Source organism: Lissotriton helveticus, chromosome 9 (genome assembly GCF_964261635.1).
Source record: "Lissotriton helveticus chromosome 9, aLisHel1.1, whole genome shotgun sequence".
NCBI lineage: Eukaryota > Metazoa > Chordata > Amphibia > Caudata > Salamandridae > Lissotriton > Lissotriton helveticus.
In genome coordinates, this window is record NC_136070.1 from 667,658,157 (window position 1) to 667,802,335 (window position 144,179).

The window sequence follows — 144,179 nt, forward strand, 5'->3', positions numbered from 1 at the left end:
GTGGTGAACCAGAGGGAGGCAGTGGTGAACCAGAGGGAGGCAGTGGTGAACCAGAGGGTGGCAGTGGTGAACCAGAGGGTGGCAGTGGTGAACCAGAGGGTGCTGGGATGAACCAGAGGGTGGCAATGATGGACCAGCGGGTGACAGTGATGAACCAGAGGGAGGCAGTGTTAAATCAGAGGGTGGCAGTGATGAACCAGAGGGTGGCAGTGATGAGCCAGAGGGTGGCAGTGGTGAACCAGAGGATGGCAGTGATGAACCAGAGGGTGACAGTGATGAACCAGAGGACGGCAGTGATGAACCAGAGGGTGGCAGTGGTGAACCAGAGGGTGGCAGTGATGAACCAGAGAGTGGCAGTGATGAACCAGAGGGTGGCAGTGGTGAACCAGAGGGTGACAGTGGTGAACCAGAGGGTGGCAGTGGTGAAACAGAGGGTGGCAGTGATGAACCAGAGGGTGGCAGTGGTGAACCAGAGGGTGGCAGTGATGAACCAGCGGGTGACAGTGATGAACCAGAGGGAGGCAGTGTTAAATCAGAGGGTGGCAGTGATGAACCAGAGGGTGGCAGTGATGAGCCAGAGGGTGGCAGTGATGAGCCAGAGGGTGGCAGTGGTGAACCAGAGGATGGCAGTGATGAACCAGAGGGTGACAGTGATGAACAAGAGGTCGGCAGTGATGAACCAGAGGGTGGCAGTGGTGAACCAGAGGGTGGCAGTGATGAACCAGAGAGTGGCAGTGATGAACCAGAGGGTGGCAGTGGTGAACCAGAGGGTGACAGTGGTGAACCAGAGGGTGGCAGTGATGAACCAGAGGGTGGCAGTGGTGAACCAGAGGGGCTGTGATGAACCTGATGGTGGCAGTGATGAACCAGAGGGTGACAGTGAAGAACCAGAGGGTGGCAGTGGTGAACCTGAGGGTGGCAGTGGTGAACCATAGGGTGTCAGTGGTGAACCAGAGGGTGCTGATATGAACCAGAGGGTGGCAGTGATGAACCACAGGGTGGCAGTGATGAACCAGAGGGTTGCAGTGATGAACCAGAGGGTGGCAGTGGTGAACCAGAGGGTGATGTGATGAACCAGAGGATGGCAGTGATGAACCAGAGGATGGCAGTGATGAACCAGAGGGTGGCAGTGGTGAACCAGAGGGTGGCAGTGGTGAACCAGAGGGTGCTGTGCTGAACCAGATGGTGGCAGTGATGAACCAGAGGGTGACAGTGATGAATGAGAGGGTGGCAATGGTGAACTAGAGGGTGTCAGTGATGAACCAGAGGGTGACAGTGATGAACCAGTGGGAGGCAGTGGTAAACCAGAGGGTGGCAGTGATGAACCAGAGGGTGGCAGTGACGAGCCAGAGGGTGGTAGTGGTGAACCAGAGGGTGGCAGTGGTGAACCAGAGGGTGGTAGTGGTAAACAAGAGGGTGCTGTTATGAACCAGAGGGTGACAGTGATGAACCAGAGGGTGGCAGAGATGAACCAGAGGGTGACAGTGGTGAACCAGAGGGTGCAGTGATGAACCAGAGGGTGGCAGTGATGATCCAGAGGGTGGCAGTGATGAGCCAGAGGGTGGTAGTGGTGAACCAGAGGGTGGCAGTGGTGAACCAGAGGGTGGCAGTGGTGAACCAGAGGGTGCTGTTATGAACCAGAGGATGGCAGTGATGAACCAGCGGGTGACAGTGATGAACCAGAGGGTGGCAGTGATGAACCAGAGGGAGACAGTGGTGAACCAGAGGGTGCAGTGATGAACCAGAGGGTGGCAGTGATGAACCAGAGGGTGACAGTGATGAACCAGAGGGTGGCAGTGGTGAACCAGAGGGTGGCAGTGTTGAACCCGAGGGTGGCATTGGTGAACCAGAGGGTGGCATTGGTGAACCAGAGGGTGGCATTGGTGAACCAGAGGGTGGCAGTGGTGAACCAGAGGGTGGCAGTGATGAACCAGAGGGTGGCAGTGAGGAACCAGAGGGTGGCAGTGATGAACCAGAATGTGGCAGTGGTGAACCAGAGAATGGCAGTGATGAGCCAGAGGGTGGCAGTGGTGGACCAGAGGGTGCTGTGATGAACCAGTGGGTGGCAGTGGTGAAACAGATGGTGGCAGTGGTGAAACAGAGGGTGGCAGTGGTGAGCCAGAGGGTGGCTTTGATGAACCAGAGGGTGGCAGTGATGAACCAGAGGGTGGCAGTGATGAACAAGAGGGTGGCTGTGGTGAACCAGAGGGTGGCAGTGATGAACTAGAGGGTGGCACTGATGAACCAGAGGGTGGCAGTGATGAACCAGAGGGTTGCAGTGGTGAACCAGAGGGTGGCAGTGGTGAACCAGAGGGTGGCAGTGGTGAACCAGCGGGTGGCAGTGGTGAACCAGCGGGTGACAGTGATGAACCAGAGGGTGGCAGTGGTGAAGCAGTGGTGAACCAGTGGCTGCTGTGATGAACCAGAGGGTGGCAGTGAGGAACCAGAGGGTGGCAGTGATGAACCAGATGGTGACAGTGGTGAACCAGAGGGTGCAGTGATGAACCAGAGGGTGGCAGTGATGAACCAGAGGGTGACAGTGATGAACCAGAGGGTGGCAGTGGTGAACCAGAGGGTGGCAGTGTTGAACCCGAGGGTGGCATTTTGAACCAGAGGGTGGCATTGGTGAACCAGAGGGTGGCATTGGTGAACCAGAGGGTGCTGTGATGAACCAGAGGGTGCTGTGATGAACCAGAGGGTGGCAGTGGTGAACCAGAGGGTGGCAGTGGTGAACCAGAGGGTGCTGGGATGAACCAGAGGGTGGCAATGATGGACCAGAGGGTGGCAATGATTGACCAGAGGGTGGCAGTGATGAACCAGAGGGTGGCAGTTATGAACCAGAGTGTGACAGTGGTGAACCAGACGGTGCTGTGATGAACCAGAGGGTGGCAGTGATGAACCAGAGGGTGACAGTGATGAACCACAGGCTGGCCGTGGTGAACCAGAGGGTGGCAGTGGTGAACCAGAGGGTGGCAGTGGTGAACCAGAGGGTGGCAGTGGTGAACCAGAGGGAGGCAGTGGTGAACCAGAGGGAGGCAGTGGTGAACCAGAGGGTGGCAGTGGTGAACCAGAGGGTGGCAGTGGTGAACCAGAGGGTGCTGGGATGAACCAGAGGGTGGCAATGATGGACCAGCGGGTGACAGTGATGAACCAGAGGGAGGCAGTGTTAAATCAGAGGGTGGCAGTGATGAACCAGAGGGTGGCAGTGATGAGCCAGAGGGTGGCAGTGGTGAACCAGAGGATGGCAGTGATGAACCAGAGGGTGACAGTGATGAACCAGAGGACGGCAGTGATGAACCAGAGGGTGGCAGTGGTGAACCAGAGGGTGGCAGTGATGAACCAGAGAGTGGCAGTGATGAACCAGAGGGTGGCAGTGGTGAACCAGAGGGTGACAGTGGTGAACCAGAGGGTGGCAGTGGTGAAACAGAGGGTGGCAGTGATGAACCAGAGGGTGGCAGTGGTGAACCAGAGGGTGGCAGTGATGAACCAGCGGGTGACAGTGATGAACCAGAGGGAGGCAGTGTTAAATCAGAGGGTGGCAGTGATGAACCAGAGGGTGGCAGTGATGAGCCAGAGGGTGGCAGTGATGAGCCAGAGGGTGGCAGTGGTGAACCAGAGGATGGCAGTGATGAACCAGAGGGTGACAGTGATGAACAAGAGGTCGGCAGTGATGAACCAGAGGGTGGCAGTGGTGAACCAGAGGGTGGCAGTGATGAACCAGAGAGTGGCAGTGATGAACCAGAGGGTGGCAGTGGTGAACCAGAGGGTGACAGTGGTGAACCAGAGGGTGGCAGTGATGAACCAGAGGGTGGCAGTGGTGAACCACAGGGGCTGTGATGAACCTGATGGTGGCAGTGATGAACCAGAGGGTGACAGTGAAGAACCAGAGGGTGGCAGTGGTGAACCTGAGGGTGGCAGTGGTGAACCATAGGGTGTCAGTGGTGAACCAGAGGGTGCTGATATGAACCAGAGGGTGGCAGTGATGAACCACAGGGTGGCAGTGATGAACCAGAGGGTTGCAGTGATGAACCAGAGGGTGGCAGTGGTGAACCAGAGGGTGATGTGATGAACCAGAGGATGGCAGTGATGAACCAGAGGATGGCAGTGATGAACCAGAGGGTGGCAGTGGTGAACCAGAGGGTGGCAGTGGTGAACCAGAGGGTGCTGTGCTGAACCAGATGGTGGCAGTGATGAACCAGAGGGTGACAGTGATGAATGAGAGGGTGGCAATGGTGAACTAGAGGGTGTCAGTGATGAACCAGAGGGTGACAGTGATGAACCAGTGGGAGGCAGTGGTAAACCAGAGGGTGGCAGTGATGAACCAGAGGGTGGCAGTGACGAGCCAGAGGGTGGTAGTGGTGAACCAGAGGGTGGCAGTGGTGAACCAGAGGGTGGTAGTGGTAAACAAGAGGGTGCTGTTATGAACCAGAGGGTGACAGTGATGAACCAGAGGGTGGCAGAGATGAACCAGAGGGTGACAGTGGTGAACCAGAGGGTGCAGTGATGAACCAGAGGGTGGCAGTGATGATCCAGAGGGTGGCAGTGATGAGCCAGAGGGTGGTAGTGGTGAACCAGAGGGTGGCAGTGGTGAACCAGAGGGTGGCAGTGGTGAACCAGAGGGTGCTGTTATGAACCAGAGGATGGCAGTGATGAACCAGAGGGTGACAGTGATGAACCAGAGGGTGGCAGTGATGAACCAGAGGGTGACAGTGGTGAACCAGAGGGTGCAGTGATGAACCAGAGGGTGGCAGTGATGAACCAGAGGGTGACAGTGATGAACCAGAGGGTGGCAGTGGTGAACCAGAGGGTGGCAGTGTTGAACCCGAGGGTGGCATTGGTGAACCAGAGGGTGGCATTGGTGAACCAGAGGGTGGCATTGGTGAACCAGAGGGTGGCAGTGATGAACCAGAGGGTGGCAGTGAGGAACCAGAGGGTGGCAGTGATGAACCAGAATGTGGCAGTGGTGAACCAGAGAATGGCAGTGATGAGCCAGAGGGTGGCAGTGGTGGACCAGAGGGTGCTGTGATGAACCAGAGGGTGGCAGTGGTGAAACAGATGGTGGCAGTGGTGAAACAGAGGGTGGCAGTGGTGAGCCAGAGGGTGGCTTTGATGAACCAGAGGGTGGCAGTGATGAACCAGAGGGTGGCAGTGATGAACAAGAGGGTGGCTGTGGTGAACCAGAGGGTGGCAGTGATGAACTAGAGGGTGGCACTGATGAACCAGAGGGTGGCAGTGATGAACCAGAGGGTTGCAGTGGTGAACCAGAGGGTGGCAGTGGTGAACCAGAGGGTGGCAGTGGTGAACCAGCGGGTGGCAGTGGTGAACCAGCGGGTGACAGTGATGAACCAGAGGGTGGCAGTGGTGAAGCAGTGGTGAACCAGTGGCTGCTGTGATGAACCAGAGGGTGGCAGTGAGGAACCAGAGGGTGGCAGTGATGAACCAGATGGTGACAGTGGTGAACCAGAGGGTGCAGTGATGAACCAGAGGGTGGCAGTGATGAACCAGAGGGTGACAGTGATGAACCAGAGGGTGGCAGTGGTGAACCAGAGGGTGGCAGTGTTGAACCCGAGGGTGGCATTTTGAACCAGAGGGTGGCATTGGTGAACCAGAGGGTGGCAGTGGTGAACCAGAGGGTGCTGTGATGAACCAGAGGGTGCTGTGATGAACCAGAGGGTGGCAGTGGTGAACCAGAGGGTGGCAGTGGTGAACCAGAGGGTGGCAGTGGTGAACCAGAGGGTGCTGGGATGAACCAGAGGGTGGCAATGATGGACCAGAGGGTGGCAGTGATGAACCAGAGGGTGGCAGTTATGAACCAGAGTGTGACAGTGGTGAACCAGACGGTGCTGTGATGAACCAGAGGGTGGCAGTGATGAACCAGAGGGTGACAGTGATGAACCACAGGCTGGCCGTGGTGAACCAGAGGGTGGCAGTGGTGAACCAGAGGGTGGCAGTGGTGAACCAGAGGGTGGCAGTGGTTAACCAGAGGGTGGCAGTGGTGAGCCAGAGGGTGGCTTTGGTGAGCCAGAGGGTGGCTTTGATGAACCAGAGGGTGGCAGTGATGAACCAGAGGGTGGCAGTGGTGAACCAGAGGGTGGCAGTGATGTACCAGTGGGTGACAGTGTTGAATCAGAGGGAGGCAGTGTTAAATCAGAGGGTGGCAGTGATGAACCAGAGGGTGGCAGTGATGAGCCAGAGGGTGGCAGTGGTGAACCAGAGGATGGCAGTGATGAACCAGAGGGTGACAGTGATGAACAAGAGGTCGGCAGTGATGAACCAGAGGGTGGCAGTGGTGAACTAGAAGGTGGCAGTGATGAACCAGAGAGTGGCAGTGATGAACCAGAGGGTGGCAGTGGTGAACCAGAGGGTGACAGTGGTGAACCAGAGGGTGGCAGTGGTGAAACAGAGGGTGGTAGTGGTGAGCCAGAGGGTGGCTTTGTTGAACCAGAGGGTGGCAGTGATGAACCAGAGGGTGGCAGTGGTGAACCAGAGGGTGGCAGTGATGAACCAGAGGGTGACAGTGATGAACCAGAGGGAGGCAGTGGTAAACCAGAGGGTGGCAGTGATGAACCAGAGGGTGGCAGTGATGAGTCAGAGGGTGGTAGTGGTGAACCAGAGGATGGCAGTGATGAACCAGAGGGTGACAGTGATGAACCAGAGGGTGGCAGTGATGAACCAGAGGGTGGCAGTGGTGAACCAGAGGGGCTGTGATGAACCTGAGGGTGGCAGTGATGAACCAGAGGGTGACAGTGAAGAACCAGAGGGTGGCAGTGGTGAAACTGAGGGTGGCAGTGGTGAACCATAGGGTGTCAGTGGTGAACCAGAGGGTGCTGATATGAACCAGAGGGTGGCAGTGATGGACCACAGGGTGGCAGTGATGAACCAGAGGGTTGCAGTGATGAACCAGAGGGTGGCAGTGGTAAACCAGAGGGTGATGTGATGAACCAGAGGATGGCAGTGATGAACCAGAGGGTGGCAGTGATGAACCAGAGGGTGGCAGTGGTGAACCAGAGGGTGGCAGTTGTGAACCAGAGGGTGCTGTGCTGAACCAGAGGGTGGCAGTGATGAACCAGAGGGTGACAGTGATGAATGAGAGGGTGGCAATGGTGAACTAGAGGGTGTCAGTGATGAACCAGAGGGTGACAGTGATGAACCAGAGGGAGGCAGTGTTAAATCAGAGGGTGGCAGTGATGAACCAGAGGGTGGCAGTGATGAACCAGAGGGTGGCAGTGGTGAAGCAGTGGTGAACCAGTGGCTGCTGTGATGAACCAGAGGGTGACAGTGATGAACCAGAGGGTGGCAGTGGTGAACCAGAGGGTGGCAGTGTTGAACCCGAGGGTGGCATTGGTGAACCAGAGGGTGGCATTGGTGAACCAGAGGGTGGCAGTGGTGAACCAGAGGGTGCTGTGATGAACCAGAGGGTGCTGTGATGAACAAGAGGGTGGCAGTGATGAACCAGAGGGTGGCAGTGATGAACCAGAAGGTGGCAGTGGTGAAACAGAGGTTGGCAGTGGTGAGCCAGAGGGTGGCTTTGATGAACCTGAGGGTGGTTTTGATGAACCAGAGGGTGGCAGTGATGAACCAGAGGGTGGCAGTGGTGAACCAGAGGGTGGCAGTGGTGAACCAGAGGGTGGCAGTGATGAACCAGAGGGTGACAGTGATGAACCAGAGGGAGGCAGTGGTAAACCAGGGGGTGGCAGTGATGAACCAGAGGGTGGCAGTGATGAGCCAGAGGGTGGTAGTGGTGAACCAGAGGATAGCAGTGATGAACCAGAGGGTGACCGTGATGAACCAGAGGGTGGCAGTGGTGAACCAGAGGGTGCTGTGATGAACCAGAGGGTGGCAGTGATGAAACAGAGGGGTGACAGTGGTAAACCAGAGGGTGACAGTGGTAAACCAGAGGGTGGCAGTGGTGAACCAGAGGGTGGCAGTGGTGAACCAGAGGGTGGCAGTGGTGAACCAGAGGGAGGCAGTGGTGAACCAGAGGGTGGCAGTGGTGAACCAGAGGGTGCTGGGATGAACCAGAGGGTGGCAATGATGGACCAGAGGGTGCCAATGATTGACCAGAGGGTGGCGTGATGAACCAGAGGGTGGCAGTTATGAACCAAAGTATGACAGTGGTGAACCAGACAGTGCTGTGATGAACCAGAGGGTGGCAGTGATGAACCAGAGGGTGACAGTGATGAACCAGAGGGTGGCGGTGGTGAACCAGAGGGTGGCAGTGGTGAACCAGAGGGTGGCAGTGGTGAACCAGAGGGTGGCAGTGGTGAACCAGAGGGTGGTAGTGGTGAGCCAGAGGGTGGCTTTGGTGAGCCAGAAGGTGGCTTTGATGAACCAGAGGGTGGCAGTGACGAGCCAGAGGGTGGTAGTGGTGAACCAGAGGGTGGCAGTGGTGAACCAGAGGGTGGTAGTGGTAAACAAGAGGGTGCTGTTATGAACCAGAGGGTGACAGTGATGAACCAGAGGGTGGCAGAGATGAACCAGAGGGTGACAGTGGTGAACCAGAGGATGCAGTGATGAACCAGAGGGTGGCAGTGATGAGCCAGAGGGTGGCAGTGATGAGCCAGAGGGTGGCAGTGATGAGCCAGAGGGTGGTAGTGGTGAACCAGAGGGTGGCAGTGGTGAACCAGAGGGTGGCAGTGGTGAACCAGAGGGTGCTGTTATGAACCAGAGGATGGCAGTGATGAACCAGAGGGTGACAGTGATGAACCAGAGGGTGGCAGTGATGAACCAGAGGGTGACAGTGGTGAACCAGAGGGTGCAGTGATGAACCAGAGGGTGGCAGTGATGAACCAGAGGGTGACAGTGATGAACCAGAGGGTGGCAGTGGTGAACCAGAGGGTGGCAGTGTTGAACCCGAGGGTGGCAGTGTTGAACCCGAGGGTGGCATTGGTGAACCAGAGGGTGGCAGTGGTGAACCAGAGGGTGCTGTGATGAACCAGAGGGTGGCAGTGATGAACCAGAGGGTGGCAGTGAGGAACCAGAGGGTGGCAGTGATGAACCAGAATGTGGCAGTGGTGAACCAGAGAATGGCAGTGATGAGCCAGAGGGTGGCAGTGGTGGACCAGAGGGTGCTGTGATGAACCAGAGGGTGGCAGTGGTGAAACAGATGGTGGCAGTGGTGAAACAGAGGGTGGCAGTGGTGAGCCAGAGGGTGGCTTTGATGAACCAGAGGGTGGCAGTGATGAACCAGAGGGTGGCAGTGATGAACAAGAGGGTGGCTGTGGTGAACCAGAGGGTGGCAGTGATGAACTAGAGGGTGGCACTGATGAACCAGAGGGTGGCAATGATGAACCAGAGGGTTGCAGTGGTGAACCAGAGGGTGGCAGTGGTGAACCAGAGGGTGGCAGTGGTGAACCAGCGGGTGGCAGTGGTGAACCAGCGGGTGACAGTGATGAACCAGAGGGTGGCAGTGGTGAAGCAGTGGTGAACCAGTGGCTGCTGTGATGAACCAGAGGGTGGCAGTGAGGAACCAGAGGGTGGCAGTGATGAACCAGATGGTGACAGTGGTGAACCAGAGGGTGCAGTGATGAACCAGAGGGTGGCAGTGATGAACCAGAGGGTGACAGTGATGAACCAGAGGGTGGCAGTGGTGAACCAGAGGGTGGCAGTGTTGAACCCGAGGGTGGCATTTTGAACCAGAGGGTGGCATTGGTGAACCAGAGGGTGGCAGTGGTGAACCAGAGGGTGCTGTGATGAACCAGAGGGTGCTGTGATGAACCAGAGGGTGGCAGTGGTGAACCAGAGGGTGGCAGTGGTGAACCAGAGGGTGGCAGTGGTGAACCAGAGGGTGCTGGGATGAACCAGAGGTTGGCAATGATGGACCAGAGGGTGGCAATGATTGACCAGAGGGTGGCAGTGATGAACCAGAGGGTGGCAGTTATGAACCAGAGTGTGACAGTGGTGAACCAGACGGTGCTGTGATGAACCAGAGGGTGGCAGTGATGAACCAGAGGGTGACAGTGATGAACCACAGGGTGGCCGTGGTGAACCAGAGGGTGGCAGTGGTGAACCAGAGGGTGGCAGTGGTGAACCAGAGGGTGGCAGTGGTTAACCAGAGGGTGGCAGTGGTGAGCCAGAGGGTGGCTTTGGTGAGCCAGAGGGTGGCTTTGATGAACCAGAGGGTGGCAGTGATGAACCAGAGGGTGGCAGTGGTGAACCAGAGGGTGGCAGTGATGTACCAGTGGGTGACAGTGTTGAATCAGAGGGAGGCAGTGTTAAATCAGAGGGTGGCAGTGATGAACCAGAGGGTGGCAGTGATGAGCCAGAGGGTGGCAGTGGTGAACCAGAGGATGGCAGTGATGAACCAGAGGGTGACAGTGATGAACAAGAGGTCGGCAGTGATGAACCAGAGGGTGGCAGTGGTGAACTAGAGGGTGGCAGTGATGAACCAGAGAGTGGCAGTGATGAACCAGAGGGTGGCAGTGGTGAACCAGAGGGTGACAGTGGTGAACCAGAGGGTGGCAGTGGTGAAACAGAGGGTGGTAGTGGTGAGCCAGAGGGTGGCTTTGTTGAACCAGAGGGTGGCAGTGATGAACCAGAGGGTGGCAGTGGTGAACCAGAGGGTGGCAGTGATGAACCAGAGGGTGACAGTGATGAACCAGAGGGAGGCAGTGGTAAACCAGAGGGTGGCAGTGATGAACCAGAGGGTGGCAGTGATGAGTCAGAGGGTGGTAGTGGTGAACCAGAGGATGGCAGTGATGAACCAGAGGGTGACAGTGATGAACCAGAGGGTGGCAGTGATGAACCAGAGGGTGGCAGTGGTGAACCAGAGGGGCTGTGATGAACCTGAGGGTGGCAGTGATGAACCAGAGGGTGACAGTGAAGAACCAGAGGGTGGCAGTGGTGAAACTGAGGGTGGCAGTGGTGAACCATAGGGTGTCAGTGGTGAACCAGAGGGTGCTGATATGAACCAGAGGGTGGCAGTGATGGACCACAGGGTGGCAGTGATGAACCAGAGGGTTGCAGTGATGAACCAGAGGGTGGCAGTGGTAAACCAGAGGGTGATGTGATGAACCAGAGGATGGCAGTGATGAACCAGAGGGTGGCAGTGATGAACCAGAGGGTGGCAGTGGTGAACCAGAGGGTGGCAGTTGTGAACCAGAGGGTGCTGTGCTGAACCAGAGGGTGGCAGTGATGAACCAGAGGGTGACAGTGATGAATGAGAGGGTGGCAATGGTGAACTAGAGGGTGTCAGTGTTAAATCAGAGGGTGGCAGTGATGAACCAGAGGGTGGCAGTGGTGAAGCAGTGGTGAACCAGTGGCTGCTGTGATGAACCAGAGGGTGGCAGTGAGGAACCAGAGGGTGGCAGTGATGAACCAGAGGGTGACAGTGGTGAACCAGAGGGTGCAGTGATGAACCAGAGGGTGGCAGTGATGAACCAGAGGGTGACAGTGATGAACCAGAGGGTGGCAGTGGTGAACCAGAGGGTGGCAGTGTTGAACCCGAGGGTGGCATTTTGAACCAGAGGGTGGCATTGGTGAACCAGAGGGTGGCAGTGGTGAACCAGAGGGGGCTGTGATGAACCAGAGGGTGCTGTGATGAACCAGAGGGTGGCAGTGATGAACCAGAGGGTGGCAGTGATGAACCAGAAGGTGGCAGTGGTGAAACAGAGGTTGGCAGTGGTGAGCCAGAGGGTGGCTTTGATGAACCTGAGGGTGGTTTTGATGAACCAGAGGGTGGCAGTGATGAACCAGAGGGTGGCAGTGGTGAACCAGAGGGTGGCAGTGGTGAACCAGAGGGTGGCAGTGATGAACCAGAGGGTGACAGTGATGAACCAGAGGGAGTCAGTGGTAAACCAGGGGGTGGCAGTGATGAACCAGAGGGTGGCAGTGGTGAGCCAGAGGGTGGTAGTGGTGAACCAGAGGATAGCAGTGATGAACCAGAGGGTGACCGTGATGAACCAGAGGGTGGCAGTGGTGAACCAGAGGGTGCTGTGATGAACCAGAGGGTGGCAGTGATGAAACAGAGGGTGACAGTGGTAAACCAGAGGGTGACAGTGGTAAACCAGAGGGTGGCAGTGGTGAACCAGAGGGTGGCAGTGGTGAACCAGAGGGTGGCAGTGGTGAACCAGAGGGAGGCAGTGGTGAACCAGAGGGTGGCAGTGGTGAACCAGAGGGTGCTGGGATGAACCAGAGGGTGGCAATGATGGACCAGAGGGTGCCAATGATGGACCAGAGGGTGCCAATGATTGACCAGAGGGTGGCGTGATGAACCAGAGGGTGGCAGTTATGAACCAAACTATGACAGTGGTGAACCAGACAGTGCTGTGATGAACCAGAGGGTGGCAGTGATGAACCAGAGGGTGACAGTGATGAACCAGAGGGTGGCGGTGGTGAACCAGAGGGTGGCAGTGGTGAACCAGAGGGTGGCAGTGGTGAACCAGAGGGTGGCAGTGGTGAACCAGAGGGTGGCAGTGATGTACCAGCGGGTGACAGTGATGAACCAGAGGGAGGCAGTGTTAAATCAGAGGGTGGCAGTGATGAACCAGAGTGTGGCAGTGATGAGCCAGAGGGTGGCAGTGGTGAACCAGAGGATGGCAGTGATGAACCAGAGGGTGACAGTGATGAACCAGAGGCCGGCAGTGATGAACCAGAGGGTGGCAGTGGTGAACCAGAGGGTGGCAGTGATGAACCAGAGAGTGGCAGTGATGAACCAGAGGGTGGCAGTGGTGAACCAGAGGGTGACAGTGGTGAACCAGAGGGTGGCAGTGGTGAACCAGAGGGTGGCAGTGATGAACCAGAGAGTGGCAGTAATGAACCAGTGGGTGACAGTGATGAACCAGAGGGAGGCAGTGTTAAATCAGAGGGTGGCAGTGATGAACCAGAGGGTGGCAGTGATGAGCCAGAGGGTGGCAGTGGTGAACCAGAGGATGTCAGTGATGAACCAGAGGGTGACAGTGATGAACAAGAGGCCGGCAGTGATGAACCAGAGGGTGGCAGTGGTGAACCAGAGGGTGGCAGTGATGAACCAGAGAGTGGCAGTGATGAACCAGAGGGTGGCAGTGGTGAACCAGAGGGTGACAGTGGTGAACCAGAGGGTGGCAGTGGTGAAACAGAGGGTGGCAGTGATGAACCAGAGGGTGGCAGTGGTGAACCAGAGGGTGGCAGTGATGAACCAGAGAGTGGCAGTAATGAACCAGCGGGTGACAGTGATGAACCAGAGGGAGGCAGTGTTAAATCAGAGGGTGGCAGTGATGAACCAGAGGGTGGCAGTGATGAGCCAGAGGGTGGCAGTGGTGAACCAGAGGATGTCAGTGATGAACCAGAGGGTGACAGTGATGAACAAGAGGTCGGCAGTGATGAACCAGAGGGTGGCAGTGGTGAACCAGAGGGTGGCAGTGATGAACCAGAGAGTGGCAGTGATGAACCAGAGGGTGGCAGTGGTGAACCAGAGGGTGACAGTGGTGAACCAGAGGGTGGCAGTGATGAACCAGAGGGTGGCAGTGGTGAACCAGAGGGGCTGTGATGAACCTGATGGTGGCAGTGATGAACCAGAGGGTGACAGTGAAGAACCAGAGGGTGGCAGTGGTGAACCTGAGGGTGGCAGTGGTGAACCATAGGGTGTCAGTGGTGAACCAGAGGGTGCTGATATGAACCAGAGGGTGGCAGTGATGAACCACAGGGTGGCAGTGATGAACCAGAGGGTTGCAGTGATGAACCAGAGGGTGGCAGTGGTGAACCAGAGGGTGATGTGATGAACCAGAGGATGGCAGTGATGAACCAGAGGGTGGCAGTGATGAACCAGAGGGTGGCAGTGGTGAACCAGAGGGTGGCAGTGGTGAACCAGAGGGTGCTGTGCTGAACCAGATGGTGGCAGTGATGAACCAGAGGGTGACAGTGATGAACGAGAGGGTGGCAATGGTGAACTAGAGGGTGTCAGTGATGAACCAGAGGGTGACAGTGATGAACCAGTGGGAGGCAGTGGTAAACCAGAGGGTGGCAGTGATGAACCAGAGGGTGGCAGTGACGAGCCAGAGGGTGGTAGTGGTGAACCAGAGGGTGGCAGTGGTGAACCAGAGGGTGGTAGTGGTAAACAAGAGGGTGCTGTTATGAACCAGAGGGTGACAGTGATGAACCAGAGGGTGGCAGAGATGAACCAGAGGGTGACAGTGGTGAACCAGAGGGTGCAGTGATGAACCAGAGGGTGGCAGTGATGAGCCAGAGGGTGGCAGTGATGAGCCAGAGGGTGGCAGTGATGAGCCAGAGGGTGGTAGTGGTGAACCAGAGGGTGGCAGTGGTGAACCAGAGGGTGGCAGTGGTGAACCAGAGGGTGCTGTTATGAACCAGAGGATGGCAGTGATGAACCAGAGGGTGACAGTGATGAACCAGAGGGTGACAGTGATGAACCAGAGGGTGGCAGTGATGAACCAGAGGGTGACAGTGGTGAACCAGAGGGTGGCAGTGATGAACCAGAGGGTGACAGTGGTGAACCAGAGGGTGGCAGTGGTGAACCAGAGGGTGGCAGTGTTGAACCCGAGGGTGGCATTGGTGAACCAGAGGGTGGCATTGGTGAACCAGAGGGTGGCAGTGGTGAACCAGAGGGTGCTGTGATGAACCAGAGGGTGGCAGTGATGAACCAGAGGGTGGCAGTGAGGAACCAGAGGGTGGCAGTGATGAACCAGAATGTGGCAGTGGTGAACCAGAGAATGGCAGTGATGGACCAGAGGGTGCTGTGATGAACCAGAGGGTGGCAGTGGTGAAACAGATGGTGGCAGTGGTGAAACAGAGGGTGGCAGTGGTGAGCCAGAGGGTGGCTTTGATGAACCAGAGGGTGGCAGTGATGAACCAGAGGGTGGCAGTGATGAACCAGAGGGTGGCTGTGGTGAACCAGAGGGTGGCTGTGTTGAACCAGAGGGTGGCAGTGATGAACTAGAGGGTGGCACTGATGAACCAGAGGGTGGCAGTGATGAACCAGAGGGTTGCAGTGGTGAACCAGAGGGTGGCAGTGGTGAACCAGAGGGTGGCAGTGGTGAACCAGCGGGTGGCAGTGGTGAACCAGCGGGTGACAGTGATGAACCAGAGGGTGGCAGTGGTGAAGCAGTGGTGAACCAGTGGCTGCTGTGATGAACCAGAGGGTGGCAGTGAGGAACCAGAGGGTGGCAGTGATGAACCAGATGGTGACAGTGGTGAACCAGAGGGTGCAGTGATGAACCAGAGGGTGGCAGTGATGGACCAGAGGGTGACAGTGATGAACCAGAGGGTGGCAGTGGTGAACCAGAGGGTGGCAGTGATGAACCAGAGGGTGGCAGTGGTGAACCAGAGGGGCTGTGATGAACCTGATGGTGGCAGTGATGAACCAGAGGGTGACAGTGAAGAACCAGAGGGTGGCAGTGGTGAACCTGAGAGTGGCAGTGGTGAACCATAGGGTGTCAGTGGTGAACCAGAGGGTGCTGATATGAACCAGAGGGTGGCAGTGATGAACCACAGGGTGGCAGTGATGAACCAGAGGGTTGCAGTGATGAACCAGAGGGTGGCAGTGGTGAACCAGAGGGTGATGTGATGAACCAGAGGATGGCAGTGATGAACCAGAGGGTGGCAGTGATGAACCAGAGGGTGGCAGTGGTGAACCAGAGGGTGGCAGTGGTGAACCAGAGGGTGCTGTGCTGAACCAGATGGTGGCAGTGATGAACCAGAGGGTGACAGTGATGAATGAGAGGGTGGCAATGGTGAACTAGAGGGTGTCAGTGATGAACCAGAGGGTGACAGTGATGAACCAGTGGGAGGCAGTGGTAAACCAGAGGGTGGCAGTGATGAACCAGAGGGTGGCAGTGACGAGCCAGAGGGTGGTAGTGGTGAACCAGAGGGTGGCAGTGGTGAACCAGAGGGTGGTAGTGGTAAACAAGAGGGTGCTGTTATGAACCAGAGGGTGACAGTGATGAACCAGAGGGTGGCAGAGATGAACCAGAGGGTGACAGTGGTGAACCAGAGGGTGCAGTGATGAACCAGAGGGTGGCAGTGATGAGCCAGAGGGTGGCAGTGATGAGCCAGAGGGTGGTAGTGGTGAACCAGAGGGTGGCAGTGGTGAACCAGAGGGTGGCAGTGGTGAACCAGAGGGTGCTGTTATGAACCAGAGGATGGCAGTGATGAACCAGAGGGTGACAGTGATGAACCAGAGGGTGACAGTGATGAACCAGAGGGTGGCAGTGATGAACCAGAGGGTGACAGTGGTGAACCAGAGGGTGGCAGTGATGAACCAGAGGGTGACAGTGATGAACCAGAGGGTGGCAGTGGTGAACCAGAGGGTGGCAGTTTTGAACCCGAGGGTGGCATTGGTGAACCAGAGGGTGGCATTGGTGAACCAGAGGGTGGCAGTGGTGAACCAGAGGGTGCTGTGATGAACCAGAGGGTGGCAGTGATGAACCAGAGGGTGGCAGTGAGGAACCAGAGGGTGGCAGTGATGAACCAGAATGTGGCAGTGGTGAACCAGAGAATGGCAGTGATGAGCCAGAGGGTGGCAGTGGTGGACCAGAGGGTGCTGTGATGAACCAGAGGGTGGCAGTGGTGAAACAGATGGTGGCAGTGGTGAAACAGAGGGTGGCAGTGGTGAGCCAGAGGGTGGCTTTGATGAACCAGAGGGTGGCAGTGATGAACCAGAGGGTGGCAGTGATGAACCAGAGGGTGGCTGTGGTGAACCAGAGGGTGGCAGTGATGAACTAGAGGGTGGCACTGATGAACCAGAGGGTGGCAGTGATGAACCAGAGGGTTGCAGTGGTGAACCAGAGGGTTGCAGTGGTGAACCAGAGGGTGGCAGTGGTGAACCAGCGGGTGGCAGTGGTGAACCAGCGGGTGACAGTGATGAACCAGAGGGTGGCAGTGGTGAAGCAGTGGTGAACCAGTGGCTGCTGTGATGAACCAGAGGGTGGCAGTGAGGAACCAGAGGGTGGCAGTGATGAACCAGATGGTGACAGTGGTGAACCAGAGGGTGCAGTGATGAACCAGAGGGTGGCAGTGATGGACCAGAGGGTGGCAGTGATGGACCAGAGGGTGACAGTGATGAACCAGAGGGTGGCAGTGGTGAACCAGAGGGTGGCAGTGTTGAACCCGAGGGTGGCATTTTGAACCAGAGGGTGGCATTGGTGAACCAGAGGGTGGCAGTGGTGAACCAGAGGGTGCTGTGATGAACCAGAGGGTGCTGTGATGAACCAGAGGGTGGCAGTGGTGAACCAGAGGGTGGCAGTGGTGAACCAGAGGGTGGCAGTGGTGAACCAGAGGGTGCTGGGATGAACCAGAGGGTGGCAATGATGGACCAGAGGGTGGCAATGATTGACCAGAGGGTGGCAGTGATGAACCAGAGGGTGGCAGTTATGAACCAGAGTGTGACAGTGGTGAACCAGACGGTGCTGTGATGAACCAGAGGGTGGCAGTGATGAACCAGAGGGTGACAGTGATGAACCAGAGGGTGGCCGTGGTGAACCAGAGGGTGGCAGTGGTGAACCAGAGGGTGGCAGTGGTGAACCAGAGGGTGGCAGTGGTTAACCAGAGGGTGGCAGTGATGAGCCAGAGGGTGGCAGTGGTGAACCAGAGGATGGCAGTGATGAACCAGAGGGTGACAGTGATGAACAAGAGGTCGGCAGTGATGAACCAGAGGGTGGCAGTGGTGAACTAGAGGGTGGCAGTGATGAACCAGAGAGTGGCAGTGATGAACCAGAGGGTGGCAGTGGTGAACCAGAGGGTGACAGTGGTGAACCAGAGGGTGGCAGTGGTGAAACAGAGGGTGGTAGTGGTGAGCCAGAGGGTGGCTTTGTTGAACCAGAGGGTGGCAGTGATGAACCAGAGGGTGGCAGTGGTGAACCAGAGGGTGGCAGTGATGAACCAGAGGGTGACAGTGATGAACCAGAGGGAGGCAGTGGTAAACCAGAGGGTGGCAGTGATGAACCAGAGGGTGGCAGTGGTGAACCAGAGGGTGGCAGTGGTGAACCAGAGGGTGCTGTGCTGAACCAGATGGTGGCAGTGATGAACCAGAGGGTGACAGTGATGAATGAGAGGGTGGCAATGGTGAACTAGAGGGTGTCAGTGATGAACCAGAGGGTGACAGTGATGAACCAGTGGGAGGCAGTGGTAAACCAGAGGGTGGCAGTGATGAACCAGAGGGTGGCAGTGACGAGCCAGAGGGTGGTAGTGGTGAACCAGAGGGTGGCAGTGGTGAACCAGAGGGTGGTAGTGGTAAACAAGAGGGTGCTGTTATGAACCAGAGGGTGACAGTGATGAACCAGAGGGTGGCAGAGATGAACCAGAGGGTGACAGTGGTGAACCAGAGGGTGACAGTGATGAACCAGAGGGAGGCAGTGGTAAACCAGAGGGTGGCAGTGATGAACCAGAGGGTGGCAGTGGTGAACCAGAGGGTGGCAGTGGTGAACCAGAGGGTGCTGTGCTGAACCAGATGGTGGCAGTGATGAACCAGAGGGTGACAGTGATGAATGAGAGGGTGGCAATGGTGAACTAGAGGGTGTCAGTGATGAACCAGAGGGTGACAGTGATGAACCAGTGGGAGGCAGTGGTAAACCAGAGGGTGGCAGTGATGAACCAGAGGGTGGCAGTGACGAGCCAGAGGGTGGTAGTGGTGAACCAGAGGGTGGTAGTGGTGAACCAGAGGGTGGCAGTGGTGAACCAGAGGGTGGTAGTGGTAAACAAGAGGGTGCTGTTATGAACCAGAGGGTGACAGTGATGAACCAGAGGGTGGCAGAGATGAACCAGAGGGTGACAGTGGTGAACCAGAGGGTGCAGTGATGAACCAGAGGGTGGCAGTGATGAGCCAGAGGGTGGCAGTGATGAGCCAGAGGGTGGTAGTGGTGAACCAGAGGGTGGCAGTGGTGAACCAGAGGGTGGCAGTGGTGAACCAGAGGGTGCTGTTATGAACCAGAGGATGGCAGTGATGAACCAGAGGGTGACAGTGATGAACCAGAGGGTGACAGTGATGAACCAGAGGGTGGCAGTGATGAACCAGAGGGTGACAGTGGTGAACCAGAGGGTGGCAGTGATGAACCAGAGGGTGACAGTGATGAACCAGAGGGTGGCAGTGGTGAACCAGAGGGTGGCAGTTTTGAACCCGAGGGTGGCATTGGTGAACCAGAGGGTGGCATTGGTGAACCAGAGGGTGGCAGTGGTGAACCAGAGGGTGCTGTGATGAACCAGAGGGTGGCAGTGATGAACCAGAGGGTGGCAGTGAGGAACCAGAGGGTGGCAGTGATGAACCAGAATGTGGCAGTGGTGAACCAGAGAATGGCAGTGATGAGCCAGAGGGTGGCAGTGGTGGACCAGAGGGTGCTGTGATGAACCAGAGGGTGGCAGTGGTGAAACAGATGGTGGCAGTGGTGAAACAGAGGGTGGCAGTGGTGAGCCAGAGGGTGGCTTTGATGAACCAGAGGGTGGCAGTGATGAACCAGAGGGTGGCAGTGATGAACCAGAGGGTGGCTGTGGTGAACCAGAGGGTGGCAGTGATGAACTAGAGGGTGGCACTGATGAACCAGAGGGTGGCAGTGATGAACCAGAGGGTTGCAGTGGTGAACCAGAGGGTGGCAGTGGTGAACCAGAGGGTGGCAGTGGTGAACCAGCGGGTGGCAGTGGTGAACCAGCGGGTGACAGTGATGAACCAGAGGGTGGCAGTGGTGAAGCAGTGGTGAACCAGTGGCTGCTGTGATGAACCAGAGGGTGGCAGTGAGGAACCAGAGGGTGGCAGTGATGAACCAGATGGTGACAGTGGTGAACCAGAGGGTGCAGTGATGAACCAGAGGGTGGCAGTGATGGACCAGAGGGTGACAGTGATGAACCAGAGGGTGGCAGTGGTGAACCAGAGGGTGGCAGTGTTGAACCCGAGGGTGGCATTTTGAACCAGAGGGTGGCATTGGTGAACCAGAGGGTGGCAGTGGTGAACCAGAGGGTGCTGTGATGAACCAGAGGGTGCTGTGATGAACCAGAGGGTGGCAGTGGTGAACCAGAGGGTGGCAGTGGTGAACCAGAGGGTGGCAGTGGTGAACCAGAGGGTGCTGGGATGAACCAGAGGGTGGCAATGATGGACCAGAGGGTGGCAATGATTGACCAGAGGGTGGCAGTGATGAACCAGAGGGTGGCAGTTATGAACCAGAGTGTGACAGTGGTGAACCAGACGGTGCTGTGATGAACCAGAGGGTGGCAGTGATGAACCAGAGGGTGACAGTGATGAACCAGAGGGTGGCCGTGGTGAACCAGAGGGTGGCAGTGATGAACCAGAGGGTGGCAGTGGTGAACTAGAGGGTGGCAGTGATGAACCAGAGAGTGGCAGTGATGAACCAGAGGGTGGCAGTGGTGAACCAGAGGGTGGCAGTGGTGAACCAGAGGGTGACAGTGGTGAACCAGAGGGTGGCAGTGGTGAAACAGAGGGTGGTAGTGGTGAGCCAGAGGGTGGCTTTGTTGAACCAGAGGGTGGCAGTGATGAACCAGAGGGTGGCAGTGGTGAACCAGAGGGTGGCAGTGATGAACCAGAGGGTGACAGTGATGAACCAGAGGGAGGCAGTGGTAAACCAGAGGGTGGCAGTGATGAACCAGAGGGTGGCAGTGATGAGTCGGAGGGTGGTAGTGGTGAACCAGAGGATGGCAGTGATGAACCAGAGGGTGACAGTGATGAACCAGAGGGTGGCAGTAATGAACCAGAGGGTGGCAGTGGTGAACCAGAGGGGCTGTGATGAACCTGAGGGTGGCAGGGATGAACCAGAGGGTGACAGTGAAGAACCAGAGGGTGGCAGTGGTGAAACTGAGGGTGGCAGTGGTGAACCATAGGGTGTCAGTGGTGAACCAGAGGGTGCTGATATGAACCAGAGGGTGGCAGTGATGGACCACAGGGTGGCAGTGATGAACCAGAGGGTTGCAGTGATGAACCAGAGGGTGGCAGTGGTAAACCAGAGGGTGATGGGATGAACCAGAGGATGGCAGTGATGAACCAGAGGGTGGCAGTGATGAACCAGAGGGTGGCAGTGGTGAACCAGAGGGTGGCAGTTGTGAACCAGAGGGTGCTCTGCTGAACCAGATGGTGGCAGTGATGAACCAGAGGGTGACAGTGATGAATGAGAGGGTGGCAATGGTGAACTAGAGGGTGTCAGTGATGAACCAGAGGGTGACAGTGATGAACCAGTGGGAGGCAGTGGTAAACTAGAGGGTGGCAGTGATGAACCAGAGGGTGGCAGTGACGAGCCAGAGGGTGGTAGTGGTGAACCAGAGGGTGGCAGTGGTGAACCTGAGGGTGGCAGTGGTGAACCAGAGGGTGCTGTTATGAACCAGAGGGTGACAGTGATGAACCAGAGGGTGGCAGAGATGAACCAGAGGGTGAAAGTGGTGAACCAGAGGGTGCAGTGATGAACCAGAGGGTGGCAGTGATGAGCCAAAGGGTGGCAGTGATGAGCCAGAGGGTGGTAGTGGTGAACCAGAGGGTGGCAGTGGTGAACCAGAGGGTGGCAGTGGTGAACCAGAGGGTGCTGTTATGAACCAGAGGATGGCAGTGATGAACCAGAGGGTGACAGTGATGAACCAGAGGGTGGCAGTGATGAACCAGAGGGTGACAGTGGTGAACCAGAGGGTGCAGTGATGAACCAGAGGGTGGCAGTGATGAACCAGAGGGTGACAGTGATGAACCAGAGGGTGGCAGTGGTGAACCAGAGGGTGGCAGTGTTGAACCCGAGGGTGGCATTGGTGAACCAGAGGGTGGCAGTGGTGAACCAGAGGGTGGCAGTGGTGAACCAGAGGGTGCTGTGATGAACCAGAGGGTGGCAGTGATGAACCAGAGGGTGGCAGTGATGAACCAGAGGGTGGCAGTGATGAACCAGAATGTGGCAGTGGTGAACCAGAGAATGGCAGTGATGAGCCAGAGGGTGGCAGTGGTGGACCAGAGGGTGCTGTGATGAACCAGAGGGTGGCAGTGGTGAAACAGAGGGTGGCAGTGGTGAAACAGAGGGTGGCAGTGGTGAGCCAGAGGGTGGCAGTGGTGAGCCAGAGGGTGGCTTTGATGAACCAGAGGGTGGCAGTGATGAACCAGAGGGTGGCAGTGATGAACCAGAGGGTGGCAGTTGTGAACCGGAGGGTGGCAGTGATGAACTAGGGGGTGGCAGTGATGAACCAGAGGGTGGCAGTGATGAACCAGATGGTTGCAGTGGTGAACCAGAGGGTGGCAGTGGTGAACCAGAGGGTGGCAGTGGTGAACCAGCGGGTGGCAGTGGTGAACCAGCGGGTGACAGTGATGAACCAGAGTGTGGCAGTGGTGAAGGAGTGGTGAACCAGTGGCTGCTGTGATGAACCAGAGGGTGGCAGTGAGGAACCAGAGGGTGGCAGTGATGAACCGGAGGGTGGCAGTGATGAACCAGAGGGTGACAGTGATGAACCAGAGGGTGGCAGTGGTGAACCAGAGGGTGGCAGTGTTGAACCCGAGGGTGGCATTTTGAACCAGAGGGTGGCATTGGTGAACCAGAGGGTGGCAGTGGTGAACCAGAGGGTGCTGTGATGAACCAGAGGGTGGCAGCGATGAACCAAAGGGTGGCAGTGATGAACCAGAGGGTGACAGTGATGAACCAGACGGTGGCAGTGGTGATGCAGTGGTGAACCAGTGGCTGCTGTAATGAACCAGAGGGTAGCAGTGGTGAACCAGATGGTGCTGTGATGAACCAGAGGGTGGCAGTGATGAACCAGAGGGTGACAGTGATGAACCAGAGGGTGGCAGTGGTGGTTCAGTGGTGAACCAGTGGCTGCTGTGATGAACCAGAGGGTGGCAGTGATGAACCAGAGGGTGGCTGTGGTGAACCAGAGGGTGGCAGTGATGAACTAGAGGGTGGCAGTGATGAACCAGAGGGTGGCAGTGATGAACAAGAGGGTGGCAGTGATGAACCAGAGGCTGGCAGTGGTGAACCAGAGGGTGGCAGTGGTGAACCAGAGGGTGGCAGTGGTGAACCAGGCGGTGGCAGTGATGAACCAGAGGGTGACAGTGATGAATCAGAGGGTGACAGTGGTGAACAAGAGGGTGGCAGTGGTGAACCAGAGGGTGGCAGTGGTGAACCAGAGGGTGGCAGTGGTGAACCAGAGAATGGCAGTGATGAACCAGAGGATGGCAGTGATGAACCAGAGGGTGGCAGTGATGAACCAGAGAGTGGCAGTGATGAACCAGAGGGTGCCGTGATGAACCAGATGGTGGCAGTGATGAACCAGAGGGTGGCAGTGGTGAACCAGAGGGTGGCAGTGATAAACCAGAGGGTGACAGTGATGAACCAGAGGGTGGCAGTGATGAGCCAGAGGGTGGCAGTGGTGGACCAGAGGGTGCTGGGATGAACCAGAGGGTGGCAGTGGTGAAACAGAGGGTGGCAGTGGTGAAACAGAGGGTGGCAGTGGTGAGCCAGAGGGTGGCAGTGGTGAGCCTGAGGGTGGCTTTGATGAACCCGAGGGTGGCTTTGATGAACCAGAGGGTGGCAGTGATGAACCCGAGGGTGGCAGTGATGAACCAGAGGGTGGCAGTGATGAACCAGAGGGTGGCAGTGGTGAACCAGAGGGTGGCAGTGATGAACCAAAGGGTGGCAATGATGAACCAGAGGGTGGCAGTGATGAACCAGAGGGTGGCAGTGGTGAACCAGAGGGTGGCAGTGGTGAACCAGAGGGTGGCAGTGGTGAACCAGAGGGTGACAGTGATGAACCAGAGGGTGGCAGTGGTGAAGCAGTGGTGAACCAGTGGCTGCTGTGATGAACCAGAGGGTGGCAGTGAGGAACCAGAGGGTGGCAGTGATGAACCAGAGGGTGACAGTGGTGAACCAGAGGGTGCAGTGGTGAACCAGAGGGTGGCAGTGATGAACCAGAGGGTGACAGTGATGAAGAGAGGGTGGCAGTGGTGAACCAGAGGGTGGCAGTGTTGAACCCGAGGGTGGCATTGGTGAACCAGAGGGTGGCGTTGGTGAACCAGAGGGTGGCAGTGATGAACCAGAGGGTGGCAGTGATGAACCAGAGGGTGACAGTGATGAACCAGACGGTGGCAGTGGTGATGCAGTGGTGAACCAGTGGCTGCTGTAATGAACCAGATGGTAGCAGTGGTGAACCAGAGGGTGCTGTGATGAACCAGAGGGTGGCAGTGATGAACCAGAGGGTGACAGTGATGAACCAGAGGGTGGCAGTGGTGATTCAGTGGTGAGCCAGTGGCTGCTGTGATGAACCAGAGGGTGGCAGGGATGAACCAGAGGGTGGCAGTGATGAACCAGAGGGTGGCTGTGATGAACCAGAGGGTGGCACTGATGACCCAGAGGGTGGCAGTGTGAACCAGAGGGTGGCAGTGATGAACCAGAGGCTGGCAGTGGTGAACCAGAGGGTGGCAGTGGTGAACCAGAGGGTGGCAGTGATGAACCAGAGGCTGGCAGTGATGAACCAGAGGCTGGCAGTGATGAACCAGAGTGTGGCAGTGGTGAAGGAGTGGTGAACCAGTGGCTGCTGTGATGAACCAGAGGGTGGCAGTGATGAACCAGAGGGTGACAGTGATGAACCAGAGGGTGGCAGTGGTGAACCAATGGGTGGCAGTGTTGAACCCGAGGGTGGCATTGGTGAACCAGAGGGTGGCATTGGTGAACCAGAGGGTGGCAGTGGTGAACCAGAGGGTGCTGTGATGAACCAGAGGGTGGCAGTGATGAACCAGAGGGTGGCAGTGATGAACCAGAGGGTGGCAGTGATGAACCAGAATGTGGCAGTGGTGAACCAGAGAATGGCAGTGATGAGCCAGAGGGTGGCAGTGGTGGACCAGAGGGTGCTGTGATGAACCAGAGGGTGGCAGTGGTGAAACAGAGGGTGGCAGTGGTGAAACAGAGGGTGGCAGTGGTGAGCCAGAGGGTGGCAGTGGTGAGCCAGAGGGTGGCTTTGATGAACCAGAGGGTGGCAGTGATGAACCAGAGGGTGGCAGTGATGAACCAGAGGGTGGCAGTTGTGAACCGGAGGGTGGCAGTGATGAACTAGAGGGTGGCAGTGATGAACCAGAGGGTGGCAGTGATGAACCAGAGGGTTGCAGTGGTGAACCAGAGGGTGGCAGTGGTGAACCAGAGGGTGGCAGTGGTGAACCAGAGGGTGGCAGTGGTGAACCAGAGGGTGGCAGTGGTGAACCAGCGGGTGGCAGTGGTGAACCAGCGGGTGACAGTGATTAACCAGAGTGTGGCAGTGGTGAAGGAGTGGTGAACCAGTGGCTGCTGTGATGAACCAGAGGGTGGCAGTGAGGAACCAGAGGGTGGCAGTGATGAACCGGAGGGTGGCAGTGATGAACCAGAGGGTGACAGTGATGAACCAGAGGGTGGCAGTGGTGAACCAGAGGGTGGCAGTGTTGAACCCGAGGGTGGCATTTTGAACCAGAGGGTGGCATTGGTGAACCAGAGGGTGTCAGTGGTGAACCAGAGGGTGCTGTGATGAACCAGAGGGTGGCAGCGATGAACCAAAGGGTGGCAGTGATGAACCAGAGGGTGACAGTGATGAACCAGACGGTGGCAGTGGTGATGCAGTGGTGAACCAGTGGCTGCTGTAATGAACCAGAGGGTAGCAGTGGTGAACCAGATGGTGCTGTGATGAACCAGAGGGTGGCAGTGATGAACCAGAGGGTGACAGTGATGAACCAGAGGGTGGCAGTGGTGGTTCAGTGGTGAACCAGTGGCTGCTGTGATGAACCAGAGGGTGGCAGTGATGAACCAGAGGGTGGCAGTGATGAACCAGAGGGTGGCTGTGATGAACTAGAGGGTGGCACTGATGAACCAGAGGGTGGCAGTGATGAACAAGAGGGTGGCAGTGATGAACCAGAGGCTGGCAGTGGTGAATCAGAGGGTGGCAGTGGTGAACCAGAGGGTGGCAGTGGTGAACCAGGGGGTGGCAGTGATGAACCAGAGGGTGACAGTGATGAATCAGAGGGTGACAGTGGTGAACAAGAGGGTGGCAGTGGTGAACCAGAGGGTGGCAGTGGTGAACCAGAGGGTGGCAGTGGTGAACCAGAGAATGGCAGTGATGAACCAGAGGATGGCAGTGATGAACAAGAGGATGGCAGTGATGAACCAGAGAGTGGCAGTGATGAACCAGAGAGTGGCAGTGATGAACCAGATGGTGGCAGTGATGAACCAGAGGGTGGCAGTGGTGAACCAGAGGGTGGCAGTGATGAACCAGAGGGTGACAGTGATGAACCAGAGGGTGGCAGTGATGAGCCAGAGGGTGGCAGTGGTGGACCAGAGGGTGCTGTGATGAACCAGAGGGTGGCAGTGGTGAAACAGAGGGTGGCAGTGGTGAAACAGAGGGTGGCAGTGGTGAGCCAGAGGGTGGCAGTGGTGAGCCTGAGGGTGGCTTTGATGAACCCGAGGGTGGCTTTGATGAACCAGAGGGTGGCAGTGATGAACCAGAGGGTGGCAGTGGTGAACCAGAGGGTGGCAGTGATGAACCAAAGGGTGGCAATGATGAACCAGAGGGTGGCAGTGATGAACCAGAGGGTGGCAGTGGTGAACCAGAGGGTGGCAGTGGTGAACCAGAGGGTGGCAGTGGTGAACCAGAGGGTGACAGTGATGAACCAGAGGGTGGCAGTGGTGAAGCAGTGGTGAACCAGTGGCTGCTGTGATGAACCAGAGGGTGGCAGTGATGAACCAGAGGGTGACAGTGATGAAGAGAGGGTGGCAGTGGTGAACCAGAGGGTGGCAGTGTTGAACCCGAGGGTGGCATTGGTGAACCAGAGGGTGGCGTTGGTGAACCAGAGGGTGGCAGTGATGAACCAGAGGGTGGCAGTGATGAACCAGAGGGTGACAGTGATGAACCAGACGGTGGCAGTGGTGATGCAGTGGTGAACCAGAGGGTGCTGTGATGAACCAGAGGGTGGCAGTGATGAACCAGAGGGTGACAGTGATGAACCAGAGGGTGGCAGTGATGAACCAGAGGGTGACAGTGATGAACCAGAGGGTGGCAGTGGTGATTCAGTGGTGAGCCAGTGGCTGCTGTGATGAACCAGAGGGTGGCAGGGATGAACCAGAGGGTGGCAGTGATGAACCAGAGGGTGGCTGTGGTGAACCAGAGGGTGGCAGTGATGAACTAGAGGGTGGCACTGATGACCCAGAGGGTGGCAGTGATGAACCAGAGGGTGGCAGTGATGAACCAGAGGCTGGCAGTGGTGAACCAGAGGGTGGCAGTGGTGAACCAGAGGGTGGCAGTGGTGAACCAGAGGGTGGCAGTGGTGAACCAGAGGGTGGCAATGATGAACCAGAGGGTGACAGTGATGAACCAGAGGGTGACAGTGGTGAACCAGAGGGTGGCAGTGGTGAACCAGAGGGTGGCAGTGATGAACCAGAGGGTGGCTGTGATGAATCAGAGGGTGGCAGTGGTGAACCAGAGGGTGGCAGTGATGAACCAGAGGTTGTCGCTGCTAAACTTCCCAGGAGCCCTGTGGGTGTGAGCCCCCGCGCTACTGAGCTGCCCAGGGGTTGTGGACCCCCCTCTACTGAACAGCCCCGGGGCCCAGTGGATGTGAGCCCCCGTGCTGCTGAACTGCCCTGGGGCCCTCTCAGTGTGAAAATCATTTGTGCTCAATTGCCTGGGAGCCTTCTGGGTGTGAGCACACATTGTGCTAAGTGCCCCCCTGCCCCCAGTATATATATACCCGTACCGCACAGCACCATTATGCCCTTGCACCATGAAGTCTGATGCCTGGATGCTCCTGATCTGTGTAGGTGGGACCACCATCTGGTGCAGTCAAAATGTAAATTCATAACTTGCTACACAGCACCAATAAACACGTGTCACCCCTGGCACCGGTATGCGCATGTACCAGGCGTGCAGCACCCGCATGCCACTGCACCCTACTGCCCAGCGCCAGCATATGCCTGTACGGGGCAGTTTAGTATGAGATGGGACATTGTGCAGTAGCTGCATGCGCCTGAACCCACTGAGCAGGATCAGAATGGCTTTGTACCAACACGCGCAGCAGAGCTATCTTGGATATCTGAAGGATTCTGGGGTCCTGTGCCAAACTTATTTTTGCATCCATGAGTTTCCCGAGTGCCTTCCCCGTGTAGCTCCTGTGACCAGGAGGCTGCTTTCTCCTCATCTGCTGCTCTGCTCGGCCTCTGACCCTTTATAAACAAGATGCATGTGAACTTGCATAGAAGCCCCGCCCGTTTGGCCCCGTCCACCACACACTAGCGGTATGAAAGGTCTTCCCGCCCGTCCCCACTATAATGGCCAGCTCACTCAAGGGACCTCGGCGCCTTTTGGTGCGCTGGCAAAGTTACAGGCACACGTGGTCATATATTTGTGCAAATGGCAAAAAAATCCGTGAATTCGCGGGAAAATTCGCGAGCTGATTTTTTTTGCCATTTCGCGCAAATTCGCGGACCGTGAATTTGCAAATTTTGCCCATACTTAGATTTAACTGAGTGTGCCTTAATGAATCCCTTGTAGGCACCTTTACCTGATAACATTGAAACTTCTTAAGCCTCCAAGTGTTAATTGGGTTTTGGGTTTCCCACTATCCTCCTCTGTATTAAATAAGGTCAAAGCCTTGGAAGTAAACAAGGAGCTCCCTGTCTGTTGAGGATATCCCCCTGGCCTCTGGATTTGAACTCGGGAATTAACAGAATAGTGCACATTTTGAGATGTTGCTGGTTGATTATTGAAAAATTAGCTTGGATGGCCTGCCCATCCTGGATATGGGAATTTAGACAGCTAACTTGAACTGCCTGGCCATCCATAATGGTGGGGATTATCTTGGTTGTGGAAACTGGGTCTGTATTCCTTGCATTAATTGAAATAGCATAGGTGCTGCTGCTTACGGTCCTTCGATTACCTTCTATTGCTTTAAGGATGAGATCGCCCAAATCACTTTCAACCCTTTGCCGTTCGGGTTCTGTTCCTGCTGTGGTCATTGTATCTGATTGGCTGAGTTTATGGTCCACATTTGGTGTTGATGGTTCGCAGATTACCCTGTGTGTCTGGCTTTTTATGATTGGTCTGTCAGTACCCGTTTGAAAATAAGCTGTTATGTCCTTCCTTTTTCTTTCTTTCCTCCTCTGTCTTTTGAAACCCCAATGCTTACATCGGTAGGCAACTCTGACAGGCCTGTTTCATTTTTTATTTGTCTCGCTTCTTCATATTGCAACAGGCAAACTGTGTTTTCTAGATCTCTGGTGTCTTTGCTACTTTATAATGATCATTATAGCCTCATCCCCCTTCCGCACTGGCCCTTTCATCTTGGAGCTTTTCGCTGGTATGATCCGCTGTTGCGTCAGTTGTATTTGTTGTTTTAGAGTTGGAATGGAAAGGTGCCCATGTTTCTTCGAGGGAATCCTTCGATTCCCTCGATCCTTGTAGGTTGATGCTCCTGTGGTGCCAGTTGTTCCCTCTGTGGGACAATTTCCATGGTCATCTCTATCTGGTGTCCTTGCTGTATTTGTTACTTTTTTATGTCTGCTAAGAGATCCCCATTACAGCTGGAATGGTTGAGAGCTTATCTACTATGGTGACACAGTGGATAAGGGCAGTTGACTGTGTCTGGCTTGTCGCTCTGTGGCTCTATGTTATTATTGCTCTGTAAAGCCTTGGGCCAACCCGGACTGATTAAGGTGGATGGTTCTTCCTAAACTGTCTCCAGGCAGCTATGCCGTAGATCTTTTATCTCCTGTGGCTGGAGAGCCTCATCGGTAGTTTGGTCTTGTTCTTTTTCCCCTTTGTAAGAAACCCCATCGCATTTTGGCACAGAGCCATGTACAGGGCTTGCTGGGGCCGAAAATTTTGAGAAGGTCGTTTGAGTCATTTGAGGGGTAGGACTGTTCTTCTTGGCAAGATTATTATTGTAGGTTCGAGCAGAACACCTAATCCACCACTGACCTCGGTCAGAGCAAAGAGGACTTTCCCCTTGCAATTGTCATTTGATATTGACCGGTTTGCAAGGTGCGCCAGTATTTTCCTTTGCTAGGTCCGAGCTTCCCTTTTTTTGGCCTATCACTCCTTTATAACCCCCCATGCCTAATAGCTCTTTTGCCATGTTTGTGTTTTGTTCAGTTTTGTGGCTCTGTCTTGTCTGCTGTAAAGATTGGTTGGTCGGCCACCACTGGGAACAGGTGGAGGGGAGTCCATTGAGGTTTTCATTACTTGAACATAATACAGCCACTGCATCCCTCACAAATGAGAATTTTGTGTAGATCTTTGGCTGATAGCCAGTTTTTGTTGTTTTGGTGAGTGAGGTGGAACCTACATCTAACAAAGTCAAGTGGTGAGGTGTGCTGTTCTCTTCCATCATTAGATTTTTCTTGTTGGTGATTTCATTAAGTTCTTTGCTCCTTTTTTTCCTTTTGTTGAGTATCAAAGTAGTCGTGTGTCTCTCTCTCCCAGATATTGTTACTCCCCTAAGGTACGCGCCTCCTTGTATACTTGTATGGATTTTTGCTTACTTGCTTACTAGCTGTGGGTTTTTGCTCCAGCCGTGCACCCTTCTTCACTTTGCTTACTTGCTCACCACAGCCACCGCTGCTGTCATGATCTGGCAGTCCTGGTGATCTCCACTTTCCATCTGCCAATTTCTGCTTCTGATGATCTTGCCTGGTAGCCTCAGCGCCGTGGTTTGTCTTGCTATGCGTTTAAAGTTCCTCAGAGGTCCCTTCACCAGTGTCTTGTAGGCTGGACAAGTGGGGGTGCAGGCAGCACCGAGGTCAGCTCCACCTCCACCATTGAGCCGCCTGTGGCCTTGTTCTGCATCCGTGGATTAGCCTCCTCACGGAGGAAGGCTGTGCGCTGTATGTGCAGGAGTACGTAGTGCAGCAAAATCCTCATCAGCTCTTAACCGCCCCCGAAACACAAGTCTCAGGGCATGATCCTCAGGCGGGTCGGGCTGAAGTGGAGAAGTTCAGCCACAAGTGGGGCACAACAGAGCTTTCTGCAAGCTGCATCCAATCCTGGCTGGGCCACCTCCATAGATCTCCCAGGGCTCACTCTCTATGAGTGCCAAATACGGCTCTCGCACTTGTGGCTCATGGCAGGGAACGCCTTTGGCCACATTTGAAAGAACGCAGAGAGCCGGGCAGAAATGGAAGCCAAGTCCTACCTCCCAAGGGTACTGCCTCTCCAGTGAGACAGGAGCAGGTGCCGCAGATGGCGTGATTCACACTTGGCTCCGCCAATGATTTCAACGCTGGCTCCACACTCCACTACTGCTTGGCTCTGCTCGTGGCACACACTGACCCCTGCTCACTCCAGCACAGAACCAGGCTTGACCAGTCAAGCGCAGCACATTTTTTGGACTGTACAAAAAAATCATACAAAATGTCAATTGTATTGCACCTCATGTTGAATAACCACTTTTTAAGGACTCACGGTGACCAAAATTGCCATTTTAAGTGCTTCTTCTCCAAATCAGAAATTTGTATTTTGACCAATTTTGGGGATAAAAATTACTCTAAACACACTTATTATAGTTCCAAAAGTGATGATTCACATCCGACAGTCATTTACAGTCAAGAAATTAAACATTCCATCAATCACCATTACTGACCATTTGCAGAAAGCTCCGAAGGTCTGGGGTAATCGTTTTTCATGAGAAAATTGATTTTTTTTGACCTGTACAAAAAAATAATCAAAATGTCAATTGTATTGCGCCTCATGTTGAATACCCTCTTTTTGAGGACTAACCGTGACCAAAATTGCCATTTTTATAGACTTTTCATCCTACTCAGAAGCTTGGATTTTGACCAATTTCGAGCATACAAATTACTCTAAATACACTTATTTTAGTTCTAAAAGGTATGATTCACATCAGATAGTCATTTACTGTCAAGAGATTAAACATTAAAAATATCTCCATTACTAAAAATTTGGAGAAAGTTCCTAAGGTCCGGTGTCATTGTTTTTCATCAGAAAATAGATTTTTGGGAGTAAACAAAAAATGATTCAAAATGTGAGTTGTATCGATACTCATGTTGAAAAAACACTTTTTAAGGTTGAACAATTGCAGCTACGGCCGATAGTGGGAGTACCGGCCGGGCGGTGACGTGGGGAGGGGGAGGGGCAGGGTGGGGGGTAGTAAAGTATGGATTACAGACTTTAACAGGTAAGTAAACATAAAAATAAATAAAACTAATTTAGTTGCTTGCACTGCATCACAAAATGCGATGCAGTGCGAGCAACAAAATTCGTTTTTTTTATGTTTACTTACCTGTTAAAGTCCGTAATCCATGCATTACTACCCCCCTCCCTGCCCCTCCCCCCCCCCATGTCACCAGCGGCCGGTACTCCCTAAGTATGGGCAAATTTTGCAAATCAGCGGTTCGTGAATTCGCGCAAAATCGCAACAAAATCTGCGAATTCGCGAATTTCCCCGCGAAATCGCACATTTTTTGCGATTTTGCACCATACTTAACTGGAGTACTTTCTACTGGCTAATCAGTAAGTGCTATCTCGTTGGGTAAATGTACAGTGCTTTTCCTGCACTACTGCTGCGAAGGGCCAGAAGAGTTGCTTCCAGTGACTATGTGTGTGTAACTTTGCCATCGCACCAAAGGGTGCCGGGGTCCCTCGAGTGAGCTGTCCATCATAGTGGGTAAAGGGCGGGAAGACGGTGCACACCGCTAGTGTGTGGGGGGGACAAACGGGGGAGTTCTTTGCGAGTTCACATGCCTCTTGTGTGTATAAAAGGTCAGGCACCGATCAGAGCAGCAGATGGGGAGAATGAAGCTACTGGTTACAGGAACTGCACGGGGATTGCACATGTGAAAGTCAATGATGCAAAGGCCTCCATCAAGCATCATAGCTAATTTTCGACTGTAGATATGGGGAGAAAGCACACCTGCCCAGCCTCGACAAAGCGCATGATTTTTAGGGGCTGATTAACTTTGACATCACGCGGAAGCGCGCCGGGGTCACGCGGAAGCGCGCCGGGGTCCCTCGAGTGAGCTGTCCATCATAGTGGGTAAAGGGCGGGAAGACGCTGCACACTGCTAGTGTGTGTGGGGGGGGCAAACGGGGGGCTTCTTTGCGAGTTCACATGCCTCTTGTGTGTATAAAAGGTCAGGCACCGATCAGAGCAGCAGATGGGGAGAAAGAAGCTACTGGTTACAGGAACTGCACGGGGATGGCACTCGTGAAAGTCAAGGATGCAAAGGCCTCCATCAAGCATCATAGCTAATTTTCGACGGTAGATATGGGGAGAAAGCACACCTGCCCAGCCTCGACAAAGTGCATGATTTTTTGGGGCTGATTAACTTTGCCATCGCGCCGAAGGGTGCCGGGGTCCTTGAGTGAGCTGTCCATCATAGTGTGTAAAGGGCAGGAATACGGTGAACACCACTAGTGTGTGGGGGGGCAAATGGGGGGGCTTCTTTGCGAGTTCGCATGCTTTTTCTTGTGTGTATAAAAGGTCAGGCACAGATCAGAGCAGCAGATGAGGAGAAAGAAGCTACTGGTTACAGGAACTGCACAGGGATTGCACTTGTGAAAGTCAAGGATGCAAAGGCCTCCATCAAGCATCATAGCTAATTTTCGACTGTAGATATGGGGAGAAAGCACACCTTCCCAGCCTCGACAAAGCGCACGATTTTTTGGGGCTGATTAAGGAGTTACTGAATTTGACCTTCAACTCGGGCACCTGCTTTATCTATATATGTAAGTGCTTCCTGTTCACGGAGCCTCGTTGTCTACTTGTAACTATTCTCTGACCCTGCTTCGAGGGTCAGAGCAGGGTCAGAGAATAGTTGTAAGTAGGCAATGAGGCGCCGCTCAGGAAACACTTACAGGGTTACAGCAGGTGCCCAAGTTGAAGTTAATTTCTTTGTAACCATTTTGTAAATGGTTACAAAGAAATTAGCTGCAACTTGGGCACCTGCTGTAACCCTGTAAGTGCTTCCTGAGCAAAATTTGTCCCGCTCGCGAATTCGCAGAGTTTTCTGTGATTTAGCATGATTTGCGGATCGATTTAGCGTGATTTGCGGATCGCAAAAGTTCAGAAAATCCGCAAATTCCACGAGCGGAACGAATATTCCGCCCACACTTACTTTCACTACCGGCCGCGGCTGAGCAATTAGCACAATTACCATTTTTATAGGCTTTTCCTCCTACTCAGAAGCGTGCAATTGACTTAATTTTAAACATTAAAATGACTCTAAACACACTTATTTTAGTTTCAAAATGTATGATTCAACTCCGACAGTCATGTACAGTTAAAAAATTAAACATTAAAAAAAATCACCATTATTGACCATTTGGAGAAAGCTCCTATAGTCCGGGGTCATCGCTTTTTATCAGAAAACTGATTTCTTGGAGTTTACAAAAAATCATTCAAAATGTCAAGTGTATCGTGCTTCATGTTGAATACCCACTCTTAACGCCTCACAGTGTGCAAAATTGCAATTTTTAGAGACTTTTCCTCCTACTCAGAAGCTTGTATTTTGACCAATTTCAAGCATAAAAATGACTCTAAACACACCTATTTTAGTTCCAAAAGGTATGATTCACATCAGACAGTCATTTACTGTCAAGAGATTAAACATTAAAAATATCACCATTACTGAACATTTGGAGAAAGTTCCTAAGGTCCGGGGTCATCGTTTTTCATCAGAAAATAGATTTTTTGCAGTGAACAAAAAATGATTCAAAATGTAAATTGTATCGATACTCATGTTAAAAAACCACTTTTTAAGGCTGAACAATGAGCACAATTACCATTTTTATAGACTTTTCCTTTTTCTCAGAAGCGTGCATTTGACTAAATTTTGAACCTGAAGATGACTCTAAACACACTTATTTTAGTTTCAAAATCTATGATTCAACTCCGACAGTCATGTACAGTCAAAAGATTCAACATTAAAAAAAATCTATATTTTTGACCATTTGGAGAAAGCTCCTATATTCTGGTCATTGTTTTTCATCAGAAAATTGATTTCTTGGACTGTACAAAAAATCATTCAAAATGTCAAGTATATAGTGCCTCATGTTGAGTAACCACTTTTAATGCCTCACAGTGTGCAAAATTGCCATTTTTAGAGACTTTTCCTCCTACTCAGAAGCTTGCATTTTACCCAATCTCGACCTTGATAATGACTCTGAACGCACTTATTTTTGTTCCAAAAGTGATGATTCACATCTGACAGTCAATTACAGTCAAAGGAATACACATTTTGAAAAAAATCACCATTACGGACCATATGGAGAAAGCACCTAATTCTTGGGTCATCGTTTTTCATCAGAAAATTGATTTTTTGGACTATACAAAAAATATTTAAAATGTCTTTTGTATCACGCCTCATGTTGGAAAACCACTTTTTAAGTCCCCACTACCATTTTTATGGACTTTTCTTCCTACTCAGAACCTTGTATTTTACCCATTTTTAAGCCTTTAAATGAATCTAAACTTTACCCCCATATTAAAAAGGAAGAAGGCTCGCCCAGCTCTCATCTATTTACAACTGCTGCATGAAGAATGTATTATGTTTATCATAAGCTTCTTGAAATCTGCTGTGAAGGCCAGGGCATGCTTTGATTAATTGTTAGCACTGGTCTAGGTTCCTTGTAATGTGATGATATATATATATATATATATATATATATATATATATATATATATATATATATATATATATATATATATATATATATATATATATATATATATATATATATATATATATATATATATATATATATATATATATATATTAGTTAAGGCCTGACAGCCTCCCCATTTCTTACCCAAAATGTTCTACTGGGGATTGAGTAAATAGGTATTTAAACTTTGCATTTTTTCTGGATTGTTTTAGTTTTTGGTGGAATTAAGCTTATTGTGTGATGAAATGTATACTATTTTAATGAATTGTCTTGTGTTTTGACTAACTTTTATGGTTCTACACAATGAAACCGAATAAAGTTTATTTGAAATTAAAATGTAATCTAAACTCACTTACATTAGTTCCAAAAGTGATGACTCACATCCGACAGTCATTTGCAGTCCAAAAATTAAAAATTGTAAACAATCCCCTTACTTACCATTTGGAGAAAACTCCTATAGGTCCGGGGTCATCATTATTCATCAGAAAATTCTGTTTTTTGGACTGTACAAAAATGATTCAAAATGTCAATTGTATCATGCCTCATGTTGAATAGTCACTTTATTTGCTTCACAGAGACTAAGATCACCATTTTATATACTTTGCATCCTACTCAGAAGCTTGTATTTTACCCAATTTCGACCCTGAAAATGACTCTAGATAACCTTTTTTTAGTTAAGGGTGGGTGGAGTTTGTGGAGTTGCACTATGTGGAATTCCACGGATTTGCTTAACAACTCGGTTTGAGTTCCGCTGAGTTCCACTCCGGACTACCAAGCAATGCAGGAGGTTGGAAAACACAGAGGTTCGCCACTGAGGAGCTCCATCCACCACACAAACAGGCATACCAAAGAAAGTTGTGCACTTTTTGCTCACTATGTAATGTAGCTATCTACATTTTATATACACAACGTATTTTCTGCACTGCAATACATGCTTGCAGCAAGCGTCCCCTGCCCCTATGCAGCCCTTCCATACATGTGCACGGGGTTGAATGTAGACGGCGAGACTCACCTGGGTATTTTGGTTGGTGCTGGTTCTGCCCCTGAGCATTGTGATATGTGTAGACTCAAGTAAGCGGTAAGCTCTGGAGTCCCAGAGAAGCAGCAGCAACTCTGCCGTCAGCCTATCTTGCAAATCTAGCTGGGCTACTCGCTCCGCATCTGCAGCAGAGCTCGAGGTGGGGGAGCCGCCGTGACTGCAGCAGTGGCCTGAGGAAATGACTATGGGGACAGGAGGGGGCAAAGCCAAGGGAATCCGCAAGGAGCCTCGGGAGGTGCTGGCAGTGAGCGGATGTTGTAGACAGGGGTGCTGCTGACAGTAAGGTTGTACACCTCCGTCTCTGTCCGGTGGGAAACTGCAGTGCATCTCTGTCACTGCCCAACAAGAACTGCATCCTCACCTTGCACCTACAGCTGAACTCCCTCACACCTCCTTCTTCAAGCGACTCACCCTCAGGGAGCCTCATACATAGACAGAGCTTTAGCTTGTCCAATGGCTGATTGGGGACGTGCATGGACCTGTCGCCTTCTGGATGATGTAGCAGCTGTTATGTGTTGTCTGCGCTAAGCCCCTGAATCACAATCAAGCTGGTTCCTAGGGGTGGCGAACAGCTTGCATCTTTGTGAATCACAAGTGCTGTTGGTAGTGGGACTGCCTGGATGTCATTGGCAGACATTGGAGCATGTGTAGATATGGTTCATTTGGAAGGTCCAAGGCTACCATGATCTTAAGTAGCACAAAGGAACACAATCCTCGGGGGGCCAAAGAGTTGGGCAGGTGGGCACAGCTTCGCTCCCAAGTTACCCTGGGGCAGATCCCCCAGGGCACTCCTACTTTGACCTATCAGGTCAGGTCAGGTCAAATAAGTCTCTATTTCGACACAGGTCATGAAAGACTAAACAGTTTAAAAAAAACACATGTTAAAAAACAAGGACAAGATATAAAACCCTAAAACATCAGGCACACAATATTCCTGCCAAGTAAACAGGTCTTCTGGTTATTCCATTACAAAAATATACAAGATTTAAAACCTTAATCAATAATTTAAGTTTAAAAGGGAAATATGAGGTCATTAAGCAATTCACATCACAGTGATGGTAATACATAAAATGTATAAAAGATTGGCCCAATTTAATTATAACATAACTTTCTCCTTCGTATAGCCCACATCCAGTGCAAGAATTTAGAGACAGCAATTACAATACTTTCGGAACAGTCCGTTTTAAAGATCCTTAATGCCTTCGTCCCGTTAGTAATGCCCTTAAACAAACATATAGACTTTAGCCACTTCTGACGTGGATGTTTGTACTCTGGACATATAAAAAAGATATGGGCTATGCTCTCCGGCTGGGTGATACAGAATGGACATGATACATTATTTCCAGCAAGCCATTTGCTGGTAAAAGAATTGACGGGGAGGGTACCCACCCGGTACCCACCCTGTACTGAGGAAACCATTTCCTATCTTCGGGAATTGTAATGGTATCCCAGTAACCTTCATAAACTGGTTCGTGCTTGAGCTCTAAAAAGTCTCTGGTTAATGATGGGCCAATGCACGTTCGGAAGTTTCGCATTGACACCATTGACCAATATAGCTCCTTTAGAACCTTACGAGGTGGAAAGGGGTTATCTGCAGGATTCTCCCACAATATGCCCAGACCGATGGCGATATAAACAGCCTTGACCTCTCTAAACCATGAAATTCTGTTTGCTGTATCCATATTCCGGACTCCGAGGAGGGCCAGGGCATACTGGGAGAGTTCCGGTGTTACCCAGAGCCTCCTCCAATATGCCACTGGCCTATACCGTGCCACATCCTCAAGTCGTTGGCAGCCCAGATCTAAATAAAGAGGCAAGAGAGGCGTAGGTGGCGGGAGACCAACTAATCCCCTCACAAACTTGTTTTGGGAATTAGCTAGTTGTGTAATATTGCTAAGCCCCCATAATTCAGCCCCATACAGTATGGAAGCACTTATTTTGGTATTATAGATTTTAAGTGCTGGGGCGATGGGTTTAGTGGCCGAGCGGCGCAATTCCCTTAGTAGTACACCAGCTAGCTGGGCATGTCTAGTGACTAAATGAATAATGTGGGGTTTCCATGAGAGCCTTGAACCCAATGTAATTCCAAGGTAAGTGAAGGATTGGGTCTGTTCAAGTAATTCACCGTGGATGTATGACGTTACAACGCATACTTTTACCACGCCTACCATTACCACGCATTTTTTACAACGCAGGATCCATTACAACGCATACCATTACCACGCATGTATTTACAACGCAGATACTTTTACAACGCATACAATTACAACGGAAGTATTGGTAAGTATATAATATTTTTTACTATTTAATTTAATTAAAATTAATATAATGTAATTTAATTTAATTTAATTTAATTTAATTTAATTTAATTTAATTTAATTTAATTTAATTTAATTAATTTAATTTAATTTAATCAATTTAATTTAATGTAGTTTAAATTTAATTATATTTAATTTTTACCCTGTACCCTTTTACCCAAAAACCCAAAACTGACCCTGAACCCAAAAAATACCCCTTTACCCAAAAACCCAAAACTGACCCTGAACCCTAAAAATACCCCTTTATCCAAAAACTCAAAACTGACCCTAAACCCTAAAAATACCCCTTTACCCAAAAACCCAAAACTGACCCTGAACCCTAAAAATACCCCTTTACCCAAAAACCCAAAACTGACCCTGAACCCTAAAAATACCCCTTTACCCAAAAACCCAAAACTGACCCTGAACCCTAAAAATACCCCTTTACCCAAAAACCCAAAACTGACCCTGAACCCTAAAAATACCCCTTTACCCAAAAACTGAAAACTGACCCTGAACCCTAAAAATACCCCTTTACCCAAAAACCCAAAACTGACCCTGAACCCTAAAAATACCCCTTTACCAAAAAACCCAAATAATATTTTTAATAAAATAATATACTTACCAATACTTACGTTGTAATGTTATGCGTTGTAAAAGTACCTGCGTTGTAAATACATGCGTGGTAATGGTATGCGTTGTAAAAAATGCGTGGTAATGGTAGGTCGTGGTAAAAGTTGCGTTGTAAAGGTTGTATACCATTCACCGTTCATGATGGCCCTCCCTTTCACGAACTTATGTTTGTGCATGACCATAAATTTGGTCTTTGACACATCAATGGTAAGGCCATAATCTTTGCAGAATATTTCAAAATGCCCAATGGCCTTCTGTAGCGTCTTAGAAATTAAAAGAGTGTCATCTGCAAACATTAGCAGGGGTACCGACATTCCGTTCAACTTAGGGGCGTCCGTTGGGTAGTCCTTGAAATAGTCAATAACCCTGTTGATGTACAACGAAAACAGTGTTGGGGCCAGGACACACCCTTGCCGTACCCCTCTGAGGGTCGGACGCCTATCTGTGACTTGGCCTTGTTCTCCCCACCGGACCTGAGCAAAGTTATCATCATGTAATTTGATTAAAAAGGCGAGTACTTCAAGTGGCATGCCTTGCTCTTGGAAGACACTCCACATCTTAAGGCGCGGTACCAAGTCGAAAGCCGACTTAAGATCGACAAATGCCGCATATAGAGTGCCACCTCCAAGAACAACCCATCGCCAATAAATCATAACGAGTCTAAAAACCTGGTCTACAGTGCTTGTGTGTGCACGGAACCCAGCCTGGAGAGGGGACAAGACATCTGCCTCATCAATCCCGTTCAGGATCCTAGATAACACGAGCCTGGCTACCACCTTCTGAACACAGTCTATCAGGCCAATCGGCCTGTAATTTGCAGGGTCGGAACGATCCCCCTTCTTGTAAATGGGGATGATATCAGCCCCCTTCCAGGTGTCAGGTATGGGGGAGCCTTTTGCGATGGCATTTACAAGGGACTGGATGTAAGGTACCCACACTCCTTTCCCATGTAAAAAAAGGTCAGCGGGAACACTGTCCTGCCCGGGCACTCTGCCCTTTGGGACAGAGTTAAGAGCACGTTCAACATCATTTAAGCTAAAATATAGTGGCGTGATGTCTGCATCAGGGATGGGGATGTTAAAGCTCAGCCCCTTGTCAAGGTACGGGCAGGCAAACTGCATCTTAAAATGCGAGACCCACATATCTGGGGGAACATGATTTTGTGGGTGATCCCTGGGGCGCCCCTTCCCCCATTTCACCAAATCCCAAAATGCTACCTTGTTCCTAGTTCTGCTCGCATTGTATAGCTCTAACCAATATTGCTCGTCCCAAGATCGCTTTGCTTCCTGTTGGGCAGTCTTATACGTCCCCCTGGCGACTCAGATTCGATCCCTATCTTTAGATCTTATTGCCGCGGCTAGTAATTTGTATGTGTCCCTGAAACTTTTACCATACCATGCTTCTGCCTGCTTTTTAAGACTTTTTTTAGGTCCACTGACCTCCTTGATAAAAAAATCTCTTAACCTATTAAAAAGAATTATATGAATAGGAACAACCTTTGACATGATATCCTGGTCCGTTGTGCACTCTTGAAGCTCTAGTGTAGTCTTTACCGCTAATTCACCCATTGTAGCAAGAAGACATTTAGCCCATTTTACCCTCCTGGTATCGTTTGAGGGATATATATCAATAGTAGCGGGTCTGGAATCAGCCGGCTTTCCTTTATACAACTCCACTGTTAATGTTCAAGGATTATGGTCACTTTTCCACCCGTTTTACAATGACCATGTCTTTAATGGATAACCAAAACTCTAGATTGAAAAGAATGTAGTCTATCCGACTACTACGTACCCCATTATCGAATGTGTGATCACCCTCTTTATCGGATTTAGTTCTACCATTTGCCGCCCTTAGCCCCTGCTCTAGACATAAGGCTTTAAGCTGCAAAGCAGCTTGCGTCCACCTCTTGATGGGAGGAATGGTCAGTTGCGGAATATCCCAGGTAAGATCTTCCTCGAGTGCTAGTTCGATATCATTATTATCCAGTGGTTCGAAGCAGCAATTGAGGTCTCCAGCTATCAACATGTTCCCTTTGCCATTATAATAACTGAGATAGGAATCCAACAGGGAAACTGTCTCTGAGGGTTTGCCCCCGTGTTTGCCCCAGCGTATATATTAAAAATATACAGATCTCTGCATTTGGGACTTTGTATTCTAATGATTAGGATGTCACTACTTTTGGAATACAGCTGGGTAACTATGTACCTGTCATCCTGTCTGACCCAGGTCGTCAGAACCCCCATAGGTCTTCCCCTCGTACTAGGGGTAGCTGGGCTGTAAAAGTTCAGGAATCCCTGCATAAACTGAGGTTCCATCTGCCAAGGTTCCTGGAATAGTATGACACTATGGTTGTCTATGAACGTTAGCCAATCTTGGGACGTTAATTTGTTCTTTAGGCCTGCAATATTCCAGGATACCAGAGATTGTGCTATAAATAAATTACTAATGGAATTATTGTTCTGAGGCTGACTACCTTGAAGGGCATTGGCAATTGTCATCTGGCCTAGAACTGGGCAAGCAGCAACTGGACTCTGAACAATCGAGGGGCAAATTAATTCTGAGGTAACCATGCTGTTGCGATTAACATCGCTATGATACTCTAACGGACCCGGGGTTATGGAGACACTAACTTCCTCCCTTGTGATATCAACATTACCCTCGCGGTAATTGCTGGCTATTCCCAGGCTTTTGGTAACCATAGGGTTTCGCAGTCAATCATTGGCATCTAAAGTGCTCAATGCATCGTAGCGATTGGACGCCACAGCTGCCCTTGCATTGCCACTTAACATATCGCCCAATTGCCTGTAACGATTTGGTCTTTTACGCACATCAGGGTTATAAAAAAAAAAACAGCGGGAAAATGTTAATACCCTCCTGAGTAGATCTAATTTGGGCACCCCGATCCAGTATATCCCTAACCAGGGCTGGTGACCTAAAGCTAAGGACGATGCAATCTCCTTCAAAGCTCTTCTGGGATTGCCCTACCCATGGGACCCTTCTCACATCATAAATTGTTCAAAAAGGTGTTTTCCTAGCCCAGTTTTCTGATTTAAATAGTGGAGTGATTTGTGCTTTAAGGTAGACCAATGCTCCTCGTCGTGATAGGTACATTTCGGGGCATTTGCAAGAATAATTGTATATGGCGTGGCATCGGTGGGAGATGTAAGGAGAGTCTATCTGGCAGCTCCTTCCCATCACTCCTAAATTTATCTCTAGGGCCCTGTGGTCCTGCTCTGCCCCTACATAACTGCTGAGCGTTTTGATTTGATTGTGTTGCTGGGGCTGAGACTAGTAGTGTAGGGCATTCTACCAGCCTTTCACCCTGTGAACTAGTTGGAAGTAATAAAACGCTATCCTTGGGCTTGACAGTTTTACTGGCTCCCTGACTGATTTCCTGGCAAGCAGGTGTATGTTCAGATAGATGTTTCTCAATCAAGTTTAGTCTCTGGGAGATAGCGTCAAGTTTCACCATAACGGGATTAATCAATAATAGCAGCCTTTCTTCTAACTTGTTGACTTTCCGATGGTGCTTGTAAGCAATTTGGGTCCTGGGCGCCCACAGATGTGTTAAAGTTATTTGTTCCCCCCCTTGACCTCTCTGTAGTACTATGTGTCACCACAGGGCTTCTCAGTTTGAATGCATGATTCCTGTTCTTAGACTGTTTTGAGGTCTGGGTGCTCGTTTTAGGGGCACTACACGCCTTTCTTTTTCTGGACTGGACTTTCCTTGTAGTACCATGTGTGGATTTCAATTGCCCAGAATGGGTATGTAGCGGGGAAGGGTCCACGATCAAGCAAGGGGAGTTAACTATATTTGATGCTCCTGGAGTGCCCAGCTCAGATATGGATGCAGTGTGATTTGTTCGGGTAGGACTCATAGCTACAGTTGGGTTGACCTCTGTTGGGGATGGTGATGTTAGCGGTGGCGATGGAAGCCTTGGCTCTAAAGAGAGCCTCCGCTCTGTTAACTGTATTTCATGCATTAACAAGCTTTCAGCCCTGATGAGAAAGGCATCCAGTGTGCCAACAACCCCTGCCCCATTGCCCCCCTTGCGATTATTCTTACTCATAATCTAGGTTGACAGTGTAGAAAGGATGCCAAGCTTGATTACCAACAAACAAAATCACTAGATTACGCAGTATTCACTACTGTAGCCTATCCTCCAGTAAACCCCTCAAACCCTCACGTTAACAAAATTAGTCCCGTTGTGGATGTTAGATGTTAGACCCCCTTGATCCAAAGTCACAATTGTTCTGTTCTCTTACTTGTGGTCCCCAGAACAAAATTCAAGGGATGTGGCCCAGCCCAGCCTTGTCCGGGCTTCGACGGGCACGGATGGGCCTGCCCTTGGCCCGGGCTTTGCCCGGGCAACGGCCGAGCACGCCTACGCGCGTCCCGCGCCGTGGGAGTCGCCCTGTTGATTTAAGCGCCTCCGGGCGCCTGCAGTGACTGCCTGCTGTGCGCGACCCCGAGGCACACTGGGGAATGTAGTCCAGGTCCCCTCGCTACGGTGGTTGCGGTCGTGCAGGAAGGCTCAGCCGATCCCAATGCGGAGTCAAAGTTCCCCCGACAGCAGTTTGGAGCAGCAGGTAGGCAGCTTAAGAAATGAATGTTTGACCTATCTCTTCAGTGAGAGCTAGTGATGGCTAAAACAGAGGAACAGGTGTACAGCTCTGACCTAGAGGGTGTCCTTACCTGTTAATGGTCACGTTTCAGCTCCAGGCTACACTGGGAAGCAGTCTCATCTAACACAGAGAATCTCTGTCGGCAGTTAAGCAGCGTTCACTTAAGAGGAAAAAAGCATCTTTGCAGCTGTAACCGCTTGTTCAGTAATATAAATAAAAGAAACAGGTTGATAGAGACGGCCCAGAGGTGCTCGCTGCACAAGCCTTCAAGATCTGTCACCAGCAGCCCTTGGGTATGAACCCCAGGAAGGCCGCACAGCTCATCATGCATGTGATGTTGATAAATCTGCACGTTTGAAGGGGGGTCATAGTAACAATTCTTTATAGTTTTCTGTGTCTTTAGCAGGTCATTAACCCCTTCGCCGTGGGGGTAATTCCCCGCGGTGCGAGGGGGAGGGGGCCGCGCACGGCACCGCGGTGCTCCTGACGAGCTCGCCACGTCATGCAGCACGGTGGCGCTGTGCTCATGACGAGCTGAGCTCGTCATGACCACACCCGTTTCTGTAGAATGCTCAGCACAGCAGGGGAATTATCCCTTCGTGTGAGCGCTACAGCGGTCATGACGAGCTTAGCTCGTCATGAGCACAGCACCACTGTGCCTCATGACGAGATGAGCACGCAAGGTGTTAACAAATGTGCGCCACATAAACATTGTTAGATTAGCCCATGAATGACTATTGCTGGTTTAGTGCTATTTGCGATGGCCTATATATTCAGGACTCTAAGCCAAAAGCTTTACTTCCTGGCTCTTTCACAATATCTGTAAAAAACACATTGTAGAATTCATTGTAATTACATAATTTTACTGCTGATGGCCATTAACAGCTGTGGACTATTAGCTGAACTTTACACACAGCCGCTGTTTCTAAACTTACAATCTTACACATTAGCAAGCTTTTAAAAGAGCTATGAAAACATTTTTACAAAATGAAATGACAAAATTTACCACAAACAACATTCTGCTAAATACTATACTACAGCTATTAAACAATCTTTTCAATACTTTTTTCTAATTTAAATACATTTCTTAGGGGTAGGCCGGTAAAGTCCGCTACATTACGCGGGAAGTAGAGTTTTTGCCTAAACTCTGCATTCCAAGCAGAGTGCAGAGTTAAAAACACTTTGCAAGCTCAGCTTGCAAAGCGGAGTTCACTGCCTAAAAAAATCACCATTACTGAACTTATGGAGAAAAGCTCCTAAGGTCCAGGGGCATCGTTTTTCATCAGAAAATTGATGTTTTGGGACTGTACAAAAACATTATACAAAATGTCAATAGTATCATGCCTCATGTTGAGTAACCACTTTTTAAGGCCTCGTGGTGACCAAAATTGCCGTTTTATAGAGCTTTCCTCTTGCAAAAAAGCTCATATTGTACCTATTTTTGAGCCTCAAAATCATACTAAACACACTTATTTTAGTTCCAAAAGTGATGATTCACATCCGACAGTCATTTACAGTCAAAAAAGTAATCATTGAAATTATCACCATTACTGACATTTCGAGAAACTCCCATGGTCCGAGGTCATTGTTTTTTATCAGAAGATTGATTTTTAGGACTGTTCAAACAGTGATTCAAAAAGTCAACTATATCGCACCTCATGTTGAATAACCAATTTTTAAGGCCTCACTGTGACCAAAATTGCCATTTTTATAGACTTTTCCTCCTGCCCAGAAGCTTGTATTTTGCCAAATTCAGTGCCTAAAAATGACTCCAAACACACTTATTTTAGTTCTGAAAGTGATGATTCACCTCTGACAGTCATTTACAGGCAAAAAATTAAACGGTGAAAAAAACACCATTACAGAACTTTTGGAGAAAGCTCCCAAGGTCCGGGTTCAACGTTTTTCATCAGAAAAGGCATTTTTTTACTTTAAAAAATAATACAAAATGTCAATTGTATCATGCCTCATGTTGAATAACCATTTAATAAGGCGTCCCAGTGACCAAAATTGCCATTTTTGAAGACTTCCTCTTATTCAGAAGCTAGTATTTGACCCAATTTTGAGCCTGAAAATGACTCTAAACACAGTTACTTATTTTCAAGGGGATGGCAGTTACGGTATGTCTATAGAGCGTAGCTGCTAGTGACCGGTATGCCCCTCCCCCTATCTTCAGGTGGCTTCTGGGTCTACAGCAAGGTGGAGAGTTGCTGAGACATAGTTGGCGTGCCTCGTTTATGTTGAGCTTGCTGAGGCTGTGGATTGCCACGAGCAGGATTTTGCCCCTCGTTTCCTGATTCTATGTGCTTGGAGGCTTGACGGTTGTGAGGCATTCTAGAAGGGTGACAGCTGTGAGACTGAATGACGGACTGCTGGTCCGTCCAGGAGGAGAACCAGTGAAGCGCCACATCCATGAAAACGGTCAAAGGTGAACTTGCCTGCAGATTGTACAGTGCAGTGAATTCACCCTGCTTTTCTTTTTTTTTTCAGTACTTGTGCTGTAAGGGGCCAAAAAGCAAGACCTGGGAAGGAAAAAGAATGAAAGCTGTTCCCCCTCCGAAATGCAGAGAATGGTTCTTGACCCCTCCCCTTGCTCATAGTACTGCCTTAAAGTTTTAGCTAAAGTATATGCTTTCTTTCTTTTTTACAAAACCCAAGAAAGTTGGAGTTGAGGAATGGAGAAGGGGAAAGGAAGTATAAAAAGAGGGAGGGAAATAATTACATTTATAAAGGAAAATAACAAAAAGGAGGGGGGATATCAGAGGAGTGAGCACAACTGCAGACTGGCGCTGATAGACCAAAGCTGATTTTGTGTTGAAGGTGATCCTTGCACTCCAAGGCGTGTTGTAAAACAATGGGAAAGCATTTAAAATTGTCAAATTTAATGTCAAGGTGGATTCAGCTGCAAGCATGAAAGCAAAAACACGAGCAGTTCAATCAAAGGCAGAATCAGCTGCGGTAAGAGCAGAGCACAGTCAAAAGCATGGACCAGCTCCATCATAAACTCTAGTTGTGTGAGCTCAGAAGAGGAGCCGTTAGAACCCAGATAGGATTTTGGAGCAAGATCTCCAGTTATGGAGAGTATAGCTCAAGGAGGGCCGGGTGAGACCAGAGGAAGAGTCGGGCACACATGATAAAAGACCAGAAAATCATGATTCACTGGTTTGTGTCCAGGAGGGTGGAAAGGGAAAAGAAAATTCTCCTCCTTTACAAGAACCTATAAAGGAGAAAATGGTTAACCCAAGCTATCAACCACTAAGGATTATCCGCTATTCTCCAAAGGCAAGGTATCCACGGCTACTCCGGATGCATATTTATTTATTTATTTGAGGGTTTATAACGCGCCGGAATCACACCCGAAGGTGTATCTCCGCGCAGTGCTGTGGAGGAACAGGTCTAAGCAAGCGTTAATATTGGAACAAGGTTGTCTTAAGGCTTTTCCTGAAGGCGGGATAGCTGGAGCACTGTCTAAGGGAGAGGGGGAGAGTGTTCCACAGACGAGGACCCATAACAGAAAGGGCACGTCCTCCCTGTCTGGTCTTGTTGTGACGGGGAATCTGTAGTAACAACTGGTTACTGGACCGTAGATTGCGGGGGGGGTGATGGTAGGCCTGGACCAAGGTCTTCCTTGTGTTGTCAGGGAGAAGGGGGAACACTTTCCGGAGGAGGCTGATGATATGGAAACAAGACCCCACAGTGGTGTTAGCATGATGTACAAGATTGAGGTCTTGGTCCAGACGGACCCCCAGATTTTTCACCACCTGTTTGGGGGAAGGGGCCTCACCCAAACTTGTAGGCCACCAGTCAGGGGTCCACAAGATTTTTGCTTCCCCGAACAGCATGACTTCCGACTTCCCCACATTGCACTGGAGAAAGTTCCTGGCCATCCAGCCGGCGACCGCCGTCATGCCATTAGAGAACGCTTGCCTTATCTCCGGGGTAAAGGTTTTGAAGGTAAACAATAGCTGTGTGTCATCAGCGTATGAAATGGGTAAAAACCCAAAAGACCTCATGATGCCAGCTAAGGAGGAGACATAAACGTTAAATAACGTAGGGCTGAGACAGGAGCCCTGCGGGACTCCTCTGGTGATTTTGCATGTGGGATACTACAAGGGCCGCTTGATGAGATACAAACTAGCCCTTTGCAAAGTGATCAATCCTCCTCGGGACAATCAGCTACCCTGGATGGTAAGGGTGGACATAGTTCCCTTCTAAAGGAGAATAGCCTTTCTGTGGACTCTCTGCCGCAGGCATAGTCACCATCACTACAGCCACCATCACATTTGCCTCTACAGGCTCTGTTACTTCCACAGCTACCGCTACAACATCAGCCCCAGTTGCTAAGCAAAGGAGGACCAGCCAGGGCAGCAAGCATGGATTCAGAAAGAAATATAATGTGACATAAAAACCATGCTGAATCTCATTCTAGGCGAGTTAAGAGTGCTCAAGACAACTCAAGCTAATGAGATAGCATCCCTTCATCAGCGCCTCTCAAAGATCGAGGAGGCAGTGGGCAGTTTTACAGCAAGGATACAAGAGGAGGAGTTGAGGATCATACACCTTGAAGACCAAATGATAACTATGCAGCAGCAGGTGAATTTAGTTAAAAAGGAAAAAACTTCCCTCGAGAATAAACTTTAGGAGCTGGATAATCACTTACAGCACTCAAACATGCATATAGCGGGGGTCCCAGAGGGGAGTGAAGGGTTCCAACCTCTTCAATGGGCCGAGGCTTTTATCAAGAAGAGTGTGCTGCCAGAATTTGCTGGAGCTCTCACTATAGCAAGAGTGCATCGGGAGTCCCCACACCCTTTTCCAAATTCAAAATTACCATGAACAATTCAGATTAGTTTTGCTGACTACCGCATCAAGGTGCAGACTATCGAAGGCAATTCAGAAGAGACAATTTTCAATCAATGATGACTCCAGTTGTCAGATTTTTGCCGATATGTTTGCAGTTGCCTCACGTTGGCGAAAAGAGTTTGTTAAATTAATATATCTTTTTAAGGCACAAGGCATGCAGGCCGCAATAGCTCAGCAGTCAAAGTTAAGGGTGCTAGTGAGAGGCAAGTTCCATATGTTCGCAAATATAGAGGAAGCTCAGGATTTGTTGAGAGAAATCTTCACTCCAAAAAAGAAAAGAATCACTAAGTTTAATGTGAAAGACTGCTTGAAGGTGGGGGGACGGGTCACACAGGGTGCAGTTTCATGGCACCCCACAAGGGAGTCAAATTTGGGAGGCTAGAGATAGGCTCTGTGGGCTTCTTCCCATCTACGGGGAGGTCAAGGTGCGGGGAGGGCAAAGTGTGGGGAGGGTGTGGGAGTAGCTCGCAAAAAAGAAAAAAATGAGCAAAATCATAGTGGGTAGGCTTTGGGAAAATAGAATATTGAATGAACCACTGCAATATCTAGGCAATAATTTCAGAGAGGGTTTTTAAATTGCTGATAATTTTGATCAACGTAAATGGAGTATTGAACAAACAAAAGTACAGTGGGATAATAAGATGGGTAGCTTCTTTTTCACCACAAGTTTCTCTAAAGTATTTTTTGCATCGGCAGGGATGGCAATAAAAGCAGTTGCTATATATTTTGCCGGGGCTAGACTGGGAGTTTATCCAAGATCAGGGAGATCCTCATGGTCGATGGCCATGGGTCATGGCGAGCTTAAATGGTAACATCCTACATTTTGTAAACTATTGTTCACCAATTATAGATGACCCTTCATCTGTCGTCAGGATTAATGAGAGACTTTGGGGTTATGGGTCTCATTATTTTTTGACAAAGGACACCCTGAAAGAAAATACCAAAATAACAGAAGCCAAAGACTAAAAAAGTAATAGTTGTAATAAAGCAAGATTGCCAATTAATTGATCGATGGCATAAGCCCATCTGGAAAAACTATAATATACCTGTTAATCCCGACAATTCCAGTCGGCTTCCCGTATTTACTTTTTTTTTTATCTCTCATTCTTTGAAATACTCCGGCGTGGACATGGGAGCCAATTTATTTTATGACCACTCTCTGGTCCTGCTGGAAATAGGAATAGAAGAGGGCAGAAGGACAAGGTCCAGATGGCAGATGGATCGACTCCTTCTCTCAAACCAACAATGGGTAATCGGCATAAGAAAATGGATAAATGAATTTTTTCAGGACAATAAGGGCACAACAGACTTCTTTTCAGTGTGGGGGACCTTTGAGGCGTCAGTTCGTTGGTAGATGGTGGCCTTCATGGCCCCGAGTCTACAATTCGAAGATCTCGCATAGCCAAACTTCAGCTTGCAGTTGATACTGCTTCACTGCAGAAGAATACCTATTTAAGGGGAAAAGAGGCAGCTTAATACAGCAAAACAGGAGATAAGAAAGTTTTTTTTATAGAAGAAATCCACAGCTCTCAGGCATTGCAGCAGCAAGTTTACGAAGAGAGTCAAATGGTAGGCAAACTGTTAGCCTAGTTAACTAAAGTAAAACAGGAAACAGCATTAATTACTGAACCTGGTATAAGGGCCCTGGTGATTGATAAGGAAAGGATTGCCTATTTTATTTGGAGCATTTCGACTAGTTATACGCTACTAAATATATGGTGGGGCAAGAGGCAATTTAACAATCTTTTGATGACATTAACCTCATGCATTTATCAAATATTCAGTAGTCAAACCAAATCCCCTTAAGGAATATTTCAGTACACAGAGTTAACACACTCTTCACATTCAAACTATCACCAGAACAAAACACCTTCAAAAACCGAGGAATACACAATAAAAGGTTCAATTTATTTTAAAACACATCAATTATTCAAGGACATAAAATCCTTTTGCATCATTAAAAAACATTAAAAACGCAATCATTACAATATACACAATTAATCAAAGGGAGAATATACTAGAAAGGATACTTTCTAATCCTTACAAGGGCCTACACATCATAAACAGTCTTTATACATTAAATATTGGTGATCTCACAAATGTCAATACACTCTACAGTGTGCCTTGTCTTTAGTGTGCGTCAACGCGTTTCGGTGGACCATTGTTTCAAAAAGCCACCTTCTTCAGGAAAAAATTATATTCATGCCCACAAGAATTTACAAATCTACACATATATATTTTTTGTGTAACAAAAGAAAAGAAGAAAGGATACACAATAATCAATGAATTAGCCTTTTGAGATATCTATACATTTACATATATATATACATATACATATAACCATTACAGTGTTATTATCCTGGTGCCATAACCCCTTCCCAATCATACAACACAACTTCATACTACCATACATCCTGAAGCTATCAAATTCAAACCATATATGAATTTATTCCTGACATTCACTATAGTCTAAATTTAAAATATCATTGCACCACCTCCTTCATATGGGGTGTGAGGTCAACCCTTAATGTTCTTGATCTCATAGGAAAGCTAGGGGTAATAAGAAAAAAGAAAAAAGGGGAGGCGTTTATCCTATATCTACCTTTCACGTTTTCAGGACACACCTCTCTCTACAAACAACATAAGTACATGTTACTTGCAGCCATGGATAGAAGGATCAAAAGATCTCAACCAAAGGAATCCCTTTTGGATGTGCGAATAACTCTATAAAAAATATTAAAAGCCCTCGTTACAAAAATGACTAACAAACTGAGTCATATACTACATATTTTTTCTTAGCTAAACCTACCTTATATTACACAATCAAGCGCAATCTCAGGTTAATACTCCAATTGAAAGAATAAAGACTGTCTTTCAGATGAATCAAGTTCCCTACCCCTGAAAAAAGAGGGGAGACCATTTCATTGTTGTTTTCTAAATAAAACTTAATTCTAAGAATAACAGCCTTTCATTTATCGCATTACCTGTGGGTCTTGAATGCTATTTAATTTTCAATAATAAGCTACGGAGAACACTATCTCCTCAATTTCCAAGAAACATAAAATAAAGTCGCTCTGTGTCCACACGATGTTTCTGTAAATTAAATACCAAATACCTTTGTGATTATATGAAAAAGGAAACCCCTATCAACCTACTCACTATGACTCAATGGCGAGAAGATTATTACATTGTTATTCTGCAAGGAATAGGGCCCTCACTTAATGTGATGTTAAGGTTATTTTAACTCCCCAGCAATGCTTCCGAATTAACCCACTATCGAGACCTTTGCTCATTAGACAACCGCATGTACGGTCACCTAAGTGGCTTCATACATCGTGGCACAGTTGACTACCCGACTTCTACCGCATAAATAACCACATATTTTGGGGATCTCCCTAGCGCATCAACAGCATGCATTACCTGTTCCTTGTTCAATAAAGTTGCATACATTTACCTTTTTCCTCGGTGATTACTATTTCCCTGCTCGGCTATTAAGACAGCTCTTCTAACCGCCCAAAACATGATAAACTAAAACAGCTAAACACGATGCCTATAGCTGGAGGGTTCTATTAACATTATCAAATATTCAGGCAGGGGAGATTCAAGCAGATATTTCAGCAGCTGAAATTCAGTTAGCTCTTGCCACAACGTCAGGAGGTAAAGCATGTGGAAACAATGGGTTGCCAGTAGAATTTTATAAGGTGTTTGTCGAGGAATTAATACCTTTTTTAGTTGAGCTTTTGATGATGTGTAATTGGGTGGTTTGGTTCTCACAGCGTTTAAAGAATGTATTATTGTTCGTTTTGCAACGAAGTGTAAAATCCCTAGAGATATCAATTCATATAGATCACTCAATTTGGACTATAAAATTCTAATGAAAATCTGGGTGAGCTGCTTTACTCCTCTGGCACAAAAAGTGATCCATAAGGATCAGACAGAGTTTGTTGCAGGGAGGTTAATGTCCACAAATACAGGATTTTAGTACAAGCACTCGATTTCTTTAATATCAATCAAACTCCAGCACTTATTATGATTGTCGACGGTTTGATTTGGTGAATTGGGATGCTCTCTTTTATGGTCTGAGAAGGAATGGGATTTCCCCCAGATTATAAACATGTTATGCAAAATTTATCGAGGGGCACAGGCACAGGTCTTAATTAACTTTATTTTGTGTGGGACCGTTAACCTTAACTGGGGGACCAGGCAAGGTTGCCCTCTGTCCCCCGTGCTCTTTACCTTTTTTATCGAACCCCTGGCCACCAGGTTTCGTAGCAATGGGGCAATAAAAGCACCAATATTAGGAATGGTCAAATTAAAGCTGTTTGTGGATGACATTATCCTCTATCTCAGTCCGGAAAGACAGAATATTGAATCAACATTAGCAGAAATTGCACAATTTAAATAAATTAGAGGGTATACAAACCATAACAAGACCAACATTTTAAAAATCAATAGCTTGAGTGATGTTCTCCCCGACAATTTTAAGTGTGAAGCCCGTACTTCTAATCCAATTCAATATTTGGGGATATACGTCATCAACCAGTATACCAAATATATATTAACTGAATTATGAAGTCATGCAGAATAAAATCAAAAAGTTGCCAGAGGAATGGTCGCTATTTCCACTCACATTGATTGGCTGTGTTGCCCTTATAAAAACGTCAATTTTACCTTTACTGGTTTTTCTTTTTACAAATGTCCCTATAAAAATTTGTATGATATATTTTAAAGAGTTTGAAATGATTTTCAGAAAGTTTGTCTGGAGTAAGAAGACACCAAGGGTAAAACTCTCAGTGCTACAACTTGAAACTAACCAGGGTGGGCTTGTGTGAGAAGTTGGCCTGGTATATGCTGTCCGCTAACTAAAGTGGGCACCCTGTACCAGTCCAAACAACCCTTATGGTGATTTAAAAGGTCAAAGATAACCTTGCAAAGCTATCCAAGTGGTAGCTGTGGAGAGCAGCCTTCAGGCTTAGTCTTGAAGTAATGTTAAGCAGCTTGGCTGACCAGAATGCAACCTTATAGTATTGGTTAAATAAAGGAGAACCACACAGAAATTTTAAAAATATGTATTTATTGATATAACACTGTATCTTCTACATGAAGATACTAAGAAGGCACAGAATACTGTAGCACAGAAACAATAGTAAATAGCACCAATACACAGTGGGCTCCAGGGGAAGACCAAACCATATACTAAAATAGTGGTATTAGAACCACGACTCAAGTCAGGACAGTGTCTCGAGGATGTAGAATAACTGGGAACCCAAGAAACCACCCAAGGTGAGTAAGTAGGGACCACATGGAGGACGGGTGCAGTGCGGGAACACAACAGCATGCTATATATAATTCTATGGGAGAGTCGCAGTTGAATTTTTTAAGTTTAAGGAGCCTTCCCAGTGGACTTTGAAGAAACCCAGTGGAACTTAGGGGTTGGAGAGCCACCCCACCTGAGGATACCGTAGTACCAGAGTTACCTATCCCAGGGAAGCCAGGTGCATAGGGCTGAAGTGGCGTCGGAAACTGCCGCGATCTCAATGGAGGACTTCAAGAAAGTGCCAATGCTGGAAAGAAGAAAAGTGTCTGTCAGAATCCAAAGGTTGATTCTTGTTAAAGAGTAGCTGAAAGCAGAGGGGAGGAGTCTGGGTCAATCAGGAGTGACCAGGGGCTCGGTAGGTGAATGCCCACCAAAGTCGGGTGCTTCACTCGCATTGAGGGGGTTCTTGACTCTGTAGCCACCGGGACCAGGAGACGTCGAGGACAAACAGGAGCTGGATACAAGCTGTCCCACAAATGATGTCAAGTACTGAGGTGTCGGTGTCCGGCTGGAGCACCATCAAGCCTTGACAATGGCAACCAACACAGAGGTTTGAAGAATGTTATGGATCTGACCAGCAAGGTCCACGAGACTCACCAAACACAGGGGAGTCAGGGCAGGCCTGAAGCAAATAGGAGCGCCCAAGAAAAGCAAAGTAGACCCTCAAGAGGACCCACAGGCTGGGGGCACAGGAGTCACAAGGGGACCTTGAGCAGTTTCACAAAGCAACAGCCCACGGAGCACTCGGCTTGAGGAGGCCAGAGTTCTTTGATGGCAATAGTGCCAGAGGTTGGGGCTACTCAGAGCCTAGTGCACTTGATCAAGAAATGCCAATCAGCATATGTATGTACAAAAGTACAAACTGCACAGGGGTATGGTTATTGCAGCCCCCACTAGGGATTCTGGCCTCAAACTTGGTGAAAGGGTAGCTCAGACCGCAAGAGACTTGGAAACCTACCTTCTGTGTTGCTGGATCCTTTGGAGTTTGTGGGAGCTCAGGAGCAGCAGCCTAGTCATTTGAGATGTGGTGCCTGGGTGCCTGCGGTTGCAAGGGAGGGACTCCTTCACTCTCAGTGAGATATCTTGAGTGGTCCTTGATGGTCCACAGGTCCTGCACAAAGCCTGTATGGTTGTACAGGCAGAGATGATACTGCAGACTGAGAGGAAGACAAAGTCGGGCCCAAACGAAGTCCAGCGAAGTCCAGAGTGTCCAGATGGTCGAAGTTCAGTGGTTTCTGGTTCAGAATCTTGTCCATGTTGAATTTAGGGTCCTCCAGCTAGGTAAACCCTTTGGTACCCACGGGAGAGGGTTGGACAGATTCAGGGAAGGGTCTGGACCGTGGGAATGTTACTCCCATGTCCTTTGTCCAGATTCGCACCAGAGCAGGAGCCAACGGTTCCCAGGACTAGTTTAAACTGGACTATGCACAGGGACACCAATTGTACCCCTCATTAAGACTTTTGGCCACTGGCAAGCACACCCATCCAGACCTAATACACTAAATCCTGTCTGGGAGGTGGTCACACCTCCCTGTGACAAGATGCCTATTGTTCTGCCATCCCTGCTCTAGCTTGGCTCAGCAGTAGGAGGGCAGAATTATGTCTCTGGTCGGCAACAACCATTTTGGGCTGCCCGGGACTAGCAGGCTGGTACCGGGAACACAAGGGACCTCACAAAGCTCGTTTCTGAGGGGTGGAATCATACCTCCCACGCCGGTTACCGGTGTGGGGGTATGATTCCACAATGTTTGACACCAAACACAATAGGGTTACTTTCAGCTGTTTTAGAGTTGCTCATCACGCGGTCGCATAATGCCACTCTACATGTCATAAATGGCTGCAGTACTAGCAACCCGGGAGAATGAACTCTATAGGCTGCAGGGGTGTCCTGCTCATGCAGTAGCACCCTCTCCCTTAGAACCAAGCACCCTGCCTTCAGGATTGTCAAGGCCTGCTATAGGGGTGACTTATAGGTTTTAAGTGTAGTGACCCTTAGATATAGTAAACCTATATCTAAAGTAAGTGGTGCAGGTATCATCCTACACAGGCTGCAATGGCAGGCCTGTAGTTCCATTTTGCATGGCCTTTCATGGGTGGCATAATACATGCTTCAGCCCATGGGAGGCCTCTGGGGTACCTATGCCCTGGGTACCATATACTAGGGACTGACAAGGGTACCCCAGTATCCAATCTGGAGTGTACCTAAGTACATGACATAACAGTTTAAGGAGAAAGCAGATAGACTGGGGTCCTGATTAGCAGGATCCCAGTCAGACTAGTCAAAAACAGTATTACATGAAGTAAAAAGTGGGGGTATCCATAAGAAGCAGATCCTACTTTCCTACAGTTTTCACTTCCCCAAGTTCGTACATATTATGAAGCAGCCTTTTTAGATCTAATTGTCCATTTAGTTGACTCTAAGGGATCTGTTGATAATTTATTTTTGGATAAAATGGTGCAGGAAGCTGGATCACGGATTCCGGTATTCTTAAAATCAGCTAAACTCCCTATATAACAAGGTGCAAGACTTTGCAGGAATATATTATTAGACTTCAGATTTTTTATTCCAAGCAGGCTTGTTCCACAGGGTGTTATTACTTAAAATTAGCAGAATGTAAAAACTTGGGCCTCCAAATTCAGAGCAGCCATCTAAGGTTCTGGAACACCTGTGACTTTAAAGAGCTAAGGCATTCTTTAGTTGGTGGCAGAGGTATCACTTGGCAAGAGGTTCAAGACAGATGTGTAGACCGGTAAGCTTTTTTTCTTTGGATTTTACATCTATTAAATAAGAAATATCTCCCAACTTTTTCTGGCCCAACTCCTCTTGTGGTTGCTCTATTTGTCGGTCAAAGTTAAGAGGGGTGGGAAATTGGTATAGCTTTTTACAGTGCCAAGGCGAGTTAATAGTGGCCAAAAAATTCTTAGAAAAAGTGCCCCAGGAGACACAATGTTTTTTCTCAAATCAGGACTGGCAAGCCATTTCACAACTGGGCAGCAATGCCTTAAGAGCGGGCAATTTTAAAACAATGGCCTTTTTGTCATACTGGTATTATACCCCCAAAGTTCTTCATAAGATATGTCTGGCTTTAGAGAATAGATGTTTTTATTGTCAGTTAGCAGGCGAGGGAGGCTGGCTCCACACTTTTTTTACCTGCCCAAAGTTAGGACAATTTTGGAAAAGGTTCTTATCTGCTCTAAGTCGTGGATTACAGAAAAGACTGGATCCAGAAGCATCGGTAGTACTTTTTGGTATTGTTAGTCAGAGACAAAATCTAGCAACGTCGAGAGGGGAGGAGACATTTATAGTAATTGCTTCCCTTTTTGCGCGTTCTCTGAGACTTCAGGTCCCTCAAAGTACCCACTTATTCGGAATGGTTTAATAAAATGATACACACAAAGAAATTTGAAGAAGCATAAGCTTAGAGAGTAGATGCCAACAAAAGATTTACTACTGTATGGAAATATATGGAGAGGCTGGAGATCATCCAGTAAAATTGGAATGTAAGGTAATGTTAAGTTTCTCCACCCACCCAAAAAATGCACGTTAGGGGGTTGAAGTAGAGTATGATTAGGGTAGGTAAGCACTGCACTTTAGTACTATCAGAGTTGGTAAGCACTGCACTTTATTAAATTGCAACTGGTTCACTTTAGTACATTTGTGTGGAAGATTAAGCTCTAGCACCATATACAGATGGCAAAATGGCACTTTGCACTTTATGGAAAGACCTACTCATAGAGGCCTATGTCAATTTTTTATGTAGTGATGTATATTGGTTGAATTTGGCATGTTACACTTTATATTTATTATGTCTAATTCAATATGTAACACAGTGATGTATATCAATTTGATTGCATTATTTCCCTGCCTAGTCTATGTTTCTGCTAATTGATACAAAATTAATTTAAAAAACACTGTTATTTTAGTTCCAAAAGTGAAGATTCATATCTGACAGTCATTTACAGTCAAAAGGTTAAACACTGAAAAGATCCCCATCACTGACCATTTGGAGAAAATTCCTAAGGTACGGGGTCATCATTTTTCATCAGAAAATTGATTTTTGGGATTATAAATAAATGATTCAAAATGTCAAATTTTGGGGATTATAAATAAATGATTCAAAATGTATTGTGTCTCATGTTGAATAACCACTTTTTAAGGCCTCACAGTGACAGTGACTTTTCTTCCAATACAGAACCTTGTATTTTGCCCAGTTTTGGGCCTGAATATGACTCTAAACACACTTATTGTAGCTCCAAAAGTGATGATTCACATCCTGCAGTAATTTACAATCAAAAGATAAAACATTAAAAAAATCACCCTTACTGACCATTTGGAGAAAGTTCCTAAGGTCCAGGGTCATTGTCTTTCATCAGATAATTGTTTTTGGGACTGCAAAAAAAAAGATTCAAAATGTCAATTGTATCACACTTCAAGTTTGAAAAACCACTTTATAAGGCCTCACAGTGAAAAATTGCAATTTTTATTGACTTTTCCTTTTATTCAGAACCTTGTATTTTACACCATTTGGAAGCTCAAAATGCATCTAAACACCCTTCTTTTAGTTCCAAAGGTGACGATTCACATCCAACAGTCATTTACAGTCAAGTGAAAAACACCATTACTGACCATTTGGAGAAATCTTCTAAGGTCCAGGTTCAACATTTTTCATCAGAAAATTGTTTTTTTTGGACTTTAAAAAATAATACAAAATGTCAAGTGTATTGTGCGTCATGTAGAATAACCACTTATAAGGCCTCCCAGTGACCAAAATTACCATTTTTATAGACTTCTCGTAGTGCAGAGAACGTTGTATTTTACCCAAATTTGAGACTGAAAATGACTCTAAACACAGTTATTGTAGATCCAAAAGTGATGATTCACATCCAACAGTCATTTACAGTCAAAAGATTAAACATTCAAAAATCACCATTACTGACTATTTGGAGAAAGCTCCTAAGGTTCGGGGTCATCATTTTTCATCAGAAAATTACATTTTTGGACTGTAAATCAATTATTCAAAATGTCAACTTTGTTGTGCCTCACATTAAATAATCACTTTTTAAGGCCTCACAGTGACCAAAATTGCCATTTTAAAGACTTTTCCTCCTGCTCAGAAGCTTGTATTTTTCCCAATTTCAAGTCTAAAACTGACGCTAAACACACTTATTGTGGTTCCAAACATGGTGATTCACATCAGACAGTCATTTACAGTCAAAATATTTAACATTGAAAAATCACCATTACTGACCATTTGGAGAAAGCTCCAAAGGTTTGGGGTCATAGTTTTTCATCTAAAAATTGATTTTGTGGGCTGTAAATAATGTATTCAAAATGTCAACTATACCACGCCTCATGTTGAATAAACCACTTTTTAAGGCATTACACAGTGACAAAAATTGCCATTTTCATTGACATTTCCTCCTACTCAGAAACTTGTATTTTACCCAATTTTGAGCCTGAAAATTACTCTAAACACACTTAAAGTAGGTCCAAAAGTGGTGTTTCACATCCAACAGTAATTTAAAGTCAAAAGATAAAACATTAAAAAAATCATGGTTACTGACCTTTTGGAGAAAGCTCCTACGGTTGGGGTTCATTGTTTTTCATCAGAAACTTGATTTTTTGAACTGCAAAAAAGCAATACAAAATGTATTGTGCCTCATGTTGAATAATCACCTTTTAAAGGCCTCACAGCGACCAAAATTGAAATTTTACAGACTTACCTCCTGCTCAGTAGTGTATTTTACCCAATTTCGAGCCTGAAAATGACGCTAAACAGATTAAAAGTTTTTCATCAGAAAATGCATTTTTTGGACTTTCAAAAATAATTAAAAAAATTACATTGTATCGTGCCTCATGTTGTATAACCACTTTATAAGGCCTCCCAGTCACTAAAATTGCCATTACTTACAGACTTTTTCTCTTTTTCAGAAGCTTGTAGTTTACCCAAAATCGAGTCTGAAACTGAATCTAAACACACTTATTTTAGGTCCGAATGTGATGATTCATATCCGACAGTCATTTACAGTCAAATGACCCAACACTGAAGAATTCACCAATACTGATCATTCGGAAAAAGCTCTCAAGGTTCAGGGTCATCGTTTTTCATCAGAAAATAGCTTTTTGACTGTACATCAATTATTCAAAATGTCAACTTCATCGTGCAGAAGCTTGTATTGTACTCAAAATCGAGCCTGAAAATGACGCTAAACATCCTTATTTTAGTTCCAAACATGATGATTCACATCAGACAGTCATTTACAGTTTAAAAATGTAACATTGAAAAATCACCATTACTGACCATTTGAAGAATGCTCCTAAGGTCCAGGTTCAAAGTTTATCATCAGAAAGTGCATTTCTTCGACTTAAAAAAAATACAAAATGAAAATGTTATTGTGCCTCATGTTGAAAAACCACATTATAAGGCCTCCCAGTGACGCAAATTGCCATTTTAATAACTTTTCTCTTACTCAGAAGCTTGTACTTTACCCAAAATTGAGCCTGGAAATGACTCTAAACACATTTATTTTAGGTCCGAAAGTGAATTATTCATATCCAATGGTCATTTACAGTCAAATGACCTAACCCTGAAAAAACACCATTACTGACCATTTGGAGAAAACTCCTAAGATTCGGGGTCATCCTTTTTCATCAGAAAATAGATTTTTTTGACTATAAGTATACGATTTAAAACATAAACTATATTGCGCCTCATGTTGAATAACCAATTTTTAAGGCTTCTCAGTAACCAAAATTGCCATTTTTATAGACTTGTCCTCTTATTCAGAAGCTCGGGCCTGAAAATGACGCTAAACACACTATTTGTGGTTCCAAATATGTTGATTCACATCAGACAGTCATTTACAGTCAAAAGGTTTAACATTGAAAAATCAACATTATTGACCATTTGGAGAAAGCTCCTAAGGTTTGCGGTCATAGTTTTTCATCGGAAAATTGAGTTTGTGGACTTTAAATAATGTATTCAAAATGTCAACTATACCACGCCTCATGTTGAATAACCACTTTTTAAGGCATTACACAGTGACATAAATTGCCATTTTGATAGACATTTCCTCCTACTCAGAACCTTGTATTTTACCCAATTTTGAGCCTGAAAATTACTCTAAACACACTTAAAGTAGATCCAAAAGTGATGTTTCACATCCAACAGTAATTTACAGTCAAAAGATAAAACATAAAAAAAATCATTGTTACTGACCATTTGGAGAAAGCTCCTAAGGTCGTGGCACATTGTTTTTTATCAGATACTTGATTTTTTGGACTGCAAAAAAATTATACAAAATGTCAAAATGTATTGTGCCTCATGTTGAATAATCACTTTTTAAGCCCTCACAGCGACCAAAATTGAAATTTTACAGACTTACCTCCTGCTCAGTAGTGTATTTTACCCAATTTCGAGCCTGAAAATGACGCTAAACAGATTCAAAGTTTTTCATCAGAAAATGAATTTTTGGGACTTTCAAAAATAATTAAAAAAATTACATTGTATCATGCCTCATGTTGTATAACCACTTTATAAGGCCTCCCAGTCACAAAAATTGCCATTATTACAGACTTTTCCTCTTTTTCAGAAGCTTGTAGTTTACCCAAAATCGAGTCTAAAACTGAATCTAAACACACTTATTTTAGGTCCGAATGTGATGATTCATATCCGACAGTCATTTACAGTCAAATGACCCAACACTGAAGAATTCACCAATACTGATCATTCGGAAAAAGCTCTCAAGGTTCAGGGTCATCGTTTTTCATCAGAAAATAGCTTTTTGACTGTACATCAATTATTCAAAATGTCAACTTCATTGCGCAGAAGCTTGTATTGTACTCAAAATCAAGCCTGAAAATGACGCTAAACATCCTTATTTTAGTTCCAAACATGATGATTCACATCAGACAGTCATTTACAGTTTAAAAATGTAACATTGAAAAATCACCATTACTGACCATTTGAAGAATGCTCCTAAGGTCCAGGTTCAACGTTTATCATCAGAAAGTGCATTTCTTCGACTTAAAAAAAATACAAAATGAAAATGTTATTTGTGCCTCATGTTGAAAAACCACATTATAAGGCCTCCCAGTGACGCAAATTGCCATTTTAATAACTTTTCTCTTACTCAGAAGCTTGTACTTTACCCAAAATTGAGCCTGGAAATGACTCTAAACACATTTATTTTAGGTCCGAAAGTGAATTATTCATATCCAATGGTCATTTACAGTCAAATGAGCTAACCCTGAAAAAACACCATTACTGACCATTTGGAGAAAACTCCTAAGATTCGGGGTCATCCTTTTTCATCAGAAAATAGATTTTTTTGACTATAAGTATACGATTTAAAACATAAACTATATTGCGCCTCATGTTGAATAACCAATTTTTAAGGCTTCTCAGTAACCAAAATTGCCATTTTTATAGACTTGTCCTCTTATTCAGAAGCTCGGGCCTGAAAATGACGCTAAACACACTATTTGTGGTTCCAAATATGTTGATTCACATCAGACAGTCATTTACAGTCAAAAGGTTTAACATTGAAAAATCAACATTACTGACCATTTGGAGAAAGCTCCTAAGGTTTGGGGTCATAGTTTTTCATCGGAAAATTGATTTTGTGGACTTTAAATAATGTATTCAAAATGTCAACTATACCACGCCTCATGTTGAATAACCACTTTTTAAGGCATTACACAGTGACAAAAATTGCCATTTTGATAGACATTTCCTCCTACTCAGAACCTTGTATTTTACCCAATTTTGAGCCTGAAAATTACTCTAAACACACTTAAAGTAGATCCAAAAGTGATGTTTCACATCCAACAGTAATTTACAGTCAAAAGATAAAACATTAAAAAAAATCATTGTTACTGACCATTTGTAGAAAGCTCCTAAGGTCGTGGCACATTGTTTTTTATCAGATACTTGATTTTTTGGACTGCAAAAAAATTATACAAAATGTCAAAATTTATTGTGCCTCATGTTGAATAATCACTTTTTAAGCCCTCACAGCGACCAAAATTGAAATTTTACAGACTTACCTCCTGCTCAGTAGTGTATTTTACCCAATTTCGAGCCTGAAAATGACGCTAAACAGATTCAAAGTTTTTCATTAGAAAATGAATTTTTGGGACTTTCAAAAATAATTTAAAAAATTACATTGTATCATGCCTCATGTTGTATAACCACTTTATAAGGCCTCCCAGTCACAAAAATTGCCATTATTACAGACTTTTCCTCTTTTTCAGAAGCTTGTATTTTACCCAAAATCGAGTCTGAAACTGACTCTAAACACACTTATTTTAGGTCCGAATGTGATGATTCATATCCAACAGTCATTTGCAGTCAAATGACCTAACACTGAAGAATTTACCATTACTGATCATTCGGAGAAAGCTCTCAAGGTTCACGGTCATCGTTTTCCATCAGAAAATAGCTTTTTGACTGTAAATAAATTATTCAAAATGTCAACTATATCGAGCAGAAGCTTGTATTTTACTCAAAATCGAGCCTGAAAATGACGCTAAACACCCTTATTTTAGTTCCAAACATGATGATTCACATCAGACAGTCATTTACAGTCAAAAAATGTAACATTGAAAAATCACCATTACTGACCATTTGGAGAATGCTCCTAAGGTCCAGGTTCAACATATGTCAACAGAAAGTGCATTTCTTGGACTTAAAAAAAAAATACAAATTGTATTATGCCTTGTGTTGAAAAAGCACATTATAAGGCCTCCCAGCGACCAAAATTGGTATTTTATTAACTTTTCTTTTACTCAAAAGCTTGTACTTTACCCAAAATTGAGCCTAGAAATGACTTTAAGCACATTTATTTCAGGTCCGAAAGTGATGATTCATATCCAATGGTCATTTTCCAGTCAAATGAGCTAACCCTGAAAAAAACACCATTACTGACCATTTGGAGAAAACTCCTATGGTTTGGGGTCATCTTTTTCATCAGAAAATAGATTTTGTGGACTATAAGTATATGATTCAAAGCAGCAAGTATATCGCTTGAATAACCACTTTTTAAGGCTTCAAGGTAACCAAAATTGCCATTTTTATAGACTTATTTAACAACAAGGGGTGGTGATGGACAGAGTTTCTGAATTAAGCAGAATACTCTCACCCAGTCAAGAGATCAGGGCTAGATCCAACACCGTTTTTTAGCTCACTGCACCATCCCAGTTCAGAACCTGCCTATATGCAAATTCGTCTGTTCCTGTCCCAGTGCATGATGGGAACAGGGCAAACCAAACTACCAAGCCAATTCTTACACTGGGAAGGAAACAAGCTTCCGGGGACCGGTTTCTGGCATTTCAGCCGTAGTCGGCCCGGCTTGCTTGAATCCTGATGGTGCAATGAGCAAGGGACTCACATCTGAGTATACCCTTCCACGCTTAGGGTGGACAAAATATTTAACAACAAGGGGTGGTGATGGACAGAGTTTCTGAATTAGGCAGAAAACTCTCACCCAGTCAAGAGATCAGGGCTAGATCCAACACCGTTTTTTAGCTCACTGCACCATCCCAGTTCAGAACCTGGCTATATGCAAATTAGTCTGTTCCTGTCCCAGTGCATGATGGGAACAGGGCAAACCAAACTACCAAGCCAATTCTTACACTGGGAAGGAAACAAGCTTCCGGGGACCGGTTTCTGGCATTTCAGCCGTCGTCGGCCCGGCTTCCTTGAATCCTGATGGTGCAATGAGCAAGGGACTCACATCTGAGTATACCCTTCCACGCTTAGGGTGGACAAAATATTTAACAACAAGGGGTGGTGATGGACAGAGTTTCTGAATTAAGCAGAATACTCTCACCCAGTCAAGAGATCAGGGCTAGATCCAACACCGTTTTTTAGCTCACTGCACCATCCCAGTTCAGAACCTGGCTATATGCAAATTAGTCTGTTCCTGTCCCAGTGCATGATGGGAACAGGGCAAACCAAACTACCAAGCCAATTCTTACACTGGGAAGGAAACAAGCTTCCGGGGACCGGTTTCTGGCATTTCAGCCGTCGTCGGCCCGGCTTGCTTGAATCCTGATGGTGCAATGAGCAAGGGACTCACATCTGAGTATACCCTTCCACGCTTAGGGTGGACAAAATATTTAACAACAAGGGGTGGTGATGGACAGAGTTTCTGAATTAAGCAGAATACTCTCACCCAGTCAAGAGATCAGGGCTAGATCCAACACCGTTTTTTAGCTCACTGCACCATCCCAGTTCAGAACCTGGCTATATGCAAATTAGTCTGTTCCTGTCCCAGTGCATGATGGGAACAGGGCAAACCAAACTACCAAGCCAATTCTTACACTGGGAAGGAAACAAGCTTCCGGGGACCGGTTTCTGGCATTTCCGCCGTCGGCGGCCTGGCTTGCTTGAATCCTGATGGTTCAATAAGCAAGGGACTCACATCTGAGTATACCCTTCCACGCTTAGGGTGGACAAAATATTTAACAACAAGGGGTGGTGATGGACAGAGTTTCTGAATTAAGCAGAATACTCTCACCCAGTCAAGAGATCAGGGCTAGATCCAACACCGTTTTTTAGCTCACTGCATCATCCCAGTTCAGAACCTGGCTATATGCAAATTAGTCTGTTCCTGTCCCAGTGCATGATGGGAACAGGGCAAACCAAACTACCAAGCCAATTCTTACACTGGGAAGGAAACAAGCTTCCGGGGACCGGTTTCTGGCATTTCAGCCGTCGTCGGCCCGGCTTGCTTGAATCCTGATGGTGCAATGAGCAAGGGACTCACATCTGAGTATACCCTTCCACGCTTAGGGTGGACAAAATATTTAACAACAAGGGGTGGTGATGGACAGAGTTTCTGAATTAAGCAGAATACTCTCACCCAGTCAAGAGATCAGGGCTAGATCCAACACCGTTTTTTAGCTCACTGCACCATCCCAGTTCAGAACCTGGCTATATGCAAATTAGTCTGTTCCTGTCCCAGTGCATGATGGGAACAGGGCAAACCAAACTACCAAGCCAATTCTTACACTGGGAAGGAAACAAGCTTCCGGGGACCGGTTTCTGCTATTTCAGCCGTCGTCGGCCCGGCTTGCTTGAATCCTGATGGTGCAATGAGCAAGGGACTCACATCTGAGTATACCCTTCCACGCTTAGGGTGGACAAAATATTTAACAACAAGGGGTGGTGATGGACAGAGTTTCTGAATTAAGCAGAATACTCTCACCCAGTCAAGAGATCAGGGCTAGATCCAACACCGTTTTTTAGCTCACTGCACCATCCCAGTTCAGAACCTGGCTATATGCAAATTAGTCTGTTCCTGTCCCAGTGCATGATGGGAACAGGGCAAACCAAACTACCAAGCCAATTCTTACACTGGGAAGGAAACAAGCTTCCGGGGACCGGTTTCTGGCATTTCAGCCGTCGTCGGCCCGGCTTGCTTGAATCCTGATGGTGCAATGAGCAAGGGACTCACATCTGAGTATACCCTTCCACGCTTAGGGTGGACAAAATATTTAACCACAAGGGGTGGTGATGGACAGAGTTTCTGAATTAAGCAGAATACTCTCACCCAGTCAAGAGATCAGGGCTAGATCCAACACCGTTTTTTAGCTCACTGCACCATCCCAGTTCAGAACCTGGCTATATGCAAATTAGTCTGTTCCTGTCCCAGTGCATGATGGGAACAGGGCAAACCAAACTACCAAGCCAATTCTTACACTGGGAAGGAAACAAGCTTCCGGGGACCGGTTTCTGGCATTTCAGCCGTCGTCGGCCCGGCTTGCTTGAATCCTGATGGTGCAATGAGCAAGGGACTCACATCTGAGTATACCCTTCCACACTTAGGGTGGACAAAATATTTAACAACAAGGGGTGGTGATGGACAGAGTTTCTGAATTAAGCAGAATACTCTCACCCAGTCAAGAGATCAGGGCTAGATCCAACACCGTTTTTTAGCTCACTGCACCATCCCAGTTCAGAACCTGGCTATATGCAAATTAGTCTGTTCCTGTCCCAGTGCATGATGGGAACAGGGCAAACCAAACTACCAAGCCAATTCTTACACTGGGAAGGAAACAAGCTTCCGGGGACCGGTTTCTGGCATTTCAGCCGTCGTCGGCCCGGCTTGCTTGAATCCTGATGGTGCAATGAGCAAGGGACTCACATCTGAGTATACCCTTCCACGCTTAGGGTGGACAAAATATTTAACAACAAGGGGTGGTGATGGACAGAGTTTCTGAATTAAGCAGAATACTCTCACCCAGTCAAGAGATCAGGGCTAGATCCAACACCGTTTTTTAGCTCACTGCACCATCCCAGTTCAGAACCTGGCTATATGCAAATTAGTCTGTTCCTGTCCCAGTGCATGATGGGAACAGGGCAAACCAAACTGGGATGGGGCAGTAAGCTAAATAACGGTGATGGATCAAGCCCTGATCTTTGGACTGGGTAAGAGTGGTCTGCTTAATTCAGACACTCTGTTCATCCCCACCCCCTTTTCTGAATCGTTTTTGGCCACTATAGGTGTGGCAGGGTATACTCAGACATGCGTCCCTTGCTCACTGCTCCATCAGGATTCAAGCAAGCCGGGCCGACGAGGCTGAAATTCCAGAAACCGGTCCCCGGTAGCTTGTATCCTTTCTGGTGAAGAATTGGCTTGGTAGTTTGGTATGCCCTGTTCCCATGATGCACTGGGCCAGGGACAGACTAATTTGCATATAGCCAGCTTCTGAGCTGGGATGGGGCAGTGAGCTAAATAACGGTGTTGGATCTAGCCCTGATCTCTTGACTGGGTGAGAGTATTCTGCTTAATTCAGAAACTCTGTCCATCACCACCCCTTGTTGTTAAATATTTTGTCCACCCTAAATAACGGTGATGGATCAAGCCCTGATCTTTGGACTGGGTAAGAGTGGTCTGCTTAATTCAGACACTCTGTTCATCACCACCCCCTTTTCTGAATCATTTTTATAGACTTGTCCTCTTACTTGGAAGCTCGAGCCTGAAAATGACGCAAAACACACTAATTGTGGTTCCAAACATGTTTATTCACATCCAGCAGTCATTTACAGTCAAAAGATTAAACACTGAAAAAATCACATTTACTGGCCATTTTGAGAAAGCTCCTAAGGTTCAGGGTCTTCGTTTTTCTTTTTTGTTTTTAAATGTGGTCCTCATGTATCCATTAAGCTTTAAGTTCAAAGAAGAAAGGGCATAGACCAAACCAATATAAGGTAGCTCACTACCCTCACTCCACAGGGAAGGAAGGATATAGTTTATCTCCGGGTCATACCAGTAGTTATCCTCGTGGGTGGTGAATAGCACCTAGACTTCTATAGGCGGTAAACAGCCATTACTTAGCATCTTTTTCTTAACAACTTTTAGTACGCATTGTCTTTTACTTCGCATGCTTTTAATTAGCATGCCTTTACTTCGCAATGTTGTTTACTCCGCGTTATTTTACTTCGTTTTTCAAGTTTTTTAAAAATAATGTTAAAGATGTTAAATTATTTAAAAATATATTTTGGATCCATGGTTGATGGTGAAGAGAGGCTACTATGAGGAGAGAGAGGTAAGTGGGGCAGTGTAGTTAGGGTAGTGTTGTAGTGTATGTGTAGTGTAGGGTGTAGTGTTTTAGGGTTTAGGGTAGTGTTGTAGTGTATGTGTAGTGTAGGGTAGTGTTTTAGGGTTTAGGGTAGGGTTGTAGTGTATGTGTAGTGTAGGGGGTAGTGTTGTAGTGTATGTGTAGTGTAGGGGGTAGTGTTTTAGGGTTTAGGGTAGTGTAGTGTATGTGTAGTGTAGGGTAGTGTTTTAGGGATTAGGGTAGTGTTGTAGTATATGTGTAGTGTAGGGGGTAGTGTTTTAGGGTTTAGAGTAGTGTTGTAGTGTATGTGTAGTGTAGGGTAGTGTTTTAGGGTTTAGGGTTGTGTTGTAGTGTATGTGTAATGTAGGGGGTAGTGTTTTAGGGTTTAGGGTAGTGTTGTAGTGTACGTGTAGTGTAGGGTAGTGTTTTAGGGTTTAGGGTAGTGTTGTAGTGTTTGTGTAGTGTAGGGTAGTGTTTTAGGATTTAGGGTAGTGTAGTAGTGTATGTGTAGTGTAGGGGGTAGTGTTTTAGGGTTTAAGGTAGTGTTGTAGTGTATGTGTAGTGTAGGGTAGTGTTTTAGGGTTTAGGGTAGTGTTGTAGTGTATGTGTAGTGTAGGGGGCAGTGTTTTAGGGTTTAGGGTTGTGTTGTAGTGTATGTCTAATGTAGGGGGTAGTGTTTTAGGGTTTAGGGTAGTGTTGTAGTGTACGTGTAGTGTAGGGTAGTGTTTTAGGGTTTAGGGTAGTGTTGTAGTGTATGTGTAGTGTAGGGGGTAGCGTTTTAGGGTTTAGGGTAGTGTTGTATTGTTTGTGTAGTGTAGGGTAGTGTTTTAGGGTTTAGGGTAGTGTAGTAGTGTATGTGTAGTGTAGGGGGTAGTGTTATAGGGTTTAGGGTAGTGTTGTAGTGTATGAGTAGTGTAGGGTAGTGTTGTAGTGTATGTGTATTGTAGGGGGTAGTGTTTTAGGGTTTAGGGTAGTGTTGTAGTGTATGTGTAGTGTAGGGTGTAGTTTGTAAAGGGTTTAGGGTAGTGCTGTAGGTAAATGATATTTTTTACAAATGTTACCCACCCAAATCCCCTATTTCACTGGCATCCCGTCCCAGAGGTTAGTTTACAAATTATTTTTTTTTTTTAAAAAGACTTTGAGCGCGTAGTAAAAACATGCAAAATAATGTACGGCTAAGAAAAGCAACTTCTAATGATATTAATATTTTGCGAAGTAATGGCATGCTAACTAAAAAAATGCTAAGTAAATGCTTTTGCGAAGTAAAAACATGGTAGAAAAAGCATGCTAAGTAACATCATACAATCCTATAGGCAGATGCTATAGCTGGGGTAACCCCACCACCAGAGCAACCTATGAGGCATAGTTTTAATCATCAGACCATAAAGCACAATAATTCAACATGGTTCCTAAGCAAAAAAGAAAAAACAAGAGTAGATATCATAAATAGATAAAACACCCAACCAAGTAGCAGTGAAACAGTGAACCGGCAAAAAAGTGAGAATAACACTTATTATAACGCATTTGAAATCAGTGTCTTAGCCCAGTCATCCCATATTTCTCAATATTTCGTTTTCTTTGTCTGCTTACTAGCACGGTCAAGTCGGGAAATCCTCTGAATGAAACAAATCCATCCTTCCTCCGTAGGGGGGCAGGGGAGAATCCATTTTATTCATAATTCCCTCTGTGCAAGAAGGATCAGAACAAAAAAAAGAGCTTGATGGCTTTTAGTTCAGCTTCGATTGTCTATCCCCCCTGGAAACTCCAAAAATTACAGAAGACGTAGTCAGCTCACTCTTTTCTCCAAGAATGCCAGAGATTGTCTTACCCACTTTCTGCCAAAAGGTTTGGATGATTGGGCAGGACCAGAACATGTGGACCTCGTTGGCATTAATGTCTCCACATTTCAGACATTTCTTGGTCTCTCGGCTCCCCATCTTTGATAGTTTCGATGGAGTCCAGTAAGCCTTATGAACTGTAAAAATATGATTCTTCTTTAATGGTGCAGATTTCACATAAGACCATTAAAGAGACATAGATACTTGCCCCATATTTTCGAGATCTTCATCCGGTAGATCTTTCTTCCAGAGCTCTTTAAACAAGTCTTTCATCTCTTCATCATTTTGGATTAGCGTCCAACACCATGCTGCGACTTCTTTCTGACCGATTGCTTGCTTGCAAAATTTAGCAACCAAGTCCCTTTTCTCTTCAAGCTCCTTCCCTAAGGATTTTACCCAACTTGACAGTTGGTAATATTTAAACTTGGAGACCGAGTTCTCACAAATCGCCTAAAGATGTTGCCAAGAAATGATTTCCGTATCCATGATGAGTTGCCCCCACCTACAAATACCATACCTTCTAAGTGGGATCGCGAGAGTGTCTACCAAGCAGGCCGGTGTGCCAGGAGAGTCCCATATAGGTACAGCATTGCTGTAGTAAGGTATTTTCAAAAACCATCTCACTCGAGACCAAACTTTTATGGCTGTGTTGAGTACTTTCAGTCTCACCTTCTTAAAAAACTTAGGATGGCCAAATTTTAGAAGATAGAAATCCGCTTGATGAGAAACACTAGTCGTAAGAGCCGTAAAGAGTGGGTAAAAAAATGAGCTATCCATTAGTAACTGCCGAAAGTTCTTTATATGGAATGGGCAATAGTACAAATATAGCTCAGGGGAAGCAATACCTTCCTGTGCCTTCCTCTTTCTAAGTTTCTTTAGGGATATTCTTGGTTTTGTATATCCCCATATAAAGCTGGAAAACATCCCCTGAATTTTTTTAAACCAACTCTTTGGGAATTCTAACGGGATAGTGTTAAATAATCAAGTGTATTTGGGAAGGACAGACATTTTTAGAAGGTTTGACTACCCAGATGGGAAAGTGGGAGAACCCCCCATGCATTCAGCTGTTTTTTTACCATTGTGGTGACTTTATAAAAATTAACTTGTGCTAACTTTTTGTACTCCTAAATATCTAATTTCTTGTTTTGTGAGGTTGCTCCTATAGTGAGTATTCCATTGCATTAAGTATGTTTTTTGCTGATTGATTAAATATCTGAACACCCTTCCAAAATTCTCTAAGTGCTTCCAGATCGCAGGGAGTGACTGCTCTAGGGGCATATTATCAAGCAGGGCATTAAAAATTATTGCTGCTTTAGTGGCAGAAAACTGCCGCTAAAGTGGCGATAATGGACTTGATAATATGGCCTTATGAATTCCAATAGAAACCCATGTTCTGGTGTCAACATGGGCTTCTATTGGAATTCTCCAGGGCATATTATCAAGCCCATTATTGCCACTTTAGCGGCAGTTTTCTGCCACTAAAATTTAATTTGAATAATTTTAATGCCCTGCTTGATAATATGCCCCAAGGTCTCCTGTCAGGATCATAAGATCGTCTGCATATAGCCTCATTTTTTTACCCCAACCGCTACACCTAAAAGGGCAGATATTCTGACAAGATCTTAATTTGCAAGCTAATGGTTCTATATATATATTAAAAAGGAGCGGAGAAAGTGGGCAGCCCTGTCTTGTTCCCCTACCTATTTTAAGTGACCTAGTGAGATTTCCATTGAAAAGGACCCTGGCAGATGGACTTTTGTACAAGGCCTTGACTGCTGCTAGGAAGGTTTCTCCCAAATTAAACCGCTGGATCATTTTATATAAAAAGGGCCAGCTGACCCTATCAAATGCTTCAGCAGCGTCAAAAGTCATTATTGCTAGAGGAATCTCTATGCCATATCAAGTGCCCCTATTAATTCATGGGTGAATTCAGAAAGCTGCCTCCTTTTCATAAAATGCTTCTGGTCATGGTGTATCAGAGGACCCATCAACTTGTCCAGGCATTTAGTTAAAATCTGGATAAAAAGTTTATGATCGCTATTTAACAAGGAGATAGGCCTGTAAGACTCACAGACTCTTGGGTTCTTTTCTGGTTTTAAAAGGATCGTTAGTGTAGCCTCATTCCAAGATTATGGGGGATCTTGACTGGATATATAAGCAAAATTGAATAATTGAAGCAGAAACTGGACTAACTCCTCTTTTAAGATAACATTAATCTCATTTGGGATAGAGTCAGGGCTTGCAGCTTTCCCCTTTTTCAACATGTTTATTACTTGGAGGATTTCTTCAGAAGTTTTGGGACGATTCAGATTTATTTTTTCTTGGAGCTGGAGAGAGGGAAGATCTAAGTCTTGGAGGAACTCCTCCATAAAATGTTCACTTAACGTTAAATCCTCTGTATAGAGGTCTTGGAAAAATTTAGCAAATGCTTCTCGAATCACAATATCATCAGTGATAATATTTCCAGAGTTCACACAACTGAGGTCTCTCATCAGATTTCTTGATTGGTCCATCTTAACCTTCCACGCAAGTAGCTTGCTGCATCCCTCCCCATATTCATGGTTAGCTAATCTGCTGGCTTCCCGCTTTCTTTTGAATGTTAATTCAAGATAATCCATCAGCCTATGTTTTGCTGAATTTAAATTTTGTGAGATGTTTAAATGACCTGGTGTTTGTGCTAACGATGTTTGATTGATACTTATTGCTGCCTCTAAGCCTTTCATTTCCTCTCTCACTTTCTTTGACTCAGCAAAAGATAAAGTTGTTAAGATCCCTCTTATGTAGGCCTTATATGAATCCCAGACCACATGGGGGAGGGGGGGCAGAGTTGAGATTGAATAAAAAAAACTCTTTAGTTGTATCCGTTAATTTTTCTATTACTGAGGACTCCTGAAGTAGGGAACAAGTGTCCATCTACGGGAAGGCGGTCTTTGAGTAATGATAATTTCCAAGACCACTGCAGAGTGATCAGACAAATGTTCTGGAGATTGCCTCACCTTAAGAGTGTTTTTACATGTAAGAGTATCGACCAAGAAGAAATCAATTCTGGAATGGTTTATAATGACATATTTATTATGGAAGGTATAGTTTCCTTCTGCTGTACCTGCTCTACAACTCATCCCTCTCCAAATATCTAGGAGCCCCATATCTGTCATTAGCTGTTTCAGGGCCATTCTCATATTATAAGTAGCTGTCACAGCTCTCACAGCTCTCACTGAGGTCGAGTCTTGGGTAGCATCCAAAATTAGGTTGAAATCCCCTCCCAATGATAGGCCAATTTATATTAACTAGTTGCAGAAATAAGGTACGTATTGGAGCAGAATCGTCTGGGTTTGGTCCATAATAGCTAACAAAAGTCAACCAGGAACGCTGATTTTTGCTCTAGCGATTGCCCACCTTCCTAGAGGGTCAACAAAACAGTCCCTAAGTATAGCTTGGGTGTTGGGGGCGTGGCTACGAGCCGAGCATGGCGGACGTGAACTGAGCCAGCTCCGTCCCGTGCCCTAAAAATCCTGCTCAAATATCCTGTTACCCTGCTCCAAAGGGGTGCCCACCTTTGCCCAAACGCTGAAGCGGGCGGGAGAGAGGGACGGATCCGATTTCTAAGGCGCCGTACGCTCCTGAGAAGGTAGACAGCCGGTCGGAGGAGGGGCGGCCCTGTATCACGCTAGAGGCGGCGGACTGGCGTAGAGAGAGGAGTCGGGAGGAGAACGGACCACACACTGAGACACCACCCCGAGAGACGGAGGCTGGCAGCCCGGGCGCGGAGAGGAGTGCTGCGACCCAGAGCTGCGCGCTGACATTCATTGGACCCAGGCCCCCATGATACGGAGTGAGTGTGCTCTGAGAACCGCCGCACACCTCGAGGGCGGAGAGGGGAAGCGGTGGCTGAACCTCGCCGCGTGTGCAGTGACCGGCGAGGCAGCCTGCATGTGAGGTGCATCGGAGTGGCTGACTGGCATGCAGGGACAAGGGAAGGAGTGGAACAATTAATAGAAACCTACCCACACGGAGTCAGGAAAGCCACAGCGCAGCCTGAGATCTGCACGGCAGTGGGCGCCATTTTGTATTGATCGCAGTGATCGGAGGCGCAAGTTGGACCCGGCGGGCGCTCCCGCCAGTGACTGAGAGGGGGAAACCTGGTCCGGCGCAGGGACGGGGGGCCTGCTCTGAGGCGCTGTCGGAATAAAGATCACAACTGCGAGACACCTACCTCTGCATGACGCATATTTCTGGCTGTGACACACGTGATTCCTGCTAGACGGGCAGTGAATGGGAGACAGGGGCTGACCACCTGCAGTCGCTTGGAGAGACCGGGAGCGGTGGGGCCACTCGCTGTCCACGGCTCGCGGCCTGCACATCCGCAGCGCCACTTAGCCTGACCATTACTGGAGGAGAGAGAACACTGTGGCGCCTACCCGGCACTTATCACGACGGTAAGATTGGCCTCCCCCCGCAACAGTTTTTTCTTGCCCGCCTGCTTTGTGATCCTGCGCTGTGGCCGCCTCTCGGCCTAAACTGGACTAAAGAGACAGAGCTGAAGCACTGCTGCCGCTTGCACACCGACATAAGGCCTAAGGGTATACACGGGGACCTGGCCTGGAACACCTCCCGAGCCAGCGACCATGGGGCGGAACAGAACTGCGAAACACCAGGACCCGGTGATGAATGCGGACCTCCAATCCACCGGCTCTGAGGACCCGCTGGTCTCTTCCAATAACGATATCATACCTCCTACGGGAAAGGACACGCAGGAGGCCAAATTAGACCTCATTCTGACGGAAATAAGGGCCTCGAGAGAAGCATTGGAATCGCGGATGGATACAATGGCAACGGGCCTGTCCCTCCTCAAAGACGACCACAAGAAGTTAGTGGCAGAAGGTAAAGGAGCACAAAATGGCGCTGGACGATCTGATTCCACAACAGACTGAACATTCTACAAGACTAGAGGCTATGGACAAGCAGCTCAGGCACCTGAGAGACAGGGTGAACGATGCGGAAGGGCGCTCACGACGCAACAATGTCTGCATACTGGGAGTTCCTGAACGCAGCGAGGGGAGGAACCCAACCCAATTCGTGGAAGATTGGCTGAAGAAGGTGGTGGGACCGGTGGAACTCACTCCGCTGCATAGTGTGGAGCGGGCGCACAGAATGCCTCCGAAGCCCCCCAAGCCAGGAGCCCCTCCACGACCTCAAATAGCACGATTGGTGAACTATAAGGACAGAGACTCGGTGCTAAGAGTGGCTAGAGAGAAAGCTCCCTTAAAGTTCGAAGATAAAACGATTTCCATATATCCGGATTTCACCCCGGCAGTGCAGAAGGCTAGGTCGACCTTTTTGGGGGTGAAGCGCAAACTCCGTGATCGCAATTTGAAATATGCCCTCCTCTTCCCGGCACGCCTTAAGGTCATGCACGATAGTAAAACTTACTTCTTCAAAACCCCTGAGGATGTGGCGGAGTGGATGGAGGTGGCGCTCACGCCCATGCACACGCAAGACCCACTGGCAGGGGACCGGGAGGAGAGAACATCGCGACAGGGAAACACGCAGCCCGATCAGAGAGATGGCCCCCGGGACCAGGCTACTGCGACGGGTGGGAGGATGCCGGATGGACAGCGTCTGAATCAGGATGTGACCTTACTGACGACGGAGGCGCTGGCTGAGCACGATGACAGGGACAAATCGGAACTGGGCAGCAACTCGGACTCCCGCAAAGAAATGTCGGCCTCTGTCACTAGCCTACAACTATTTCCAAAAATCACTGCACAATTGGCGAATGAATTCTGATAATGACTTTTGAAGATGCCGATTGGTAATGTATGAGAATGTTATGTGGGAGCGGAGGGGGGCATACAGGGAGCGGGGTACACACGCACTGGTATAGGGCAGCGTGCTGTACCGACAGGAGGCTCACGTTGAGGGCGTAAAGGAGGCCACCCCCCCTGAGCGCAGTCACATTTCAAGTTAGTTGTTGCCCACGTTGGGCACTGATGTTTGGACCTCAGGTTTTTCTAGATGGGGACCTTAAAGTTATAGGGTACACTACAGTTCAGGCACTTATGGCACCACACTACATAAATTGCGCACGACCGCTCCAGAGTTTGCCGTTTGGAATGAGTACACACTGCCATGGAGACTCCCAGTACGTATAAGATATGCCCCTGGAATGTGCGAGGCATGGGGTCCATACATAAGAGACATAGACTACTGGCGCAGCTCAGAAGGCGACAGGTGACCATAGCATACTTCCAGGAAACCCACCTTAATAGTGCAGAGAGTAAGAAACTGCATAAGAAATGGAAGGGCCAGCTGTTTGCCACTACTTACTCTGCATTGTCGAGGGGGGCAGCCATTTGGATTAAAAATACTGTCCCATTCAAGATGCTGGAGCAGAGACTGGACCCGGAAGGGCGCTATGTATTTATATATGGACTGTTGGACGGCTCCCAAGTGGTGCTAGGCAGTATATACGCACCAAACACGGGACAGATGGCTTTCCTTACTGCGGTCAACAGGGTACTGGCGGACTGGTCGTAATATGATTGGATACTTGGAGGGGACTATAACGCAGTGTTGGACGTCTCCCTCGATAGGTCCCACCCCTCCTTACAAGCAACGGAGAGTGGGAGACAGGCGGAGGCTTTGACACAATGGGAAGAGGGCTGGGGTCTGACTGATGTGTGGAGGAGTAAACACATGCTACATAGAGAATATACATTCTACTCTCCACCCCACAAACTGCACACAAGGATAGATCACATCTTCTGCTCTAGGACCCTTCTAGGGTCTGTGGTGGCTGCTGAACATATGGGGAAGACACTCTCCGATCACAACCCGGTAGAAGTCAAGATTCAATGGGGCCATCCCGACGTGGCGCTTATCGCCGGACCTCTTGGAAGACACCGTGTACAGGTCCACACTGGCTGATGCTATCACGCAGTATTTTGACACAAACGCAGGCACTGCTAGCTCACGACGGATCAAATGGGACGCGTTTAAAGTGTCCATCCGGGGGGTTGCGATGAGCACGAAGGTGGGCACGCGATACGCAACACTGGAAAGGCTTAAGGAGGTGGAGGGACGACTGGCACTGTTAGAGACTGAAGCAGCGGGTACGACAGTAGGCCTTACGCAGTTGCAAGAAGCACACATACAACACGCCAAATTGCTAGAGGACCTGAGACTGCTGGACTACAGGGAATATACACGCAGGCAACACGCACACGCAGAAAGGTCGGGCCCTTTATTGGCGCGTATGATACGCAGTGAACCCATACACACTCCCATATTGGAAGTACATGACCAGAGAGGGACACTGGCTTCGACACAACTTGACATAAACACTGCATTCCGGGAGTACTATGCGACGCTTTATGGGCCACATCCGCCTCTCCCAGAGGACTCGTATGAGTCTTTCATGACAGGCCTCCGCCTGCCGCAGCTCAAGGCACACCAGAGTGAGGACTTGGCACGCCCCATCACAATTGCTGAGATACGGCAGGCGATTCGGGCACTCCCACGAAACAAGACCCCCGGAACTGACGGCCTCCCGGCCGAGTTTTATGGGGCTTTTATAGACCACATGACGCCCCGATTACAGGTATTATACCAGGAGGTGCTGACTTCCGGCGGCCTTCCGCCCACGACCCTACAGGCACTGATAGTCTCATTACCGAAACCTGGTAGGGATGGCCTTCACCTAGCGAACTACAGGCCGCTTTCACTGCTGAATAAGTATCTTAGCAAGATACTAGCGGTATATCCCACTGCTAGTGCACCCGGACCAATGTGGCTTTGTGCCCGGCCGGAGTACTGCCATGAACCTGCGGAGGCTTAGCCAGATTATGCTTCATGAATACGCGGTGCATGGAGCGGAGGGTTGTGTATCTTTAGACCTTCGACAGGCATTTGATTCCATCCGGTGGGATTATATGTTCATGACACCAATTTGGGATACCGCCCGAGTTTATAACTTGGATAACACTACTTTACACGCATCCCACTACCCAGGCACGCACTAATAAATGCATCTCGGAGCCTCTGACGATAGCGAAGGGCACCAGACAGGGCTGCCCGTTATCCCCCCTAATATTCACCCTGGCCTTAGAACCCCTATTACTTAAGCTAAGGGAATCCGCTCAACACAGAGGTATACAAAGGCACGCACAGACACATGTGGTGTCGGCTTATGCGGACGACATAATACTTTATCTACGGGACATAGGAGGGTGCCTTGACCCTATTCCGGGTATATTTGAGGAATATAGGATCATATCGGGTCTTACTAATAATGACACTAAGTCATATGGGTATTGCTTTGACGCCTCCACGGAAATCGCTCAACTGAGATTCCCCCCTCACAGCTTCCAGATGGCGGAGACCACCTTCCGCTATCTGGGGTTACAAGTGTACAGAAAGGCGCAGGACATGCTAGACGGGAACATGGGACGCGCGGTTACTGCACTAAAGGCGCAGGTGCAGTTTTGGAACACGCTACCGCTGTCAGTGGCCGGTAGGGTGGCCATATCTAAGATGGTAGTGCTGCCCCGCCTCCTCTACTTCTTTATGAATCTACCATTGTTGATCCCCAATAGCACATTCAGAACACTTAACACTATCATTACTGAGCTGGTGTGGGGGACGGGTAGATGGCGGATTGGTCTGGCCAAATTGCAGTTACCGACCGATCGGGGTGGGATGGGGGTCACGGATATGATGGCATATGGTTATGCGTGCCAGCTGCAATGGCTAGCTTACTGGCTGGCGGGACGCAACCTACACGAGCTGAATATGTCCGAACCGACAGAGAGAAAGGCACCATACACAGACTGCTACTGCCGAAGGTTACGGTTCCCACCACGACCCCACACCTACTACGGTTGGCTATCAGCTGCTGGAAAAAGGCGGTTAAATACACGAGTGTGACGACCTCTTATGCACCCACAACACCTCTGCTAGGACTTCCACTCGGTACGGGTCCACTGTCCTCCCGCGAGCTCGATCCGTGGCGAGAGGCGGGTGTCATACAAGTCAGTGATTTCTTTGCTGACGGACGTCTAATGAACTATGCGGACTTTTGCAGGGCACACCAGACTCTGGAAGGGTTGTTACTTACATACGCTAAAATCAGACACTACATCACGTTGACCTGGGCACCAGATGGCACAGAACCACCAATAAACCCCCTGCTCACCATGCAGTATTTAATGGGATCCGGCAGCCACCTGACGAAGTGGATAACACACGGTATCAGGATGGGGAGGGCAATCTCGCTACAACAAACTCGGGAACAATGAGAGGGTGACACGGCAAGGGTCTTCAGGGATAAGGAATGGGAACGGATCTTGAAATTCCCCAAGAAAGTTTCGAGGAACCCCAAATTTAAATGTATTCAGCTAATGGTGATACATAGGGCGAACCTCACACCACGCAGGCTGCACACCATGTTTCCTGATGCTGCGGACACGTGCCTCTGCTGCGGAGCTGGAGACGCAGGTTTACTGCACATGTTATGGGACTGCCCCAAATTAGGATACTACTGGACAACAGTACATGACACGCTGACTAGGATAGTGCCAGCCAGACCATACACATCTGTGACCTATAGTATACTGGGGTTGGGCCCTGCCGAAAGGAGTGTGGCGACTCGCTACGCCGACTTGGCCCTCTTACTGGCAAAGCGAACGATCACGATGAGGTGGAAATCGGCGAGGCCGCGAGATTTGGCGGGGGAGGTGTTGCGCTGGGGTAAAGCGGAGGGTATGGAACTACAGAGAGAGGAGCGTAGAGGCCCCCGGAAAATCCCTATTTCTATGGAGTGGAACGCACTGACCCTAGACTTTGAAATGTGGTTTGCTGATAATGTCTCACAGTCGACTATTGGGGATGTCATGAGAGAGTTATGTTCACAGTGATATGGGATCACCTTTCTTCCCCCCCTTTTTCCCTCCCCCCTACTTCCTCCCCCCCCATCCCCCTCCCCCCCCACTCCCCGCTGTTTCCTCTGCACCTGTTACGGACCCTCCCCCCACGTTGTTATGGTGGTCCACCCTTGATGGAGCGCAGGGACGCACAGTCAGGTGCTAACAGTAGGGATTTTGTGACACTGGCCAAGGGAGTAAAGATAGAACTGGCAGGACTGGAACTGTTTGATACCTTTAGGATCAGAGTGAACACGGAGCGACAGTGTATATAGACAATATTGATTAAGTGCCGAGGGTGGGTTAAGAGGGAGGGGGGAGTTCTTGTTCAGCGGAACGAATCGCTATTGTTAAAAGAAAAACGAGAAAATTGTCAATGTGCATACCATTTCGGTTACTGTATGGAACAATGCCATTTGCTCGCTGATTAACGATTGCTATAGATTGTAATTGTCCATGCTCAACACTCACAATAAAAATATTTTCACAAAAAAAAAGTATAGCTTGGGTGTTTTTCTTAAACAAGAGGGCTACCCCTTTTATTGTGCATGACTGAGTTGTGAAAATACAATGCTCCAACCATTTTTGTTTTTTTTAAAGTAATGCCCATTCTTCTTTCAACAGATGTGACTCTTGAATAAAAATCACATCAATATCTGAAAGTCTTAGATATTCCAAAATGTTCCTCCTCCTGGAAAGAACCCCAAGTCCATTCACATACCATGATATGATTTTTAGGGTTTTTAATTTCTCTATTATAGAAAAAAAGAGCCACAAGCCCATTTAGATATATAACACTGAGGTATCCTACCCCCATTTGGAGAGCTGGACAATTATTCAGGCTATGTTGAATTTGTTTACCAATATTTGATCATGAGGACATTTTTTTCTTTTTTTTCCCCACATGCTCCCCACCCTGTGTTTAAACTCAAAACCAATATTTTCTGAAAAATTCCTTCCTTTGTGACCCACTCCATTCGACCCATCCCACCCTCCCTCCCAGGGGAACCCTCACTCAATACCAGAGGTATACCTAACTACCTCTATTTCGGACTCTTGCTCTACCTAGGCAGCGATTTTAAGATTTGTTTTTTGGGTGTGTTCCTAATTTGATCTGGTCAATCAGGGAACAAACTAACTTGACGTGGGTCCTTGAAATTGTGCATCTTTTTTCAGTTCAAAAATTAAGTTTATTAAAAGAAGTGCATGGTAAAAGTACAAAATATGAACAAGTACTATGGGGAAAATAATAAGGGGGGTAAGAGGGAAGGAGAAATATACGATGATGGAGTTATATAAAGAAAGAGTAACAATTTAGTGTGAAATAAACAATTCAAAGTATATAAACAAATCCTGGAAAATCAAGTAAATAAAAAACAGTGACTATGCAGTAGATTAAAATGCAAATATAGCTACGCAATAAAATGTAATAATTGAACATGAAGAAATGTGAAGGGCACTAAGGGGGTTTAGGGACTTCCTGCTGCGCAGGTCTAGGACGGAAGGAACGGGTTGTACAATTATCTAAATATAATGTGATAGGAAGCCATAACTCGCCACGTTTAGTCGCCATCTGTGGAGGAAAAACAAAAGCAGTATCCAGTCTATGATTGTGGCACACATTATACCACCAAGCTTTAAACGTAATACTTGACGTAGACTTCCAGTTGACCGTGAGTTGTTGAAAGGCAACCGCTAATAGTAAATCAACAATTCGAACATTAAGATCAGTAGCGTCCCAACAAGGAGAAAGGCTACCTAGGAAAATATGAGCATTTGAAAATGGAATATTAGTTGAAAAAATGACGTTGATTTGAGCCCAGACTTGTAACCAGAAGGCATGAACATTCTTGCAAAGGAACAACATATGAAACAAAGTAGCATTCGGGGAGGCACATGACCAACAGTTATCTGGTGTGGTGGGAAAACGTTTATGAAGTGTGGAAGGAGTATGAAGTAAACGGTTATAAATAAAAAAAAGGGATTGCGTGAGGGAGGCAGCTCTGGAGGATTTACGAATCTTTAACCAGATCTTATCCCAAGTGGAAATAGGCCAAGATAAGGAAAGGTCAGTTTCCCACTGCTCCTCTACTTTGCTTTTGAGTCTAGGAAGAGTGCGTGTGTGAAGATGTTTATATAGAAGTGCAGCTTTTGGAAAGGTAAGTAAAGTAGAATGGAGGTGAGTAATAGGATCAGGAATGGAAGTGGGAGGACGAGAGGGAGGAAGTGTATTATATGTGTCCATAACTGATGCTTTAAGTAGAAGATATTGGGGAAGAGAAGAGAGGGGTAAGTTAAAGGTGAGGCGAAGAGTGTGAAAAGGTAGGAAGACGGATTGTGAAAACAATTGTGAGATCCAAGCAGCCCTTTGGTTCTCCAAGACTTCCATAGAATGGGCCTACCACGGATCAAAAGGTACTTATTATGCCAAATAGTGGAGGAAAGGAAATCAGCAATGCAAGTAGGGGGTGGAGGATTGGAAGAAAGGAGGAGTTTGAGGGTGAACTTATGTATAGGAGTAAGAATTGAGGCAGGCTTGCGGGAAAAGGAGAGACATTCGGCAAAGGAGAAAGGTGAGAGAAAAAGGCGCTCTACCTTGGTCCACAAGGGGCAGGGAGAATCGGGATCCTGTAACCAAAAAGAGGATTGATGTAACAGAAAAGCCTTGTGATAAGCAGAAAAATCCGGAAAATTAACACCACCTTCAGAAGTAGGACGAGTGAGCCTGGCCAGAGACATTCTAGGTTTACTCTTATGCCATAGGAAGGAAGATAAAATTGAATTAATTTTTTTAATGAATTTAGCTGGAATAGCAAAGGGAATATTAGATAGGGTATAAAGAATAACAGGGGAAAGCATCATATTGATAGTGTCTAGGCGACCCCACCAGGACAGGTAAAGAGGATGCCACCTAGCAGTGAGATCAGATATTTTCTGGATGCACTTGGTTAAGCAAAGGGAGACAGTATCAGGGATCGAGGGGGTAATATGCAAACCTAAATATTTAATATTGGAAGGACTCCAGGTAAAGTTTGAGGCACTAAAATCATTCTTAAAAGTGAACTTTGTCAGAGGTAAGATTTCGCACTTATCGTTATTAAGTTTGTATCCAGAGATTGAGGAGTAATGTTCAACTTCCGCTAAAAAAGCGGGAATAGAGACAGTAGGGTTAGAGATGAATAGTAAAATGTCATCTGCGTAAGCAGACAGTTTTATGGAAAGGTCATTAGTGTGAAAGCCATGAATATCAGGGTTTTGACGGAGTTTAGACAAAAAAGGTTCTAGGGCCAGGTTGAAGAGGAAGGGCGAAAGAGGACATCCTTGACGGACACCTCTACCAAGATCAAAGTAAGGAGAGATTCGACCGTTTGCGAAAACTGCAGCACGTGGATGAGAGTATAACAACGAAACTAGGGAAATAAATTTAGGGCCAAATCCAAACCAGTTAAGGGTGTGAAAGAGGTAAGGCCACTCTACCCTGTCGAATGCCTTTTCAGCGTCTAAGGCAATGGCTGCGAGAGGAGTTTGAAGATGTGAGGATTTTGTCAAGATGTCGAATAAGAGTCTTGTATTATCTGTAATGTAACGGCCCTTGACAAAGCCTGATTGTTCATCTCCGAGGTGATCAGGGAGCAGGTGGTCCAATCGAACTGCTAATAATTTGGCAAAAATTTTGTAGTCTATGTTAACTAGGGAAATGGGTCTATAATTTTTACAATATTGGATATCCTTCCCTGGTTTGGGAATTAAACAAATATGAGCATCAGAAAAGGTGCCAGAAGAAGTGCCTAAATCAGCAAAAGAGCGTATAAGGGAGTGAAGTTTTGGAATAAGAAGCTTCGAGAAATGAAGATAAAACTCGACGGTGAACCCGTCAGGGCCAGGAGCTTTGTTCAGTTTTAAACGGTTTAGGGCGTTAAGCAGTTCTGTCTGTGAGGTGTCAGATTCTAAGGAGGAGAGGTCGAGGGGGAAAGAAGGAGGGGTTTGAATGGTAGAGAAAAAGTGAGTAAGAGTCTGAGGTGAAGAAGGTATGTCAGAGGTGTATAAGGACTCATAGAAATGTGAAAAAGTAGCAAGAATGTCAGCATCTTTGTGATGTAAGTGGGCATCATCATCATATATCGATTCAATGTTTATTTTATTTTGTTTGACCTTTAAGTAATTAGCAAGAATCTTCCCGGCCTTGTTCCTACCACCATAAAATTTGGCACTAGATTTAAGCAAATATAAAGAAGCATCTTCAGTAGACTTTTCGTTAAATTTAAGTTTAGCAGCAACCAGAGATGTCAGACTATCTGAGGAATGTGAGGTAAAATAGGCGTGTTCCAATCTCTTAATATCCTGAAGGAGGGTTTTGGTAAAGTTACGAGCAGCTCTACGTTTTTTAGCGACAAAGTTAATAATGAAATCACGGGCAGCTGCCTTAAAGGCATCCCATAGAGCATGTTTCGAAATAGGCGGGACATCATTAAAAAGGAAAAATTCATCAAAGAAGGCAGAAAAAGAAGTAGAAAAATTGGGGTCTAGGAGGAGAGCATTGTTGAAACGCCATCTCTTAGGACCCTCAGTTTTGGGTAAAACTTCCAGACTAACCAAAACGGGGGCATGATCTGAAAGTAAAATTGGACCAATTTCTGCCGCCTGGAGAGTTTGAGAAAGGGCATGGGAGACAAAAATATAATCAAGCCGTGATTGGGAACGGTGGTGGGGGGAATAAAAGGTAAATTCTTGCAAAGTCGGATTGCATAAACGCCAGGAGTCAACAAGCTTATGTTGTGAAATAGCTTGGGTAAACAATTTGTGTGGCTTTGTGGGAATATATGTAGCATCAGATTTTCTATCCAAAAAAGGATCAAAAGGGTGATTGCAATCCCCCGCAAGGATGAAATTATCATCCATGAATTGAGTGATACGGGGGGAAAGGTCAGCCCAAAAAGGGGTTCACCCGTCGTGGGACCATAGACATTGAGGAGAGAGATTGGGACACCTCTAAGTGATAGTCTGACATGGTTCCATCTGCCATTGGTATCAGAGTCCTGAGAAATGACCGTCAGAGGAAGCGACTTGCGGCACAGAATGGCAACACCATTACGTTTCCCATCACCCTGTGAGAAAAAGACTTCGCCCACCCAACCTCTCTTGAGTTTACCAGATTCTGCATCCGAGAGGTGAGTTTCTTGAAGAAATGCAACATCAGTATTTAATTTGGCTAGGTGAGATAAAATGCGCTGTCTTTTAACAGGTGAGTTAATACCCTTAACATTCCATGAAACCATATTTAAAGACATAGGTTACAAATAAAATTCAGAAATCGATTGAGCAATGCATCCAAGAAATAATGAGGAATAGAAGAAGAAGCAATTAGAGAGAGGAGAACGAACGATCATAAGGATATGTAGAAAAATAGGAGTAAAATGAAGAAGAAGGAAGAGATGTACAAGAAGAGTGAAATCAGAAATGGGAAAGAGGTCCAGGAGTAATGAGTGAAGAGTGAGAGATAGAAAGGGAGTACAGGTGGATGAAGAAAGAATCAAGAAATAGAATTGAATGAAAATAAGGAAAGAAGAGATATAACCTGAAGAGAAATGAACATCATCGTAAAACAAAACAGGAGGTTCTTTGAGGAAGGAAGGGGAAGTGAAGAGGGACAAGAAACAAAAAAGGTATAAAAAACATGAGGAAAACATACCTACTGAGGGAAATGACGAGAAGAAGATGAGGGGGGAGGGAGCCAGGTAGGGAAGGCAACACGACTGAGGACAACCGAGCAAGGAGCCAGGGAGATGTCATCATGAATCAAAGGGTTCCTGTGAAAACAAAGACGGGGTAAAGCTGAGAAAACAATACACAACAAAGAGCAATGACAAAAAACATGAAGATGAGGGAATGAAACTTAATGTACAACGTCAGAATATGGAAAAGGAGTAAAACAAACAAGCAAGCATGGAACTTTAAAAAGGGGAAAACCAGAACAACAGAACGCATAAATAATACACGAACTAGCTAACGAGACCAAAAAATCAGCCTAAAACATGAGGCGAACAACAACACAGCATTAAAAGAGCGGGAGTCACCAACAAGTATGCAATGTGAACAGTCAACCAGGAGAGGAAGATGAAGGACCAGAGGTATCCATAGTAGAGGTACGATGGGCATTGATGAAACTCTGCAATCTCACTGGATCTTCATAGGTAGTGGTCTTGTTATTATAGGTGACCTTAAACAGACACGGATGGTACAAGCCATATCGGGCACCCATAGCGCGAAGGACCTCTCTCATGCTGAGGAAAGCTTTCCTACGGTTGGCAGTAGCTTTGGCATAATCCTGAGCGAAGAATAGTGGAGAGTGAAGCCAAGTCAGTTTGGGATGAGCCTTGGCGGCTGCTAGAACTTTCAAGAGGTCGGTGTACTCCAGGAAGTAGAGGATAACACCCCTCGGCCTTTGTGACATGGAGAGGGATGTAGGTAAACGTCCCAGACGATGCGCACGTTGGATGTTGAGAGATGTATCCTGCGGTAGATGGAGCAGTTTAGGAAGGAAGGATTTAAAAAAGGCAATCGGGTCGGATCCTTCAAGATTTTCTGCAAGACCGTAAATGCGAAGATTGTTACGCCTACCTCTATTTTCCAACTCTTCCACCTGCTTTTGAAGAGCTCCTACCTGTGAAGACAAATGTGTGACCTTGGCTTGTGATTCTTGAAAAGATGCAACAGAGTGTTCCACCGAAGATACTCTCGTTTCAATTTGAGACCAATTGTCCGTGAGAACTTGAAGTTTGGCATTAGTCTCCTCCATAAAAGGACGTAGTGTTCCAATTTCCTCGAGAAAAGGACGAAATGAGCGGATTTCCTCCAATAGCAGCTCCATGGATACAGGAGACGATGGCTTAGGTGGAGAGAGAGGATGTTTTTTTAGCCGCTTGACAGTTGTTTTCCCCGATGCTGTGGGAGAGGGTGTTTCCATGAGTTCTTCCGAGCCCGAGGGCGAAAGAGAATCCTCAAGTTGGGAGAGAGCTGAGAAGACTTTAGATTTCTTAATAAAAGCCACCCTTGTAGATGCTTTGGAAGAGAAGCGAGACATGTGTTGCTGTTTTCCCATGTAAATGAGCAAAGAAACGAAGAAGAAATGACAATTGATGGGAGCGAGGAAATGCGCTGGAAACAACCCCAGAGATGAGGAGAAAGTCAAGGAGACCAAAAGGCAGGAGGGCAGAGACGTGCAGACAAGTTCATCACAGAAGAAATCCACTAACCTGCGCTGAAATTCGTGAAACTCTGAATTGTAAATGGAGATCAGCAGGGGTGAGGGGCATCCCCAACTGTCAAAACCTGTAGGAAGAACAAATCACCAAGTCGTCGGTGAGCTGAAAAGCAGGTATGGAGAAGGCGTCTGCATCATTGAGGCAATTCTCATAGTAAGAAATCGACTGGTGGGGATAGTACGCAATCTACCATCCCTGCGTGCATTAGAACGGTAATGGAGACAAGAAAGCCGTTCCAGAAGACAACCAGAAGATATAATACTTGGGGAAAGTCAAGCTTTGAGGCAGAAGGAGAGCGAAAGAAATAATCCAACATGTAGGCAAAATATTCTGCAGAGCTTGCAAAATGGCGGCCGCGCTGTGTGAGGAAGAATTTGACCTCAGGTAAAGGGCGCTGAATGAAGAAGACACCAAGTCTGGACCCAGAGGGGTTGCATAGGCGGGCCGTAGATGAAGCAACTTACATTTGAAGGCTGGATGGAGAAACCGCAATTGCCGCTGCGGGAGAGCCGCTCCGTGACTGGAATCACAAAATGGCCGCTGCGACCACCGGAGCGTCCGAGATTGCGGAGCGTCGAATAACTTCGTCTCCTTCGCCTGGAAGATGTCTTCAGGAGCGCCCCTGCATGGCAGAGATGTTCCGACGTCCGGACAGAGCTTCAATACAGGAACATCGCGGGAAAGAAGGTGAGACTCCCGGCACCTCGGCGGAGCTTCACTCAGGCGCCGCCATCACCTACGGCGCCAAGCCACGCCCCCCCTGAAATTGGGCATCTTATTATCCCACATCACCTTAAGAGTGGCAGGGAAGCGTAGGTTTGCTATAGTACCCAAACTCCTCAGCTCAGAGATATACTTCCCCAACTCCCATTGCCTATCTTGTGTGGTGTGGGAAATGTCTGATCTCACCAGGAAGGAACAGTCCCCCTTATTATGCGACCCTGCTTTTAAACACCCTGACAGGGTATTTTCTTTTATAGAGTAGGTTTTGAAATTAACCAGGATCTTTCTCAGGTTTTTCTTCCCTGGTCTTCTAGAGTAGGGGTCGTGATGCACTTTCTGTATGTCATCTTCCAGGGTCATTATCATTTTCTTCCAGTCTCGATATTTCAGAAGAGTTTTTTCCCACTTGATTGGAGAGATCTTCCAGAGCTGACTCTACTGCTTCAACTCGTTCCATCACACCATTTATTTTTGCTTCCAATGTTTCACAGACTGTTTGATTTTTTTGTTTGATTACTTTTAGAGCCTGCAAATTTTTCCCTCAATTCGGAGAGTAAAGTTGCTAGAAGGCCCTCTGTGGTAGATTGAGCCTCTGACTTAGCAGCTGTTTCTGGCCTCTCTTGTTCATTTCTTTGTTGGGCAGTGTGATAAGGTGGGGTCTCAACGCTACAATTTGTTGAAGGACAGACATTATCAATCTCTGCTGCTATTAAAGAGGACAAGGGAGTAAATCTATTTGTGGGAGGAACAGAGTTTGTCTCTGCTTCCAGTCCCTCAATGTTTGCTGTCTTTCGTGGCTCCATGGAATTCGATTGCACAGAAAAAGGACCACTATTCATAGTTACCACACTTTCTCTAGGCGAACAAACAAGATCGGTACCACCAGCAGGGGAACACTGAAATAACTGAGTAGATTGATTAGGCAAGGAGAGTTGAGCCTGGACCATAAAATAAGTACGGAGAGATGGGGTGACTCGAATACCAGCAGGGTTACTTTTAGTTGATTTATTCCTGCCTTGAAGCGAGGGAATCCTCTCTACAGACCCTCTTTTATCTTGAGAAAGGCAGGAGTTAGGGTGAACTTCCAGCTTTTTTTGTGAATTGACTTTCACTATGGGGGCTGTTATTTCCTTTGTTTGAGGTTCTCACAGGAGCTGAATCTTGCCCCAGATATCCCTACTCCTAAGGGTCTATCTATTTAAATTATTTTGTTCAGCGTGTAATTCTGTCAGCTCCTTTCTCCTCGCTAATTGCTGCTCTTGAGGTATGTCACCCTCCCCTGCCTTCCATATTGTGCCCTGGTCCCCCTTCTTGCCTCTCCTTACTGGGCTCATTTGCTTGTTATGTAGGCCATTTCCCACAACCACCCAGAGCACCATCCGGCTGCCGAAACTGCGTGGGCCAACCTCTGCGAGGCTCGAGCCGGCAGTGTCTCCCCCCGAGAGGCGCCCCGCAAAAACACCCGGCCACGTCAGCGCCGCAGTCCGAGACCCACCGCCCCGGAAGCTGACCCTGGCCACTCTGTGTCTGCTGCTTGCAATCTGTGCTGCTGCCAGCTCCCAGCAGCTCCTTCGCCACATCTCCAGCACTCCCAGTGCTCTCACCGCCGCCATACAGCACCAAAAGCGAGCCTTGCAATAAATCAGCCAAAGCAAACGGAGAGATTTCCCCCGCCACTGAGACCGACCTCCGGCCACTTCACGTACCGCCAATCCCAGGTAATGCTTCTAACTGCTTAACTCCACCAGGATCGAGTGATAGTCCACAACCGCACTATCTGACAGCCGCCATGTTCCCCCAACCCGGGGTCATCGTTTTTCATCTGAAAATTGAGTTTATGGACTGTGAATAAATGATTTAATATGTCATACTGAATAACCACTTTTTAAGGCCTCACAATGACCAAACTCGCCATTTTTATAGACTTTTCCTGCTGTTTAGAAGATTGTATTTGCCCCAATTTCAAGTCTGAAATTTACTCTAAACACACGTATTGTGGTTCCGAAAGTGATGATTCACATCAGACAGTGATTTACAGTCAAAGGATTAAGCACTGAAAAAATAACCATTACTGTACTTTTGGGGCTTTTCGGGGTCATTGTTATTCATCAGAGAATGGATTGTTTGGACTGCAAAACAATCATTAAAAATCTCCCCAGTATCGTGCCTCATGTAAGAATAACCACTTTATAAGGCCTTCCAGTGACCAAAATTGCTATTTTTATAGACTTTTCCTCATACTCAGAAGCTTGTATTTTACCCAATTTAGAACTGGAAAATGACTCTAAACACACGTATTTTAGTTCCAAAAGTGATGATTCAAATCGACATTCATTTACAGTGAAAAGAAGACATTTTCAAAAATCACAATCACTGACCATTTGGAGAAAGGTTCTTAGGCCCGTTTTCATCGTTTTTCAGGAGAAAATTGATTTTTTGGACTGCACAAAAAATGATTCAAAATGTCTTTTGTATCATGCCTCATGTTGTATAACCACTTTTTAAGCCTTACAGTGACGAAAAATGCTATTTTTATAGATGTTTCCTCCTACTCAGAACTAAGGGTGGGCGGAGTTCGCGGAGTTACAGAACCACTCCGCCAAATCCAGCTGAGTTCTGCGAGCTAGCGGAGTATTGCTAGACACCTGTACACATTGCCATTAAGTACCAGAATTAATTTCAGTTGATAATAACTTGATAAGAAACATGTACAGTGAAGATGCCACTAGATGGCGATGCAAGCTCAACTATATTATGCTTACACCAAAGTGAAGCATTGAAAATAATATGCAGCTTTCCATGCTTCTTCTTGGCCTAGGAAAATGTGAATAGAAAAGAATCACAGGTGAAACTCATACATCCTGTGGTGTGCACAAGGTACTGGGAATGAAAATGCAGCGGACCGCTTCAGATTAGTGCCAAAATAAGACCAGAATGTTGCTGTCAGAACTTTCAGAAAACAATTCACGTCCCAGAAACAGAAATCAACAATTGAGACACACTCAGAACCTACATCAACTTGGTATTTCACACTAATCTGCCTACGCTGTGACGTTGCATGCACCACGAACTCGCACACATGTATCACGTACATATGCAGGCAAGCATACACAATGGATCCTGTTTCCTTTCCTAGAACAGACAGTCTGCTTGCACAGAAACTGGGAAGTTATTATTAACTCATAATAGAACATAAATTAATACGACTACGTTATTACTTGCCTTCCGAAGGCCAATTATTTTTACATTCAGGTCCTTTCAAAGTGTCACAAAAGCAAAACACTTCTAGATTGAGATTGACCACATGTCACACTATTTACGTGATAATGAACAATAATGCTACATACGTACACATCTCATTTGCTGGTCTCCCCTGAACCCGGGCGGCCACTCAACTCACCCCCATCTGCAGCAGTCAGCAAGGCAAAGGTCCGTACCTGGTCTTCAGTTTGGCGCCACTAGAGAATGCAGCACTTACTTCTTCAGCCGCCTTTTCCTATGCATGTAGGTTCAGGTTTTTGGCGTCACCGTCTCAGGCACGTGCACACCTGGAACATCACCCCGAGTTTCCCTCTCCTGGGCTGGCACATGAAGCATCCCATGCCTTTTGTTGTGATTTGCTCACTCAAGTTCTTCTTTAATGATCATTCTGCTTTCTCAGGCACTGAGGACTCTCACTGCTCTTGCGCTGACAGAGCCCCAGCCGTACACGACAACAGAACACCAGAACCTATGGAGAACCATGATGAAGCTTCAAGCTTGATGCCCCTGGTGGGTAGACAGGAGGTGGAGGATGAGTAAAAACAGTGGGGCAGATTTATGAGGCCCATGCGCCACGTTTACGCCGCTGTTGCGTCACGCAAGGCGGCGTAAACGTGGCGCATCCCTACGAACGATTTACAACGTGACGCATCTAGGCAGATGCGTCACGTTGTAAAGCCCTGCGCCGCTTGTGGGCGTTCCGGCGCAGGGTGGGCGTTCCGGGGCAGGTGCGCCTCGCAAAAGTGGCTGAGTGAAATCTATAAGATTTCACTCAGTCACTTTCAGGCCAATGCTGCGTCAAAAGCCTGCGCCTGCTTGAAGCAGGCGTAGGTCTTGATGCAGCATTGGTCAGATAGGGCACCCCCGAGCCTTGCTGGAGCTGCGTCGCGCTTGCGACGCAACTCCAGCAATGCGCCGCCTTTACGGCACAGATGCGTCACGCATCTGTGCCGTTTTTGCCCCATGGTGCGCCGCATTGTAAATGCGGCGCACCATGGGTGGCGGAGCTGTGGCGCACTGTGGCGCACATTAACTGGCGCATCCCTGGGGATGCGCCAGTTAACATAAATCTGCCCCAAAGCATTTCCTTACCCGCTACAGTAGGAGACAGGACAAAATATTCATGGCAGCCAGTGGGGGTGGGGAGGGCAGATTTTTACGCATATGCGTGCATTTGCCTGCGAAGTGGGAATCAGGGCATCTACAGTTAGTAAGGGTGTGTCACATCCCACAAGCTGTCCCAACTGACAACAAGAGAAAAACATTAAACCATAGCAGTAGGGAAAAAAATCGAGACTGCGTCACTGCTGCTCAAACGTGAGCAGCTCAGCCTCTGCACTGCAGTGAGTTGGAGCTCAGTTTCTATTATGCTTTTGCCTGACCAACGTTCGAGTCACATATGAGGTAGAAAGACAACAATATAGTCTATCTGGGGGTTAGCAGTGCAGCGCACACCAGATAAACTCCACTCCGTCAGTGAATAGCGGAGTTTGCAGAACTCCGCGCTAAAATGGATTGGAGTTTGCTACCCACCGTTACTCAGAACCTTGTATTTTACCCAATTTCGAGCCTGTAAATGACTCTAAACACACTTGTTTAAGTTCCAAAAGTGATGATTCATATCCGGCAGGCATTCATAAGCGAAAAATTAAACATTGAAAAAAATCACCATTACTGATCATTTGGAGAAAACTCCTAAGGTCCAGAGTCATCGTTTTCATCTGAAAATGGATTTTTTGGACTGCAAAAAATGATTAAAAATGTCAACCAAATTGCCTCTCATGTTGAATGACCACTTTATAAGGACTCATAGTGACCAAAATTGCCATTTTTATAGACTTTTCCTCCGTCTCAGAAGCTTGTATTTTGCCCACTTTCAAGCCTGAAAATCACTCTAAACACACTTGTTTTAGTGCAAAAATTGTAGATTCACATCCGATAGTCATTTACAGTTAAAGATTAAACATTGAAAAATCAACCATAACTGACCATTTGGAGGAAGCTCCTAAGGTCCAAGTCAACATTTTCCATCAGCAAATTGATTTTTTGAACTGTATAAAAATTATTCAATATGTCTTTTGTCTCACTCCTCATGTTAAATAACCACTTTTTAAGGCCCCACAGTGACAAAAACAGCCATTGTATTTAGGCTTATCCTCCTACTCAGAGGCTTGTACTTACCTAATTTTGAGTCTGCAAATGACTCTAAATGCACTTATTTTAATTCCAAAAGTGATCATTCACATCCAACAGTCATTTACAGTCAAAGATTAAACGTCCCAAAAAAACTATTACTGACCATTTGGTGAAAACTCCTGAGGTCTGGGGCCATTTGTTTCATCAGAACATGGATTTTGTAGACGGTGCAAAAAATTATTCAATTTGTCAACTATATCGCGCCTTCTGTTGAATAACCACTTTTTAAGGCTTCACATTGAACATAACTGCCATATTTTTAGACTTTTTTCCTGCTCAGAACCTTGTATCTTACCCATTTTTGTGCCTAATAATGACACTGAACATACTTATTTCAGTTCCAAAAGTCACGATTTACATCTGTCCTTTACAGTCAAAAAAGAAAAAATTTAAAAAATCACCATTACTGACCATTTGGAGAAAGCCCCTACAGTCCGGGGTCATCCTTTTTCATCAGAAAATTGATTTTTTGGGACTGTACAAACAATGATTTAATATGTCAACTACATCGCACCGTATGTTGAAGAACCACTTTTAAGGTCTGACAGTGACCAAAATTGCCATTTTAATGGCCTGTTCCTACTGTTCAGAAGCTTATATCTTACCCAATTTCAAGTCTGAAAATGACTCTAAACTTACTTATTGTGGGTTCCAAACATGATGATTCCCATCAGGCAGTCATTCACAGTCAAAAGATTAAACATTAAAAAATCACCATTACTGACCAATTGGAGAAAGCTTCTTAGGTCCGGGTTCATCGTTTTTCCTCAGAAAATAGATTTTGTGGACTGTACAAAAAAGTATTCAAAATCTTTTGTATCGGGCCTCATGTTGAATAACAACTTTTTAAGGGCTCACAGTAACCAAACCCGCCATTTTTATGAACTTTTCCTCTTTCTCAGTACCTTGTTTTTTAGCCAATTTCAAGCCTAAAAATGACTCTCAACACACTTATTTTAGTTACAAAAGTAATGATTCACATCGAATAGTCATTTACAGTCAAAAAATTCAACATTGAAAATATAACCATTACTGACCATTTGGAGAAAACCTCCTAAGCTCTGGAGTCACTGTTTTTTTTTATCAGAAAATGATTTTTTTGGACTGTGCATAAAATGATTCAAAATGTCAATATTATTGCACCTCATGTTGAATAACCACTTTTTAAGGCCTCACATTGACCAAAATTGTCATTCTTATAAACTTTTACTCCTACGCAGGAGCTTGTATTTTACCCAATTTCGAGTCTGAAAATGACTCTAAACACACGTATTGTGGTTCCAGAACGTGATGATTCATTTACAGTCAAAAGATTAAACACTGAAAAATCATCATTACTGAACTTTGGAGAAAGCTCTTAAGGTTTGGGGTCATTGTTATTCATCAGAAAATTGATTTTTTGGACTGTGCAAAAAATTATTTAAAATGTCAACTGTATTGCACCTTATGTTGAATCACCACTTTTTAAGGCCTCACAGTGAGCAAAATTGCCATTTTTATAAACTTTTACTCCTAATCTGAAGCTTGTATTTTACCAATTGTTGAGCCTCAAAATTACATTAAACACACTATTTGAGTTCCAAAAGTGATGATTCATATCCAACAGTCATTTACAGTCAAAAGATTAAACACTGAAAAAATAACCATTACTGACCATTTTGAGAAAGCTCCTTCTTTGAGTTCATCGTTTTTCATCCGAAAATTGATTTTTGGGACTGTAAATAAATGATTCAAGATGTCAACTTTATCATGCCTCAAGAAGAATAACCACTTTTTAGGGATTCAAAGTGCCCAAAACTGCAATTTTTAAAGAATTTACCCCCCCGCTCAGAATCTTGTTTTTTACCCAATTTTGAGCCTGCAAATTAGTCTGAACACACTTATTTTAGTTCCTAAAGTGATAATTCACATCAACAATCATTTACAGTCAAAAGATTAAACATTCAAAAATCACCATTACTTGAGAAAGCTCCTAAGTTTGGGGGCTCATCTTTTTATATCTGAAAATTGATTTTATGGACTGGAAATAAATGATTCAATGGGTCAACTTTTTTGTGCCTCATACTGAATAACCACTTTTTAAGGCCTCACAATCACTAGGCCTGGGCGTAGTGTGTGAAGTAGCGCTATGCGAAGATGTTCTTGCACTACGCGAGCTTCGCAAATGTGCGTAGTTGCTTGCTGCGCCCGTTTGCGGTGCGATTTTCTTCTTCAGGAGAGCGTTGTGCGAGTTTGGGGCACTGTTTGCGTGCTCGGGGGATAGTAGCTCGCCTATCGTGGTCGCCTATGGGCGCGAGCATCTTGTTTTTTCAATTGTCCTGCCCACTCGCGATGCCTTATTTCCTGTTCCGGGTCGCGTATAACGTGTTTGCAATGCGCTTGTCATGTTCGGGAACGCTATCTACTTGTTCGCGACGACTAGAGCGTGCTTGTGAGAAATATTGCGCGAACTTACCCACGTGGTCGCGATGGGCGGGTCCATCTTGTTTTTTCATTCTATGCTATGGTTCTGGGCCTAGTTTTCCATCCAGCTTTAATCTTTGCAATCCTTAGTTTTTTTCACTGTTTTTCTCACTTTTTTTATTTATCATCTATCTCACTCTGTCCCTAAGTTTATATTTTGCGATTTATTTCTACTTTTACTGTTTGTTATACTTTTCTGCTGTTTTGTTTTACTTCTTTCTTTAACCCCATCGCTGCGGCGGCTATTCCGCCGCAGCGCTAAGGGGGAGGCGTTGTTGCGCTGCGCTCCCGTGCTCGTGACGGAACCGCTCCGTCACGGCCCTCGGGTGAGCTGTGCTTGTGACGGAACGGTTCCGTCATGGCCCCGCCCGCCCATTAGAACGTCAGCGCAGGTGCGGAATTCGCGCCGCGCAGGCGCGTCGAGCGGGCCGTGATGGAACCATTCCGTCACCAGCACAGCTCACCCGAGGCTCGTGACGGAACGGTTCCATCACGAGCATGGGAGGGGTTAAGCTCCTACTTCTTCTCCCTAACTTTATTTTTTCCTTCTTTTCTTTTCTGCCTCCACCCCAGAACCATGGTCAAGGGCAGCAGTACCGGCTCCAAGGGCAAGGCGCCTGCACCCAAGAGGGGCTGCCTTGCGGCAGAATGCACCCTGCAGGGGTGCAGGCCCGACAGCTGTTCGGAGAGGTGGAGGTGGCCGCCCTTGTTTTTTTCATCCAGCGCCACCTCCCCTTGACCTTGGCAGCAGGCAGCAGGCCAGGCTCCGGGTACCTTACCCAGGAGCATCACCGCAGGTGGGCAAAGGTGCGCCGGGCAGTGTTTCGCTGCTCAGGGATCCGGCGTACCCACAACCAGCTGGCCCAACGGTGGCCAGACATCCTGGACCGGGAGCAGGACCTACTGGACCTGCTAGGTGTCGAGGCCGTGGGGCTTGGTGAGTAGCATATATAGTAGTATAAGTATTGTGTATAATTCTTTGACGAATAACACGATTACTGGTGCGCTTAGTTACATTGCAGGTCAATTACGTTTCAAAATCTTCTGTGATTGTAGCACACAGGTGCTGCTCGGCACTACTCTTGTTTGCAACTTTACGCTAGCTTGGGCTGATTAATGATGTAAGAATTTACTTTATAGAACTGAAGTTAGTTAATGCTATTGCTAGAGAGTCTAGTCCTTCCATTGTCCTTCTGTGAAATAGTGGTGGATGGATAATAGGTTAACTTAGTAATCGTTAATATTTTTTTTTACGGTCTGCGTGACGCCTCCTCTGTCACTGAATGATGTTTACTCCAGTCCTCCGTAGAACCTTTTGTAGTTTGTTTAGTGAGTGGTAGGCTTTGCATTGTCAGTCAGTAGCAGAACAACAACATACAACGCAACCAACCAACAATTTGGTGTATGCACAAATTTATGCATGTGTCCTCCATCTCATCTATGCATTTTTGAAGGCAAAAATAAAATGGAAATGCAGACTTACTGAACAATTGGCCCGTCTGGAATAGGTGGTGTAAGTCAGGTGGTATTTAGGCTTCATTAGTATTCTGGAATCAGAATGATTATGGAACATTTGATTAATGTTCATTTTTTTTTTTCAAACAAATTTTATTGGGTTTTGTTTCACATAACATATATCGTTAATTACATTTCCCATGCCATCCAGACCCTGATAGTGGCCCTTTCCTTTGTTTTCTTGGGTGGGGACCCTAGATATCAACAGGATCAAGTACAGGAAACCCCAGTAAAGGTTATTCCTGGTATGCCTTACCCAGTTACTTAACAAATACTATTATCAAGAAACCTCCCCAGATCCCACCATCCGTGCGCGGAATAGGTAACAATCACAATAATTAGTGTGCTCAGGAGTTAACAGACAATGGTGCGTGCTATGTACCTGTCGTGTCACAGGGGTGAACTCCAATCATAATGTTAGTTCGCTAGTTCGTTTTGTTTGTCATAGTCGCGCAGTGTTTGCACTAATGCGTCCCATGCTTGCGCCATTTCTAGAGCTCTATCATTCTGCTGTTGCCGCGCTGATTGAAACCTCAACATGCTTTCCCCACCCGCCCACTTAAGGAACTCATGCCTCCACCGTGTGCTCGTGGGACCCGTCACCGCCTTCCAACATCGTGTAATTTCACATTTCGCAAGAATAAGCCCCATATCTATGAATTTGCTTGTGATCTTATTTTTGGGGGTGTGAGGGAACCAATGTAGGACCCCAACGGCCATGTCGAATACCAATCCCCGCTCTGTTACCTCGTTAAGAGTGTCCCCCACTTCCTTCCAGTAAGGAGTCAAGATTGGACATGTCCATAGCATGTGGTCTAATTCAGCACCAACTGTCTTGCATCTAAGGCATCCCGCGGAGTCTGCAGCAAAATATCTTTTGATCTTCCCCGGGGTCAGGTATGCTCGGTGGAGAATGTAAAAGTGTACTAGTTGAAATCGCGCGTTACGAGTACTCTTCCAAGCCCGTCTCATCAACTGCTTCCACACTGTCTCAGGGATCTCTTTACCTATATCAGTTTCCCATTTATCCTTTAGCGCCGTTAAAGGAGGTAATCCTTCGGTCATTCTAGAGTACAGGCATGAGACCGCCTTAAACGTTCCCGCTACCATCATGGTATATTGGCAAGCCATCGTTGTTCTGGGTTCTGTGAGCCCCCCTCTCCAATGCGCTTGTATTGCTCGTGTGAGTGCTGAGTGAAGTAGGAAGTCCCCTCTAGGTAGATCATATCGGTCTAGGAGTACCGGAAACGGCAACAGTGTTCCGTCTTCGTATAGGTCACCCAGGACTTGAATCCCCGCTTCTTCCCACCTCTGCAACTGCGACCAATCCCCGCTGTGCGGTAGTGCCGTTAACATTCCCAACGGGATCTCTGGGGCGTATGGGTGCAATACTCCCGCCCTACGCTGTGTGCGATTCCAGCATAATCTAATCGTTTTTTCCTCTTGTGTGAGGCCTCTGAGGTCTAATTTCTGCTGTAGTGCTATGAAAGAAAGCACATGATGAGGTATGCCTAGGCCCCGTTTGTTTTCTGGCCCTCGAAATTCACGGGCTATTTCTTGGGTGTAGGTCTGTAGCTGAGCTGCTAAGTAATACAGTTCAAAGTCGGGGACCGCTAAACCTCCTTCCGATTTGGGTCTCATGAGCGTTGTTAAGGCTACTCTGCTTCGACCCGCCCCCCAGAAGAAGGACACCATCATGGACTTCAGAGTCTGAAGGTAGCAGGAGGAATCCAAATGGGCAGCGTTCTGAAATAATATAGGAGTCTTGGGAGCTCCACCATTTTGAGTAGCGCTATACGACCTGCCACTGACAGTGGGAGAGTGGCCCAAAAGGATATGCTGCCCTTCAATGCTCTGATGCCGCGGGTAATATTGCCTTCCAACACATCAGCAGGGGTGTGATAGATGTAAACCCCCAGGTATTTCAGGCAGACGGGTTCCCATCTGACCGCTCTGGTCGTGGAGGGCTGGGCCTCATCCTTGCGTACTGGAAATAAACATGTCTTGGACCAGTTTACTCTAAGGCCTGAAATTTCGCCAAAGCTGGTTAAAAGATTGTCGGCTCCTACTAGGGCCCTATCTGTGTCTTCAAGAAAGAGCAGAGGGTCGTCAGCATATAGCGATACGTACTGCCGCCCAATTGTGCTCTGCAATCCCCTATAATGGTTTCCCGTGCGGAGTGACATTGCAAGAGGTTCTACTGCCAACGCAAATAGCAGCGGAGACAGTGAACACCCCTGTCTTGTGCCTCTTTCCACTGGGTATTGAGGTGATATTACTGTACCCGTCTTCACTCTGGCCACCGCCGAGGCATATAGTACGGCAGTCCATTTCAGGTAATCCTCTCCCACTCCAAAGCGCCTAAGCACTTTGTAAAGGTATTCCCATTCTAGGGTGTCAAACGCCTTCTCCAAGTCTACTGATAATATCATAGCGTGGTGGGTCTCGGAGTGATCTTCTTCTAGGAGTCGCATCAAACGGCGTATGTTCATAGTAGTATTGCGCTTAGGTATAAAACCTGCTAGGTCTTCATGGACCAGTGTGGGCATGTGGTCCAAGAGACGGGACGCTAAGATGCTGCTTAATATTTTAATCTTATTTCAATTTCATCTAATTTCAATCTTTCATCACACCCCATTCTTTTTCAGTCATCCTCTGCAGTTAGCTCAGCGCCATGATGCTCCCTCGGGAGCGAACGTCTGCGCTTTACAAATACACATAAATATCAAATATCAAATTTTATAGTCAGTAGTCAGCATCGACAAAGGTCTGTATGACGTTGTATCACCACTCTCTCTCCCAGGTTTAAGGAGGGGAATTACCAATGCCTCTCGCATGGAGTGTGGTAAGTGTCCCAACTGTTTCGCATCTCTATAGACCTCTAGTAGCAGCGGAGCTAGCAGATCTATGTATTTTACGTAGAATTCGATGGGCAACCCATCTAGGCCCGGTGTTTTATTATCTGCCATATGTTTTATTGCACGTCGAATCTCACCTAACTCAATGTCCTTGCCCAAGTCTCCTGCATGCTCCGGGTCCAATACTGGGAAGCTGAGCCCTTCAAGAAAAACATCTATAGCTCGGGTGTCGGTTAGCAATTTACTTTGGTACAGGGTTTCATAATAACTGGTAAAGCAGCGTATGATCTCTGGTTGGGTGTAGACTTCCTCACCTTCCGCCGTGCACATGGACACTATGGGGGAGTCTCTCTTTATGGGGTTGGCGAGCCAGGCCAGCAAGGCGCCTGACTTGTCGCCTTCTGCGTGGGATCGAGCTGTATATGCCTTATAGTCGAAGCTGCGCAAACGTTCTGTTTCTGTCTCGACTGCTTCTTTCGCCGTGCTAAGCTGCTCCTGTAGCTCGGGATGACCAGGCCGCAAGAGCTCCACATCTCGGAGTTTCTTATCAGCTTTATCAAGGTCGTCCAAAAGCACCTTTCGTATTCCCACCTGCTTACCTATGCAAAACCCCCTAACTACTACCTTGAAGGCATCCGATTCTGTTGCTCTCGCCTTCGTTGTGCCAGCATTTTCCTCAAAATAGTGTGTTATTCTCTCTTCCAGCGTGCTATGGAAAAGTGGATCTTCCAGTGTTATCGGGCTTAGCTTCCAGGTGGGAACGCAGGAGGCGCCAGGGAACCACTGCATGGCGAGCAATAGGGGATTATGATCCGAGATTGTTCTCGACAGATATTCCGTCCTCACAATCATTGGTATTAGGGACGGAGAGCACAGGATCGCATCCAGCCTTACATGGAGTTCGTGCATACTCGAGAAAAATGATTAATCTCGAGACTGCGGGTGCTGCTCGCGCCATATATTATATAGGCCCCATCTCGATTACCAATCCATTCTACCCTTTGCAGTGCGGCGTGTTGGGGAGTCCACCAATGGGGGATGCGACCTATCAAGAGTTACATCTAGTACTGAATTAAAATCTCCTCCCATTAACATTGGTCCTACTAGGAAGTGTGCAAGGGACCCCGATAATTCCGTCTGAAAAGTAAGTTGATCTACATTAGGGCATACACGCTACAGAAGGCGATGTCTCTACCTCTCAGTTTTCCTGTTATGGCAACAAACCTCCCCTCCGGGTCTACAATCTGCCTGGTAACCTGAAATGGGACCCCGGCCCTAATCCAGATTAAAACGCCCCTAGCAAATGCTAAATATGTGGTATTGTATACTTGTCCCCGCCATCTGCGCTGCAGTGCCGCTCCCTCAGCTTTCGTCAAATGTGTTTCCTGCAATAATGCAACCTGAACTCCCCTGCGCACTAGATAGGCATGTATTTTGTGGCGTCTCGTCATAGTGTGCAGCCCCCTCACGTTCCAGGTTATACACTTCAAATTAGATAAGTCACTCATTGTCCCTCAGTGTCCTGTGCCCTCCTTTCCAGCTCTTCCGTAAGTGTCCCAAACATGATGAAACATTTGCACCGATGGTGAACCCTCCCCTCAACAATATAGTGTGTCCCCAAACTCCCTCCCCCCCAGAACAGGACCCAAAGAACGTAATCTAGTTCCCATCCAAACACTCCCAGAAAAGAAACTGTTAAATAACCAAGCAGTAGCCACTGTGGGAAGCCTTAAGGGCATTGAGGGGGGTTGGGTACCAACGGAGAGCCGCCCCTCACTTGGGCTCCTGTTGAGCGACCAAGCCTTGAGTAGGTAAGTACAACATAACCTCCACCCGTCTCCCCTCTGTAAAAACATTGGTTCCCTCATTCTTGTCTTAACAACCAGTTCACCATAGTTCGTGTTCAGGCCTCAACAGCTCACCAGGGTCGCTCATTATTCGTCCAACATTCCTTCAGCAGTCGCTGGGGTAATCACAGGTAAGGGTACACTGTCTGTTTCTGAGTGCTCAGTGTCCGAGGGGTCATCGCACCTACCGGATTCCGCCTCTTCTCGCGATGGAGAATCCTTGCAGCCCGAGATGGTAGACACCACCTCCAGGACCCCTCGCCTCTCTGCTGCCGTCTCCGACAGTGAAAGGCCATCTGACACCTCTGTGTCAGTTACGGATCCGCCTTGACTTCCGTTGAGGTAGTCCTTCTGAGACAAGTCCAGGTCGCGGGCCCAGGCCGTCTTTGCCGGTTCTGTACAGTTCCAGCCAGGCGCATGCGTCTTCAGGCGTGTCAAAGAATTTAGTGGTGCCATCAACAATTATTCGGAGCCGAGCTGGAAATAACAAGGAGTATTGGATGCCCTCACCTCTCAGTTCCCTTTTAACTGCCAAAAAAGAGGTCCATTTACGCTGTGTCTCGTAAGGTTAGTCTGGGAAGATGTTGACTTTACTGTTCTCCACCTGGAAAGGGCCGTTCAAACGAGCATTTTGAAGTAGTAGATCTCTGTCTCGATAGTGTAACAGCCGTGCCACCACAGGACGCAGTGGGCGGCCCTGTTGTAGCGGCTTGGACGGGACTCTGTGTGCTCGTTCCAGCGTATAAAAGGTGGACAAACCTTCTGGCGCCACCGTCGTCCGGAGCCAATCTTCAAGATATCGAATCATGTCCTTCCCTTCCACTTTCTCCGGCAGGCCTACGATTCTGAGGTTATTTCGGCGATTGCGCCCTTCGGCGTCTTCAGCCCGTCTCTCTAGAGCATCTATGCGATACAGCACATTGGTCATAGTGGCTGAAAGGTCTTTCTGGGCCGGTGCCAGGGCACGGACTGTGTCTTCCACTTCTTTGACCCTGTCAGAAACATTACCGTGGTCTGCTCTGAGCAGGCCGAGTCCCGTGGCCACTTGCGCAATATCTTGTTGAAGCGCTGCACGGGTTTCTGTTATTGCCGTCAAGATCTTGTCCAGCTGGAGCTGCAAGTGGGGAACTCGCGGCTGTTCGGGGTCTGGATGGTCTCCTCTGTCCGGCATCTCTACATCCGACGTGGACTGTGTCGCGCTTTTAACACCTTTAGGTTTTCCCATTGCATTAATGTCCTCCCAATTCATCGTTGACAGGCGAGGGGTGGCGGTGGGGAACCAGGGGGACCTCGACAGACAGAACTTCGGTAGGTGGTCGTCCCAGCGGTCGAGAAGGATACCTCTCGGGTGTGTCCAGCACGGGGTCAGTCAGCAGCGGCAGAGAAGTGCAGTCTCAGGGATCATATGTGTTGTACATAGGCGCCTCGTTGTCAGCTGCAGAGGTCCGAGACAGAGTCGGCTCCAGTCAGTAGTGCTCCTGGTTGCCCCGACGAAAGGGGATGACGGAGGGCCCTCGCAGAGCGCAGCAGTCTATCCAGGGCAGCCTCCCGAACTCCTTAATCTATTTCAGCAATGGTCACACTCAGCCCTTCAGGAGCGGCAATCGTGACAACGATGCACTGCCACGGAGAGTGCCACGTCTATGAAGTTCTTAGGCGCTCCAGGGGTGGCCGCCCGAGGAGCGGCGGATGAGGAGGGGGGGCTCGCGCGGGGCGTCCAGCAGCCGCGGGGCACTGCCAGTGGGCGGTCACCTATTTCCACCCGGCGCTGCAATCCAGCAGAAGTCGTTACCATCTGGGCAGGCGATCGCTTCAACCCCGTCGCCAGTTCCCCCGCAGCTCGCCGTGCAAGGGCACAGGCGTAAACCCCAATGTTCAGCAAAATATGCATGGGTGTCTCCTCCAGCTCTCACGACGTGCGTAGATAGTCTCAGCTCCGTGGGGTCACCATTTGCTGATCTACCTTCCTTCCGCGGCAGATCGTCCGCAGTCCCCGCCTCCACCTTCACCTCCGTTCTGGGGGTTCTCGAGGCGGCGACAAGGCGATTTGTTTCCGCGCGGCCGGGAGGGGGTCCCAACACGCCCAACGGCCAGGCCCCGGTGGTCTGTGCGCTTTTGTGGAGTCCGTTCCCTGATGCTGGGCCTCAAAGTCCTGGGCCGATTCTCGTCAGACCTCTCTCATATTACAAAGGAGCCCCCTCCGTGACAGTACCGTCAGGGGCCGCCCGACAGCCAGCAGGGGCACTCCGGTCGTCAATGAAGTCTGCAAATTTCCTCTGCCACCAGGACGTTATGGCCGCATTTGCATCTTCCAGCCAGGCCCGAGGCGCCCCCGTGGCGATCCGGCGGCCTCCGGGGGAGGATGGGACGCAGATTGCCGCCCCCCGGCCCTTGGCTGAAGTCGGATGTGATTTCCGCTCCAGAGCGGGAGCAGGGTCCCGTCCCGGGTGGGCTGAGCACCCACCAGTGCAACTCGAGGTGCCCACGTCTTCAGCGAGCTACCGCGGGGACAGGCCGATTACTCTGCCCCTAGCTCGAAGGGCCGTCATGCATCCGCGCCGCACAAACTCCAGCCGGGCAGATCACTCCAGCAAGTTCGTTCTTTGTTTGTGTGCTCGGCGGTTGTCCGCTAGGTCGTTCCCTCCGGCTCTGCCGCCAGAGAGGAGATCCCTGAGAATCCACAGGGGCAGCCCCGGTCGCCGGTGCACCAGGAGTCAGGAGCACCTCATGGGCGCCATTTTGTCCGTTCGCCCCGGGCAGCTCAGCGAGCCCGTTTCTCAGGTTGACAGGGTCGGTCAGGGGGTATCCCGCAGCCGCACCGCAGGAGTCCTCCTCCGCTCGCCGTTCGAGGGGAAACAGGGGTTGTAAAGGCTTCTAAACAGGATAATTTGAGGCTCGATCGCGAAGCCCAGCTCCCAGGCGACCTCTTCCATCGGTGTCCAAGCAACGCCCCATTTGATTAATGTTCATATAAGTAGACGGTCAGTGAATTGTGCAAGCCAGTAGTCGTTTTGATTAGATAGGTCAATTTTATTGCAATTGTTGTGTCCTAAAATGTTTTTTGAGCGTTTTTTAAAAAGATTTATTTGTTTCACAGTACTCATTAATGTTTCTTTCTTTCTTTAATATTTCTTACATGAGCAGCACACAGGGGCAAGAAGACGGGGTTTGAGTCGGTGGGACAAACACCAGAGGACAGCTCCTCTACCGAGGGTCCTGCTGCTGGCCCCAGTAAGTCCTCCGGTACTTATATTAACAATTATATTTACCTAAATTTTAACGTACCTTCTTTTTTCTGAACTATTAATTACGGTTCCACTTCCTAATTCAATTTTTTACAAAAGCTTCTTTGATTTTGATTATCTGTTTTCCAAATTTTGGTTATCCCTGCCTTTAAGTTCCTTCAAAGTGCCTCTGCTATGGATCTCTTTACTACTACTATTAGACTGTCTTTAGCTAAGCTTGCCCTGTTGGCCACTCTTTAGTTAAGGTTTTCTTTTGAATAAAGCTCTGATAGACCAATAGCTGTAGCCACTGGGTCCACTCCTGTCCTTTGGGTTGTCCTCTTTAATCTCGAGGCTTTGACAATTCCCACCAACAAAATGCACTACCAGATGTTTGTCTAGTATTTTTTGTTAGGATAGTAGTACATACTACTACTGTTGTTGGGATTCTGCACAGCCACATACAGAACTATGCACAAGAAAATAGGATGTTGGTGATTGGAGGTTGGACCTTACTCACACGTCAGTCTGAACTTAGAATCCACAATTCCCTGACCGACAAGCTATAGTGTCTCATTAGGTCCCAAACCCCCACACGGAGATACCCAATGATTTTTACATAACCCAGAACATGATAACACCCTTTCGCTCACTAACTCGTGTAAGTCTACAATACCACACCAAATACCACAGAGTCTATGTGTAAATTCGAAAGGTTTATTTATTTCAAAATAGCAAGCTTTGTAAGTTGTTCCATGAAATTACAACCAGCTCCAACATGCTAAATAAATAAGATTAAAACAGTAAACATTTGTTACAACTAATACATGATAGAAAAGATCTGTGTGAATTCTGGAAAACCCCTCACCGCTGAATGTTGAAATACTGGTTACATGCATCTTTCGTAAGCTCTGCAAATCTCTGGTTCGAAGAAGGGAATCTTCTGCCTATTATGAGAAAAATGGTGCGAGTTAGACAGTATAATGCAATTATGCAAGCATTTTGCAGCCATATCTAGGCTGATGAAGGCTGATAGCCAGAAACCGGTCCTTGGATGCTTGATTCCGGTCTGGGAAAGACATGGCTTGGTAGTTCGGACTGGACTGTTCCCATGAGGCACAGGGTCAGAGCTGATTTGCATATAGCCAGTGTCTAACCCAGGGTGGTGTGGAGTGCAAAAAAACAATGGATTTAGGCCCAGATCCTTGTACTGGGGTGAATGTATGACATTGTTCTACATTCTGTCCATCAACTGTGTTTTTTGCAATTTTCACCCGAGTGTGCTGGGTATGCTCAGACGTGAGTCCCAGGCTCTCCACACCACTGGAGTCAAGCTATCCAGGCTGATGAAGGCTGATAGCCAGAAACCGGTCCTTGGATGCTTGATTCCGGTCTGGGAAAGACATGGCTTGGTAGTTCGGACTGGACTGTTCCCATGAGGCACAGGGTCAGAGCTGATTTGCATATAGCCAGTGTCTAACCCAGGGTGGTGTGGAGTGCAAAAAAACGATGGATTTAGGCCCAGATCCTTGTACTGGGGTGAATGTATGACATTGTTCTACATTCTGTCCATCAACTGTGTTTTTTGCAATTTTCACCCCGAGTGTGCTGGGTATGCTCAGACGTGAGTCCCAGGCTCTCCACACCACTGGAGTCAAGCTATCCAGGCTGATGAAGGCTGATAGCCAGAAACCGGTCCTTGGATGCTTGATTCCGGTCTGGGAAAGACATGGTTTGGTAGTTCGGACTGGACTGTTCCCATGAGGCACAGGGTCAGAGCTGATTTGCATATAGCCAGTGTCTAACCCAGGGTGGTGTGGAGTGCAAAAAAACGATGGATTTAGGCCCAGATCCTTGTACTGGGGTGAATGTTTGACATTGTTCTACATACTGTCCATCAACTGTGTTTTTTGCAATTTTCACCCCGAGTGTGCTGGGTATGCTCAGACGTGAGTCCCAGGCTCTCCACACCACTGGAGTCAAGCTATCCAGGCTGATGAAGGCTGATAGCCAGAAACCGGTCCTTGGATGCTTGATTCCGGTCTGGGAAAGACATGGCTTGGTAGTTCGGATTGGACTGTTCCCATGAGACACAGGGTCAGAGCTGATTTGCATATAGCCAGTGTCTAATCCAGGGTGGTGTGGAGTGCAAAAAAAGATGGATTTAGGCGCAGATCCGTGTACAATTTTCACCCCGAGTGTGCTGGGTATGCTCAGACGTGAGTCCCAGGCTCTCCACACCACTGGAGTCAAGCTATCCAGGCTGATGAAGGCTGATAGCCAGAAACCAGTCCTTGGATGCTTGATTCCGGTCTGGGAAAGACATGGCTTGGTAGTTCGGACTGCACTGTTCCCATGAGGCACAGGGTCAGAGCTGATTTGCATATAGCCAGTGTCTAGGCCAGGGTGGTGTGGAGTGCAAAAAAACGATAGATTTAGGCCCAGATCCTTGTACTGGGGTGAATGTATGACATTGTTCTACATTCTGTCCATCAACTGTGTTTTTTGCAATTTTCACCCCGAGTGTGCTGGGTATGCTCAGACGTGAATCCCAGGCTCTCCACACCACTGGAGTCAAGCTATCCAGGCTGATGAAGGCTGATAGCCAGAAACCGGTCCTTGGATGCTTGATTCCGGTCTGGGAAAGACATGGCTTGGTAGTTCGGACTGGACTGTTCCCATGAGGCACAGGGTCAGAGCTGATTTGCATATAGCCAGTGTCTAACCCAGGGTGGTGTGGAGTGCAAAAAAACGATGGATTTAGGCTCATATCCTTGTACTGGGGTGAATGTATGACATTGTTCTACATTCTGTCCATCAACTGTGTTTTTTGCAATTTTCACCCCGAGTGTGCTGGGTATGCTCAGACGTGAGTCCCAGGCTCTCCACATCACTGGAGTCAAGCTATCCAGGCTGATGAAGGCTGATAGCCAGAAACCGGTCCTTGGATGCTTGATTCCGGTCTGGGAAAGACATGGCTTGGTAGTTCAGACTGGACTGTTCCCATGAGGCACAGGGTCAGAGCTGATTTGCATATAGCCAGTGTCTAACCCAGGGTGGTGTGGAGTGCAAAAAAACGATGGATTTAGGCCCAGATCCTTGTACTGGGGTGAATGTATGACATTGTTCTACATTCTGTCCATCAACTGTGTTTTTTGCAATTTTCACCCCGAGTGTGCTGGGTATGCTCAGACGTGAGTCCCAGGCTCTCCACACCACTGGAGTCAAGCTATCCAGGCGGATGAAGGCTGATAGCCAGAAACCGGTCCTTGGATGCTTGATTCCGGTCTGGGAAAGACATGGCTTGGTAGTTCGGACTGGACTGTTCCCATGAGGCACAGGGTCAGAGCTGATTTGCATATAGCCAGTGTCTAACCCAGGGTGGTGTGGAGTGCAAAAAAACGATGGATTTAGGCCTAGATCCTTGTACTGGGGTGAATGTATGACATTGTTCTACATTCTGTCCATCAACTGTTTTTTTTGCAATTTTCACCCCAAAAAGTGTAACATTATGGCTAAGTGTTGGACCCGGGCCTTTTTTTGCTTTTGATGGCGACCTGGCGTTCATGATTTCTGGCTTGGCGCCCTTTTTCCCTGTGTCCCAGGGTAAAGTGCGGGCGTGTAGTGAGGTTGGCCTGCCCTCCCATAGGAATGCATTGGGAATGTATGTGACCATGTTAGTTCCTGATGTGTGGGGAGTGCAGACTCGAGTTTGGTATGTGCGGACTCGGGAGAGTGAATGCTGCACCATGATGCGTGCAGCATGTCTGTGTCTAATATGGAAGTGCCACTTCTAGAAGTGTGCCTGTCTGTGCAGTGAATGTACTGGCGTGTGATTGGCTGGAGCTGGCTGGGGTGCCAGGCTCCATGAGTCATGATGGGTCTGCCCGGTGGTGAGTGTTGAGATTAGCATGTGTGATGTGAGGGAGTGGTGCACCTGGGACCTGAATAAGGCTGGGCTTTCCCCACACAATGCTGGCTCCGCCCCCTGTGGTGCGACTGATGACCCTAGCCTGCCTGGTCAATGGAAAGGGCGGCTGGGGAAAACAAAGTACTCCAAAACCAGCTGCGACTGGTTTCTCCCCCACTCTGCACCCTGAGACAAAGGATTTTAATGTATAAAAAGGGACTGTGTCCCCTTCCAATTTATTCTCTTCCTGGATCCTTTTGCTGAGGGGGGCTGCTGCTGCTGGGCGCCAGGAGGACCGCCACTGGTGACTGCCTCCCTGCCTGGAGGCCCAGTGAGCTGGCTCTGGGCCCAGCCTTGCCCCCCTGCCTGCCTCAAGAACTTTGCTGGAGCTCTACCTTGCTGATAGCGCCTGGGAGCGCTTTATTTTACTTATAGCGCTGGGGAGCGCTTGATTCGGCTCCTAAGCGCTTGGTAGTGCTTTATTTCTCCCCTAAGCGCCTGGGAGCGCTTTATTTATCTTGCTAGCGCTTGGGAGCGCTTTACTGGCTCAACCGGTGCCCCCCGGCGATTGCCCTGTTTCTTTGCCGATTTTGCACCCCCGACAGGTGCCCACCCCGCCAGGGACCTGGTGCCGTTGTTTTGGCCCCAAGCGAGTGCTCACCTCGCTTCATATTTAAATTACTGAGGGAGCCTACCCTTTGTGTGTCTCCCCGCATCACCCCCGCAGCCCGGGACAGACGTAAATCGCCACCCGGCCCGCGACCAGGAAGTCAGGCAGGCCGGGGGCGTGACTACGGGACAACCAGAAGTCTCCGTCCTTCCCCCGGGGCTCCCAGGAGGTGGGAGAGCCCCGGTGTGCTGCAGGGAGCGAGGCTCGCGTGTGCGAAGGAGATGCGGCTGCAGGTGCAGACGGGGCTCCGGTGTCGGAGGAGAGCCTCGCGCTGCCTGAAGTAGAGACCAGCCGCAGCCCCAGAGAGAAGCAGCCCTGGGGAAGAAGCAGAGCCGCCGCCTCACAGGGAAGCCGGTGAGTGCGAGGGCAGCTTAGAGAGAGGGGGGACGTCGGGGCACATTGCCGGTGCCCGCCCCCCCTCCAGTGTGTAGAGCCTGTTGAGGGTCAGGGGGCAGTTGGTTCTTTTCGAGTCCCCCAGTGAAGGACTCCAACGTTGTGGGCCCCATTTGTTCGAGCCCACGAGGCTCAGGGGGCACATCTTTGGTTTTGAGTCCCCCAGAGAGGGACTCCAACGGCGCAGGTGATTTTGTGTTAAGAGCCTGCGAGGCTCAGGGGGCACATTCGTATTTCAGAGCCCTGAGAGGCTCAAGGCAGCAGTTGTTTATTTAGAGCCACCAGGCTCACGGTCATTGCGAGGGTTTTGAGTCCCCCGAGCAGGACTCCACCAATTGCGAGGCCCCATTGTAGGAGAGCCCACGAGGGGCTCGAGGTGCCATATTTGTTTTACGAGCCCTGAGAGGCTCCTAAGTGCTGCATCTATCTCGAGCCCTGGGAGGCTCTACCATCACGGGGGCATATTTGTTTACCGGCTCCCTGCTACAGCTGCCCAGCACTTAGTGGGCAGCTGCTACGTTTAGGCCCCCCTGACACTGGGACACAGGGCGTCCTAGCCCCAGAGAGGCCAGTTGGCCGAGGGACAGTCACAGTTGGTGACTTATGTGAGTTTGGCGCAATTGTGTTTTCCTGCACCTCTGAATGTATTTTTATGCGTCATGTGCCTGGTTCTTACACTGCTGAATGTATGTTTATGCATCATTTGTTTTCGTTCCCTACACTTCTGAATGTTGTGATGCATCATGTGTAATGTGTTCATGCTTATACCCCTACATGTATGGTGATACTTAGGTGGTTGTTTTCTCCTAGTACAGGTGTTGCTAGTGAGGTCCAGGTTCCCTGCGTAGTATTCTCCTAAAGTGCTTTAGGATTGCGTAGGTGGTGTTTACCTGTTACCAGTGAGTACTGGTTGTGTGCTATATATGCTATTTTGGTACTACAGTTATTATATGTTCTACGTGCTAATTCTAAAAGTGATTATTCCTGACAGTGGCCCATGTGGCCCTGTCCTGTACACCTATCCCCTGTAAATTCTGCCCGTGCCCATGGCACCTTGTAAAGTATATGTTTTTATCTAATGTTCGTGGTATAATACAAAGACTATTTTTTATATATACCCTTGTGTGGAGTTTCCTTTGTGGTGGGCCTTGGGTGTTGTTGCTGGGTGCGAGCGCAAACACAACTCACATTGCCTCCAAGTTTAGCTTTACTGCTCAAGTCACGTTACCAAGGGGGTGAGCAGGGGTTATCTTGGTGTGTAACTCCCTTGCCCTGACGTGGAAGTGGTGGTCTCTGACTGACTTTGGCGCAAGCCCTGGCCAGCCAGGGATCCCATTTCTAACACTAAGCAATAGGGACTAACCGAACTCCATAAAAATAGTGGCTTGTTTTTCGACCTCTTCACTTGTATGCAACACTCATGTGGCCTCAAAGGCGTCTTACTGCACAACAAGCTGCGAGGTAACATGCGCAAAAGAGTAGACATGAATCTAAAATGGTTACATGGCTCAGGCTAACTTTCCAAAGAGTGGAGTAGGAGTAGAGATGACCCTAGGGACCATATAATACTACTAATGTCTGTCTACTTACTCTACTCTAGTACGCAATTTGGAATGGTGATGATTTATGTTGTACTTTAACTGTTTTTTCAATCTTCCTTCCTAGTGAAAATGAATAAAATAGGGGGAGGTGTACAGGCATCTAAAAAGGTGTAATTTTTTTTATAGGTGTACTACCAGTACCAACCAGCAGTGCCTGCGGGGCCAGCGGCGATGGCAATGCTGCCATTCCGGAGGGGGCAGGAGATGCGGCACCTGCAGGAGCTCCAGGTGGGGAGCCAGCAGCAGTGGTGGGCAGTGGTAAGTTATATTCATTACTTATTGGCATTACTAGCTGGAAGGGGAACACTTCACTCACTGTACTGTGAGACTTATTAAGTAAGTATGAACTTTAAGTTGTACTGAACAATATTCAACGGTTGAAGAAGGCACCCTTTACTTAGCATTACCAATGCATTAGCAATAGCATTACCAGTGTGAGTTGAGTAACCAATGGCCGCTTCTATCTGACTCCAAATCAGCTGAGAAAGTTATGGAGAAGACTAAAAGTCAGATCAGATGACCTTGATGGATGTGTTGAACAAAAATGGAAAGAAGGGTGGAAGGAGGAAGGACGGGCAAGATGTAATACGACTAGCAGAGAAGAATACTTTGGAAGCAGCATGCAGGTGGCTTATAGGAATCAGATGCATGGGTTGTTGAAGGATGGGTGGAAGGTGAAAGAAGATGCCTGCCTGGGTGGGCGACACAGTATGAGTGGATAGTGGATAGCAAGAATCATCAGCAGTGTTTGTGTCAATGTCAAACTCAAAGCCAAAGCAAGGAAGGAAGGAGTGGACGCATGAGTGGTTGTTGGTGAAACCAGTTAAGGTTTGTTAAGCGATATATAACAAAAGAATGGTAGACATTTATTTTTAATGGATGGATGCCTGGATGTATTCATCATAGACAGCATAGGTGGAGACTGTCACTGGATGCAGAGCAGACTAGAGTCTTACTTTTAAGAGAATGTAAAAGAAACTGTGCCAGAGTAGCAAAGCAGAGGCTAATATGTATATAAAAGTAGGATTTTATTTCAGAATACAGTTCATGACTCAGTAGTTTGCAAGCACATCATATAAATATTATCAAGCGCCTTCCTCAGACTCCAAGGACCACTTCCTACCTATGTTAATTTTTTTTCGATTGTGTCAGCCAGCCTGCAAAGGGTGGCCTATCTATTGGTTACACAATCAGTGAACAAAGTATCTTATGCAGTAGCGGTCGGTGGTGGGAGTGCTGGCGGGCAGTAATGGGGGGAGTGGGGGGGTAGTAAACTATGGATTATGAATGCAGTGCGCGCAGCAAATTTTTAAAATTTATTTACATGTTTACTTACCAGTAATTGTCCACAATCCATAGTTTGCTCCCCCCACCCTGCCCCTCCCCACATCACCGCCCGCCAGCACTCCCACCACTGACCACTACTGGACTGATATGTCGTCGTTCCATATAAGCAATGATCATTGGATCAGAAAAATATGATATTAATCTGCCTTTTTGTAGAAGCCAGGGCACAGGGAAAGTGAAATTGAGCAATTGCCCTTCATGTAACAGGGAGAGTATGGCCAGTGCCACCAGTAATCGAAAAATATGAGCTTCCCCACCTGCAAAGTAGTAAATAAAAGTAACAGGAGTCTGCGTACTGACTCATATGTTGGTCTTGGACGCAAGCTTAGCTGACTGAGCTGGCATGCCGGCTACAACAAGTTATGTAATTTAGCTAAACTAGAGATAAAAAAACTGGTGTTCTGTGTACTGGAGTCAACCCATAGTACTAGGGCAAGTATAATGCCGGAAAAAAACTCCAACAAATGTTAGAGACCGAGGAAGCGGGAGGATAGATACTTACCACAAATGTTATGTACTGCGCTTGCTAGTGCTACTGTGCCACTATGTGTTGAACTAATTTTGTGTTACTGTTTTGCTAAGAGCATTGGTTACAATTCTGTTTCTTTCTTTATAGATAGTACTTCCCAAAAACCAACGTGGAAGGAGTTGGCAGGCATGGCCCAGCACCAGAAACTGGAGGCCATCTGTGAAGAATACCACAGGCTGAATTGAATTGAAAAGAATTTATAATGCGCAAAAACAATAACCCGCAGGTATCAAGGCGCCTAATAATACAATCAGAATTTGAAACAAACGTCCTTACATATAGGCTTGTTGAAAAAGGCAAGTTTTTAGAGCCATGCGGAATTTCTGTAGGGATGGAAGAGAACGCAGGTCAAGAGGGAGATCGTTCCACCATTTGGGGGCCAGAGTGGAGAAGGCCCTACCACCCCATTTGGCTCTTCGTACCCGAGGGGTTTTAAGAAGCAATTTCCCAGAGGACCGCAAACTCCTACTAGGGGTATAATGGGAGATGATAGACCCAATACCAGTGTCGCTGTTTTTAGTGATGGCTCTATAGGTCATACAGAGGACTTTAAACCGGATTCGGGATTCTACCGGTAGCCAGTGCAGTAGTTTCCTGGCTGCAGTGGCTGAGGAGCGTTTGGGGATATCCAAAACAAATCTGGCTATGGCGTTTTGGACCACCTGTAAGCGCTGTAGGTGGCTCCTGTTTAGCCCAGCATACAGGGCATTACAGTAGTCCAAACGAGAGCCAATTAATGCAACAGCTATTTGTTTTCTTGCCTGCAAGGAAAGATATTTCCTGATCCTTCGCAGGGTATGAATCAGACCCCAACAGGTGGAAACAGTTCTGTTCACCTGACCACCCAAATCAAGGGCTGGATCTAACATCACCCCGAGATTCTTAGCAGATCTTGTGGGGGAGGGACATTTTCCTAGTGAGTCAGGCCACCAATTGGCTGACCAGATGTTTTCTTTCCCCCCAAACACCAGCACCTCAGTCTTCTCCCCATTCAGTTTGAGAGAGTTCTGAATCATCCAGTGACCAACCGCCTCCATGCAGGATCTAAACTTGGAGGCGGTGATCACATCCGAATAGGGGAGAGAGACGAGTATCTGGGTGTCGTCTGCATAAGAGACTATCTCCATCCCGAAAGATCTTATTAGCCTGGCCAGTGGGGTCACATAGATGTTGAAAAGGGTCGGACTAAGCGCCGACCCTTGAGGGACCCCACATAGCACTGGTCGGGATGGAGAAAAGAACTCTCCCAGCTTGACTCTTTGTTCTCTACCAATCAGGAAGGAGGTCAGCAGATCCAAGGCTGCACTTCTCACCCCCACCTCCCTCAGGCGAGATGTAAGCACTGAGGGGGAGAGGGTATCGAAGGCTGCTGTTAGATCTAACAGGATCAGGAGGGTAGTCTGGCCCTCATCTACTGTCGTGCGGATCTTATCAAGCACGATGGTGAGGGCTGACTCGGTGCTGTGTTCCCTCCTGAAACCATGCTGGGAGGAGTCTAGACATCCCGAGCCTTCCACGAAAGTAGCGAGATGCTTGTTAAGATGTGCCTCAAGCATCTTCGCAGGGGCAGGAAGCAGCGAGATGGGGCGAAAGTTTTTTAGGGCCTCCGGGTCAAGGGATGCCTTTTTTAACAGGGGTTTAACTACTGCCTTCTTCCACTCTGTAGGGTAGATGCCATCTCTAATAGCTAGGTTCATTATGTCTAGCAATGGCGGTAGAAGAGTCTCCCTACATAACTTAATGATTTTCAGAGGACAGGAATCCAGGGGAGATCCCGACTTGATCTGGTTGAGCAGGATCTCCAGATCTTGTAGGGCCAAAGGAGGGAAGGAGTCCATGGTGCACAGTGGGGAGATGCCAGTAGTGTTCACATTCATCTCAACCCGAGTGGTAGGCGCACTCACAGAAAGCCTTTGTTCCTCGAGAGCCAGATGGATATCCTGTATCTTGGTGTGGAAGAAGGAGGCAATCCTGTCACATAGATCCTGCGAAGGAATAACTGGGTCAGGGGCTTGCAGGTTGACTAAGGAGTCAACCGTATTAAAAAGCTCCTTTGGGGAGGAAAGCGAGGTAGTCAGGGTAACAAAGTAATCTTGTTTGGCCTGTGTAATCTTGGCTTTATATTTCCTGACAAGAATTTTGTGATCCTCCTTATTCTTAAAATCCCAGCTGGCATGCCAGAGTCTTTCCTTTCGCCTCACTTCTTGCCTCAGAAGTCTGAGGGAGTCGGAGAACCAGGGGGCAGATGGTCTCTTTCTGGCTTGGCGGCGAGACTGTACAGGGGCCAGTTCATTCAAAGCCTCCGTAGTGACCAGTTCGAAGTGGCCAACTGCATTCTGTACGCTGTCCAAGCCGGTGACGGCAAGACTTGTAGCCCAGGGCGCGAAGGAGTCACCGCTAAGATTCCTAAAGTTTCTGGCGGTTTCTATGACATGATTCCCTCTATTACAGGAATCCGACCTATGGTGTTCCAGGGTAAAAGGAACCGCTAGATGGTCCGACCAAGATAAATGTATCGGATCCTTGATGGTTAACCGGGAGTCATTCGAGAAAACACCATCCAAAGTATGGCCTGCCCGGTGAGTGGCTCCGCTAACTCGTTGCGTGAGTCCACATGCCTCCAGAGCCTCAATGAGGCATGATGTATCAGATAAATCATGTCGTTCTAGGTGGTAATTGAAATCACCTAGAATAGACAGATTTTGTTGGCCGAAGTACGGTTCCAAAACTTGGAGAAGATTGTGGGTAAAATGGGTTCTCGATCCGGGTGGTCGATATACTAAGATCCCATTAAAAAAGGGGCATTGCGCTTCCTTTATTGTGAAGTGAAGTGCTTGAAAACTATCCGAAGAATCGGATATAGGTGCAAGATGACATTGCAGATAGTCCTTATAGAGGATCGCTAACCCCCCTCCCACTCGCCCCTGTCTATCAAATCTGACCAAACGATATCCTTCTGGGACCGCTTCAATTAAGTCGGGGTCAGAGGAATCTTTAGCCCATGTTTCAGTGATAAATACTATGGTAGGCGATTTCTCCAATACCAGTTCTTTAAACATTAATTTGTTCTTAACAAGAGAGCGGGCGTTAAGTAAAATGCCCTCTACTCCTCCTTTCTTATGGCTGGAGATAGCGGGACAGGCAGGGAAGGAATATTTAGGTACAGAACTGGAAAACCTAGGCATGGAGGAACAACCGCAACGGAAGGGGAGGAGGAGATCATCCGGCGCATAAGTATGCGAGCATCGCAGTTGAATCGGTTTCAGGCACAGCAATTGCTGATGGGAGTAGCTATAGAGGGCGGGGGAGGTATCACCGGAGTCCAGAGTCCAGCCGTCCAGCGCGTCCTCAGCGCGGACGGGCGCAGACGGGCTGGACTCTGGCGTGACTCCGGCGTCACTATGGCGTCCACGCTGCGCGTATACGCTGCGCGCCATATCCTACTGTCTATATAGGGCTCTAATGGACCCACGTGTCTACTCCAGCCAATGGCTGAATAGCGCCGGTGACCCACCCAAGATGGCGTCCCAGAAGAACAGAGCGCGGGGACCGGGCCGCCCGAATGGCGGTGAGTGCAGGCAAGTTAAATGCAGCAGTGCGAACCGTGTCCAAGGGCACAGGTGGGGGCCTAGTAATATTACACACTAATCTCAACAATATTCTAACAGTTTTAAAATCCGGGGATAACGAGCGCGAGTCAAAGTAAATACAAAACGGGATATTTTAAAACGCTATTACAGGCTTTCAGCGCGTAGCGCTATGTGCAGGACGGGAATCAAGCAGGAGTGCGAGGCTCTCCTACCTGCTTTAAGTAATGTCCTCGGATACTGCCTCTAATGGACCCACGTGTCTACTCCAGCCAATGGCTGAATAGCGCCGGTGACCCACCCAAGATGGCGTCCCAGAAGAACAGAGCGCGGGGACCGGGCCGCCCGAATGGCGGTGAGTGCAGGCAAGTTGAATGCAGCAGTGCGAACCGTGTCCAAGGGCACAGGTGGGGGCCTAGTAATATTACACACTAATCTCAACAATATTCTAACAGTTTTAAAATCCGGGGATAACGAGCGCGAGTCAAAGTAAATACAAAACGGGATATTTTAAAACGCTATTACAGGCTTTCAGCGCGTAGCGCTATGTGCAGGACGGGGATCAAGCAGGAGTGCGAGGCTCTCCTACCTGCTTTAAGTAATGTCCTCGGATACTGCCTCTAATGGACCCACGTGTCTACTCCAGCCAATGGCTGAATAGCGCCGGTGACCCACCCAAGATGGCGTCCCAGAAGAACAGAGCGCGGGGACCGGGCCGCCCGAATGGCGGTGAGTGCAGGCAAGTTAAATGCAGCAGTGCGAACCGTGTCCAAGGGCACAGGTGGGGGCCTAGTAATATTACACACTAATCTCAACAATATTCTAACAGTTTTAAAATCCGGGGATAACGAGCGCGAGTCAAAGTAAATACAAAACGGGATATTTTAAAACGCTATTACAGGCTTTCAGCGCGTAGCGCTATGTGCAGGACGGGGATCAAGCAGGAGTGCGAGGCTCTCCTACCTGCTTTAAGTAATGTCCTCGGATACTGCCTCTAATGGACCCACGTGTCTACTCCAGCCAATGGCTGAATAGCGCCGGTGACCCACCCAAGATGGCGTCCCAGAAGAACAGAGCGCGGGGACCGGGCCGCCCGAATGGCGGTGAGTGCAGGCAAGTTAAATGCAGCAGTGCGAACCGTGTCCAAGGGCACAGGTGGGGGCCTAGTAATATTACACACTAATCTCAACAATATTCTAACAGTTTTAAAATCCGGGGATAACGAGCGCGAGTCAAAGTAAATACAAAACGGGATATTTTAAAACGCTATTACAGGCTTTCAGCGCGTAGCGCTATGTGCAGGACGGGGATCAAGCAGGAGTGCGAGGCTCTCCTACCTGCTTTAAGTAATGTCCTCGGATACTGCCTCTAATGGACCCACGTGTCTACTCCAGCCAATGGCTGAATAGCGCCGGTGACCCACCCAAGATGGCGTCCCAGAAGAACAGAGCGCGGGGACCGGGCCGCCCGAATGGCGGTGAGTGCAGGCAAGTTAAATGCAGCAGTGCGAACCGTGTCCAAGGGCACAGGTGGGGGCCTAGTAATATTACACACTAATCTCAACAATATTCTAACAGTTTTAAAATCCGGGGATAACGAGCGCGAGTCAAAGTAAATACAAAACGGGATATTTTAAAACGCTATTACAGGCTTTCAGCGCGTAGCGCTATGTGCAGGACGGGGATCAAGCAGGCTGGTGGCTCAGGCAGAGGAGGAGGAGACGGCAGCAGCCCCAGCCAGGCCCCGCCACCAGTAGTATGGCGCCGCGTTCAGGCAGCCGCCCACCACCGCCCTTTTTCATCAACTGCTGCCCCCCACATGGATGCAAATGCATTTCTCCTCCGGGTGGCACAGCTCGAGGACCGGTTAGAGGAGCGAGTTAAAATCTTGGTGGACAAACACCTGAAAAGCCGCCGATTGTAGATGGACCCTGTTCAACTGCCCCTTTTTTAGTACTTTTGTTGGTGGGTGGGAATTGGGTGTTGGGGTTTCTTATTTTTTGGACATTGGTTAGACTTGGACATTGGTTGGGGTTAGGGAGAGGGGTGGGTGAGGTGTGGGATAGTTTATTTTTGTGAGGGAAATACATTTTATTTATTTATACTTACACATACGATGTTAATGTTTTGTGGGTGGTTACTCTTTCACAAAGGTATACACGTCACAAGGTTTCCTTGCTGATGCATGGTCAGCAGCCAGTGTTGGATTTAAATAATCTGCCAATTTTGTAACACGCTGTCATGGTTTATGGGGTATGTGAGACAAGTGGCATTTTCGGCCACTGTGTATTACTGTGCCCCTCGTTGGCGAGTGCCGGGACCCGCATTCTTGCGGGGGACGGTTAGACCAGGTGGTTACCGGATAAACCTTGATAACCGCCAGACAAGGCTCGAGTGGCATTGTCGGCCATTGCTTAGCACAGTGCCCTCTGTTGGGGAGTGCCGGGACCGGCATTCATGCGGAGGACGGTGTGAGTTCATGGTTGTTGTTTTGGGTGACAAGAACCCGATTTCATTATTTGTTCAGGACTTTGGTTCGCTTTATCTGGAGCCTCATTGTATCTCCAATGAAGCCTTATAAGTTTCATACGGTCTGTGGGTGCTTTACTAATGTGATACAGGTCGTTGATATTGGTTCCAAGGCCAGAATCCGATCCCGAGGATCGCCAGGGATTACAAAATATCCGACCATACCCTCATAATCAACCTCCCGGTCGGGTTAGGAACCATGGCCTCAATGGAGGATGTATTGCCGGCACTGCTTGACGTCCAGAACGAGCTAGCCGCGTCTCAGCTAGAAACCGCGGATATAAGGGCTAGGATGGAGAACCTGCAGAGAAACCCTTTTAGTGCAGGGACACCAGCGGCTGTGCCACCGGCTGCTGTGGTGGTGGAAATGCCTGTTTCTATACCGCTTGCCACGCCTGAGAGATATAGCGGTAATCCTAGCACCGTTCAGGTCTTTTTAACCCAAGTAGCCCTGCATTTCTCATGCAAACCAAAATCGTTTCCCACCAACCAGGCGAGAGACGTTTTTCTGATTTCCTATCTGTCAGGGAATGCCTCCCAATGGGCAGTGCCGTTAGTGAGCCGTGACGACCCTCTTTTGCATGACTGGGAAGCCTTTCAAGAAGAGTTCGTAAAAGTGTTTGACAGAAGAGCGGATTCGTATACGGCGGAAAGAGAGCTGCTTGAGCTGCGTCAGGGCAGCACTAGTCTGGTACACTATATGAATTTGTTCCGGCATTTGGTGTCAGAAACCATGTGGCCCACAGCAAAGCAGGCGGCGCTCTTTCATCAAGGTCGGAGTGAGGACTTTAAAGATGTATTAGCTCAAATCGACCGTCAACCCACAACCTGTGAGGATCTGATCAGCTTGGTCCTTCGCCTGGATCATAGGTTGTGCGAACGCCGGGGCGATCACAAGAAAAAAGACAAGACCTTGTCATTACACGGACCCTCGGGGTCTACGGACCCACAGCCTCAAGCTCACCCAGAACCCATGGACATAGGGGCAATAAGAGCCAGCCTTACGGCCACTGAAAAGGAGTCACGCCGCAAACAAGGGTTGTGCCTTTACTGTGGCAAGAAAGGCCACTTCGTAAGGGAGTGTCCGGTCAAACCGAAGACGGGTCGCTTCAGAAGCCCAAGGATGACAACAGTGACCGTCGACATCATGGCGGAAAACTGAGGGACTCCCAGATCAGAGAAGGGGATACTAGGAGTCGCTGTTCTATCCCTTCCTTGCAGATGATGACACCGCTTAGTCAGAGACACCTGTTCATAACCATCCGCCTTCTGGTTCGTGCAGACTGGGTTTCGGAGGATGCTATGGTGGACTCCGGAGCCACAGGCCTCTTTATGGATGCAGAGGAAGCTCATCGCATGGATATTGACCTTCTGACCAAGGAAGTCCCGGAGGAAGTCTTTGCGGTAGATGGGCGAAGGTTGGCCTCAGGGCCCATCAACTAACACACTGGGAATGTTAGAGTGGGTTACGGAAAGGAGCACCTAGAGGTGATCGACTTCAGCATCATCCAAGCTCCCCAGTATGGGGTTATCCTGGGGTTGCCCTGGCTCTAGAAACACAACCCCTCAATTGACTGGGTGTCTCAGGAGATACACATGAACTCTCAGTATTGTGTTCAACATTGCGGTATGACCTCAGATCCATTGGTATTGGCGTGCAACACGACACGAACCATAGCCACTGCGGCGGAGAAAGTCGTTAGCCTTCCTGAGGCATATAAGGCCTATAAGGATGTGTTTGATGATACCCAAGCTGAAGTGCTACCCCCGCACCGGATCTATGATTGTCAGATCGACTTGATTCCGGGGGCTAGTGTGCCCAGTGGAAGACTGTATGCATTGTCAGAACCCGAGACCGTACACTTACGCTCATATTTGGACAAGATGCTTAGTCTTGGTTTCATATGACCCTCTAAATCCCCGGCAGCGTCTCCCCTGTTCTTCATCCCTAAGGCCAACGGGGAACTCCGCGCCTGTTTGGACTTCAGGGCCCTAAACGCCATTACTGTGAAAAACCGGTACCCCTTGCCCTTCATCAACGTGTTGTTGGAGCAAGTGAAGACGGCCAAGATCTAACCAAGCTCGACCTGAAGGGAGCATACCATCTGGTGTGCATGAGAACAAGGGACGAATGGAAGACGGCTTTTAAGACCCGGTTCGGGTTATACAAATACATGGTGATGCCGTTTGGGCTATGTAACGCCCCTGCGGCGTTTCAGTTTTTCTTGAACAACGTGCTACACAAAATCTTGGATGTCTACGTCATGGTTTATATCGACGATATACTGGTTTATTCCAACGACGTGGAGGAGCACATAAGACATGTTTCGTCCCTGTTACGGATCCTTTGGGAGAACCAGTTATTCTGTAAGCTCAGCAAGTGTGACTTCCACGTCACGACCGTGGAATTCCTGGGAGTCATGTTGAGCCCGGAGGGTCAGACCATGGCGGAAAGGAAGGTCAAGGCTGTGATGGATTGGCCGCCCCCCTAGAAACATCAAAGAGGTACAGATTTTCATCGGCTTTGCCAATTTTTATAGACGGTTCATTGATGGGTTTTCGGGATTGGTGGCCCCTATCACACAGCTACTGAGGAAATCGCAGGCGTTTGTCTGGACCCCTGAGGCAGGGGACGCCTTTACCGAACTGAAAAAGGCATTCGGGACCGCGCCTGTGTTGGCTCATCCGAGCACCGACCTTCCGTTCATAGTAGAGGTGGACGCGTCGGACGTGGCTCTTGGGGCCATCCTGTCGCAGAAGCATCCTGGTTCTGGTGTGCTCCATCCGGTGGCCTTCATGTCTAGGAAGCTGAACGAGGCCGAGAGGAATTACCATATTGCCGAGAAGGAACTCTTGGCCATCAAGGACGCGTTCTCGGAGTGGAGACATCTCCTGATGTGGGCTAAACATGTGGTTTCCGTCTTCACAGACCACAGAAACCTGCAGTTCATGACGGCGGCCAGATATCTCTCTCCCCGTTAGATGAGGTGGATGCTTTTCTTCTCCGGATTCGATTTCGTTATAACTTACAGGCCTGGTGCTGATAATAGGAAAGCAGATGCTTTTTCACGCCAGTCATCGGTCACGACACCTCTCCCAGCGCCTGTGAGATCAATCATCCACCCCAAGATGGTAGTTGGTGCACTACAGCCTGGCGACTTCCTTAGGGGGTACAGAAGGGTGTTCTCTCTTTCGAGTGGAAAACGTGGCTACAACACCACAAGGAGTGGAAGGTCAAGGATGGGATCCTATGAATGGCAATTGCATCTTGTTGCCCACTTCACGGCTGAGGAAACAGGCGTTCAGGTGGTGTCATGAGTCACCGAGCGCGGGCCATTTGGGGCCGGAGAAAACGGTGGACTACATCTCTCGACAGTTCTGGTGGCCTGGTTTACGGAAGGACTTGAAGGAATGGGTCGCTTACTGCGACATCTGCTCCGCCATGAAAACCGATCATCGGCGACCGCAGGGTTTGCTGCAACCCCTCCCAACTCCCTAAAGACCATGGGAGAATGTATCATTGGATTTTATAGTGGGGTTGCTGGTAGACCAAGGATATACGGCCATTCTGGTGGTGGTTGACTACCTCACCAAGATGGGGCATTTCATAGCCTGTAAAGGGGTGCCATCGGCCGGACAGTTGGCCTCAGTGTTGTTGAAGGAGGTGGTGCGCTACACGGACTGCCCAACGTAATTGTGTCTGACAGGGGATCTCAGTTCACAGCACGATTCTGGAAAACCTGGTGCTCCTCATTGCATGTTACATCCACATTGTCCACTAGCTACCACCCCTAAACGGACGGCCAAACGGAAAGACTCAACCAAACCCTCAAACAGTACTTGCGCTGTTTCATTGATCAGGGTAAGGAGGAATGGATTGATCAGCTATGGCTAGCCGAAATAGCCTACAACAACGCCACGCATGGTTCCACCAAGGTGTCACCATTTTACGGTAACTACGGACACCATCCTCGGTTTCTTCCGTTGTTGCACCCGGCTGGGAACACAGGCCTACCGGAGACGTCCAAGAGAATAGCCCACATCAAGGAAATGGTGCTGCGCACTCAACGGTGTTTGGCGGAATCCAAGGCAAGGCACAAGGCACAGGCAGATCGGCACAGGAGACCTGGTCCCTTGTACAAAGCGGGGGACTATGTGTGGGTTTCATCCCGCAATCTGCACTTTCTGTTTCATCCGAAATTCATAGGCCCCTATCGCATCAAAAAATGTATCAGTCCGGTAAACATGAGGCTTGTGTTGCCCTCTACCATGCGGGTCCATCCAGTATTCTACATTTCTCTGCTGAAACCCTCTGTCTCTAGGAGGCCCCACTCCACCTCGGACGTTCAGATAGATGCTGAACGCGAATACGAGATAGAGGGCATTCGTGATTCCAAGTGGAAAAGGGGCAAGCTGTGGTACCTTGTTGCATGGAAGGGGTTTGGTCCAGAGGAACAGTCGTGGAAACCGGTTTCGGGTGTGTCTGCACCGCGTCTGGTGACATCTTTCCACAAGAAGTATCCTGTGAAGCCTAGACCTTATGGGGGCCCCTGTGTGAGGAGGGATGTACTGTCATGGTTTATGGGGCACGGAGTACGGAATCGGCAAAAAACAAGATAAACAACACTAAGCCTCGATATCGACCGCCGGAAACTACAACTCCCAAGGACCGCTACGACTGCACTACAGTTCCCGTGGTGCCATGTGCGGCGCATGCGCAGGTCTGAATAAGCTTTAAAAGATGGCGGCAACAACAAACAGCGTTGGATATTCTGATCCCGTGCTGACAATCCTCAGAGGTGCCTCGAGGTAAGAACCCGCATTTTCGTGAACCTGTCATTGCCGCGTGTGCTGTTTGTTGCGGGGGATATTCGCGAGGTGAGCGTCTGCTCCTGCGCGTCCTGACTATTAGAGTGGAGAACTTGGGGCTTTGTTTTTGTCTGAATCGGACGAAGAGGAACAGAAGTAGCCCAGTGTTATATGGCTGCTGGTCCTGCGATCACGGGACATCCCTGGTCCTCATAGATATTTATTGTAAGGGAGTTGAGGACACCCCGATAAGAACCAAGATACCCTTGCTCCATCTCGGGGATTAAGGATATGTGAGACGAGTGGCATTTTCGGCCACTGTATATTACTGTGCCCCTCGTTGGCGAGTGCCGGGACCGGAATTCTTGCGGGGGACGGTTAGACCAGGTGGTCACCGGATAAACCTTGATAACCGCCAGACAAGGCTCGAGTGGCATTGTCGGCCATTGCTTAGCACAGTGCCCTCCATTGGGGAGTGCCGGGACCGGCATTCTTGCGGAGGACGGTGTGAGTTCATGGTTGTTGTTTTGAGTGACAAGAACCCGATTTCATTATTTGTTCAGGACTTTGGTTCGCTTTATCTGGAGCTTCATTGTATCTCCAATAAAGCCTTATAACTTTCATACGGTCTGTTGGTGCTTTACTAATGTGATACAGGTCGTTGATATTGGTTCCACGGCCAGAATCCGATCCCGAGGTTCGCCAGGGATTACACATGCAAACAACAGATAGATGCGGTACCCCTCAATGAGTTATATTTGTCCTACTACTACTGTCAGTCGCTCGTACGAGTCCATTATACCTCCCAGCAAACTTATCTTACCTGTGATTGATGAAGATTAAGTTCGGCACAGCAATGGCTGCATGGTTTCCCAAGAGAATGGAGAAGATGCCATGGTTGTGGTGGTGGTAGTAGAAACTGGCACTAGCATTTGCAAACAAAAAAAGAGACAATCACTTGCCTGAGAGAGACTGTGTGAGTAGTAGAAAAGTACAGTACAGAGGAACACAGCCAAACAAATAATATTGCAACTGCTAAAGTAAAAGAAAACATAATGGTGGCGGGGACAGCCTAGTACAAGAAGTTAAGAAGTTAAACTGTAGTTGTGTCGAAGGAGTGACTTAACACAATCGTAATTCGTAAACTTTACTGCTGTGATTCCAATCAATGCCGGCAATTAATTATGAATGATGTATTATGTGTGTCCCTTTGGAAAACAAATTGGCTTGTACATAGACTGAGCATGGGTGGGCAAGCAGAAGAAGATCCTCGCCCTGCCTTGAAATCGAATTAGTGTTGCTTTCACCACATCTGCCCCAGCAAGCGTGTGATCAATTGTTGGTGTACATTTAATGTAGTCACATCACACCTCAATATAAAGTCACACAGCCCGGGGGAAGAGGGTTAGGGTTTGATGAATGGATGGGAAGGGGGGTTTGGGGAAAGGTTTGAAAAATAAAAACAGTACGCATGGACACAACAAAATTAAAACAATCTTTGAAGACGACGATGGTCCACTATCCAAGAAATCTATAAAGGGAGAAAAAGGAAATGCATGCATGATGAAGATAACTTGATGGTTCATGAGTAGTACTTAACTACTACTACACAATTAGACAGTACAGGGAAGTAGTATTATATGAAATTTCCCTTGCCTGTATGCCCTCAGAGAAACCCTATCTACCTGCTGTACCGGGCTGAAAGCTAGCAAACAAAATTAAAAAATAGTTGTAGGGATCAATTAGCAAACAAAGTCACACAGTCGTACAATGAATGAAGAGAAAAAAGGAATCAAATTATTTAAAAGATGAACGATGAATATGATATTAAAGGTACTGTAGTGTAGATGGAAAAACAAAAGGGGTATTGAACAATAAATGAATTAAAAAAAGCATAAATTATGGTGTAGTGCAAAAAGACAAGACTCTTGAGCGAGAACACATTCAGACTGAGGCGGCTTGGATACATTGTGTCTACTCTAGTATTTACACAGCATTAATCTACAAGAACAACAGGACAGGAGCCAGCACAGAACAGGCCCACGGCTCTGGGCCGTGAGTGAACCAAACTCCATTTACCTTAAATTTTGACAGAGCAAGACAAAAGGCATATACAGCAACCTAGCTTTTTCCAAATCAAGTGATTATATCAATGCGCCACTGTCAGTCGTCATACTACTATTAGCCTCCACCACTGCACGGACATGTTGCCTAGGTTTGCTGTGGTTCTTGTTGAATTGTTGTGTTTACCTTTTATCATGCCAGTTCATGAAACACAGTTATTCCATCAATCATTTCAGATCCAACTGACTGACTGCGTGCAAAGATAGTATGGTCATCCTCATCATCATGGTGTGGTACATGTTGTCCAACACCAACTCAGTCTGTAGTGAGTGAATCCGATTAAGTAAGTCCAGACTGCACCTGCAGTAGTAGGAGTACAATTGGTTATTATTAAACAACAAGGAAACATTGACTGTCACTTGAGTCACTTTTACTTTGTACATCAACTACTAGTATAGTACAACTTAATGCACATTTGCTCAGAGTCAGCAAGCATCCAATGCAATGCATGGCATCATTCATTAATCATATACCTGTCTTGCTCTTCTCTTTGGCTGTCAGATCAGAGATGCCGAGCCTTCTGAAAGTGATGACGAGTTTACTTTACTTTTGGATGCCTGCTCATGTTCTGACAGTGAAGAGTTGTGGATGCCTGCAGACAGAAGCGGTAGCCTTAGGACAGTGTTCCGGCTTGGAAACAAAACAGAAGATGGCTATAGTCATGTACGTTTAACTTGTTCTGGAGGGACTCTTAAAGGCTACATTATTGTACTATTCTCCATTTCTATCCAATGTTTGGCTTGATGGAAATGTATTTACGGCGAGTCAGGAAAATGGAGCAGGACTCTGAGTAGTGGAGTGGACAGTTAAATGCACAGACGTGCAAGTCCAATAGGTAAATAAAAATAGGAGACAGTGGTGATGGATTTAAATACAAAGGATCTGTGCACACGCCCTTTCATTGACAGTATAAGTACTGTACGTAGTTAGACAACCAAAAACAAACACAATGAGAGATGTTGATAGAAGTATTGTTTAGGTTTATTCCAGGTGCCCAGCCAACACGTGTTTCGTCAGGGAGTTACCTAAAACTTCTTCAGGGCTCTAACGGGCAGCTTATCAAAACTTTGAAAAATACTCTCCACCGGTTTTACTTCTGTCCCGGCTGTGGTTAATTTTAGGCAATGTTGCTAGCAAGGACTGTATCCTATACTGGTAAGAACCAGATAGTGGAGCGCAGTAATTAAACTCCCGATTCATGCAGCCAGTACGCCGCAGCCATTTCTTTTCCCGTATGTGTCGGCGGAGAGTATTTTTCGATGTTTTGATAAGCTGCCCGTTAGAACCCTGAAGAAGTCTTGGGTAACTCTCTGACGAAACACGTGTTGGCTGGGCACCTGGAATAAACCTAAACGGAAAGAATACTTCTATCAACATCTCTCATTGTGTTTTGTTTTTGGTTGTCTAACTACGTACAGTACTTATACTGTCAACGAAAGGACGTGTGCCCAGATCCTTTGTATTTACTGTTTGTGGACTACGGTCTGATTTGGAGATTGTGAGTTTTCCACTTTTCTGTAGCACCGTTTCAATAATTTGTTCTACTAAGAATTACGTTAAATCTTGGAGGCGCCACTACTTATCGCAACACTAATAACCCTTCTTTGGTTTTCAGTGGGGATGGATTTGTTGTGGTTTGATTTGAACCAGAAAGACAGATACACACACAAATAAAGGAAGTAAGAAAGTAACAATTTGAAAGCCTAGTTGTCAGGGAAGAGGAGCTCGTCCTCAAACTCTGGTGGTTCGGACAGAAGTAGGTCATGTAACCCACTACTTATGTCTTCGGAGTCGCTCTCCTCTTCCTGCTGTGATTCACGTATTTTGTAGTCCGGTGGTATGAAGTGCTGATTCATTTTGATCATGGTTAACCTCTCCACACTTTTGGGGGAGAGACTGGTCCTTTTCACAGTTACAATGGCACCAGCAGCACTGAAAACACTCTCAGAAGAGACACTTGCAACAGGGCAAGCGAGATACTTTATCGCCAGCCTGCTGAGCACAGGCCATTGGCTTCAATCTTTTCATATACCAATAAACGTATGGGCTTTGCTCCTTGAAGACATCTGTTGGGTCATCCAGATAGGCCTGGATCATCACTCAATGTTCAGGGGTGCTCCGATTTGCTTGGCCTCTTTTGACTGTGCATCAGCAACAGACTTACCCATCCCTTTCCGTTGAAACCAATCAGTTATCATTTGTTTTGCTGTATCTGATGAATCTGATCCTGTTGGTGCTGTTGTTGATGTTATTATTGGTAGTGTTGGTGACTGAGGGAAGCAAACGCACTGCTCTCATGCTCTGAAGTAGAACTTGACTCTGGATGCCCTGTAGTACTTGCTCTGTCCTGGGGTGGCACTGGCAGGCCTCTAATTGGGAGCCGTTCATTTTCTAAATCAGTGGCTTCCTCAGCTATTAAAGTTTTGTATTTGGCAACATCCACTTCTGAAAAAGGAATTACTGCATTGCTGTTCAGAAATATTTTGTACCGTGGATCCAAAATGGTGGCAGTAATGTAATGTCGATGAGACACAATCTTATTTTGAATCCTTGTATTTTCAAATAAGCCGACGGCTAAGGCATTCGCCAAATAACATGCGTCTACTTTGTCTTCCACACCTTCGTACGTTTCAGGCACCTCCTTCAGCTGTTGCTCTAGCATGTACAACAATGGGATAGCTTGGCCCATAGTACAGTCCTCCCTGCTGACTGCACGTGTGAATACCTCAAAAGGAAGTAGCATCTCTGTCAGGCATTTAACGAGTTCCCATTGCCCCATCTCAATGGTCATGGCTTTCACTGTAGGATTCCCTAATCTTCTTGTCATGACATAAACATTATGTGGTATGTACTGCTCAAACAGACGATCAAGCATGTAATAAGTTGAGTTCCAACGTGTTGGCACATCCTGGATGAGTGCTTTGACTGGCATTTTATGCTCACGTTGAATGACCCTTAGATGCTTCCGGGCTTTAAAAGAATGGTTGAAATGTGTGCATATTCTTCTGCAGGTGGTCAGTAAGTTGCTGACTTTGCTTTCATTTTTCAGAAGGTCTTGAACAACAATGTTAATGCAGTGTGCCAAACTGGGACCCTGAAATAGCCACCATCTTTCATGGCCTTAACTACATTACTGCCAACAAAACCAATGTTAAGCCCTCTTGGTCACAGCCATTCAAAGACCTTGCTGTTAAACTCAGTCAAACTTTTTGCAGCAGTATGCAATTTCTCCATAGCAATCATGGCTACAGTTGCATGTTTGCGAGTGTTATTAAAAATCTCAGAAGTGTCAACGTCTGCAGATAGCTTTTCTCTAACACCCGAAAAAGAGATCGAGTGTGCAGTGATGCACATGTAATCAGTGGCTTGGCAACTGGTCCACATGTCTGTTGTCAGGTGGATGCTCTGAACAGCACTCTGTTTTAAGGCTTTTCCAAGCAATTCTAGCACATCGTGCTGGAACAGCAACTCTGGCAAAATACTAGCAGCTGGGAACCTTCCATTTTGGGCAGATGGTTGTCACAAATTCCAGAAAAACCAACCCTTCAACAAAAGAAAAAGGGAGAAGGTCCAGTGCTAACATTTTAGCTAGCTTCACATTGTACAAACGTGCTATTGGGTAGTTGCGTTCGTAATGTCACTCCTGCCTAGTAAACATGCTAAGAATGGTACACTGCGTGGTATTCCTTTCTGTTCTGCTCCACCCAGCACTTTTTTGCATCGCAGTACTCCTTGGTGTCTCCGGCTGACTTTTACTCTTGTGCCACTAAGATGTTGCTGATGCTGAGGATGTGGGCTGTACCACTGCAGGGCTGGGGACAGGGCTACTTTGTGTACCACTACCAGATAGAATGTCTCCCTCTTCTTCTTCTTCTTCCTGTTCCACTGTGAGAGGACCTTCTACTCGTTTATCCCCACCAACATTGATGGTTCCAGTTTTTATGCAACAAAGGTGGTCCTCCTACTTGATTGCGTGGTGTTCTTTCAAATGGGTCATTTGGCCTCCGGTACCATAGTTTGTACCCAGCGTACCACGACTAACAGAGGTATGACAAATAGAGCATATAGCAATGTTCTCCTCCTTTATGCTAACCGGAAAGAAGTCCCACACTGGGGAGCTTAACTTTTGTCTCCTGCTAGAGGTGCCACTTCCAATGCTGGATGAACTGGAGGGTGTGTGTTGAATTTGACTCTGTGGCTGTGTAGTAGTACCACTACCTACTTCGCCTGAGGTGGTGCTTGTGCTGGATGTAAGACGCTGCCGGCCCTTTGCAAATGTAAATATGGAAGCTGGAGGTCATGTTGGTGTTGCCTATGTTGGAGGTATGCATGCTACATCCCTAGTCGCAGCCATTCTGGATAGGGTAAAAATGTTGGTCTCCATGTCCTCGGGCCGGGAGTGATGCTCGTGATGACTGGGTCATCATCATTATTATCCTGCTGTTCTATATCGACCTCCATAAGTGCAAGTCTTTCTGGAACCTTCCTTTTCCCTAGCCTGGTCATGGGATGTGTCTCCCTCTCATGCTCAGGTTGTTGTGGCTCCCAAAGTGCGATCTAGATCATCAGAAGGGATGCTTGGTGAATAACTCAATGGACTAAAACTCCTTTTCCTTGCTGGGGATTTGGAAGACATTGGATCTCCTGAATGAGTGGCTTCCTCGTCTTCCTCTGCATGAGGCTCAATTTCCTGAACTGCCCCTGCTTCGGGAGGAACAAAAACTACTATTGCGGGTGGTGGTTGCGGTTGTTGTTGTTCACCACTTATCTGCTGTGTGTTCCCTCATGCATTGATTGTGTACTACTTTGAGATTGCGATAAGTTTAGGTCAGACTCAGCATCACTGCTTTCCACCATTAGGTTGGCTACCTCTTCCACACTCATCTGCTTGGGCCTGGGTTGGTGGGTTGGGCCCACTGATGCAGAGGTGCTGCCCCCAGCTTGCCCCCCGGACACCGCTGCTGCAGGCATACTTTTTGGTTTCCCAAAAAAGGTTTTGGGCTCAACACTAGACTTAAGTGTCACTTCCTTCTTCTGTTCTTCCTTCTTCTCAGCAACTTTCTTGGTCTTGGAGGACCTGGTACCTGCTTTCTTTGGGCCCATCTCCTTCAGATGTCAGCAGTACTCAGTTGCACAAGTTGTAGATATGTCTGGTCAGGTCACACCACACGTCACGTACAACAGCAGGACGTCTGTCTGACAGTACAACAAGCGATGAATGATGACACACACCTCCTCCTCAGTCTTTTGTGTACCTACAAGCAAAGGCAGAAGAACATCAGTCAAACGTGGAATTTGTTGTGCTTTAATTTTAATTACTAGTAGTGTTAGTACACTCGGTAAGAGTAAGAATAGCAAAGAACTAAAATACAAATGTAGTTGAAGTGGAACCTGTTTGTCCTTAATTTGTGCATCATGTGGGATGGATGCAGCATCAGGGACCTGCAGCTGGCAATGGGGATGGAAGCAGTAAGCCAAGAGGAACAATGGAAAGACACACAGGTTTATGTGGTAAAAACAAAACAGCACACTACTACTACCACACCACGGCCCCCAGCCACATGGTCACTCATCACAGGCACAAGAGTAAGGCCCAGAAAACAATGAACTCAAGCAGGCCTATATCCCTATATGGCCAGACAAAGGAGGATGCCTGTTACACATCACAGCTTTAATGCAAAAAAGAAAATCCGCATGGCTAAAAGGGTTGGAAAGTTACACAACAACAACATATACACACGCAACAAAGGCATTTATTAACCAAAAAGTTAACTACACCCCAAAAACCACATTTGGGAATTCAATTCAATGCCATCCATGCTCTAAATGATGTTTAAGTTCAACATACAACATAGAAACAGCTACATCAAGCACCCCAGATGAGTACCTCTGGGAGTCTAGGCCTACTGGCAGAATAGGTCACAAGTTTGGAGGCCTATGGCAAAAGCACAGTGTAAGGTCTCACAAAATGGCTGTCACCACATGGCCTGGCCACCCACAACAACAAGAAAAGAAAGAGAAGACAGACAATGTAGGCCTATGGCAAAAGCACAATGCTTGGCTTCACAAATTGGCCGCCAACCACATGGTCAGACCACCCAAAACAAGAAAGTACATACAAAGGACAGCAACAGGAAGTTGGAGTCTCTGGGGAACTTCCTTCCTCTTTTAAAAAAAAAAATTAAAAACAGAAAAATGACTCCATGCTCCAAAAACTACACCCAAATGACAACCTGAGGAGTTTTTTTAGTAAAATGAACAAAATCATCATTTTCAAGAAGGGTTTATGCAGCTCGGAACATATTGCTCACCAGATTACAAATTCGGCGTGTTCGGCAGCGTGAACTGTCCAAAAAGTTGTTATCGTGTGCGCCAACACGCAGATTGAGCGCGCAAAGAAGAAAAAAAATTTAGGTTTGCGTTATCGTGCTGTGCAAAGTTACCAAAACTACGCGAGCTGAACTCCTAGGGTTACCTACTGGCAGAAAAGCCCTATTTATTTAACACACATCCAAAAACTGAGATTCCACCCCAAAAACAACATTTTTCAAATCAATCGAAAGCCATCACTGCTATACATGACATTAAAATTCAACTGACAACAAAAAATAGTTGATTAACCTCATCGCTGCGGCGGCTATTCCGCCGCAGCGCTAAGGGGGCGGGGGGCCGCGCGGCGCGCCCATGCTGGTGACGGAACCGCTCCGTCACCAGCCGTGGTTGAGCTGTGATCATGACGGAGCGGTTCCGTCATGGCCCGCCCGCTTAATAGAACGTGCCGTGCAGGCGCGTCAGGCAGGCCATAACGGAACCGCTCCGTCATCAGCACAGCGCCACCGCGGCTGATGACGGAGCGGTTCCGTCATCAGCACGGAAAGGGTTAACTTTCATGCTCACTGCCATGATGATTGATGAAGAGTACCTCTGGGCCGACTGGCAGAGTAGGCCACAAGCTTGGAGGCCTATGGCAAAAGCACAGTGGCTGGTCCCACAAAATGGCTGCCACTACATGGCCAGACCACCCACAGAAAGTACATACAATGAAATCAAGCAGGCCTACACTAACTATATGAACTCCTAGGGTTACCTATTGGCTGAAAAGCCAATATTTAATTAACACACACCCAAAAACTGAAATTCCACTCCAAAAAACACAGTTTGCTATTGAATCCAATGCAATCCATGATGTTTAAAAACTTGAAATTCAACAGACACCACAGTAACATGGTTGGGTACCTCTGGTCCTACTGGCTGAAATTTCAAAGAAATACAACTTGGCCCCTCATGAAAGTACAGGCCTCCCACAACAATAATTTTTCAAAAGGTTTGAAAAGCCTAGAAAACTGTAGGTAAAAAAAGGCCCAATCAAACAAACATGTACACCAGTCCTCCAACTTACTTGTAAAATAAAATTTAAAATCCATAAATCCTCAATAAATCCAATCCAATGATATGATGCAGCAGACATACACAAAAAGTGATCCTTCCAGCTCCAAATCCAAATGAAAGTGAACAGCACATGGACAAAACACTGGGAGGAGCCTGCTGGACAGGAACAGGAAGTTGGAGACTCGGGGGCACTTCCTTTCTCTTGAAAAAAAGAGCTGAACTCCTAGGGTTACCTACTGGCAGAAAAGCCCTATTTATTTAACACACATCCAAAAACTGAGATTCCACCCCAAAAACAACATTTTTCAAATAAATCGAAAGCCATCAATGCTATACATGATGTTAAAATTCAACTGACAACAAAAAATAGTTGATTAACCTCATCGCTGCGGCGCCTATTCCGCCGCAGCGCTAAGGGGGCGGGGGCCGCGCGGCGCGCCCATGCTGGTGACAGAACCGCTCCGTCACCAGCCGCGGTTGAGCTGTGATCATGACGGAGCGGTTCCGTCATGGTCCCGCCCGCTTAATAAAACGCCTCGCGCCGGCGCGTCAGGCAGGCCATAACGGAACCGCTACGTCATCAGCACAGCGCCACCGCGGCTGATGACGGAGCAGTTCCATCATCAGCACGGAAAGGGTTAACTTTCATGCTCACTGCCATGATGACTGATGAAGAGTACCTCTGGGCCTACTGGCAGAGTAGGTCACAAGCTTGGAGGCCTATGGCAAAAGCACAGTGGCTGGTCCCACAAAATGGCTGCCACTACATGGCCAGACCACCCACAGAAAGTACATACAATGAAATCAAGCAAGCCTACACTAACTATATGAACTCCTAGGGTTACCTATTGGCTGAAAAGCAAATATTTAATTAACACACACCCAAAAACTGAAATTCCACTCCAAAAAACACAGTTTGCTATTGAATCCAATGCAATCCATGATGTTTAAAAACTTGAAATTCAACAGACACCACAGTAACATGGTTGGGTACCTCTGGTCCTACTGGCTGAAATTTCAAAGAAATACAACTTGGCCCCTCATGAAAGTACAGGCCTCCCACAACAATAATTTTTCAAAAGGTTTGAAAAGCCTAGAAAACTGTAGGTAAAAAAAGGCCCAATCAAACAAACATGTACACCAGTCCTCCAACTTACTTGTAAAATAAAATTTAAAATCCATAAATCCTCAATAAATCCAATCCAATGATATGATGCAGCAGACATACACAAAAAGTGATCCTTCCAGCTCCAAATCCAAATGAAAGTGAACAGCACATGGACAAAACACTGGGAGGAGCCTGCTGGACAGGAACAGGAAGTTGGAGACTCGGGGGCACTTCCTTTCTCTTGAAAAAAAGAGCTGAACTCCTAGGGTTACCTACTGGCAGAAAAGCCCTATTTATTTAACACACATCCAAAAACTGAGATTCCACCCCAAAAACAACATTTTTCAAATAAATCGAAAGCCATCAATGCTATACATGATGTTAAAATTCAACTGACAACAAAAAATTGTTGATTAACCTCATCGCTGCGGCGCCTATTCCGCCGCAGCGCTAAGGGGGCGGGGGCCGCGCGGCGCGCCCATGCTGGTGACAGAACCGCTCCGTCACCAGCCGCGGTTGAGCTGTGATCATGACGGAGCGGTTCCGTCATGGTCCCGCCCGCTTAATAAAACGCCTCGCGCCGGCGCGTCAGGCAGGCCATAACGGAACCGCTACGTCATCAGCACAGCGCCACCGCGGCTGATGACGGAGCAGTTCCATCATCAGCACGGAAAGGGTTAACTTTCATGCTCACTGCCATGATGACTGATGAAGAGTACCTCTGGGCCTACTGGCAGAGTAGGTCACAAGCTTGGAGGCCTATGGCAAAAGCACAGTGGCTGGTCCCACAAAATGGCTGCCACTACATGGCCAGACCACCCACAGAAAGTACATACAATGAAATCAAGCAAGCCTACACTAACTATATGAACTCCTAGGGTTACCTATTGGCTGAAAAGCAAATATTTAATTAACACACACCCAAAAACTGAAATTCCACTCCAAAAAACACAGTTTGCAATTGAATCCAATGCAATCCATGATGTTTAAAAACTTGAAATTCAACAGACACCACAGCAACATGGTTGGGTACCTCTGGGCCTACTGGCTGAAATTTCAAAGAAATACAACTTGGCTCCTCATGAAAGTACAGGCCTCCCACAACAATAATTTTTAAAAAGGTTTGAACAGCCCAGAAAACTGTAGGTAAAAAAAGGCCCAATCAAACAAACATGTACACCAGTCCTCCAACTTACTTGTAAAATAAAATTTAAAATCTAAAAGTCCTCAATAAATCCAATCCAATGATATGATGCAGCAGACATACACAAAAAGTGATCCTTCCAGCTCCAAATCCAAATGAAAGTGAACAGCATATGGACAAAACACTGGGAGGAGCCTGCTGGACAGGAACAGGAAGTTGGAGACTCAGGGGCACTTCCTTTCTCTTGAAAAAAAGAGTAGAAAAAAAGAAGACTCCTTGCACAAAAGACTACAGCCAAATCACAATCTGAGGGGTTTTTCTGAGCAAAATGATAATTTTCAAGAAGGTTTTATCGTGCTCGAGAGATATTCTGTGCCAGATTGTAGTTTCTGAGTGTTCGGAAACACGATCTTACCAACATTGCGCCAGAAGGAAGATAGCGCGTCCGAATGACATGTTCGTGCGTCCAAATGACGTGTTCGAGATCACACAGTCTCGTGGGATTGTGCGGCTGGATTCCAAACTTCGTGGCGCACGCGACTGGGAGAGAAAATCGAGCCGGTGAACGCAGAATCACGGTAAGTCGTTACGGCGCACGTGAGAACGCATATTGAGCGCACGAGGAAGAAAAACAACTACGCTACGCTGTAGAATGCGAAGTATTCGACAACTTTGCGTTCTAAACGAAGCGCGAAGTAGTGGAAATTTCGCAAACTCCGCGAGTGGAGCGTAGTTCACTGCCCAGGGTTAACAATCACCAAAATTGACATTTTTTATAGACTTTTCCTGCTGCTCAGAAGCTTGTATTTTCCCCAATTTCAAGTCTGAAAATGACTCTAAACACACTTATTGTGGTCCCGAAAGTGATGATTCACATCCGGCAGTGATTTTCAGTCAAGATTAAACACTGAAAAAAATCATCATCACTGACCATTTGGACTCTAAAGACACTTATTTTAGCTCCAAAACTGATAATTTACATCCAACATACATTTACAGTCAAAAGAGTAAACATTCAGAAATAACTACTACTCACCATCTGGAGAAAGTTCGTAAGGTCCGTGGTCATTGGTTTTCATCAGAAAATTGATTTTTTTTGTACTGTACAAAAAAGGATTCAAAATGACAATTGCATCGTGATTCATTTTGAATAACCACTTTTTTAGGCCTCACAGTGACCAAAATTGCCATTTTAAGAGACTTTTCCTCCTCCTCAGAAGTTTGTATTTTGCTCGATTTCTAACATGAAAGTGACTCTAAACACACGTGTTTTAGTTCCAAAACTGATAACTTACATCCAACACTCATTTACAGTCAAAAGTTTAAACATTAGAAAATCACTATTACTGACTATCAGGAGAAAGTTCGTAAGGTCAGGGGTCGTTGTTTTCCATTAGAAAATTGATTTTTTGGACTCTTACAAAAGATGATTCAAACTGTCAATGGGATCTTGCCTCATTTTGAATAACTACTTTTTTAGGCTACACAGTGAGCTAAATTGCCATTTTTACATACATTTCCTCCTAGTCAGAAACTTGTATTTTGCTCAATTGCGGGCATGAAAATGACTCTATTATCACTTATTTTAGTTCCAAATGTAATAATTCACATCCAACAGTCATTTACAGTCAAAAGACAAAAAATTCACAAAAACACTATTACTGACCATCTGTAGAAGGTTTCTAAACTCTGGGATGTAGTAACTGAGTCCACGCAGAGTAGTTGTAATTGAGGATGTTTATTAGTACATGGTTACAGGAGATGTAGATCATGCAGATAAGTCCAGAACAGGTCCTGAACTAGCCCCACCAGGAGCAACCAACATGCTGCTCAGCCCCTCTCAACTGTGACTTTCCTTACAGACTCTCAACATTCCTAAGTGTATCATAACTGCAACATTCCACTGGCTGAACAGGAGGAGAAAATGACATCCACATCCACACACACAGGATACCAAGATACTACATATCCTCCTTTCTTATGCATAAAAACAATAATGATGCAAAAGTAAAAGAGAGAAAACAATAAAAGAGGAAAGAAAAAGAGGAAAACAGAAACGGCATGAATGATGCAAAGTGGTGTCCAATAAGGAGTAAACAGTGAGAAAAGTGGGAGAACAAAAAGGAGTACGCGAAAGCTGGAAATAACAGATAAGTACAAACCATCCTCCCTTCTATATACAAAAAAGAAAGAATAGAAGAAGGAAAAGAAAATGAAAATACCAATGACTACCCCTCACACACACCTACTAGCCAGACAGGTATGCGAGGAGGCAAAGCATAGAAGTAGTAAACAAGAAAACAGAGAAGAAGAAAAAATACAATAAAGTCACTCATACTTCCCTGTATAAAATTGAAATATTAAAATAGAAACATAACATTCCATTGCAAAACTAACAATGGTAGACAAACAGCAAGTGGGATTGAGACCAAAGCAAAACACCCTATGTAGGGTAAAGATATACCCAAAGAAAGGGAGTATGTGACTAAAACCCATTAGCACCCCAAACTCGAAGAGCCATAGTGAAAAGGACTAAAATAGTGTAAGAAAAACGTCATGTAGGGGTACATGCTGTGCACTAAAATAATGGGAGCAATTGAACTACACCGGACGCTGCTGTTCCGGCCGCACACGCTCCCGCCATGAGGGAAACGGCTGTGGGGGCGCCAGAGCTGCTATCAGAGTGCCGTGAGGGAAACGGCGGTTAACTACATTGCCCAGGTGCCCCAGCTGTCACAGGCGCACCCGTGACGACGGAGCCTGCGCACGACGGCGCTAGAAAGGTGTCGAACACCTCTCGTCCCGCGGGACGCGCGGGTAGCGCCGGGAGAAGCCCGGGACAAGGGCGGGGCAGGCTGTGCAGTCCGGGCAGAACGAGGCAGGGCTAGGCCACCCCCTAAGAAGTAAGATCCACAAACTTTTATATTATATTGTTGATTACAATTCGGTTCTAAAGTTATATACGGAAGTACATAGAAGTTATAACATTTTGCTACTGTCTTCCTGCCCAACACCAGCAGGGGTCCAAAAGCCATTGTTATCAAAGGTGGAGTTACTAGTAATGGCTAAAAGTAAAATAACTATGGACAATTACCTTGTGGAAATTGTGAGTAAAATTAACAATGATAGGAGGAAGTCCCTGGGACGGGACAATCTACCTGAGACAATAACGGCTGTATCAGATGCTAGTGATGGATTGGACATAATCCCCCCTTCCACTACAGACGTTATCTCCAGCACTCTTATAGTGGAGCCGCAGGAGGCAAACATGATAGACCAGGATACTTTGGATGATGATGCACCTGATGATCCTATAGATTCTATAGATGTTTCCACTCACTGCTCACCGCCCAAGAGAGCAGTAAGAAAATGTAGGAAAACAGCACCCAAACGGGGAGGAACACACCTTAAGAGAAAGACGGATTTATCCAAGAGGAGTACTCCCAGCCATAAGGGAACCATGACCACTGACATTGGCATAAACATGAACTCTGATCTTCTAGATCATATTTCTGAGTTGTTGGAAGTCAAACTAAAAGTAATTGTTAAGCCCCTAGTGGCAAAAATTGATGCCCTTACTACTGAAGTGTCTAGATTAGGGGAGCTTTTAAACCAGACAACCAATAGTGAGAAACTTGTAATGCGGGACATGATTGTATTAACTGACAATGTTGTACAGCAATTAACTGTGGGGGAGTCAAATATGGTTACAGCTAAGGGTACGAGTGTATCGGATGGTCAATCTACCCAGTCCAAAATGACCACAACAAGTATGGAGGGGCCCTCTATCCCAGTAAGAAGAATACGACCAGTCAACCTCCCACTAGCTTGTGAACCATATGTAGTTGTACTATCAAATGTTCCACCTGTACACCAAACTGAGTCTAATTTTCGCCAGGAGTCACACGATTCACTGAAGCATAAAACTGTGTCCTGGCTGAACAAAAACTGTGGGTTCCCGATACATTTCACTGACCAGATACTATCAACTAGATGGGCACCGTGGATTGGAAATGCCAGGAAAACTTGCAGGGGTGATTGCGTTATCGTTAATTTTATACAGCCCCAGCATGTTGCGACTTTATTGCTTAGAGCTGCCTCCTTAACGCAGGGTGAGAATATTGTGGGCGTACATCCCTTGGGATATTTTTATAGCCATTTAGACAAGGGCCCCCAGCGTAATAATCAACCAAGGCCCCCTAATTCCTATGGGAGTCCAATCTTTGAGATCACAACGCACAATAGATATCAGGCACTGAGTGCGATGGATCAGAATGATTGACTCCCATTGGTTGACAGAGTTTGTTTGGGGACATCTCTAAGCAATGAAGTAGGTAAACCTAATATGATTAGTTCAGAAGCTGAACATTCGCTGGAGCAGGTAGTGGTGTACACACTGAACCACAACGATAGGTTAACACATGGGCCCGTTCAAATGGCAGAGGAAATGGATAAGATTACTAATTGTGCTGGTGATATTTGTGATACCCCAGACGAGGGGACTACATGCGAATTAGACAGACGTGTGCTTCAGGGTCCTATTATAGCTAATAATACTATGGATGAATTATGTGGCCAAGCACACCTTTTGGCCGTTAAATTCACACAAGATTTAGCGCTGGACGTACCCGCACCCAGACCCAGTGACAAATTATCTTTAAAACTAGCATCATGGAATATAGCAGGGCTAGCGAGGAACCTTCGGGACCTCGACTGGTGTACTTACATTGAGGACCACGATATCATCCTCCTTCAGGAGACATGGTCTTTAAAAGCTCCACACAGACTTGGGTTTAAAACCTTTAACTGTGATGCAATTACTTCAACAAGAGGAAGACCGTCAGGGGGGCTGGTGATCTGGGTTAAAGTTAATCTAGAAATAGAAGTTACCCCATTAAATATTCCTTCCCCCGATTTGTTAGGACTAAAGATGGTGACAAGGGGGAATGACACTATATATTTAATAAACATATATAATAGGCCACAGGCAATAAATAAAGAATCTAAGGTAACAGAATTATTAGACTCTTTCTTAGATACCTTAGGACCAAATGCCCAAGTAATAGTAGGAGGGGACTTTAATTGTAAATATGAACCGGTATTGGGCCTGGACAATTTACTTGAAGAGCAGGATATTTCAAATGATATTCCAAATTTGGATGTAAACGGGTCAGTTAAATGCACTGTAGCAGCAATTCAAATTTTCCAGTTAACTGTAGGTCATGAATTAAGAGCTTGTAATGGCCGCCTGCAGTCGGATAGACCTGCAGCCCCAACTTTCTGCAAAGCCAATTGCCATACACATATAGATTTTATATTGGTGTCCTTGAGCTTATGGTACTTACTCATTGATCTAAAAATAGACGCCAGAATTGAGAGTGATCACCTCCCACTCCAATTATGGTTAAATTCAGAACCCTTCATATCTAATCGAGGTGAGGAGACTGCACGAAACAGTTCCTCAGGGGAGCCACAGATATCTAACAATAGACGCGCATTAAGATGGCCCAATATCCTGGCTAAAGAAGCTGTAATGATAAATCTCTATAATACCTTTTCTGAAACTGTCACATCTTGTAAGGAACTCTTATTGGGTAGCCAGGATGTCTTAGATCTACACTACAAACTGGTTGATGCTCTGGGCCCCCTCCTGAGCAAAGCGTGCAAAAGAGAAAAGACCCCAAACCACCTAGAGTTGGTCAACCCCTGGTATAACAAACAATGTCGCACAGCAAAGTCCAATCTCATCCAGGCTGTTAAAACTAAAAACTCTCACTCTATAAGAGAATGTAGACATGCTTATAATAAAATTTTGACCCAAACGAAAAAAATCTGGGATGATGCATTATGGGAAGACTTATTAACAGCAGCCAAATCTAGAGACCAAGGCACCTTTTGGAGCCTAATATCCAAAGGGAACAGAAAGGGTAGATCACCAAAGGACGTTTATTTAGATGAAAAAACTTGGTGCGACCATTTTGCTAAACTCTACTCAGAAGATGAAGATGGGTTACCAACACAAAATTCAGAGTATAACCTAGACTTGAGTATAATGCCATTAAGTTTTAGTATAGAGGAGACTATGCAGGCACTAGGCGCTATTAAAGCGGGCAAAGCTCCAGGACCGGACAGGATTTCTGGAGACCTATTAAAACATGATGTGGAAGTATGGGGGCCATACATTAACGTTTTATGTAACTCTATAGCGCTGGAACGGCAATTCCTGAAAGTTGGAAAGGGGCAGAAATTGTAACAATATTCAAAAAAGGAGATTGTTATGATCCGGGCAATTATCGCCCAATTAGTTTAATTGATCTTTTACAGAAGGTTTTTGCCAGGCATATTTTAAATCGACTCATAGAATGGATGGATGAGACTGAAATACTATCTAAATATCAGGCAGGGTTCAGACCAAAAGTTAGTACAGTAGATCAAGTGTTCAGGTTCCCATGTATCTGCTGGAAGTACATTAACATAAAGAAGGGCAGTTTGTATGTGGCATTTATAGACTTGCGGGCCGCCTTTGACCTCGTCCCTCGGAATCTTCTGTGGATTACATTACGAGACACGGGGGTCCCAGGCGAGCTACTTAAAGAACTCATTCGACTACACACAGAGAATTATGCAAAAGTTAGATGGGGAAAGGATGGTGAATTATCAAAGCCCATACCTGTAAGCCGTGGTGTGCGCCAAGGATGTGTATTGGCACCTACGCTATTTTCATTCTACGTTAATGACATACCCGCATATCTAAGGGACTGTGACCACGACTCCCCTAGGTTAGGAGATGAGGCAATCACTGCATTACTTTTTGCCGATGATACAATCCTCATCTCACAGACCCCGAAGGGCCTTCAAAATCTGGTGAACTCCTTTAATGGTTACTGCGAAATGAAGGGGTTGGAAATAAACTCATCTAAAACAAAATATATGTCAATAAATCCACAAAAGACATTCAGGAAGAACTTGGCCTTAAACAACCAAAAACTGGAATATGTGGAGAGCTTTAACTATCTAGGTATTACACTGGATAGCAACAGTTCATGGAAGGGACACCTGACAAAGAGTAGGT